Source organism: Hypanus sabinus, chromosome 1, assembly GCF_030144855.1.
Source record: "Hypanus sabinus isolate sHypSab1 chromosome 1, sHypSab1.hap1, whole genome shotgun sequence".
Taxonomy (NCBI): Eukaryota; Metazoa; Chordata; class Chondrichthyes; order Myliobatiformes; family Dasyatidae; genus Hypanus; species Hypanus sabinus.
The window spans coordinates 68584713-68728891 of record NC_082706.1 but is presented as its reverse complement, the minus strand read 5'-3'; positions in this window follow the sequence as shown (position 1 = coordinate 68728891).

Here is a 144179-nt window from a genome sequence, read left to right as displayed (position 1 = left end):
ACTGGAACCTCCGAGCTTGGACTTGAAACTGGAACCTCGGAGTCAGGACTTCATACTGGAACCTCGGAGTCAGGACTTGATACTGGAATCTCCGAGATGACTTGATACTGGAAGCTTGGAGTCAGGACTTCATACTGGAACCTCGGAGTCTGGAATTGATACTGGAAGCTCTGAGTCAGGACTTAAGACTGGAACCTCCGAGCTTGGACTTGAAACTGGAACCTCGGAGTCTGGAATTGATACTGGAACCTCGGAGTCAGGACTTAAGACTGGAACCTCCGAGTCAGGACTTGATACTGCAACCTCAGAGTCAGAACTTGTTATACTGGAACCTCGGAGTCAGGACTTGATTCTGGAACCTCGGAGTCAGGAATTGATACAGGAACCTCCGAGATTGTACATGATACTGGAACCTCGGAGTCAGGATGATATACTGGAACCTCGGAGTCAGGACTTGATTCTGGAACCTCGGAGTCAAGTCTTGATACTGGAACCTCTGAGCTTGGACTTGATACTGGAACCTCGGAGTCAGAACATGATACTGGAACCTCCGAGCTTGGACTTGATACTGGAACCTCGGAGTCAGGACTTGATACTGGAATCTCCGAGATGGACTTGATACTGGAACCTCAGAGTCAGGAATTGATACTGGAACACCTTAGCCTGGAGTTGATACTGGAACCTTGGAGTCAGGACTTGATACTGGATCCTCAGAGTCAGGACTTGATACTGGAATCTCCGAGATGGACTTGATACTGGATACTCGGAGTCAGGACTTGATACTGGAATATCCGAGCTTGGATTTGATACTGGAAACTCGGAGTCAGGACTTGAGACTGGAACCTCGGAGTGAGGACTTGATACTGGATCCTCGAAGTCAGGACTTGATACTGGAATCTCCGAGATGGACTTGATACTGGATCCTCGGAGTGAGGACTTGATACGGGAACCTCCGAGTCAGAACTTGATACTGTAACCTCGGAGTGAGTATTTGATACTGGAACCTCAGAGTCAGGAATTGATACTGGAACCTCGGAGTGAGGACTTGATACTGGAACCTCAGAGTCAGGACTTGATACTGGAACCTCGGAGTGAGGATTTGATACTAGAAACTCAGAGTCAGGACTTGATACTGGAACCTCAGAGTCAGGACTTGATACTGGAACCTCGGAGTGAGTATTTGATACTGGAACCTCCGAGCTTGGACTTGATACTGGAACCTCGGAGTCAGGAATTGATACTGGAACCTCCGAGCTTGGACTTGATACTGGAACCTCGGAGTCAGGAATTGATACTGGAATATCCGAGCTTGGATTTGATACTGGAAACTCGGAGTCAGGACTTGAGACTGGATCCTCGGAGTCAGGACTTGATACTGGAATCTCCGAGATGGACTTGATACTGGATCCTCGGAGTGAGGACTTGATACGGGAACCTCCGAGTCAGAACTTGATACTGTAACCTCGGAGTGAGTATTTGATACTGGAACCTCAGAGTCAGGACTTGATACTGGAACCTCGGAGTGAGGACTTGATACTGGAACCTCGGAGTGAGGACTTGATACTGGAACCTCAGAGTCAGGACTTGATACTGGAACCTCGGAGTGAGGATTTGATACTGGAAACTCAGAGTCAGGACTTGATACTGGAACCTCAGAGTCAGGACTTGATACTGGAACCTCGGAGTGAGTATTTGATACTGGAACCTCCGAGCTTGGACTTGATACTGGAACCTCGGAGTCAGGAATTGATACTGGAACCTCCGAGCTTGGACTTGATACTGGAACCTCGGAGTCAGGACTTGATATACTGGAACCTCCGAGCTTGGACTTGATACTGGAACCTCGGAGTCAGGAGTTGATACTGGAACCTCCGAGCGTGGACTTGATACTGGAACCTCGGAGTCAGGAGTTGATACTGGAACCTCCGAGCGTGGGCTTGAGACTGGAACCTCCGAGCTTGGTCTTGATACTGGAACCTCGGAGTCATGACTTGATACTGGAACCTCCTATTCCGGACTTGATACTGGAAACTCCGAGCTTGGATCTGATACTGGAACCTAGGAGTCAGGACTTGATACTGGAACCTCGGAGTCAGGACTGGATACTCGAATCTCCGAGCTTGGACTTGATACTGGAACCTCAGAGTCAGGACTTGATAATGGAACCTCCTAGCTTGGATTGATACTGGACCCTCCAAGCCAGGAGTTGATACTGGGAGCTCCGAGTCAGGACTTCATACTGGAACCTCGGACTCAGGACTTGATACTGGAATCTCCGAGATGGACTTGATACTGGAACCTCAGAGTCAGGAATTGATACTGGAACACCTTAGCCTGGAGTTGATACTGGAACCTTGGAGTCAGGACTTGATACTGGATACTCGGAGTCAGGATTTGATACTGGAACCTCCGAGCTTGGACTCGATACTGGAAACTCGGAGTCAGGACTTGAGACTGGAACCTCGGTGTGAGGACTTGATACTGGATCCTCAGAGTCAGGACTTGATACTGGAATCTCCGAGATGGACTTGATACTGGATACTCGGAGTCAGGACGTGATACTGGAATATCCGAGCTTGGACTTGATACTGAAAACTCGGAGTCAGGACTTGAGACTGGAACCTCGGAGTGAGGATTTGATACTGGATCCTCTGAGTCAGGACTTGATACTGGAATCTCCGAGATGCACTTGATACTGGATCCTCGGAGTCAGGGCTTGATACGGGAACCTCCGAGTCAGAACTTGATACTGTAACCTCGGAGTGAGTATTTGATACTGGAACCTCAGAGTCAGGACTTGATACTGGAACCTCGGAGTGAGGACTTGATGCTGGAACCTCGGAGTGAGGACTTGATACTGGAACCTCAGAGTCAGGACTTGATACTGGAACCTCGGAGTGAGGATTTGATACTGGAAACTCAGAGTCAGGACTTGATACTGGAACCTCGGAGTGAGGACTTGATGCTGGAACCTCGGAGTGAGGACTTGATACTGGAAACTCAGAGTCAGGACTTGATACTGGAAGCTCAGAGTCAGGACTTGATACTGGAACCTCGGAGTGAGGACTTGATACTGGAACCTCAGAGTCAGGACTTGATACTGGAACCTCGGAGTGAGTATTTGATACTGAAACCTCCGAGCTTGGACTTGATACTGGAACCTCGGAGTCAGGACTTGATACTGGAAGCTCAGAGTCAGGACTTGATACTGGAACCTCGGAGTGAGGACTTGATACTGGAACCTAAGAGTCAGGACTTGATACTGGAACCTCGGAGTGAGTATTTGATACTGGAACCTCCGAGCTTGGACTTGATACTGGAACCTTGGAGTCAGGACTTGATCCTGGAACCTCCGAGCTTGGACTTGAAACTGGAACCTCGGAGTCAGGACATGATACTGGAACCTCCGAGCTTGGACTTGATACTGGAACCTCGGAGTCAGGAGTTGATACTGGAATCTCCTAGCTTGGACTTGATACTGGAATCTCCGAGTCAGGACTTGATACTGGATCCTCCAAGCCAGGAGTTGATACTGGAAGATCCGAGTCAGGACTTCATACTGGAAACTCGGAATCATGACTTGATACTGGAACCTCGGAGTCATGACTTGATACTGGAACCTCCTATTCCGGACTTGATACTGGAACCTCCGAGCTTGGATCTGATACTGGAACCTAGGAGTCAGGACTTGATACTGGAACCTCGGAGTCAGGACTTGATACTCGAATCTCCGAGCTTGGACTTGATACTGGAACCTCAGAGTCAGGACTTGATAATGGAACCTCCTATCTTGGACTTGATACTGGAACCTCCAAGCCAGGAGTTGATACTGGAAGCTCCGAGTCAGGACTTCATACTGGAACCTCGGACTCAGGACTTGATACTGGAATCTCCGAGATGGAGTTGATACTGGAACCTCAGAGTCAGGAATTGATACTGGAACACCTTAGCCTGGAGTTGATACTGGAACCTTGGAGTCAGGACTTGATACTGGATACTCGGAGTCAGGATTTGATACTGGAACCTCCGAGCTTGGACTCAATACTGGAAACTCGGAGTCAGGACTTGAGACTGGAACCTCGGTGTGAGGACTTGATACTGGATCCTCAGAGTCAGTACTTGATACTGGAATCTCCGAGATGGACTTGATACTGGATACTCGGAGTCAGGACTTGATACTGGAATATCCGAGCTTGGACTTGATACTGAAAACTCGGAGTCAGGACTTGAGACTGGAACCTCGGAGTGAGGACTTGATACTGGATCCTCTGAGTCAGGACTTGATACTGGAATCTCCGAGTTGGACTTGATACTGGATCCTCGGAGTGAGGACTTGATACTGGAATCTCCGAGATGGACTTGATACTGGATCCTCGGAGTGAGGACTTGATACTGGAATCTCCGAGATGGACTTGATACTGGATCCTCGGAGTCAGGACTTGATACGGGAACCTCCGAGTCAGAACTTGATACTGTAACCTCGGAGTGAGTATTTGATACTGGAACCTCAGAGTCAGGACTTGATACTGGAACGTCGGAGTGAGGACTTGATGCTGGAACCTCGGAGTGAGGACTTGATACTGGAACCTCAGAGTCAGGACATGATACTGGAACCTCGGAGTGAGGATTTGATACTGGAAACTCAGAGTCAGGACTTGATACTGGAAGCTCAGAGTCAGGACTTGATACTGGAACCTCGGAGTGAGGACTTGATACTGGAACCTCAGAGTCAGGACTTGATACTGGAACCTCGGAGTGAGTATTTGATACTGGAACCTCCGAGCTTGGACTTGATACTGGAACCTCGGAGTCAGGACTTGATACTGGAAGCTCAGAGTCAGGACTTGATACTGGAACCTCGGAGTGAGGACTTGATACTGGAACCTCAGAGTCAGGACTTGATACTGGAACGTCGGAGTGAGGACTTGATGCTGGAACCTCGGAGTGAGGACTTGATACTGGAACCTCGGAGTCAGAACTTGATACGGGAACTTCCGAGCTTGGACTTGATACTGGAAACTCCGAGTCAGGATTTGATACTGCAACCTCCGAGTCAGGACTTGATATACTGGAACCTCGGAGTCAGGACTTGATTCTGGAACCTCGGAGTCAGGAATTGATACTGGAACCTCCGAGCTTGGACTTGATACTGGAACCTCGGAGTCAGGACTTGATACTGGAACCTCCGAGCTTGGACTTGTTACAGGAACCTCGGAGTCAGGACTTGATATACTGGAACCTCGGAGTCAAGTCCTGATACTGGAACCTCTGAGCTTGGACTTGATACTGGAACCTCGGAGTCTGGACTTGATACTCGTACCTCGGAGTCTGGACTTGATACTGGAACCTCCGAGATTGGACTTGTTACTGGAACCTCGGAGTCAGGAATTGATACTGGAACCTCCGAGCTTGGATTTGATGCTGGAACCTCGGTTTCATGACCTGATACTGGAATCTCCGATTCTGTACTTGATACAGGAATCTCGGCGTCAGGACTTGATACTGGAACCTCGGAGTCAGGACTTGATACTGGAACCTCGGAGTCAGGACTTGATACTGGAATCTCCGAGCTTGGACTTGATACTGGAACCTCGGAGTCAGGAGTTGATATTGGAACCTCAGAGTTAGGACTTGATACTGGAACCTCCAAGCCAGGAGTTGATACTGGAAGCTCTGAGTCAGGACTTCATACTGGAACCTCGGAGTCAGGACTTGATACTGGAATCTCCGAGATGACTTGATACTGGAAGCTTGGAGTCAGGACTTGAGACTGGAACCTCGGAGTGAGGACTTGATACTGGAATCTTGGAGTCAGGACATGATACGGGAACTTCCGAACGTGGACTTGATACTGGAACCTCAGAGTCAGGACTTGATACTGGAAACTCCTTGCTTGGACTTGATACTGGAACCTCGGAGTCAGGACTTGATACTGGAACCTCCGAGCTTGGACTTGATCATGGAACCTCGGAGTCAGGACTTGATACTGGAACCTCGGAGTGAGTATTTGATACTGGAACCTCCGAGCTTGGACTTGATACTGGACCCTTGGAGTCAGGACTTGATACTGGAACCTCGGAGTCAGGACTTGATACTGGAACCTCCGAGCTTGGACTTGATACTGGAATCTCCAAGTCAGGACTTGATACTGGAACGTCCAAGCCAGGACTTCATACTGGAACTTCGGAGTCAGGACTTGATACTGGAAACTCGGAGTCAGGACTTGATACTGGAACCTCGGAGTGAGTATTTGATACTGGAACCTCCGAGCTTGGACTTGATACTGGAACCTCGGAGTCAGGACTTGATACTGGAAGCTCAGAGTCAGGACTTGATACTGGAACCTCGGAGTGAGGACTTGATACTGGAACCTCAGAGTCAGGACTTGATACTGGAACGTCGGAGAGAGGACTTGATGCTGGAACCTCGGAGTGAGGACTTGATACTGGAACCTCAGAGTCAGGACTTGATACTGGAACCTCGGAGTGAGTATTTGATACTGGAACCTCAGAGTCAGGACTTGATACTGGAACCTCGGAGTGAGTATTTGATACTGGAACCTCCGAGCTTGGACTTGATACTGTAACCTTGGAGTCAGGAGTTGATACTGGAACCTCCTAGCTTGGACTTGATACTGGAATCTCCGAGTCAGGACTTGATACTGGATCCTCCAAGCCAGGAGTTGATACTGGAAGATCCGAGTCAGGACTTCATACTGGAAACTCGGAATCAGGACTTGAGACTGGAACCTCGGAGTGTGGTCTTGATACTGGAACCTCGGAGTCAGGATTTGATACTGGGACCTCCGAGCTTGGACTTGATACTGGAACCTCGGAGTCAGGAGTTGATACTGGAACCTCCGAGCTTGGACTTGATACTGGAACCTCGGAGTCAGGACATAAGACTGGAACCTCCGAGCATGGACTTGATACTGGAATCTCCAAGTCAGGACTTGATACTGGAATGTCCAAGCCAGGACTTCATACTGGAACTTCGGAGTCAGGACTTGATACTGGAAACTCGGAGTCAGGACTTGAGACTGGAACCTCGGAGTCAGGATTTGATACTGGAACCTCCGAGCTTGGACTTGATACTGGAACCTGGGAGTCAGGACTTGATACTGGAACCTCCGAGTCAGGACTTGATACTGGAACCTCCGAGCCAGAACTTGATACTGGTTCCTCGGAATGAGGACTTGATACTGGATCCTCGGAGTCAGGACTTGATACTGGAAACTCCGAGATGGACTTGATACTGGAACCCCGGAGCCATGACTTGATACTGGTACTTCGGAGACAGAATTTGATACTGGAACCTCCGAGCTTGGACTTGATACTGGACCCTTGGAGTCAGGACTTGATACTGGAACCCCTTAGCCTGGAGTTGATACTGGAACCTTGGAGTCAGGACTTGATACTGGATACTCGGAGTCAGGATTTGATACTGGAACCTCCGAGCTTGGACTCGATACTGGAAACTCGGAGTCAAGACTTGAGACTGGAACCTCGGTGTGAGGACTTGATACTGGATCCAGAGAGTCAGGACTTGATACTGGAATATCCGAGCTTGGACTTGATACTGGAAACTCGGAGTCAGGACTTGAGACTGGAACCTCGGAGTGAGGACTTGATACTGGATCCTCGGAGTCAGGACTTGATACTGGAATCTCCGAGATGGACTTGATACTGGATCCTCGGAGTCAGGATTGATACGGGAACCTCCGAGTCAGAACTTGATACTGTAACCTCTGAGTGAGGACTTGATACTGGAACCTCAGAGTCAGGACTTGATACTGAAACCTCGGAGTGAGGATTTGATACTGGAAACTCAGAGTCAGGACTTGATACTGGAACCTCGGAGTCAGGACTTGATACTGGAACCTCTGAGTGAGGACTTGATACTGGAACCTCAGAGTCAGTACTTGATACTGAAACCTCGGAGTGAGGATTTGATACTGGAAACTCAGAGTCAGGACTTGATACTGGAACCTCAGAGTCAGGACTTGATACTGGAACCTCGGAGTGAGGACTTGATACTGGAACCTCAGAGTCAGGACTTGATACTGGAAACTCGGAGTGAGTATTTGATACTGGAACCTCCGAGCTTGGACTTGATACTGGAACCTAGGAGTCAGGACTTGATACTGGAAGCTCCGAGCTTGGACTTGATACTGGAACCTCGGAGTCAGGACTTGATACTGGAACCTCCGAGCGTGGACTTGATACTGGAACCTCGGAGTCAGGAGTTGATACTGGAACCTCCGAGCTTGGACTTGAGACTGGAACCTCCGAGCTTGGTCTTGATACTGGAACCTCGGAGTCATGACTTGGTACTGGAACCTCCTATTCCGGACTTGATACTGGAACCTCCGAGCTTGGATCTGATACTGGAACCTAGGAGTCAGGACTTGATACTGGAACCTCGGAGTCAGGATTTGATACTCGAATCTCCAAGCTTGGACTTGATACTGGAACCTCAGAGTCAGGACTTGATAATGGATCCTCCTAGCTTGGACTTGATACTGGAATCTCCGAGTCAGGACTTGATACTGGAACCTCCAAGCCAGGAGTTGATACTGGAAGCTCCGAGTCAGGACTTCATACTGGAAACTTGGAAGCAGGACTTGAGACTGGAACCTCGGAGTGTGGTCTTGATACTGGAATCTCCGAGATGGACTTGATACTAGAACCTCAGAGTCAGGAATTTATACTGGAACACCTTAGCCTGGAGTTGATACTGGAACCTTGGAGTCAGGACTTGATACTGGATACTCGGAGTCAGGATCTGATACTGGAACCTCCGAGCTTGGACTCGATACTGGAAACTCGGAGTCAGGACTTGATACTGGATCCTCAGAGTCAGGACTTGATACTGGAATCTCCGAGATGGACTTGATACTGGAATATCCGAGCTTGGACTTGATACTGGAAACTTGGAGTCAGGACTTGAGACTGGAACCTCGGAGTGAGGACTTGATACTGGATCCTCGGAGTCAGGACTTGATACTGGAATCTCCGAGATGGACTTGATACTGGATCCTCGGAGTGAGGACTTGATACTGGAATCTCCGAGATGGACTTGATACTGGATCCTCGGAGTGAGGACTTGATACGGGAACCTCCGAGTCAGAACTTGATACTGTAACCTCGGAGTGAGTATTTGATACTGGAACCTTAGAGTCAGGACTTGATACTGGAACCACGGAGTGAGGACTTGATACGGGAACCTCCGAGTCAGAACTTGATACTGTAACCTCGGAGTGAGTATTTGATACTGGAACCTTAGAGTCAGGACTTGATACTGGAACCACGGAGTGAGGACTTGATACTGGAACCTCGGAGTGAGGTCTTGATACTGGAACCTCAGAATCAGGACTTGATACTGGAACCTCGGAATGAGGATTTGATACTGGAAACTCAGAGTCAGGACTTGATACTGGAACCTCAGAGTCAGGACTTGATACTGGAACCTCGGAGTGAGGACTTGATACTGGAACCTCAGAGTCAGGACTTGATACTGGAACCTCGGAGTGAGTATTTGATACTGGAACCTACGAGCTTGGACTTGATACTGGAACCTCGGAGTCAGGACTTGATACTGGAACCTCCGAGATTGGACTTGATACTGGAACCTCGGAGTCAGGAATTGATACTGGAACCTACGAGCTTGGACTTGATACTGGAAGCTCGGAGTCAGGAGTTGATACTGGAACCTCCTAGCTTGGACTTGATACTGGAATCTCCGAGTCAGGACTTGATACTGGAACCTCCAAGCCAGGAGTTGATACTGGAAGCTCCGTGTCAGGACTTCATACTGGAAACTCGGAATCAGGACTTGAGACTGGAACCTCGGAGTGTGGTCTTGATACTGGAACCTCAGAGTCAGGACTTGATACTGGAAACTCCTCACTTGGACTTGATACTGGAACCTCGGAGTCAGGACTTGATACTGGAACCTCCGAGCTTGGACTTGATACTGGAACTTCGGAGTCAGGACTTGATACTGGAATCTCCGAGATGGACTTGATACTGGAACCTCAGAGTCAGGAATTGATACTGGAACACCTTAGCCTGGAGTTGATACTGGAACCTTGGAGTCAGGACTTGATACTGGATACTCGGAGTCAGGATTTGATAGTGGAACCTCCGAGCTTGGACTCGATACTGGAAACTCGGAGTCAAGACTTGAGACTGGAATCTCGGTGTGAGGACTTGATACTGGATCCTCAGAGTCAGGACTTGATACTGGAATATCCGAGCTTGGACTTGATACTGGAAACTCGGAGTCAGGACTTGAGACTGGAACCTCGGAGTGAGGACTTGATACTGGATCCTCGGAGTCAGGACTTGATACTGGAATCTCCGAGATGGACTTGATACTGCATCCTCGGAGTCAGGACTTGATACGGGAACCTCGGAGTGAGTATTTGATACTGGAACCTCAGAGTCTGGACTTGATACTGGAACCTCGGAGTGAGGACTTGATACTGGAACCTCGGAGTGAGGACTTGATACTGGAACCTCAGAGTCAGGACTTGATACTGGAACCTCGGAGTGAGGATTTGATACTGGAAACTCAGAGTCAGGACTTGATACTGGAACCTCAGAGTCAGGACTTGATACTGGAACCTCGGAGTGAGGACTTGATACTGGAACCTCAGAGTCAGGATTTGATACTGGAACCTCGGAGTGAGTATTTGATACTGGAACTTCCGAGGTTGGACTTGATACTGGAACCTCGGAGTCAGGACTTGATACTGGAACCTCCGAGCTTGGACTTGATACTGGAACCTCGGAGTCAGGACTTGATACTGGAACCTCCGAGCTTGGACTTGATACTGGAACCTCGGAGTCAGGAGTTGATACTGGAACCTCCGAGCTTGGACTTGAGACTGGAACCTCCGAGCTTGGTCTTGATACTGGAACCTCGGAGTCATTACTTGATACTGGAACCTCCTATTCCGGACTTGATACTGGAACTTCCGAGCTTGGATCTGATACTGGAACCTAGGAGTTAGGACTTGATACAGGAACCTCGGAGTCAGGACTTGATACTCGAATCTCCGAGCTTGGACTTGATACTGGAACCTCAGAGTCAGGACTTGATAATGGATCCTCCTAGCTTGGACTTGATACTGGAATCTCCGAGTCAGGACTTGATACTGGAACCTCCAAGCCAGGAGTTGATACTGGAAGCTCCGAGTCAGGACTTCATACTGGAAACTCGGAATCAGGACTTGAGACTGGAACCTCGGAGTGTGGTCTTGATACTGGAACCTCGGAGTCAGGATTTGATACTGGGACCTCCGAGCTTGGACTTCATACTGGAACCTCGGAGTCAGGAGTTGATACTGGAACCTCCGAGCTTGGACTTGATACTGGAACCTCGGAGTCAGGACTTAAGACTGGAACCTCCGAGCTTGGACTTGATACTGGAATCTCCAAGTCAGGACTTGATACTGGAACGTCCAGGACAGGACTTCATACTGGAAACTCGGAGTCAGGACTTGATACTGGAACCTCCGAGATTGGACTTGATACTGGAACCTCGGAGTCAGGAATTGATACTGGAACCTCCGAGCTTGGACTTGATACTGGAAGCTCGGAGTCAGGAGTTGATACTGGAACCTCCTAGCTTGGACTTGATACTGGAATCTCCGAGTCAGGACTTGATACTGGAACCTCCAAGCCAGGAGTTGATACTGGAAGCTCCGTGTCAGGACTTCATACTGGAAACTCGGAATCAGGACTTGAGACTGGAACCTCGGAGTGTGGTCTTGATACTGGAACCTCAGAGTCAGGACTTGATACTGGAACCTCGGAGTCAGGACTTGATACTGGAACCTCCGAGCTTGGACTTGATACTGGAACTTCGGAGTCAGGACTTGATACTGGAATCTCCGAGATGGACTTGATACTGGAACCTCAGAGTCAGGAATTGATACTGGAACACCTTAGCCTGGAGTTGATACTGGAACCTTGGAGTCAGGACTTGATACTGGATACTCGGAGTCAGGATTTGATAGTGGAACCTCCGAGCTTGGACTCGATACTGGAAATTCGGAGTCAAGACTTGAGACTGGAATCTCGGTGTGAGGACTTGATACTGGATCCTCAGAGTCAGGACTTGATACTGGAATATCCGAGCTTGGACTTGATACTGGAAACTCGGAGTCAGGACTTGAGACTGGAACCTCGGAGTGAGGACTTGATACTGGATCCTCGGAGTCAGGACTTGATACTGGAATCTCCGAGATGGACTTGATACTGCATCCTCGGAGTCAGGACTTGATACGGGAACCTCCGAGTCAGAACTTGATACTGTAACCTCGGAGTGAGTATTTGATACTGGAACCTCAGAGTCTGGACTTGATACTGGAACCTCGGAGTGAGGACTTGATACTGGAACCTCGGAGTGAGGACTTGATACTGGAACCTCAGAGTCAGGACTTGATACTGGAACCTCGGAGTGAGGATTTGATACTGGAAACTCAGAGTCAGGACTTGATACTGGAACCTCAGAGTCAGGACTTGATACTGGAACCTCGGAGTGAAGACTTGATACTGGAACCTCAGAGTCAGGATTTGATACTGGAACCTCGGAGTGAGTATTTGATACTGGAACTTCCGAGGTTGGACTTGATACTGGAACCTCGGAGTCAGGACTTGATACTGGAACCTCCGAGCTTGGACTTGATACTGGAACCTCGGAGTCAGGACTTGATACTGGAACCTCCGAGCTTGGACTTGATACTGGAACCTCGGAGTCAGGAGTTGATACTGGAACCTCCGAGCTTGGACTTGAGACTGGAACCTCCGAGCTTGGTCTTGATACTGGAACCTCGGAGTCATTACTTGATACTGGAACCTCCTATTCCGGACTTGATACTGGAACTTCCGAGCTTGGATCTGATACTGGAACCTAGGAGTTAGGACTTGATACAGGAACCTCGGAGTCAGGACTTGATACTCGAATCTCCGAGCTTGGACTTGATACTGGAACCTCAGAGTCAGGACTTGATAATGGATCCTCCTAGCTTGGACTTGATACTGGAATCTCCGAGTCAGGACTTGATACTGGAACCTCCAAGCCAGGAGTTGATACTGGAAGCTCCGAGTCAGGACTTCATACTGGAAACTCGGAATCAGGACTTGAGACTGGAACCTCGGAGTGTGGTCTTGATACTGGAACCTCGGAGTCAGGATTTGATACTGGGACCTCCGAGCTTGGACTTCATACTGGAACCTCGGAGTCAGGAGTTGATACTGGAACCTCCGAGCTTGGACTTGATACTGGAACCTCGGAGTCAGGACTTAAGACTGGAACCTCCGAGCTTGGACTTGATACTGGAATCTCCAAGTCAGGACTTGATACTGGAACGTCCAGGACAGGACTTCATACTGGAAACTCGGAGTCAGGACTTGATACTGGAACCTCCGAGATTGGACTTGATACTGGAACCTCGGAGTCAGGAATTGATACTGGAACCTCCGAGCTTGGACTTGATACTGGAAGCTCGGAGTCAGGAGTTGATACTGGAACCTCCTAGCTTGGACTTGATACTGGAATCTCCGAGTCAGGACTTGATACTGGAACCTCCAAGCCAGGAGTTGATACTGGAAGCTCCGTGTCAGGACTTCATACTGGAAACTCGGAATCAGGACTTGAGACTGGAACCTCGGAGTGTGGTCTTGATACTGGAACCTCAGAGTCAGGACTTGATACTGGAACCTCGGAGTCAGGACTTGATACTGGAACCTCCGAGCTTGGACTTGATACTGGAACTTCGGAGTCAGGACTTGATACTGGAATCTCCGAGATGGACTTGATACTGGAACCTCAGAGTCAGGAATTGATACTGGAACACCTTAGCCTGGAGTTGATACTGGAACCTTGGAGTCAGGACTTGATACTGGATACTCGGAGTCAGGATTTGATAGTGGAACCTCCGAGCTTGGACTCGATACTGGAAATTCGGAGTCAAGACTTGAGACTGGAATCTCGGTGTGAGGACTTGATACTGGATCCTCAGAGTCAGGACTTGATACTGGAATATCCGAGCTTGGACTTGATACTGGAAACTCGGAGTCAGGACTTGAGACTGGAACCTCGGAGTGAGGACTTGATACTGGATCCTCGGAGTCAGGACTTGATACTGGAATCTCCGAGATGGACTTGATACTGCATCCTCGGAGTCAGGACTTGATACGGGAACCTCCGAGTCAGAACTTGATACTGTAACCTCGGAGTGAGTATTTGATACTGGAACCTCAGAGTCTGGACTTGATACTGGAACCTCGGAGTGAGGACTTGATACTGGAACCTCGGAGTGAGGACTTGATACTGGAACCTCAGAGTCAGGACTTGATACTGGAACCTCGGAGTGAGGATTTGATACTGGAAACTCAGAGTCAGGACTTGATACTGGAACCTCAGAGTCAGGACTTGATACTGGAACCTCGGAGTGAGGACTTGATACTGGAACCTCAGAGTCAGGATTTGATACTGGAACCTCGGAGTGAGTATTTGATACTGGAACTTCCGAGGTTGGACTTGATACTGGAACCTCGGAGTCAGGACTTGATACTGGAACCTCCGAACTTGGACTTGATACTGGAACATCGGAGTCAGGACTTGATACTGGAACCTCCGAGCTTGGACTTGATACTGGAACCTCGGAGTCAGGAGTTGATACTGGAACCTCCGAGCTTGGACTTGAGACTGGAACCTCCGAGCTTGGTCTTGATACTGGAACCTCGGAGTCATTACTTGATACTGGAACCTCCTATTCCGGACTTGATACTGGAACTTCCGAGCTTGGATCTGATACTGGAACCTAGGAGTTAGGACTTGATACAGGAACCTCGGAGTCAGGACTTGATACTCGAATCTCCGAGCTTGGACTTGATACTGGAACCTCAGAGTCAGGACTTGATAATGGATCCTCCTAGCTTGGACTTGATACTGGAATCTCCGAGTCAGGACTTGATACTGGAACCTCCAAGCCAGGAGTTGATACTGGAAGCTCCGAGTCAGGACTTCATACTGGAAACTCGGAATCAGGACTTGAGACTGGAACCTCGGAGTGTGGTCTTGATACTGGAACCTCGGAGTCAGGATTTGATACTGGGACCTCCGAGCTTGGACTTCATACTGGAACCTCGGAGTCAGGAGTTGATACTGGAACCTCTGAGCTTGGACTAGATACTGGAACCTCGGAGTCAGGACTTAAGACTGGAACCTCCGAGCTTGGACTTGATACTGGAATCTCCAAGTCAGGACTTGATACTGGAACGTCCAGGACAGGACTTCATACTGGAAACTCGGAGTCAGGATTTGATACTGGAACCTCCGAGCTTAGTCTGGATACTGGAACCTGGGAGTCAGGACATGATACTGGAACCTCCGAGTCAGCACTTGAGACTGGAACCTCGAAGTGAGGACTTGATACTGGATCCTCGGAGTCAGGACTTGATACTGGAAACTCCGAGATGGACTTGATACTGGAATCCCGGAGCCATGACTTGATACTGGAACCTCGGAGTCAGAATTTGATACTGGAACCTCCGAGCTTGGACTTGATATTGGAACCTCGGAGTCAGGACTTGATACTGGAACCTCCGAGCTTGGACTTGATACTGGAACCTCGGAGTCAGGACTTGATACTGGAACCTCCGAGCTTGGACTTGATACTGGAGCCTCGGAGTCAGGATTTGATACTGGAACGTCCTAGCTTGGACTTGATACTGGAATCTCCGAGTCAGGACTTGATACTGGAACCTCCAAGCCAGGGGTTGATACTGGAAGCTCCGAGTCAGGACTTCATACTGGAAACTCGGAATCAGGACATGAGACTGGAACCTCGGAGTGTGGTCTTGATACTGGAACCTCGGAGTCAGGATTTCATACTGGGACCTCCGAGCTTGGACTTGATACTGGAACCTCGGAGTCAGGAGTTGATACTGGAACCTCCGAGCTTGGACTTGATACTGGAACCTCGGAGTCAGGACTTAAGACTGGAACCTCCGAGCTTGGACTTGATACTGGAATCTCCAAGTCAGGACTTGATACTGGAACGTCCAAGCCAGGACTTCATACTGGAACTTCGGAGTCAGGACTTGATACTGGAAACTCGGAGTCAGGACTTGAGACTGGAACCTCGGAGTCAGGATTTGATACTGGAACCTCCGAGCTTGGACGTGATACTGGATCCTGGGAGTCAGGACTTGATACTGGAACCTCCGAGTCAGGTCTTGATACTGGAACCTCCGAGCCAGGACTTGATACTGGAAACTCCGAGCCAGGTCTTGATACTGGAAGCTCCGAGTCAGGACTTGAGACTGGAACCTCGGAGTGAGGACTTGATACTGGAAACACCGAGATGGACTTGATACTGGAACCCCGGAGCCATGACTTGATACTGGAACCTCGGAGTCAGAATTTGATACTGGAACCTCCGAGCTTGTACTTGATACTGGAACCTCGGAGTCAGGACTTGATACTGGAACCTCCGAGCTTGGACTTGATTCTGGAACCTCGGAGTCAGGACTTGATACTGGAATCTCCGAGATGGACTTGATACTGGAACCTCAGAGTCAGGAATTGATACTGGAACACCTTAGCCTGGACTTGATACTGGACCCTTGGAGTCAGGACTTGATACTGGAACCTCGGAGTCAGGACTTGATACTGGAACCTCCGAGCTTGGATTTGATACTGGAACCTCGGTTTCATGACTTGATACTGGAACCTCCGATTCCGTACTTGATACTGGAACCTCGGCGTCAGGACTTGATACTGGAACCTCAGAGTCAGGACTTGATACTGGAACCTCGGAGTCAGGACTTGAGACTGGAACCTCGGAGTGAGGACTTGATACTGGAATCTCCAAGCCAGGATTTGAAACTGGAAACTTGGAGTCAGGACATGATACGGGAACTTCCGAACGTGGACTTGATACTGGAACCTCAGAGTCAGGACTTGATACTGGAAACTCCTTGCTTGGACTTGATACTGGAACCTCAGAGTCAGGACTTGATACTGGAACCTCCGAGCTTGGACTTGATACTGGAACCTCGGAGTCAGGACTTGATACTGGAATCTCCGAGATGGACTTGATACTGGAACCTCAGAGTCAGGAATTGATACTGGAACACCTTAGCCTGGAGTTGATACTGGAACCTTGGAGTCAGGAATTGATACTGGATACTCGGAGTCAGGATTTGATACTGGAACCTCCGAGCTTGGACTCGATACTGGAAACTCGGAGTTAGGACTTGAGACTGGAACCTCGGTGTGAGGACTTGATACTGGATCCTCAGAGTCAGGACTTGATACTGGAATCTCCGAGATGGACTTGATACTGATTACTCGGAGTCAGGACTTGATACTGGAATATCCGAGCTTGGACTTGATACTGGAAACTCGGAGTCAGGACTTGAGACTGGAACCTCGGAGTGAGGACTTGATACTGGATCCTCGGAGTCAGGACTTGATACTGGAATCTCCGAGTCAGGTCTTGATACTGGAACCTCCGAGCCAGGACTTGATACTGGAAACTCCGAGCCAGGTCTTGATACTGGAAGCTCCGAGTCAGGACTTGAGACTGGAACCTCGGAGTGAGGACTTGATACTGGAAACTCCGAGATGGACTTGATACTGGAACCCCGGAGCCATGACTTGATACTGGAACCTCGGAGTCAGAATTTGATACTGGAACCTCCGAGCTTGTACTTGATACTGGAACCTCGGAGTCAGGACTTGATACTGGAACCTCCGAGCTTGGACTTGATTCTGGAACCTCGGAGTCAGGACTTGATACTGGAATCTCCGAGATGGACTTGATACTGGAACCTCAGAGTCAGGAATTGATACTGGAACACCTTAGCCTGGACTTGATACTGGACCCTTGGAGTCAGGACTTGATACTGGAACCTCGGAGTCAGGACTTGATACTGGAACCTCCGAGCTTGGATTTGATACTGGAACCTCGGTTTCATGACTTGATACTGGAACCTCCGATTCCGTACTTGATACTGGAACCTCGGCGTCAGGACTTGATACTGGAACCTCAGAGTCAGGACTTGATACTGGAACCTCGGAGTCAGGACTTGAGACTGGAACCTCGGAGTGAGGACTTGATACTGGAATCTCCAAGCCAGGATTTGAAACTGGAAACTTGGAGTCAGGACATGATACGGGAACTTCCGAACGTGGACTTGATACTGGAACCTCAGAGTCAGGACTTGATACTGGAAACTCCTTGCTTGGACTTGATACTGGAACCTCAGAGTCAGGACTTGATACTGGAACCTCCGAGCTTGGACTTGATACTGGAACCTCGGAGTCAGGACTTGATACTGGAATCTCCGAGATGGACTTGATACTGGAACCTCAGAGTCAGGAATTGATACTGGAACACCTTAGCCTGGAGTTGATACTGGAACCTTGGAGTCAGGAATTGATACTGGATACTCGGAGTCAGGATTTGATACTGGAACCTCCGAGCTTGGACTCGATACTGGAAACTCGGAGTTAGGACTTGAGACTGGAACCTCGGTGTGAGGACTTGATACTGGATCCTCAGAGTCAGGACTTGATACTGGAATCTCCGAGATGGACTTGATACTGATTACTCGGAGTCAGGACTTGATACTGGAATATCCGAGCTTGGAATTGATACTGGAAACTCGGAGTCAGGACTTGAGACTGGAACCTCGGAGTGAGGACTTGATACTGGATCCTCGGAGTCAGGACTTGATACTGGAATCTCCGAGTCAGGTCTTGATACTGGAACCTCCGAGCCAGGACTTGATACTGGAAACTCCGAGCCAGGTCTTGATACTGGAAGCTCCGAGTCAGGACTTGAGACTGGAACCTCGGAGTGAGGACTTGATACTGGAAACTCCGAGATGGACTTGATACTGGAACCCCGGAGCCATGACTTGATACTGGAACCTCGGAGTCAGAATTTGATACTGGAACCTCCGAGCTTGTACTTGATACTGGAACCTCGGAGTCAGGACTTGATACTGGAACCTCCGAGCTTGGACTTGATTCTGGAACCTCGGAGTCAGGACTTGATACTGGAATCTCCGAGATGGACTTGATACTGGAACCTCAGAGTCAGGAATTGATACTGGAACACCTTAGCCTGGACTTGATACTGGACCCTTGGAGTCAGGACTTGATACTGGAACCTCGGAGTCAGGACTTGATACTGGAACCTCCGAGCTTGGATTTGATACTGGAACCTCGGTTTCATGACTTGATACTGGAACCTCCGATTCCGTACTTGATACTGGAACCTCGGCGTCAGGACTTGATACTGGAACCTCAGAGTCAGGACTTGATACTGGAACCTCGGAGTCAGGACTTGAGACTGGAACCTCGGAGTGAGGACTTGATACTGGAATCTCCAAGCCAGGATTTGAAACTGGAAACTTGGAGTCAGGACATGATACGGGAACTTCCGAACGTGGACTTGATACTGGAACCTCAGAGTCAGGACTTGATACTGGAAACTCCTTGCTTGGACTTGATACTGGAACCTCAGAGTCAGGACTTGATACTGGAACCTCCGAGCTTGGACTTGATACTGGAACCTCGGAGTCAGGACTTGATACTGGAATCTCCGAGATGGACTTGATACTGGAACCTCAGAGTCAGGAATTGATACTGGAACACCTTAGCCTGGAGTTGATACTGGAACCTTGGAGTCAGGAATTGATACTGGATACTCGGAGTCAGGATTTGATACTGGAACCTCCGAGCTTGGACTTGATACTGGAATCTCGGAGTCAGGACTTGATACTGGAACCTCCGAGCTTGGACTTGATTCTGGAACCTCGGAGTCAGCTCTTGATACTGGAATCTCCGAGATGGACTTGATACTGGAACCTCAGTGTCAGGAATTGATACTGGAACACCTTAGCCTGGACTTGATACTGGACCCTAGGAGTCAGGACTTGATACTGGAACCTCGGAGTCAGGACTTGATACTGGAACCTCCGAGCTAGGATTTGATACTGGAACCTCGGTTTCATGACTTGGTACTGGAACCTCCGAATCCGTACTTAATACTGGAACCTCGGCGTCAGGACTTGATACTGGAACCTCAGAGTCAGGACTTGATACTGGAACCTCGGAGTCAGGACTTGATACTGGAATCTCCGACATGGACTTGATACTGGATCCTCGGAGTCAGGACTTGATACTGGAATCTCCGAGATGGACTTGATACTGATTACTCGGAGTCAGGACTTGATACTGGAATATCCGAGCTTGGACTTGATACTGGAAACTCGGAGTCAGGACTTGAGACTGGAACCTCGGAGTGAGGACTTGATACTGGATCCTCGGAGTCAGGACTTGATACTGGAATCTCCGACATGGACTTGATACTGGATCCTCGGAGTCAGGACTTGATACTGGAATCTCCGAGATGGACTTGATACTGGATCCTCGGAGTCAGGAATTGATACGGGAACCTCCGAGTCAGAACTTGATACTGTAACCTCGGAGTGAGTATTTGATACAGGAACCTCAGAGTCAGGACTTGATACTGGAACCTCGGAGTGAGGACTTGATACTGGAACCTCGGAGTGAGGACTTGATACTGGAACCTCAGAGTCAGGACTTGATACTGGAACCTCGGAGTGAGGATTTGATACTGGAAACTCAGAGTCAGGACTTGATACTGGAACCTCAGAGTCAGGACTTGATACTGGAACCTCGGAGTGAGGACTTGATACTGGAACCTCAGAGTCATGACTTGATACTGGAACCTGGGAGTGAGTATTTGATACTGGAACCTCCTAGCTTGGACTTGATACTGGAACCTTTGAGTCAGGACTTGATACAGGAAACTCCGAGCTTGGACTTGATACTGGAACCTCGGAGTCAGGACTTGATACTGGAACCTCCGAGCTTGGACTTGATACTGGAACCTCGGAGTCAGGAGTTGATACTGGAACCTCCGAGCTTGGACTTGAGACTGGAACCTGCGAGCTTGGTCTTGATACTGGAACCTCGGAGTCATGACTTGATACTGGAACCTCCGATTCCGGACTTGATACTGGAACCTCCGAGCTTGTATCTGATACTGGAACCTAGGAGTCAGGGCTTGATACTGGAACCTCGGAGTCAGGACTTGATACTCGAATCTCCGAGCTTGGACTTGATACTGGATCCTCAGAGTCAGGACTTGATAATGGAACCTCCTATGTTGGACTTGATACTGGAATCTCTGAGTCAGGACTTGATACTGGAACCTCCAAGCCAGGAGTTGATACTGGAAGCTCCGAGTCAGGACTTCATACTGGAAACTCGGAATCAGGACTTGAGACTGGAACCTCGGAGAGTGGTCTTGATACTGGAAACTTGGAGTCAGGATGTGATACTGGGACCTCCGAGCTTGGAATTGATACTGGAACCTCGGAGTCAGGACTTAAAACTGGAACCTCCGAGCTTGGACTTGATACTGGAATCTCCAAGTCAGGACTTGATACTGGAACCTCCAAGCCAGGACTTCATACTGGAACTTCGGAGTCAGGACTTGATACTGGAACCTCGGAGTCAGGACTTGAGACTGGAACCTCGGAGTCAGGATTTGATACTGGAACCTCCGAGCTTGGACTTGATACTGGAAACTGGGAGTCAGGACTTGATACTGGAACCTCCGAGTCAGGACTTGATACTGGAACCTCCGAGCCAGGTCTTGATACTGGAAGCTCCGAGTTAGAACTTGAGACTGGAACCTCGGAGTGAGGACTTGATACTGGATCCGCGGAGTCAGGACTTGATACTGGAAACTCCGAGATGGACTTGATACTGGAACCCCGGAGCCATGACTTGATACTGGAACCTCGGAGTCAGAATTTGATACTGGAACCTCCGAGCTTGGACTTGATACTGGAATCTCGGAGTCAGGACTTGATACTGGAACCTCCGAGCTTGGACTTGATTCTGGAACCTCGGAGTCAGCTCTTGATACTGGAATCTCCGAGATGGACTTGATACTGGAACCTCAGTGTCAGGAATTGATACTGGAACACCTTAGCCTGGACTTGATACTGGACCCTAGGAGTCAGGACTTGATACTGGAACCTCGGAGTCAGGACTTGATACTGGAACCTCCGAGCTAGGATTTGATACTGGAACCTCGGTTTCATGACTTGGTACTGGAACCTCCGAATCCGTACTTAATACTGGAACCTCGGCGTCAGGACTTGATACTGGAACCTCAGAGTCAGGACTTGATACTGGAACCTCGGAGTCAGGACTTGAGACTGGAACCTCGGAGTGAGGACTTGATACTGGAATCTCCAAGCCAGGACTTGAAACTGGAAACTTGGAGTCAGGACATGATACGGGAACTTCCGAACATGGACTTGATACTGGAACCTCAGAGTCATGACTTGATACTGGAAACTCCTTGCTTGGACTTGATACTGGAACCCCGGAGTCAGGACTTGATACTGGAACATCGGAGTCAGGAGTTGATACTGGAACCTCCGGGTTTGGAATAGATACTGGAACCTCGGAGTCAGGACGTGATATACTGGAACCTCAGAGTCAGTACTTGATACTGGAACCTCCGAGCTTGGACTTGAGACTGGAACCTCGGAGTCATGACTTGATACTGGAATCTCCGAGATGGACTTGATACTGGAACCTTGGAGTCAGGACTTGATACTGGATACTCGGAGTCAGGATTTGATACTGGAACCTCCGAGCTTGGACTCGATACTGCAAACTCGGAGACAGGACTTGAGACTGGAACCTCGGTGTGAGGACTTGATACTGGATCCTCAGAGTCAGGACTTGATACTGGAATCTCCGAGATGGACTTGATACTGGATACTCGGAGTCAGGATTTGATACTGGAATATCCGAGCTTGGACTTGATACTGGAAACTCGGAGTCAGGACTTGAGACTGGAACCGCGGAGTGTGGACTTGATACTGGATCCTCGGAGTCAGGACTCGATACTCGAATCTCCGAGATGGACTTGATACTGGATCCTCGGAGTGAGGACTTGATACAGGAATCTCCGAGATGGACTTGATACTGGATCCTCGGAGTCAGGACTTGATACGGGAACCTCCGAGTCAGAACTTGATACTGTAACCTCGGAGTGAGTATTTGATACTGGAACCTCAGAGTCAGGACTTGATACTGGAATCTCGGAGTGAGGACTTGATACTGGAACCTCGGAGTGAGGACTTGATACTGGAACCTCAGAGTCAGGAGTTGATACTGGAACCTCGGAGTGAGGATTTGATACTGGAAACTCAGAGTCAGGACTTGATACTGGAACCTCAGAGTCAGGACTTGATACTGGAACCTCGGAGTGAGGATTTGATACTGGAACCTCAGAGTCAGGACTTGATACTGGAAACTCGGAGTGAGTATTTGATACTGGTACCTCCGAGCTTGGACTTAATACTGGAACCTCGGAGTCAGGACTTGATATTGGAACCTCCGAGCTTGGACTTGATACTGGAACCTCGGAGTCAGGACTTGATACTGGAACCTCCGAGCTTGGACTTGTTACTGGAACCTCGGAGTCAGGAGTTGATACTGGAACCTCCGAGCTTGGACTTGAGACTGGAACCTCCGAGCTTGGTCTTGATACTGGAACCTCGGAGTCATGACTTGATACTGGAACCTCCTATTCCGGACTTGATACTGGAACCTCCGAGCTTGGATCTGATACTGGAACCTAGGAGTCAGGACTTGATACTGGAAACTCGGAGTCAGGACTTGATACTCGAATCTCCGAGCTTGGACTTGATACTGGAACCTCAGAGTCAGGACTTGATAATGGAACCTCCTAGCTTGGACTTGATACTGGAATCTCCGAGTCAGGACTTGATACTGGAACCTGCAAGCCAGGAGTTGATACTGGAAGCTCCGAGTCATGACTTCATACTGGAAACTCGGAATCAGGACTTGAGACTGAAACCTCGGAGTGTGGTCTTGATACTGGAACCTCGGAGTCAGGATTTGATACTGGGACCTCCGAGCTTGGACTTGATACTGGAACCTCGGAGTCAGGATTTGATAATGGGAACTCCGAGCTTGGACTTGATACTGGAACCTCGGAGTCAGGAGTTGATACTGGAACCTCCGTGTTTGGACTTGATACTGGAACGTCGGAGTCAGGACTTAAGACTGGAACCTCCGAGCTTGGACTTTATACTGGAATCTCCAAGTCAGGACTTGATACTGGAACGTCGGAGTCAAAATTTGATACTGGAACCTCCGAGCTTGGACTTGATACTGGAACCTTGGAGTCAGGACTTGATACTGGAACCTCCGAGTCAGGACTTGATACTGGAACCTCCGAGCCAGGACTTGATACTGGAAACTCCGAGCCAGGTCTTGATACTGGAAGCTCCGAGTCAGGACTTGAGACTGGAACCTCGGAGTGAGGACTTGATACTGGAATCTCCGAGATGGACTTGATACTGGAACCTCAGAGTCAGGAATTGATACTGGAACACCTTAGCCTGGACTTGATACTGGACCCTTGGAGTCAGGATTTGATACTGGAAACTCGGAGTCAGGACTTGATACTGGAACCTCCGAGCTTGGATTTGATACTGGTACCTCGGTTTCATGACTTGATACTGGAACCTCCGATTCCGTACTTGATACTGGAACCTCGGCGTCAGGACTTGATACTGGAACCTCAGAGTGAGGACTTGATACTGGAACCTCGGAGTCAGGACTTGAGACTGGAACCTCCGAGCTTGGACTTGATACTGGAATCTCCAAGTCAGGACTTGATACTGGAACCTGGGAGTCAGGAATTGGTACTGGAACCTCCGAGTCAGGACTTGATACTGGAACCTCCGAGCCAGGACTTGATACTGGAAACTCCGAGCCATGTCTTGATACTGGAAGCTCCGAGTTAGGACTTGAGACTGGAACCTCGGTGTGAGGACTTGATACTGGATCCTCGGAGTCAAGACTTGATACTGGAAACTCCGAGATGGACTTGATACTGGAACCCCGGAGCCATGAATTGATACTGGAACCTCGGAGTCAGGACTTGATACTGGAACCTCCGAGCTTGGATTTGATACTGGAACCTCGGTTTCATGACTTGATACTGGAACCTCCGAATCCGTACTTGATACTGGATCCTCGGCGTCAGGACTTGATACTGGAACCTCAGAGTCAGGACTTGATACTGGAACCTCGGAGTCAGGACTTGAGACTGGAACCTCGGAGTGAGGACTTGATACTGGAATCTGCAAGCCAGGACTTGAAACTGGAGGCTTGGAGTCAGGACATGATACGGGAACTTCCGAACGTGGACTTGATACTGGAACCTCAGAGTCAGGACTTGATACTGGAAACTCCTTGCTTGGACTTGATACTGGAACCCCGGAGTCAGGACTTGATACTGGAACATCGGAGTCAGGAGTTGATACTGGAACCTCCGAGTTTGGAATAGATACTGGAACCTCGGAGTCAGGACGTGCTACTGGAATCTCCGAGCTTGGACTTGATACTGGAACCGCGGAGACAGGACTTGATATACTGGAACCTCAGAGTCAGTACTTGATACTGGAACCTCGGAGTCAGGAGTTGATTCTGGAACCTCCGAGCTTGGACTTGAGACTGGAACCTCCGAGCTTGGTCTTGATACTGGAACCTCGTAGTCATAAATTTATACTGGAATCTCCCAGATGGACTTGATACTGGAACCTCAGAGTCAGGAATTGATACTGGAACACCTTAGCCTGGAGTTGATACTGGAACCTCGGAGTCAGGATTTGATACTGGAACCTCCGAGCTTGGACTCGATACTGGAAACTCGGAGTCAGGACTTGAGACTGGAACCTCGGTGTGAGGACTTGATACTGGATCCTCAGAGTCAGGACTTGATACTGGAATCTCCGAGATGGACTTGATACTGGATACTCGGAGTCAGGACTTGATACTGGAATATCCGAGCTTGGACTTGATACTGGAAACTCGTAGTCAGGACTTGAGACTGGAACCTCGGAGTGTGGACTTGATACTGGATCCTCGGAGTCAGGACTTGATACTGGAATCTCCGAGATGGACTTTATACTGGATCCTCGGAGTGAGGACTTGATACTGGAATCTCCGAGATGGACTTGATACTGGATCCTCGGAGTCAGGACATGATACGGGAACCTCCGAGTCAGAACTTGATACTGTAACCTCGGAGTGAGTATTTGATACTGGAACCTCAGAGTCAGGACTTGATACTGGAACCTCGGAGTGAGGACTTGATACTGGAACCTCGGAGTGAGGACTTGATACTGGAACCTCAGAGTCAGGACTTGATACTGGAAACTCGGAGTGAGGATTTGATACTGGAAACTCAGAGTCAGGACTTGATACTGGAACCTCAGAGTCAGGACTTGATACTGGAACCTCGGAGTGAGTATTTGATACTGGTACCTCCGAGCTTGGACTTAATACTGGAACCTCGGAGTCAGGACTTGATACTGGAACCGCCGAGCTTGGACTTGATACTGGAACCTCGGAGTCAGGACTTGATACTGGAACCTCCGAGCTTGGACTTGTTACTGGAACCTCGGAGTCAGGAGTTGATACTGGAACGTCCGAGCGTGGCCTTGAGACTGGAACCTCCGAGCTTGGTCTTGATACTGGAACCTCGGAGTCATGACTTGATACTGGAACCTCCTATTCCGGACTTGATACTGGAACCTCCGAGCTTGGATCTGATACTGGAACCTAGGAGTCAGGACTTGATACTGGAACCTCAGAGTCAGGACTTGATACTGGAACCTCGGAGTCAGGACTTGATACTGGAAACTCCTTGCTTGGACTTGATATAGGAACCCCGGAGTCAGGACTTGATACTGGAACATCGGAGTCAGGAGTTGATACTGGAACCTCCGAGTTTGGAATAGATACTGGAACCTCGGAGTCAGGACGTGCTACTGGAATCTCCGAGCTTGGACTTGATACTGGAACCGCGGAGACAGGACTTGATATACTGGAACCTCAGAGTCAGTACTTGATACTGGAACCTCGGAGTCAGGAGTTGATTCTGGAACCTCCGAGCTTGGACTTGAGACTGGAACCTCCGAGCTTGGTCTTGATACTGGAACCTCGTAGTCATAAATTTATACTGGAATCTCCGAGATGGACTTGATACTGGAACCTCAGAGTCAGGAATTGATACTGGAACACCTTAGCCTGGAGTTGATACTGGAACCTCGGAGTCAGGATTTGATACTGGAACCTCCGAGCTTGGACTCGATACTGGAAACTCGGAGTCAGGACTTGAGACTGGAACCTCGGTGTGAGGACTTGATACTGGATCCTCAGAGTCAGGACTTGATACTGGAATCTCCGAGATGGACTTGATACTGGATACTCGGAGTCAGGACTTGATACTGGAATATCCGAGCTTGGACTTGATACTGGAAACTCGTAGTCAGGACTTGAGACTGGAACCTCGGAGTGTGGACTTGATACTGGATCCTCGGAGTCAGGACTTGATACTGGAATCTCCGAGATGGACTTTATACTGGATCCTCGGAGTGAGGACTTGATACTGGAATCTCCGAGATGGACTTGATACTGGATCCTCGGAGTCAGGACATGATACGGGAACCTCCGAGTCAGAACTTGATACTGTAACCTCGGAGTGAGTATTTGATACTGGAACCTCAGAGTCAGGACTTGATACTGGAACCTCGGAGTGAGGACTTGATACTGGAACCTCGGAGTGAGGACTTGATACTGGAACCTCAGAGTCAGGACTTGATACTGGAAACTCGGAGTGAGGATTTGATACTGGAAACTCAGAGTCAGGACTTGATACTGGAACCTCAGAGTCAGGACTTGATACTGGAACCTCGGAGTGAGTATTTGATACTGGTACCTCCGAGCTTGGACTTAATACTGGAACCTCGGAGTCAGGACTTGATACTGGAACCTCCGAGCTTGGACTTGATACTGGAACCTCGGAGTCAGGACTTGATACTGGAACCTCCGAGCTTGGACTTGTTACTGGAACCTCGGAGTCAGGAGTTGATACTGGAACGTCCGAGCGTGGCCTTGAGACTGGAACCTCCGAGCTTGGTCTTGATACTGGAACCTCGGAGTCATGACTTGATACTGGAACCTCCTATTCCGGACTTGATACTGGAACCTCCGAGCTTGGATCTGATACTGGAACCTAGGAGTCAGGACTTGATACTGGAACCTCAGAGTCAGGACTTGATACTGGAACCTCGGAGTCAGGACTTGAGACTGGAACCTCCGAGCTTGGACTTGATACTGGAATCTCCAAGTCAGGACTTGATACTGGAACCTGGGAGTCAGGACTTGATACTGGAACCTCCGAGTCAGGACTTGATACTGGAACCTCTGAGCCAGGACTTGATACTGGAAACTCCGAGCCTTGTCTTGATACTGGAAGCTCCGAGTTAGGACTTGAGACTGGAACCTCGGTGTGAGGACTTGATACTGGATCCTCGGAGTCAAGACTTGATACTGGAAACTCCGAGATGGACTTGATACTGGAACCCCGGAGCCATGAATTGATACTGGAACCTCGGAGTCAGGACTTGATACTGGAACCTCCGAGCTTGGATTTGATACTGGAACCTCGGTTTCATGACTTGATACTGGAACCTCCGAATCCGTACTTGATACAGGAACCTCAGCGTCAGGACTTGATACTGGAACCTCAGAGTCAGGACTTGATACTGGAACCTCCGAGTCAGGACTTGAGACTGGTACCTCGGAGTGAGGACTTGATACTGGAATCTGCAAGCCAGGACTTGAAACTGGAAACTTGGAGTGAGGACATGATACGGGAACTTCCGAACGTGGACTTGATACTGGAACCTCAGAGTCAGGACTTGATACTGGAAACTCCTTGCTTGGACTTGATACTGGAACCCCGGAGTCAGGACTTGATACTGGAACATCGGAGTCAGGAGTTGATACTGGAACCACCGAGTTTGGAATAGATACTGGAACCTCGGAGTCAGGACGTGATACTGGAATCTCCGAGCTTGGACTTGATACTGGAACCGCGGAGACAGGACTTGATATACTGGAACCTCAGAGTCAGTACTTGATACTGGAACCTCCGAGCTTGGACTTGAGACTGGAACCTCCGAGCTTGGTCTTGATACTGGAACCTCGGAGTCATAACTTGATACTGGAATCTCCGAGATGGACTTGATACTGGAACCTCAGAGTCAGGAATTGATACTGGAACACCTTAGCCTGGAGTTGATACTGGAACCTCGGAGTCAGGATTTGATACTGGAACCTCCGAGCTTGGACTCGATACTGGAAACTCGGAGTCAGGACTTGAGACTGGAACCTCGGTGTGAGGACTTGATACTGGATCCTCAGAGTCAGGACTTGATACAGGAATCTCCGAGTTGGACTTGATACTGGATACTCGGAGTCAGGACTTGATACTGGAATATCCGAGTTTGGACTTGATACTGGAAACTCGTAGTCAGGACTTGAGACTGGAACCTCGGAGTGTGGACTTGATACTGGATCCTCGGAGTCAGGACTTGATACTGGAATCTCCGAGATGGACTTGATACTGGATCCTCGGAGTGAGGACTTGATACTGGAATCTCCGAGATGGACTTGATACTGGATCCTCGGAGTCAGGACTTGATACGGGAACCTCCGAGTCAGAACTTGATACTGTAACCTCGGAGTGAGTATTTGATACTGGAACCTCAGAGTCAGGACTTGATACTGGAACCTCGGAGTGAGGACTTGATACTGGAACCTCGGAGTGAGGACTTGAAACTGGAACCTCAGAGTCAGGACTTGATACTGGAAACTCGGAGTGAGGATTTGATACTGGAAACTCAGAGTCAGGACTTGATACTGGAACCTCAGAGTCAGGACTTGATACTGGAACCTCGGAGTGAGGATTTGATACTGGAACCTCAGAGTCAGGACTTGATACTGGAACCTCGGAGTGAGTATTTGATACTGGTACCTCCGAGCTTGGACTTAATACTGGAACCTCGGAGTCAGGACTTGATACTGGAACCTCCGAGCTTGGACTTGATACTGGAACCTCGGAGTCAGGACTTGATACTGGAACCTCCGAGCTTGGACTTGTTACTGGAACCTCGGAGTCAGGAGTTGATACTGGAACCTCCGAGCTTGGCCTTGAGACTGGAACCTCCGAGCTTGGTCTTGATACTGGAACCTCGGAGTCATGACTTGATACTGGAACCTCCTATTCCGGACTTGATACTGGAACCTCCGAGCTTGGATCTGATACTGGAACCTAGGAGTCAGGACTTGATACTGGAAACTCGGCGTCAGGACTTGATACTCGAATCTCCGAGCTTGGACTTGCTACTGGAATCTCCGAGTCAGGACTTGATACTGGAACCTCCAAGCCAGGAGTTGATACTGGAAGCTCCGAGTCAGGACTTCATACTGGAAACTCGGAATCAGGACTTGAGACTGAAACCTCGGAGTGTTGTCTTGATACTGGAACCTCGGAGTCAGGATTTGATACTGGGACCTCCGAGCTTGGACTTGATACTGGAACCTCGGAGTCAGGCATTAAGACTGGAACCTCCGAGCTTGGACTTGATACTGGAATCTCCAAGTCAGGACTTGATACTGGAACGTCCAAGCCAGGACTTCATACTGGAACTTTGGAGTCAGGACTTGATACTGGAACCTCGGAGTCAGGACTTGAGACTAGAACCTCGGAGTCAAAATTTGATACTGGAACCTCCGAGCTTGGACTTGATACTGGAACCTTGGAGTCAGGACTTGATACTGGAACCTCCGAGTCAGGACTTGATACTGGAACCTCCGAGCCAGGACTTGATACTGGAAACTCCGAGCCAGGTCTTGATACTGGAAGCTCCGAGTCAGGACTTGAGACTGGAACCTCGGAGTGAGGACTTGATACTGGAATCTCCGAGATGGACTTGATACTGGAACCTCAGAGTCAGGAATTGATACTGGAACACCTTAGCCTGGACTTGATACTGGACCCTTGGAGTCAGGACTAGATACTGGAACCTCGGAGTCAGGACTTGATACTGGAACCTCCAAGCTTGGATTTGATACTGGAACCTCGGTTTCATGACTTGATACTGGAACCTCCGATTCCGTACTTGATACTGGAACCTCGGCGTCAGGACTTGATACTGGAACCTCAGAGTCAGGACTTGATACTGGAACCTCGGAGTCAGGACTTGAGACTGGAACCTCCGAGCTTGGACTTGATACTGGAATCTCCAAGTCAGGACTTGATACTGGAACCTCCAAGCCAGGACGTCATACTGGAACTTCGGAGTCAGGACTTGATACTGGAACCTCGGAGTCAGGATTTGATACTGGAACCTCCGAGCTTGGACTCGATACTGGAAACTCGGAGTCAGGACTTGAGACTGGAACCTCGGTGTGAGGACTTGATACTGGATCCTCAGAGTCAGGACTTGATACTGGAATCTCCGAGATGGACTTGATACTGGATACTCGGAGTCAGGACTTGATACTGGAATATCCGAGCTTGGACTTGATACTGGAAACTCGTAGTCAGGACTTGAGACTGGAACCTCGGAGTGTGGACTTGATACTGGATCCTCGGAGTCAGGACTTGATACTGGAATCTCCGAGATGGACTTTATACTGGATCCTCGGAGTGAGGACTTGATACTGGAATCTCCGAGATGGACTTGATACTGGATCCTCGGAGTCAGGACATGATACGGGAACCTCCGAGTCAGAACTTGATACTGTAACCTCGGAGTGAGTATTTGATACTGGAACCTCAGAGTCAGGACTTGATACTGGAACCTCGGAGTGAGGACTTGATACTGGAACCTCGGAGTGAGGACTTGATACTGGAACCTCAGAGTCAGGACTTGATACTGGAAACTCGGAGTGAGGATTTGATACTGGAAACTCAGAGTCAGGACTTGATACTGGAACCTCAGAGTCAGGACTTGATACTGGAACCTCGGAGTGAGTATTTGATACTGGTACCTCCGAGCTTGGACTTAATACTGGAACCTCGGAGTCAGGACTTGATACTGGAACCTCCGAGCTTGGACTTGATACTGGAACCTCGGAGTCAGGACTTGATACTGGAACCTCCGAGCTTGGACTTGTTACTGGAACCTCGGAGTCAGGAGTTGATACTGGAACGTCCGAGCGTGGCCTTGAGACTGGAACCTCCGAGCTTGGTCTTGATACTGGAACCTCGGAGTCATGACTTGATACTGGAACCTCCTATTCCGGACTTGATACTGGAACCTCCGAGCTTGGATCTGATACTGGAACCTAGGAGTCAGGACTTGATACTGGAACCTCAGAGTCAGGACTTGATACTGGAACCTCGGAGTCAGGACTTGAGACTGGAACCTCCGAGCTTGGACTTGATACTGGAATCTCCAAGTCAGGACTTGATACTGGAACCTGGGAGTCAGGACTTGATACTGGAACCTCCGAGTCAGGACTTGATACTGGAACCTCTGAGCCAGGACTTGATACTGGAAACTCCGAGCCTTGTCTTGATACTGGAAGCTCCGAGTTAGGACTTGAGACTGGAACCTCGGTGTGAGGACTTGATACTGGATCCTCGGAGTCAAGACTTGATACTGGAAACTCCGAGATGGACTTGATACTGGAACCCCGTAGCCATGAATTGATACTGGAACCTCGGAGTCAGGACTTGATACTGGAACCTCCGAGCTTGGATTTGATACTGGAACCTCGGTTTCATGACTTGATACTGGAACCTCCGAATCCGTACTTGATACAGGAACCTCAGCGTCAGGACTTGATACTGGAACCTCAGAGTCAGGACTTGATACTGGAACCTCGGAGTCAGGACTTGAGACTGGTACCTCGGAGTGAGGACTTGATACTGGAATCTGCAAGCCAGGACTTGAAACTGGAAACTTGGAGTGAGGACATGATACGGGAACTTCCGAACGTGGACTTGATACTGGAACCTCAGAGTCAGGACTTGATACTGGAAACTCCTTGCTTGGACTTGATACTGGAACCCCGGAGTCAGGACTTGATACTGGAACATCGGAGTCAGGAGTTGATACTGGAACCACCGAGTTTGGAATAGATACTGGAACCTCGGAGTCAGGACGTGATACTGGAATCTCCGAGCTTGGACTTGATACTGGAACCGCGGAGACAGGACTTGATATACTGGAACCTGAGAGTCAGTACTTGATACTGGAACCTCCGAGCTTGGACTTGAGACTGGAACCTCCGAGCTTGGTCTTGATACTGGAACCTCGGAGTCATAACTTGATACTGGAATCTCCGAGATGGACTTGATACTGGAACCTCAGAGTCAGGAATTGATACTGGAACACCTTAGCCTGGAGTTGATACTGGAACCTCGGAGTCAGGATTTGATACTGGAACCTCCGAGCTTGGACTCGATACTGGAAACTCGGAGTCAGGACTTGAGACTGGAACCTCGGTGTGAGGACTTGATACTGGATCCTCAGAGTCAGGACTTGATACAGGAATCTCCGAGTTGGACTTGATACTGGATACTCGGAGTCAGGACTTGATACTGGAATATCCGAGTTTGGACTTGATACTGGAAACTCGTAGTCAGGACTTGAGACTGGAACCTCGGAGTGTGGACTTGATACTGGATCCTCGGAGTCAGGACTTGATACTGGAATCTCCGAGATGGACTTGATACTGGATCCTCGGAGTGAGGACTTGATACTGGAATCTCCGAGATGGACTTGATACTGGATCCTCGGAGTCAGGACTTGATACGGGAACCTCCGAGTCAGAACTTGATACTGTAACCTCGGAGTGAGTATTTGATACTGGAACCTCAGAGTCAGGACTTGATACTGGAACCTCGGAGTGAGGACTTGATACTGGAACCTCGGAGTGAGGACTTGAAACTGGAACCTCAGAGTCAGGACTTGATACTGGAAACTCGGAGTGAGGATTTGATACTGGAAACTCAGAGTCAGGACTTGATACTGGAACCTCAGAGTCAGGACTTGATACTGGAACCTCGGAGTGAGGATTTGATACTGGAACCTCAGAGTCAGGACTTGATACTGGAACCTCGGAGTGAGTATTTGATACTGGTACCTCTGAGCTTGGACTTAATACTGGAACCTCGGAGTCAGGACTTGATACTGGAACCTCCGAGCTTGGACTTGATACTGGAACCTCGGAGTCAGGACTTGATACTGGAACCTCCGAGCTTGGACTTGTTACTGGAACCTCGGAGTCAGGAGTTGATACTGGAACCTCCGAGCTTGGCCTTGAGACTGGAACCTCCGAGCTTGGTCTTGATACTGGAACCTCGGAGTCATGACTTGATACTGGAACCTCCTATTCCGGACTTGATACTGGAACCTCCGAGCTTGGATCTGATACTGGAACCTAGGAGTCAGGACTTGATACTGGAAACTCGGAGTCAGGACTTGATACTCGAATCTCCGAGCTTGGACTTGCTACTGGAATCTCCGAGTCAGGACTTGATACTGGAACCTCCAAGCCAGGAGTTGATACTGGAAGCTCCGAGTCAGGACTTCATACTGGAAACTCGGAATCAGGACTTGAGACTGAAACCTCGGAGTGTTGTCTTGATACTGGAACCTCGGAGTCAGGATTTGATACTGGGACCTCCGAGCTTGGACTTGATACTGGAACCTCGGAGTCAGGAGTTGATACTGGAACCTCCGAGTTTGGACTTGATACTGGAACCTCGGAGTCAGGCATTAAGACTGGAACCTCCGAGCTTGGACTTGATACTGGAATCTCCAAGTCAGGACTTGATACTGGAACGTCCAATCCAGGACTTCATACTGGAACTTTGGAGTCAGGACTTGATACTGGAACCTCGGAGTCAGGACTTGAGACTAGAACCTCGGAGTCAAAATTTGATACTGGAACCTCCGAGCTTGGACTTGATACTGGAACCTTGGAGTCAGGACTTGATACTGGAAACTCCGAGTCAGGACTTGATACTGGAACCTCCGAGCCAGGACTTGATACTGGAAACTCCGAGCCAGGTCTTGATACTGGAAGCTCCGAGTCAGGACTTGAGACTGGAACCTCGGAGTGAGGACTTGATACTGGAATCTCCGAGATGGACTTGATACTGGAACCTCAGAGTCAGGAATTGATACTGGAACACCTTAGCCTGGACTTGATACTGGACCCTTGGAGTCAGGACTAGATACTGGAACCTCGGAGTCAGGACTTGATACTGGAACCTCCGAGCTTGGATTTGATACTGGAACCTCGGTTTCATGACTTGATACTGGAACCTCCGATTCCGTACTTGATACTGGAACCTCGGCGTCAGGACTTGATACTGGAACCTCAGAGTCAGGACTTGATACTGGAACCTCGGAGTCAGGACTTGAGACTGGAACCTCCGAGCTTGGACTTGATACTGGAATCTCCAAGTCAGGACTTGATACTGGAACCTCCAAGCCAGGACGTCATACTGGAACTTCGGAGTCAGGACTTGATACTGGAACCTGGGAGTCAGGACTTGATACTGGAACCTGCGAGTCAGGACTTGATACTGGAACCTCCGAGCCTGGACTTGATACTGGAAACTCCGAGCCAGGTCTTGATACTGGAAGCTCCGAGTTAGGACTTGAGACTGGAACCTCGGAGTGAGGACTTGATACTGGATCCTCGGAGTCAGAATTTGATACTGGAACCTCCGAGCTTGGACTTGATTCTGGAACCTCGGAGTCATGTCTTGATACTGGAATCTCCGAGATGGACTTGATACTGGAACCTCAGAGTCAGGAATTGATACTGGAACACCTTAGCCTGGACTTTATACTGGACCCTTGGAGTCAGGACTTGATACTGGAACCTCCGAGCTTGGATTTGATACTGGAACCTCGGTTTCATGACTTGATACTGGAACCTCCGATTCCGTACTTGATACTGGAACCTTGTCGTCAGGACTTGATACTGGAACCTCGGAGTCAGGACTTGAGACTGGAACCTCGGAGTGAGGACTTGATACTGGAATCTCCAAGCCAGGACTTGAAACTGGAAACTTGGAGTCAGGACATGATACGGGAACTTCCGAACGTGGACTTGATACTGGAAACTCGGAGTCAGGACTTGAGACTGGAACCTCGGAGTGTGGACTTGATACTGGATCCTCGGAGTCAGGACCTGATACTGGAATCTCCGAGATGGACTTGATACTGGATCCTCGGAGTGAGGACTTGATACTGGAATCTCCGAGATGGACTTGATACTGGATCCTCGGAGTCAGGACTTGATACGGGAACCTCCGAGTCAGAACTTGATACTGTAACCTCGGAGTGAGTATTTGATACTGGAACCTCAGAGTCAGGACTTGATACTGGAACCTCGGAGTGAGGACTTGATACTGGAACCTCGGAGTGAGGACTTGATACTGGAACCTCAGAGTCAGGACTTGATTCTGGAACCTTGGAGTGAGGATTTGATACTGGAAACTCAGAGTCAGGACTTGATACTGGAACCTCAGAGTCAGTACTTGATACTGGAACCTCGGAGTGAGGATTTGATACTGGAACCTCAGAGTCAGGACTTGATACTGGAACCTCGGAGTGAGTATTTGATACTGGTACCTCCGAGCTTGGACTTAATACTGGAACCTCCGAGTCAGGACTTGATACTGGAACCTCCGAGCTTGGACTTGATACTGGAACCTCGGAGTCAGGACTTGATACTGGAACCTCCGAGCTTGGACTTGTTACTGGAACCTCGGAGTCAGGAGTTAATACTGGAAACTCGGAGTCAGGACTTGATACTGGATACTCGGAGTCAGGATTTGATACTGGAACCTCCGAGCTTGGACACGATACTGGAACCTCCGAGCTTGGAATAGATACTGGAACCTCGGAGTCAGGACTTGATACTGGAATCTCCGAGCGTGGACTTGATTCTGGAACCGCGGAGACAGGACTTGATATACTGGAACCTCAGAGTCAGGACTTGATACTGGAACCACGGAGTCAGGATTTGATACTGGAACCTCCGAGCTTGGACTTGAGACTGGAACCTCCGAGCTTGGTCTTGATACTGGAACCTCGGAGTCATGACTTGATACTGGAACCTCCTATTCCGGACTTGATACTGGAACCTCCGAGCTTGGATCTGATACTGGAACCTAGGAGTCAGGACTTGATACTGGAACCTCGGAGTGAGGACTTGATACTGGAACCTCAGAGTCAGGAGTTGATACTGGAACCTCGGAGTGAGGATTTGATACTGGAAACTCAGAGTCAGGACTTGATACTGGAACCTCAGAGTCAGGACTTGATACTGGAACCTCGGAGTGAGGATTTGATACTGGAACCTCAGAGTCAGGACTTGATATTGGAACCTCCTATTCCGGACTTGATACTGGAACCTCCGAGCTTGGATCTGATACTGGAACCTAGGAGTCAGGACTTGATACTGGAACCTCGGAGTGAGGACTTGATACTGGAACCTCAGAGTCAGGAGTTGATACTGGAACCTCGGTGTGAGGATTTGATACTGGAAACTCAGAGTCAGGACTTGATACTGGAACCTCAGAGTCAGGACTTGATACTGGAACCTCGGAGTGAGGATTTGATACTGGAACCTCAGAGTCAGGACTTGATACTGGAACCTCAGAGTCAGGACTTGATAATGGAACCTCCTAGCTTGGACTTGATACTGGAATCTCCGAGTCAGGACTTGATACTGGAACCTGCAAGCCAGGAGTTGATACTGGAAGCTCCGAGTCAGGACTTCATACTGGAAACTCGGAATCAGGACTTGAGACTGAAACCTCGGAGTGTTGTCTTGATACTGGACCCTCGGAGTCAGGATTTGATACTGGGACCTCCGAGCTTGGACTTGATACTGGAACCTCGGAGTCAGGAGTTGATACTGGAACCTCCGTGTTTGGACTTGATACTGGAACCTCGGAGTCAGGACTTAAGACTGGAACCTCCGAGCTTGGAGTTGATACTGGAACCTCCGAGCCAGGACTTGATACTGGAAACTCCGAGCCAGGTCTTGATACGGGAAGCTCCGAGTCAGGACTTGAGACTGGAACCTCGGAGTGAGGACTTGATACTGGAATCTCCGAGATCTACTTGATACTGGAACTTCAGAGTCAGGAATTGATACTGGAACACCTTAGCCTGGACTTGATACTGGACCCTTGGAGTCAGGACTTGATACTGGAACCTCGGAGTCAGGACTTGATACTGGAACCTCCGAGCTTGGATTTGATACTGGAACCTCGGTTTCATGACTTGATACTGGAACCTCCGATTCCGTACTTGATACTGGAACCTCGGCGTCAGGACTTGAGACTGGAACCTCCGAGCTTGGACTTGATACTGGAATCTCCAAGTCAGGACTTGATACTGGAACCTCGGTTTCATGACTTGATACTGGAACCTCCGAATCCGTACTTGATACTGGAACCTCCGAGCCAGGACTTGATACTGGAAATCCGAGCCATGTCTTGATACTGGAAGCTCCGAGTTAGGACTTGAGACTGGAACCTCGGTGTGTGGACTTGATACTGGATCCTCGGAGTCAAGACTTGATACTGGAAACTCCGAGATGGACTTGATACTGGAACCCCGGAGCCATGAATTGATACTGGAACCTCGGAGTCAGGACTTGATACTGGAACCTCCGAGCTTGGATTTTATACTGGAACCTCGGTTTCATGACTTGATACTGGAACCTCCGAATCCGTACTTGATACTGGAACCTCGGCGTCAGGACTTGATACTGGAACCTCAGAGGCAGGACTTGATACTGGAACCTCGGAGTCAGGACTTGAGACTGGAACCTCGGAGTGAGGACTTGATACTGGAATCTGCAAGCCAGGACTTGAAACTGGAAACTTGGAGTCAGGACATGATACGGGAACTTCCGAACGTGGACTTGATACTGGAACCTCAGAGTCATAACTTGATACTGGAATCTCCGAGATGGACTTGATACTGGAACCTCAGAGTCAGGAATTGATACTGGAACACCTTAGCCTGGAGTTGATACTGGAACCTCGGAGTCAGGATTTGATACTGGACCCTCCGAGCTTGGACTTGATACTGGAAACTCGTAGTCAGGACTTGAGACTGGAACCTCGGAGTGTGGACTTGATACTGGATCCTCGGAGTCAGGACTTGATACTGGAATCTCCGAGATGGACTTGATACTGGATCCTCGGAGTGAGGACTTGATACTGGAATCTCCGAGATGGACTTGATACTGGATCCTCGGAGTCAGGACTTGATACGGGAACCTCCGAGTCAGAACTTGATACTGTAACCTCGGAGTGAGTATTTGATACTGGAACCTCAGAGTCAGGACTTGATACTGGAACCTCGGAGTGAGGACTTGATACTGGAACCTCGGAGTGAGGACTTGATACTGGAACCTCCGAGCTTGGATTTGATACTGGAAACTCGGAGTGAGGATTTGATACTGGAAACTCAGAGTCAGGACTTGATACTGGAACCTCAGAGTCAGGACTTGATACTGGAACCTCGGAGTGAGGATTTGATACTGGAAACTCAGAGTCAGGACTTGATACTGGAACCTCAGAGTCAGGACTTGATACTGGAACCTAGGAGTGAGTATTTGATACTGGTACCTCCGAGCTTGGACTTAATACTGGAACCTCGGAGTCAGGACTTGATACTGGAACCTCCGAGCTTGGACTTGATACTGGAACCTCGGAGTCAGGACTTGATACTGGAACCTCCGAGCTTGGACTTGTTACTGGAACCTCGGAGTCAGGAGTTGATACTGGAACCTCCGAGCTTGGCCTTGAGACTGGAACCTCCGAGCTTGGTCTTGATACTGGAACCTCGGAGTCATGACTTGATACTGGAACCTCCTATTCCGGACTTGATACTGGAACCTCCGAGCTTGGATCTGATACTGGAACCTAGGAGTCAGGACTTGATACTGGAACCTCAGAGTCAGGACTTGATACTGGAACCTCGGAGTCAGGACTTGAGACTGGAACCTCCGAGCTTGGACTTGATACTGGAATCTCCAAGTCAGGACTTGATACTGGAACCTGGGAGTCAGGACTTGATACTGGAACCTCCGAGTCAGGACTTGATACTGGAACCTCCGAGCCAGGACTTGATACTGGAAACTCCGAGCCATGTCTTGATACTGGAAGCTCCGAGTTAGGACTTGAAACTGGAAACTCGGTGTGAGGACTTGATACTGGATCCTCGGAGTCAAGACTTGATACTGGAAACTCCGAGATGGACTTGATACTGGAACCCCGGAGCCATGAATTGATACTGGAACCTCGGAGTCAGGACTTGATACTGGAACCTCCGAGCTTGGATTTGATACTGGAACCTCGGTTTCATGACTTGATACTGGAACCTCCGAATCCGTACATGATACTGGAACCTCGGCGTCAGGACTTGATACTGGAACCTCAGAGTCAGGACTTGATACTGGAACCTCGGAGTCAGGACTTGAGACTGGTACCTCGGAGTGAGGACTTGATACTGGAATCTGCAAGCCAGGACTTGAAACTGGAAACTTGGAGTCAGGACATGATACGGGAACTTCCGAACGTGGACTTGATACTGGAACCTCAGAGTCAGGACTTGATACTGGAAACTCCTTGCTTGGACTTGATACTGGAACCCCGGAGTCAGGACTTGATACTGGAACATCGGAGTCAGGAGTTGATACTGGATCCTCCGAGTTTGGAATAGATACTGGAACCTCGGAGTCAGGACGTGATACTGGAATCTCCGAGCTTGGACTTGATACTGGAACCGCGGAGACAGGACTTGATATACTGGAACCTGAGAGTCAGTACTTGATACTGGAACCTCCGAGCTTGGACTTGAGACTGGAACCTCCGAGCTTGGTCTTGATACTGGAACCTCGGAGTCATAACTTGATACTGGAATCTCCGAGATGGACTTGATACTGGAACCTCAGAGTCAGGAATTGATACTGGAACACCTTAGCCTGGAGTTGATACTGGAACCTCGGAGTCAGGATTTGATAATGGAACCTCCGAGCTTGGACTCGATACTGGAAACTCGGAGTCAGGACTTGAGACTGGAACCTCGGTGTGAGGACTTGATACTGGATCCTCAGAGTCAGGACTTGATACTGGAATCTCCGAGATGGACTTGATACTGGATACTCGGAGTCAGGACTTGATACTGGAATATCCGAGCTTGGACTTGATACTGGAAACTCGTAGTCAGGACTTGAGACTGGAACCTCGGAGTGTGGACTTGATACTGGATCCTCGGAGTCAGGACTTGATACTGGAATCTCCGAGATGGACTTGATACTGGATCCTCGGAGTGAGGACTTGATACTGGAATCTCCGAGATGGACTTGATACTGGATCCTCGGAGTCAGGACTTGATACGGGAACCTCCGAGTCAGAACTTGATTCTGTAACCTCGGAGTGAGTATTTGATACTGGAACCTCAGAGTCAGGACTTGATACTGGAACCTCGGAGTGAGGACTTGATACTGGAACCTCGGAGTGAGGACTTGATACTGGAACCTCAGAGTCAGGACTTGATACTGGAAACTCGGAGTGAGGATTTGATACTGGAAACTCAGAGTCAGGACTTGATACTGGAAACTCAGAGTCAGGACTTGATACTGGAACCTCGGAGTGAGGATTTGATACTGGAACCTCAGAGTCAGGACTTGATACTGGAACCTCGGAGTGAGTATTTGATACAGGTACCTCCGAGCTTGGACTTAATACTGGAACCTTGGAGTCAGGACTTGATACTGGAACCTCCGAGCTTGGACTTGATACTGGAACCTCGGAGTCAGGACTTGATACTGGAACCTCTGAGCTTGGACTTGTTACTGGAACCTCGGAGTCAGGAGTTGATACTGGAACCTCCGAGCTTGGTCTTGATACTGGAACCTCGGAGTCAGGACTTGATACTAGAACCTCCTATTCCGGACTTGATACTGGAACCTCCGAGCTTGGATCTGCTACTGGAACCTAGGTGTCAGGACTTGATACTGGAAACTCGGAGTCAGGACTTGATACTCGAATCTCCGAGCTTGGACTTGATACTGGAACCTCAGAGTCAGGACTTGATAATGGAACCTCCTAGCTTGGACTTGATACTGGAATCTCCGAGTCAGGACTTGATACTGGAACCTCCAAGCCAGGAGTTGATACTGGAAGCTCCGAGTCAGGACTTCATACTGGAAACTCGGAATCAGGACTTGAGACTGAAATCTCGGAGTGTTGTCTTGATACTGGAACCTCGGAGTCAGGATTTGATACTGGGTCCTCCGAGCTTGGACTTGATACTGGAACCTCGGAGTCAGGAGTTGATACTGGAACCTCCGAGTTTGGACTTGATACTGGAACCTCGGAGTCAGGAATTAAGACTGGAACCTCCGAGCTTGGACTTGATACTGGAATCTCCAAGTCAGGACTTGATACTGGAACGTCCAAGCCAGGACTTTATACTGGAACTTCGGAGTCAGGACTTGATACTGGAACCTCGGAGTCAGGACTTGAGACTGGAACCTCGGAGTCAAAATTTGATACTGGAACCTCCGAGCTTGGACTTGATACTGGAACCTTGGAGTCAGGACTTGATACTGGAACCTCCGAGTCAGGACTTGATACTGGAACCTCCGAGCCAGGACTTGATACTGGAAACTCCGAGCCAGGTCTTGATACTGGAAGCTCCGAGTCAGGACTTGAGACTGGAATCTCGGAGTGAGGACTTGATACTGGAATCTCCGAGATGGACTTGATACTGGAACCTCAGAGTCAGGAATTTATACTGGAACACCTTAGCCTGGACTTGATACTGGACCCTTGGAGTCAGGACTTGATACTGGAACCTCGGAGTCAGGACTTGATACTGGAACCTCCGAGCTTGGATTTGATACTGGAACCTCGGTTTCATGACTTGATACTGGAACCTCCGATTCCGTACTTGATACTGGAACCTCGGCGTCAGGACTTGATACTGGAACCTCAGAGTCAGGACTTGATACTGGAACCTCGGAGTCAGGACTTGATACTGGAACCTCCGAGCCAGGACTTGATACTGGAAACTCCGAGCCATGTCTTGATACTGGAAGCTCCGAGTTAGGACTTGAAACTGGAAACTCGGTGTGAGGACTTGATACTGGATCCTCGGAGTCAAGACTTGATACTGGAAACTCCGAGATGGACTTGATACTGGAACCCCGGAGCCATGAATTGATACTGGAACCTCGGAGTCAGGACTTGATACTGGAACCTCCGAGCTTGGATTTGATACTGGAACCTCGGTTTCATGACTTGATACTGGAACCTCCGAATGCGTACTTGATACTGGAACCTCGGCGTCAGGACTTGATACTGGAACCTCAGAGTCAGGACTTGATACTGGAAGCTCGGAGTCAGGACTTGAGACTGGTACCTCGGAGTGAGGACTTGATACTGGAATCTGCAAGCCAGGACTTGAAACTGGAAACTTGGAGTCAGGACATGATACGGGAACTTCCGAACGTGGACTTGATACTGGAACCTCAGAGTCAGGACTTGATACTGGAAACTCCTTGCTTGGACTTGATACTGGAACCCCGGAGTCAGGACTTGATACTGGAACATCGGAGTCAGGAGTTGATACTGGAACCTCCGAGTTTGGAATAGATACTGGAACCTTGGAGTCAGGACGTGATACTGGAATCTCCGAGCTTGGACTTGATACTGGAACCGCGGAGACAGGACTTGATATACTGGAACCTGAGAGTCAGTACTTGATACTGGAACCTCCGAGCTTGGACTTGAGACTGGAACCTCCGAGCTTGGTCTTGATACTGGAACCTCGGAGTCATAACTTGATACTGGAATCTCCGAGATGGACTTGATACTGGAACCTCAGAGTCAGGAATTGATACTGGAACACCTTAGCCTGGAGTTGATACTGGAACCTCGGAGTCAGGATTTGATACTGGAACCTCCGAGCTTGGACTCGATACTGGAAACTCGGAGTCAGGACTTGAGACTGGCACCTCGGTGTGAGGACTTGATACTGGATCCTCAGAGTCAGGACTTGATACTGGAATCTCCGAGATGGACTTGATACTGGATACTCGGAGTCAGGACTTGATACTGGAATATCCGAGCTTGGACTTGATACTGGAAACTCGTAGTCAGGACTTGAGACTGGAACCTCGGAGTGTGGACTTGATACTGGATCCTCGGAGTCAGGACTTGATACTGGAATCTCCGAGATGGACTTGATACTGGATCCTCGGAGTGAGGACTTGATACTGGAATCTCCGAGATGGACTTGATACTGGATCCTCGGAGTCAGGACTTGATACGGGAACCTCCGAGTCAGAACTTGATACTGTAACCTCGGAGTGAGTATTTGATACTGGAACCTCAGAGTCAGGACTTGATACTGGAACCTCGGAGTGAGGACTTGATACTGGAACCTCGGAGTGAGGACTTGATACTGGAACCTCAGAGTCAGGACTTGATACTGGAAACTCGGAGTGAGGATTTGATACTGGAAACTCAGAGTCAGGACTTGATACTGGAAACTCAGAGTCAGGACTTGATACTGGAACCTCGGAGTGAGGATTTGATACTGGAACCTCAGAGTCAGGACTTGATACTGGAACCTCGGAGTGAGTATTTGATACTGGTACCTCCGAGCTTGGACTTAATACTGGAACCTCGGAGTCAGGACTTGATACTGGAACCTCCGAGCTTGGACTTGATACTGGAACCTCGGAGTCAGGACTTGATACTGGAACCTCCGAGCTTGGACTTGTTACTGGAACCTCGGAGTCAGGAGTTGATACTGGAACCTCCGAGCTTGGCCTTGAGTCTGGAACCTCCGAGCTTGGTCTTGGTACTGGAACCTCGGAGTCATGACTTGATACTGGAACCTCCTATTCCGGACTTGATACTGGAACCTCCGAGCTTGGATCTGCTACTGGAACCTAGGTGTCAGGACTTGATACTGGAAACTCGGAGTGAGTATTTGATACTGGAACCTCAGAGTCAGGACTTGATACTGGAACCTCGGAGTGAGGACTTGATACTGGAACCTCGGAGTGAGGACTTGATACTGGAACCTCAGAGTCAGGACTTGATACTGGAACCTCCAAGCCAGGAGTTGATACTGGAAGCTCCGAGTCAGGACTTCATACAGGAAACTCGGAATCAGGACTTGAGACTGAAACCTCGGAGTGTTGTCTTGATACTGGAACCTCGGAGTCAGGATTTGATACTGGGACCTCCGAGCTTGGACTTGATACTGGAACCTCGGAGTCAGGAGTTGATACTGGAACCTCCGAGTTTGGACTTGATACTGGAACCTCGGAGTCAGGAATTAAGACTGGAACCTCCGAGCTTGGACTTGATACTGGAATCTCCAAGTCAGGACTTGATACTGGAACGTCCAAGCCAGGACTTCATACTGGAACTTCGGAGTCAGGACTTGATACTGGAACCTCGGAGTCAGGACTTGAGACTGGAACCTCGGAGTCAAAATTTGATACTGGAACCTCCGAGCTTGGACTTGATACTGGATTCTCGGAGTGAGGACTTGATACTGGAATCTCCGAGATGGACTTGATACTGGATCCTCGGAGTGAGGACTTGATACTGGAATCTCCGAGATGGACTTGATACTGGAACCTCAGAGTCAGGAATTGATACTGGAACACCTTAGCCTGGACTTGATACTGGACCCTTGGAGTCAGGACTTGATACTGGAACCTCGTAGTCAGGACTTGATACTGGAACCTCCGAGCTTGGATTTGATACTGGAACCTCGGTTTCATGACTTGATACTGGAACCTCCGATTCCGTACTTGATACTGGAACCTCGGCGTCAGGACTTGATACTGGAACCTCAGAGTCAGGACTTGATACTGGAACCTCGGAGTCAGGACTTGAGACTGGAACCTCCGAGCTTGGACTTGATACTGGAATCTCCAAGTCAGGACTTGATACTGGAACCTCCAAGACAGGACTTCATACTGGAACTTCGGAGTCAGGACTTGATACTGGAACCTGGGAGTCAGGACTTGATACTGGAACCTCCGAGTCAGGACTTGATACTGGAACCTCCGAGCCTGGACTTGATACTGGAAACTCCGAGCCAGGTCTTGATACTGGAAGCTCCGAGTTAGGACTTGAGACTGGAACCTCGGAGTGAGGACTTGATACTGGATCCTCGGAGTCAGGACTTGATACTGGAAACTCCGAGATGGACTTGATACTGGAACCCCGGAGCCATGACTTGATACTGGAACCTCGGAGTCAGAATTTGATACTGGAACCTCCGAGCTTGGACTTGATACTGGAATCTCGGAGTCAGGACTTGATACTGGAACCTCCGAGTTTGGACTTGATTCTGGAACCTCGGAGTCATGTCTTGATGCTGGAATCTCCGAGATGGACTTGATACTGGAACCTCAGAGTCAGGAATTGATACTGGAACACCTTAGCCTGGACTTTATACTGGACCCTTGGAGTCAGGACTTGATACTGGAACCTCGGAGTCAGGACTTGATACTGGAACCTCCGAGCTTGGATTTGATACTGGAACCTCGGTTTCATGACTTGATACTGGAAACTCCGATTCCGTACTTGATACTGGAACCTCGGCGTCAGGACTTGATACTGGAACCTCGGATTCAGGACTTGAGACTGGAACCTCGGAGTGAGGACTTGATACTGGAATCTCCAAGCCAGGACTTGAAACTGGAAACTTGGAGTCAGGACATGATACGGGAACTTCCGAACGTGGACTTGATACTGGAAACTCGGAGTCAGGACTTGAGACTGGAACCTCGGAGTGTGGACTTGATACTGGATCCTCGGAGTCAGGACTTGATACTGGAACCTCGGAGTCAGGACTTGATACTGGAACCTCCGAGCTTGGATTTGATACTGGAACCTCGGTTTCATGACTTGATACTGGAACCTCCGATTCCGTACTTGATACTGGAACCTCGGCGTCAGGACTTGATACTGGAATCTCCGAGATGGACTTGATACTGGAACCTCAGAGTCAGGAATTGATACTGGAACACCTTAGCCTGGACTTGATACTGGACCCTTGGAGTCAGGACTTGATACTGGAACCTCGGAGTCAGGACTTGATACTGGAAGCTCCGAGCTTGGATTTGATACTGGAACCTCGGTTTCATGACTTGATACTGGAACCTCCGATTCCGTACTTGATACTGGAACCTCAGCGTCAGGACTTGATACTGGAACCTCAGAGTCAGGACTTGATACTGGAACCTCGGAGTCAGGACTTGAGACTGGAACCTCCGAGCTTGGACTTGATACTGGATTCTCCAAGTCAGGACTTGATACTGGAACCTCCAAGCCAGGACTTCATACTGGAACTTCGGAGTCAGGACTTGATACTGGAACCTGGGAGTCAGGACTTGATACTGGAACCCCCGAGTCAGGACTTGATACTGGAACCTCCGAGCCTGGACTTGATACTGGAAACTCCGAGCCAGGTCTTGATACTGGAAGCTCCGAGTTAGGACTTGAGACTGGAACCTCGGAGTGAGGACTTGATACTGGATCCTCGGAGTCAGGACTTGATACTGGAAACTCCAAGATGGACTTGATACTGGAACCCCGGAGCCATGACTTGATACTGGAACCTCGGAGTCAGAATTTGATACAGGAACCTCCGAGCTTGGACTTGATACTGGAATCTCGGAGTCAGGACTTGATACTGGAACCTCCGAGCTTGGACTTGATTCTGGAACCTCGGAGTCAGGTCTTGATACTGGAATCTCCGAGATGGACTTGATACTGGAACCTCAGAGTCAGGAATTGATACTGGAACACCTTAGCCTGGACTTTATACTGGACCCTTGGAGTGAGGACTTGATACTGGAACCTCGGAATCAGGACTTGATACTGGAACCTCCGAGCTTGGATTTGATACTGGAAACTCGGAGTGAGGATTTGATACTGGAAACTCAGAGTCAGGACTTGATACTGGAACCTCAGAGTCAGGACTTGATACTGGAACCTCGGAGTGAGGATTTGATACTGGAACCTCAGAGTCAGGACTTGATACTGGAACCTCGGAGTGAGTATTTGATACTGGTACCTCTGAGCTTGGACTTAATACTGGAACCTCGGAGTCAGGACTTGATACTGGAACCTCCGAGCTTGGACTTGATACTGGAACCTCGGAGTCAGGACTTGATACTGGAACCTCGAGCTTGGACTTGTTACTGGAACCTCGGAGTCAGGAGTTGATACTGGAACCTCCGAGCTTGGCCTTGAGACTGGAACCTCCGAGCTTGGTCTTGATACTGGAACCTCGGAGTCATGACTTGATACTGGAACCTCCTATTCCGGACTTGATACTGGAACCTCCGAGCTTGGATCTGATACTGGAACTTAGGAGTCAGGACTTGATACTGGAACCTCAGAGTCAGGACTTGATACTGGAACCTCGGAGTCAGGACTTGAGACTGGAACCTCCGAGCTTGGACTTGATACTGGAATCTCCAAGTCAGGACTTGATACTGGAACCTGGGAGTCAGGACTTGATACTGGAACCTCCGAGTCAGGACTTGATACTGGAACCTCCGAGCCAGGACTTGATACTGGAACCTCCGAGCCAGGACTTGATACTGGAAACTCCGAGCCATGTCTTGATACTGGAAGCTCCGAGTTAGGACCTGAGACTGGAACCTCGGTGTGAGGACTTGATACTGGATCCTCGGAGTCAAGAATTGATACTGGAAACTCCGAGATGGACTTGATACTGGAACCCCGGAGCCATGAATTGATACTGGAACCTCGGAGTCAGGACTTGATACTGGAACCTCCGAGCTTGGATTTGATACTGGAACCTCGGTTTCATGACTTGATACTGGAACCTCCGAATCCGTACTTTGATACTGGAACCTCGGCGTCAGGAATTGATACTGGAACCTCAGAGTCAGGACTTGATACTGGAACCTCGGAGTCAGGACTTGAGACTGGTACCTCGGAGTGAGGACTTAATACTGGAATCTGCAAGCCAGGACTTGAAACTGGAAACTTGGAGTCAGGACATGATACGGGAACTTCCGAACGTGGACTTGATACTGGAACCTCAGAGTCAGGACTTGATACTGGAAACTCCTTCCTTGGACTTGATACTGGAACCCCTGAGTCAGGACTTGATACTGGAACATCGGAGTCAGGAGTTGATACTGGAACCTCCGAGTTTGGAATAGATACTGGAACCTCGGAGTCAGGACGTGATACTGGAATCTCCGAGCTTGGACTTGATACTGGAACCGCGGAGACAGGACTTGATATACTGGAACCTCAGAGTCAGTACTTGATACTGGAACCTCCGAGCTTGGACTTGAGACTGGAACCTCCGAGCTTGGTCTTGATACTGGAACCTCGGAGTCATAACTTGATACTGGAATCTCCGAGATGGACTTGATACTGGAACCTCAGAGTCAGGAATTGATACTGGAACACCTTAGCCTGGAGTTGATACTGGAACCTCGGAGTCAGGATTTGATACTGGAACCTCCGAGCTTGGACTCGATACTGCAAACTCGGAGTCAGGACTTGAGACTGGAACCTCGGTGTGAGGACTTGATACTGGATCCTCAGAGTCAGGACTTGATACTGGAATCTCCGAGATGGACTTGATACTGGATACTCGGAGTCAGGACTTGATACTGGAATATCCGAGCTTGGACTTGATACTGGAAACTCGTAGTCAGGACTTGAGACTTGAACCTCGGAGTGTGGACTTGATACTGGATCCTCGGAGTCAGGACTTGATACTGGAATCTCCGAGATGGACTTGATACTGGATCCTCGGAGTGAGGACTTGATACTGGAATCTCCGAGATGGACTTGATACTGGATCCTCGGAGTCAGGACTTGATACGGGAACCTCCGAGTCAGAACTTGATACTGTAACCTCGGAGTGAGGACTTGATACTGGAACCTCGGAGTGAGGACTTGATACTGGAACCTCAGAGTCAGGACTTGATACTGGAAACTCGGAGTGAGGATTTGATACTGGAAACTCAGAGTCAGGACTTGATACTGGAACCTCAGAGTCAGGACTTGATACTGGAACCTCGGAGTGAGGATTTGATACTGGAACCTCAGAGTCAGGACTTGATACTGGAACCTCGGAGTGAGTATTTGATAGTGGTACCTCCGAGCTTGGACTTAATACTGGAACCTCGGAGTCAGGACTTGATACTGGAACCTCCGAGCTTGGACTTGATACTGGAACCTCGGAGTCAGGACTTGATACTGGAACCTCCGAGCTTGGACTTGTTACTGGAACCTCGGAGTGAGGAGTTGATCCTGGAACCTCCGAGCTTGGCCTTGAGACTGGAACCTCCGAGCTTGGTCTTGATACTGGAACCTCGGAGTCATGACTTGATACTGGAACCTCCTATTCCGGACTTGATACTGGAACCTCCGAGCTTGGATCTGATACTGGAACCTAGGAGTCAGGACTTGATACTGGAAACTCGGAGTCAGGACTTCATACTCGAATCTCCGAGCTTGGACTTGATACTGGAACCTCAGAGTCAGGACTTGATAATGGAACCTCCTAGCTTGGACTTGATACTGGAATCTCCGAGTCAGGACTTGATACTGGAACCTCCAAGCAAGGAGTTGATACTGGAAGCTCCGAGTCAGGACTTCATACTGGAAACTCGGAATCAGGACTTGAGACTGAAATCTCGGAGTGTTGTCTTGATACTGGACCCTCGGAGTCAGGATTTGATACTGGGACCTCCGAGCTTGGACTTGATACTGGAACCTCGGAGTCAGGAGTTGATACTGGAACCTCCGTGTTTGGACTTGATACTGGAACCTCGGAGTCAGGAATTAAGACTGGAACCTCCGAGCTTGGACTTGATACTGGAATCTCCAAGTCAGGACTTGATACTGGAACGTCCAAGCCAGGACTTCATACTGGAACTTCGGAGTCAGGACTTGATACTGGAACCTCGGAGTCAGGACTTGAGACTAGAACCTCGGAGTCAAAATTTGATACTGGAACCTCCGAGCTTGGACTTGATACTGGAACCTTGGAGTCAGGACTTGATACTGGAACCTCCGAGTCAGGACTTGATACTGGAACCTCCGAGCCAGGACTTGATACTGGAAACTCCGAGCCAGGTCTTGATACTGGAAGCTCCGAGTCAGGACTTGAGACTGGAACCTCGGAGTGAGGACTTGATACTGGAATCTCCGAGATGGACTTGATACTGGAACCTCAGAGTCAGGAATTGATACTGGAACACCTTAGCCTGGACTTGATACTGGACCCTTGGAGTCAGGACTTGATACTGGAACCTCGGAGTCAGGACTTGATACTGGAACCTCCGAGCTTGGATTTGATACTGGAACCTCGGTTTCATGACTTGATACTGGAACCTCCGATTCCGTACTTGATACTGGAACCTCGGCGTCAGGACTTGATACTGGAACCTCAGAGTCAGGACTTGATACTGGAACCTCGGAGTCAGGACTTGAGACTGGAACCTCCGAGCTTGGACTTGATACTGGAATCTCCAAGTCAGGACTTGATACTGGAATCTCCAAGCCAGGACTTCATACTGGAACTTCGGAGTCAGGACTTGATACTGGAACCTGGGAGTCAGGACTTGATACTGGAACCTCCGAGTCAGGACTTGATACTGGAACCTCCGAGCCTGGACTTGATACTGGAAACTCCGAGCAAGGTCTTGATACTGGAAGCTCCGAGTTAGGACTTGAGACTGGAACCTCGGAGTGAGGACTTGATACTGGATCCTCGCAGTCAGGACTTGATACTGGAAACTCCGAGATGGACTTGATACTGGAACCCCGGAGCCATGACTTGATACTGGAACCTCGGAGTGAGTATTTGATAGTGGTACCTCCGAGCTTGGACTTAATACTGGAACCTCGGAGTCAGGACTTGATACTGGAACCTCCGAGCTTGGACTTGATACTGGAACCTCGGAGTCAGGAGTTGATACTGGAACCTCCGAGCTTGGCCTTGAGACTGGAACCTCCGAGCTTGGTCTTGATACTGGAACCTCGGAGTCATGACTTGATACTGGAACCTCCTATTCCGGACTTGATACTGGAACCTCCGAGCTTGGATCTGATACTGGAACCTAGGAGTCAGGACTTGATACTGGAAACTCGGAGTCAGGACTTCATACTCGAATCTCCGAGCTTGGACTTGATACTGGAACCTCAGAGTCAGGACTTGATAATGGAACCTCCTAGCTTGGACTTGATACTGGAATCTCCGAGTCAGGACTTGATACTGGAACCTCCAAGCCAGGAGTTGATACTGGAAGCTCCGAGTCAGGACTTCATACTGGAAACTCGGAATCAGGACTTGAGACTGAAACCTCGGAGTGTTGTCTTGATACTGGACCCTCGGAGTCAGGATTTGATACTGGGACCTCCGAGCTTGGACTTGTTACTGGAACCTCGGAGTCAGGAGTTGATACTGGAACCTCCGTGTTTGGACTTGATACTGGAATCTCCAAGTCAGGACTTGATACTGGAAGGTCCAAGCCAGGACTTCATACTGGAACTTCGGAGTCAGGACTTGATACTGGAACCTCGGAGTCAGGACTTGAGACTAGAACCTCGGAGTCAAAATTTGATACTGGAACCTCCGAGCTTGGACTTGATACTGGAACCTTGGAGTCAGGACTTGATACTGGAACCTCCGAGTCAGGACTTGATACTGGAACCTCCGAGCCAGGACTTGAAACTGGAAACTCGGAGCCAGGTCTTGATACTGGAAGCTCCGAGTCAGGACTTGAGACTGGAACCTCGGAGTGAGGACTTGATACTGGAATCTCCGAGATGGACTTGATACTGGAACCTCAGAGTCAGGAATTGATACTGGAACACCTTAGCCTGGACTTGATACTGGACCCTTGGAGTCAGGACTTGATACTGGAACCTCGGAGTCAGGACTTGATACTGGAACCTCCGAGCTTGGATTTGATACTGGAACCTCGGTTTCATGACTTGATACTGGAACCTCCGATTCCGTACTTGATACTGGAACCTCGGCGTCATGACTTGATACTGGAACCTCAGAGTCAGGACTTGATACTGGAACCTCGGAGTCAGGACTTGAGACTGGAACCTCCGAGCTTGGACTTGATACTGGAATCTCCAAGTCAGGACTTGATACTGGAATCTCCAAGCCAGGACTTCATACTGGAACTTCGGAGTCAGGACTTGATACTGGAACCTGGGAGTCAGGACTTGATACTGGAACCTCCGAGTCAGGACTTGATACTGGAACCTCCGAGCCTGGACTTGATACTGGAAACTCCGAGCAAGGTCTTGATACTGGAAGCTCCGAGTTAGGACTTGAGACTGGAACCTCGGAGTGAGGACTTGATACTGGATCCTCGGAGTCAGGACTTGATACTGGAAACTCCGAGATGGACTTGATACTGGAACCCCGGAGCCATGACTTGATACTGGAACCTCGGAGTCAGAATTTGATACTGGAACCTCCGAGCTTGGACTTGATACTGGAATCTCGGAGTCAGGTCTTGATACTGGAACCTCCGAGCTTGGACTTGATTCTGGAACCTCGGAGTCAGGTCTTGATACTGGAATCTCCGAGATGGACTTGATACTGGAACCTCAGAGTCAGGAATTGATACTGGAACACCTTAGCCTGGACTTTATACTGGACCCTTGGAGTCAGGACTTGATACTGGAACCTCGGAGTCAGGACTTGATACTGGAACCTCCGAGCTTGGATTTGATACTGGAACCTCGGTTTCATGACTTGATACTGGAACCTCCGATTCCGTACTTGATACTGGAACCTCGGCGTCAGGACTTGATACTGGAACCTCGGAGTCAGGACTTGAGACTGGAACCTCGGAGTGAGGACTTGATACTGGAATCTCCAAGCCAGGACTTGAAACTGGAAACTTGGAGTCAGGACATGATACGGGAACTTCCGAACGTGGACTTGATACTGGAAACTCGGAGTCAGGACTTGAGACTGGAACCTCGGAGTGTGGACTTGATACTGGATACTCGGAGTCAGGACCTGATACTGGAATCTCCGAGATGGACTTGATACTGGATACTCGGAGTGAGGACTTGATACTGGAATCTCCGAGATGGACTTGATACTGGATCCTCGGAGTCAGGACTTGATACGGGAACCTCCAAGTCAGAACTTGATACTGTAACCTCGGAGTGAGTATTTGATACTGGAACCTCAGAGTCAGGACTTGATACTGGAACCTCGGAGTGAGGACTTGATACTGGAACCTCGGAGTGAGGACTTGATACTGGAACCTCAGAGTCAGGACTTGATTCTGGAACCTTGGAGTGAGGATTTGATACTGGAAACTCAGAGTCAGGACTTGATACTGGAAACTCAGAGTCAGTACTTGATACTGGAACCTCGGAGTGAGGATTTGATACTGGAACCTCAGAGTCAGGACTTGATACTGGAACCTCGGAGTGAGTATTTGATAGTGGTACCTCCGAGCTTGGACTTAATACTGGAACCTCGGAGTCAGGACTTGATACTGGAACCTCCGAGCTTGGACTTGATACTGGAACCTCGGAGTCAGGACTTGATACTGGAAACTCCGAGCTTGGACTTGTTACTGGAACCTCGGAGTCAGGAGTTAATACTGGAAACTCGGAGTCAGGACTTGATACTGGATACTCGGAGTCAGGATTTGATACTGGAACCTCCGAGCTTGGACACGATACTGGAACCTCCAAGCTTGGAATAGATACTGGAACCTCGGAGTCAGGACTTGATACTGGAATCTCCGAGCGTGGACTTGATTCTGGAACCGCGGAGACAGGACTTGATATACTGGAACCTCAGAGTCAGGACTTGATACTGGAACCTCGGAGTCAGGATTTGATACTGGAACCTCCGAGCTTGTACTTGAGACTGGAACCTCCGAGCTTGGTCTTGATACTGGAACCTCGGAGTCATGACTTGATACTGGAACCTCCTATTCCGGACTTGATACTGGAACCTCCGAGCTTGGATCTGATACTGGAACCTAGGAGTCAGGACTTGATACTGGAACCTCGGAGTGACGACTTGATACTGGAACCTCAGAGTCAGGAGTTGATACTGGAACCTTGGAGTGAGGATTTGATACTGGAAACTCAGAGTCAGGACTTGATACTGGAACCTCAGAGTCAGGACTTGATACTGGAACCTCGGAGTGAGGATTTGATACTGGAACCTCAGAGTCACGACTTGATACTGGAACCTCAGAGTCAGGACTTGATAATGGAACCTCCTAGATTGGACTTGATACTGGAATCTCCGAGTCAGGACTTGATACTGGAACCTGCAAGCCAGGAGTTGATACTGGAAGCTCCGAGTCAGGACTTCATACTGGAAACTCGGAATCAGGACTTGAGACTGAAACCTCGGAGTGTGGTCTTGATACTGGAACCTCGGAGTCAGGAGTTGATACTGGAACCTCCGTGTTTGGACTTGATACTGGAACCTCGGAGTCAGGACTTAAGACTGGAACCTCCGAACTTGGACTTGATACTGGAATCTCCAAGTCAGGACTTGATACTGGAACGTCGGAGTCAAAATTTGATACTGGAACCTCCGAGCTCGGACTTGATACTGGAACCTTGGAGTCAGGACTTGATACTGGAACCTCCGAGTCAGGACTTGATACTGGAACCTCCGAGCCAGGACTTGATACTGGAAACTCCGAGCCAGGTCTTGATACGGGAAGCTCCGAGTCAGGACTTGAGACTGGAACCTCGGAGTGAGGACTTGATACTGGAATCTCCGAGATGGACTTGATACTGGAACCTCAGAGTCAGGAATTGATACTGGAACACCTTAGCCTGGACTTGATACTGGACCCTTGGAGTCAGGACTTGATACTGGAACCTCGGAGTCAGGACTTGATACTGGAACCTCCGAGCTTGGATTTGACACTGGAACCTCGGTTTCATGACTTGATACTGGAACCTCCGATTCCGTACTTGATACTGGAACCTCGGCGTCAGGACTTGATACTGGAACCTCAGAGTCAGGACTTGATACTGGAACCTCGGAGTCAGGACTTGAGACTGGAACCTCCGAGCTTGGACTTGATACTGGAATCTCCAAGTCAGGACTTGATACTGGAACCTGGGAGTCAGGACTTGATACTGGAACCTCCGAGTCAGGACTTGATACTGGAACCTCCGAGCCAGGACTTGATACTGGAAACTCCGAGCTATGTCTTGATACTGGAAGCTCCGAGTTAGGACTTGAGACTGGAACCTCGGTGTGAGGACTTGATACTGGATCCTCGGAGTCAAGACTTGATACTGGAAACTCCGAGATGGACTTGATACTGGAACCCCGGAGCCATGAATTGATACTGGAACCTCGGAGTCAGGACTTGATACTGGAACCTCCGAGCTTGGATTTGATACTGGAACCTCGGTTTCATGACTTGATACTGGAACCTCCGAATCCGTACTTGATACTGGAACCTCGGCGTCAGGACTTGATACTGGAACCTCAGAGTCAGGACTTGATACTGGAACCTCGGAGTCAGGACTTGAGACTGGAACCTCGGAGTGAGGACTTGATACTGGAATCTGCAAGCCAGGACTTGAAACTGGAAACTTGGAGTCAGGACATGATACGGGAACTTCCGAACGTGGACTTGATACTGGAACCTCAGAGTCAGGACTTGATACTGGAAACACCTTGCTTGGACTTGATACTGGAACCCCGGAGTCAGGACTTGATACTGGAACATCGGAGTCAGGAGTTGATACTGGAACCTCCGAGTTTGGAATAGATACTGGAACCTCGGAGTCAGGACATGATACTGGAATCTCCGAGCTTGGACTTGATACTGGAACCGCGGAGACAGGACTTGATATACTGGAACCTCAGAGTCAGTACTTGATACTGGAACCTCGGAGTCAGGAGTTGATACTGGAACCTCCGAGCTTGGACTTGAGACTGGAACCTCCGAGCTTGGTCTTGATACTGGAACCTCGGAGTCATAACTTGATACTGGAATCTCCGAGATGGACTTGATACTGGAACCTCAGAGTCAGGAATTGATACTGGAACACCTTAGCCTGGAGTTGATACTGGAACCTCGGAGTCAGGATTTGATACTGGAACCTCCGAGCTTGGACTCGATACTGGAAACTCGGAGTCAGGACTTGAGACTGGAACCTCGGTGTGAGGACTTGATACTGGATCCTCAGAGTCAGGACTTGATACTGGAATCTCCGAGATGGACTTGATACTGGATACTCGGAGTCAGGACTTGATACTGGAATATCCGAGCTTGGACTTGATACTGGAAACTCGTAGTCAGGACTTGAGACTGGAACCTCGGAGTGTGGACTTGATACTGGATCCTCGGAGTCAGGACTTGATACTGGAATCTCCGAGATGGACTTGATACTGGATCCTCGGAGTGAGGACTTGATACTGGAATCTCCGAGATGGACTTGATACTGGATCCTCGGAGTCAGGACTTGATACGGGAACCTCCGAGTCAGAACTTGATACTGTAACCTCGGAGTGAGTATTTGATACTGGAACCTCAGAGTCAGGACTTGATACTGGAACCTCGGAGTGAGGACTTGATACTGGAACCTCGGAGTGAGGACTTGATACTGGAACCTCAGAGTCAGGACTTGATACTGGAAACTCGGAGTGAGGATTTGATACTGGAAACTCAGAGTCAGGACTTGATACTGGAACCTCAGAGTCAGGACTTGATACTGGAACCTCGGAGTGAGGATTTGATACTGGAACCTCAGAGTCAGGACTTGATACTGGAACCTCGGAGTGAGTATTTGATACTGGTACCTCCGAGCTTGGACTTAATACTGGAACCTCGGAGTCAGGACTTGATACTGGAACCTCCGAGCTTGGACTTGATACTGGAACCTCGGAGTCAGGACTTGATACTGGAACCTCCGAGCTTGGACTTGTTACTGGAACCTCGGAGTCAGGAGTTGATACTGGAACCTCCGAGCTTGGCCTTGAGACTGGAACCTCCGAGCTTGGTCTTGATACTGGAACCTCGGAGTCATGACTTGATACTGGAACCTCCTATTCCGGACTTGATACTGGAACCTCCGAGCTTGGATCTGATACTGGAACCTAGGAGTCAGGACTTGAGACTGGAACCTCCGAGCTTGGACTTGATACTGGAATCTCCAAGTCAGGACTTGATACTGGAACCTGGGAGTCAGGACTTGATACTGGAACCTCCGAGTCAGGACTTGATACTGGAACCTCCGAGCCAGGACTTGATACTGGAAACTCCGAGCCATGTCTTGATACTGGAAGCTCCGAGTTAGGACTTGAAACTGGAACCTCGGTGTGAGGACTTGATACTGGATCCTCGGAGTCAAGACTTGATACTGGAAACTCCGAGATGGACTTGATACTGGAACCCCGGAGCCATGAATTGATACTGGAACCTCGGAGTCAGGACTTGATACTGGAACCTCCGAGCTTGGATTTGATACTGGAACCTCGGTTTCATGACTTGATACTGGAACCTCCGAATCCGTACTTGATACTGGAACCTCGGCGTCAGGACTTGATACTGGAACCTCAGAGTCAGGACTTGATACTGGAACCTCGGAGTCAGGACTTGAGACTGGTACCTCGGAGTGAGGACTTGATACTGGAATCTGCAAGCCAGTACTTGAAACTGGAAACTTGGAGTCAGGACATGATACGGGAACTTCCGAACGTGGACTTGATACTGGAACCTCAGAGTCAGGACTTGATACTGGAAACTCCTTGCTTGGACTTGATACTGGAACCCCGGAGTCAGGACTTGATACTGGAACATCGGAGTCAGGAGTTGATACTGGAAACTCCGAGTTTGGAATAGATACTGGAACCTCGGAGTCAGGATGTGATACTGGAATCTCCGAGCTTGGACTTGATACTGGAACCGCGGAGACAGGACTTGATATACTGGAACCTGAGTACTTGATACTGGAACCTCCGAGCTTGGACTTGAGACTGGAACCTCCGAGCTTGGTCTTGATACTGGATCCTCGGAGTCATAACTTGATACTGGAATCTCCGAGATGGACTTGATACTGGAACCTCAGATTCAGGAATTGATACTGGAACACCTTAGCCTGGAGTTGATACTGGAACCTCGGAGTCAGGATTTGATACTGGAACCTCCGAGCTTGGACTCGATACTGGAAACTCGGAGTCAGGACTTGAGACTGGAACCTCAGTGTGAGGACTTGATACTGGATCCTCAGAGTCAGGACTTGATACTGGAATCTCCGAGATGGACTTGATACTGGATACTCGGAGTCAGGACTTGATACTGGAATATCCGAGCTTGGACTTGATACTGGAAACTCGTAGTCAGGACTTGAGACTGGAACCTCGGAGTGTGGACTTGATACTGGATCCTCGGAGTCAGGACTTGATACTGGAATCTCCGAGATGGACTTGATACTGGATCCTCGGAGTGAGGACTTGATACTGGAATCTCCGAGATGGACTTGATACTGGATCCTCGGAGTCAGGACTTGATACGGGAACCTCCGAGTCAGAACTTGATACTGTAACCTCGGAGTGAGTATTTGATACTGGAACCTCAGAGTCAGGATTTGATACTGGAACATCGGAGTGAGGACTTGATACTGGAACCTCGGAGTGAGGACTTGATACTGGAACCTCAGAGTCAGGACTTGATACTGGAAACTCGGAGTGAGGATTTGATACTGGAAACTCAGAGTCAGGACTTGATACTGGAACCTCAGAGTCAGGACTTGATACTGGAACCTCGGAGTGAGAATTTGATACTGGAACCTCAGAGTCAGGACTTGATACTGGAACCTCGGAGTGAGTATTTGATACTGGTACCTCCGAGCTTGGACTTAATACTGGAACCTCGGAGTCAGGACTTGATACTGGAACCTCCGAGCTTGGACTTGATACTGGAACCTCGGAGTCATGACTTGATACTGGAACCTCCTATTCCGGACTTGATACTGGAACCTCCGAGCTTGGATCTGATACTGGAACCTAGGTGTCAGGACTTGATACTGGAAACTCGGAGTCAGGACTTGATACTCGAATCTCCGAGCTTGGACTTGATACTGGAACCTCAGAGTCAGGACTTGATAATGGAACCTCCTAGCTTGGACTTGATACTGGAATCTCCGAGTCAGGACTTGATACTGGAACCTCAAAGCCAGGAGTTGATACTGGAAGCTCCGAGTCAGGACTTCATACTGGAAACTCGGAATCAGGACTTGAGACTGAAACCTCGGAGTGTTGTCTTGATACTGGAACCTCGGAGTCAGGATTTGATACTGGGACCTCCGAGCTTGGACTTGATACTGGAACCTCGGAGTCAGGAGTTGATACTGGAACCTCCGAGTTTGGACTTGATACTGGAACCTCGGAGTCAGGAATTAAGACTGGAACCTCCGAGCTTGGACTTGATACTGGAATCTCCAAGTCAGGACTTGATACTGGAACGTCCAAGCCAGGACTTCATACTGGAACTTCGGAGTCAGGACTTGATACTGGAACCTCGGAGTCAGGACTTGAGACTGGAACCTCGGAGTCAAAATTTGATACTGGAACCTCCGAGCTTGGACTTGATACTGGAACCTTGGAGTCAGGACTTGATACTGGAACCTCCGAGTCAGGACTTGATACTGGAACCTCCGAGTCAGGACTTGATACTGGAACCTCCGAGCCAGGACTTGATACTGGAAGCTCCGAGTCAACACTTGAGACTGGAACCTCGGAGTGAGGACTTGATACTGGAATCTCCGAGATGGACTTGATACTGGAACCTCAGAGTCAGGAATTGATACTGGAACACCTTAGCCTGGACTTGATACTGGACCCTTGGAGTCAGGACTTGATACTGGAACCTCGGAGTCAGGACTTGATACTGGAACCTCCGAGCTAGGATTTGATACTGGAACCTCGGTTTCATGACTTGATACTGGAACCTCCGATTCCGTACTTGATACTGGAACCTCGGCGTCAGGACTTGATACTGGAACCTCAGAGTCAGGACTTGATACTGGAACCTCGGAGTCAGGACTTGAGACTGGAACCTCCGAGCTTGGACTTGATACTGGAATCTCCAAGTCAGGACTTGATACTGGAACCTCCAAGCCAGGACTTCATACTGGAACTTCGGAGTCAGGACTTGATACTGGAACCTGGGAGTCAGGACTTGATACTGGAACCTCCGAGTCAGGACTTGATACTGGAACCTCCGAGTCAGGACTTGATACTGGAACCTCCGAGCCTGGACTTGATACTGGAAACTCCGAGCCAGGTCTTGATACTGGAAGCTCCGAGTTAGGACTTGAGACTGGAACCTCGGAGTGAGGACTTGATACTGGATCCTCGGAGTCAGGACTTGATACTGGAAACTCCGAGATGGACTTGATACTGGAACCCCGGAGCCATGACTTGATACTGGAACCTCGGAGTCAGAATTTGATACTGGAACCTCCGAGCTTGGACTTGATACTGGAATCTCGGAGTCAGGACTTGATACTGGAACCTCCGAGCTTGGACTTGATTCTGGAACCTCGGAGTCAGGTCTTGATACTGGAATCTCCGAGATGGACTTGATACTGGAACCTCAGAGTCAGGAATTCATACTGGAACACCTTAGCCTGGACTGTATACTGGACCCTTGGAGTCAGGACTTGATACTGGAACCTCGGAGTCAGGACTTGATACTGGAACCTCCGAGCTTGGATTTGATACTGGAACCTCGGCGTCAGGAGTTGATACTGGAACCTCGGAGTCAGGACTTGAGACTGGAACCTCGGAGTGAGGACTTGATACTGGAATCTCCAAGCCAGGACTTGAAACTGGAAACTTGGAGTCAGGACATGATACGGGAACTTCCGAACGTGGACTTGATACTGGAAACTCGGAGTCAGGACTTGAGACTGGAACCTCGGAGTGTGGACTTGATACTGGATCCTCGGAGTCAGGACCTGATACTGGAATCTCCGAGATGGACTTGATACTGGATCCTCGGAGTGAGGACTTGATACTGGAATCTCCGAGATGGACTTGATACTGGATCCTCGGAGTCAGGACTTGATACGGGAACCTCCGAGTCAGAACTTGATACTGTAACCTCGGAGTGAGTATTTGATACTGGAACCTCAGAGTCAGGACTTGATACTGGAACCTCGGAGTGAGGACTTGATACTGGAACCTCGGAGTGAGGACTTGATACTGGAACCTCAGAGTCAGGACTTGATTCTGGAACCTTGGTGTGAGGATTTGATACTGGAAACTCAGAGTCAGGACTTGATACTGGAACCTCAGAGTCAGTACTTGATACTGGAACCTCGGAGTGAGTATTTGATACTGGTACCTCCGAGCTTGGACTTAATACTGGAACCTCGGAGTCAGGACTTGATACTGGAACCTCCGAGCTTGGACTTGATACTGGAACCTCGGAGTCAGGACTTGATACTGGAACCTCCGAGCTTGGACTTGTTACTGGAACCTCGGAGTCAGGAGTTAATACTGGAAACTCGGAGTCAGGACTTGATACTGGATACTCGGAGTCAGGATTTGATACTGGAACCTCCGAGCTTGGACTCGATACTGGAACCTCCGAGCTTGGAATAGATACTGGAACCTCGGAGTCAGGACTTGATACTGGAATCTCCGAGCGTGGACTTGATTCTGGAACCGCGGAGACAGGACTTGATATACTGGAACCTCAGAGTCAGGACTTGATACTGGAACCTCAGAGTGAGGACTTGATACTGGAACCTCGGAGTGAGGATTTGATACTGGAACCTCAGAGTCAGGACTTGATACTGGAACCTCGGAGTGAGTATTTGATACTGGTACCTCCGAGCTTGGACTTAATACTGGAACCTCGGAGTCAGGACTTGATACTGGAACCTCCGAGCTTGGACTTGATACTGGAACCTCGGAGTCAGGACTTGATACTGGAACCTCCGAGCTTGGACTTGTTACTGGAACCTCGGCGTCAGGAGTTGATACTGGAACCTCCGAGCTTGGCCTTGAGACTGGAACCTCCGAGCTTGGTCTTGATACTGGAACCTCGGAGTCATGACTTGATACTGGAACCTCCGAGCCAGGACTTGATACTGGAAACTCCGAGCCATGTCTTGATACTGGAAGCTCCGAGTTAGGACTTGAAACTGGAACCTCGGTGTGAGGACTTGATACTGGATCCTCGGAGTCAAGACTTGATACTGGAAACTCCGAGATGGACTTGATACTGGAACCCCGGAGCCATGAATTGATACTGGAACCTCGGAGTCAGGACTTGATACTGGAACCTCCGAGCTTGGATTTGATACTGGAACCTCGGTTTCATGACTTGATACTGGAACCTCCGAATCCGTACTTGATACTGGAACCTCGGCGTCAGGACTTGATACTGGAACCTCAGAGTCAGGACTTGATACTGGAACCTCGGAGTCAGGACTTGAGACTGGTACCTCGGAGTGAGGACTTGATACTGGAATCTGCAAGCCAGGACTTGAAACTGGAAACTTGGAGTCAGGACATGATACGGGAACTTCCGACTGTGGACTTGATACTGGAACCTCAGAGTCAGGACTTGATACTGGAAACTCCTTGCTTGGACTTGATACTGGAACCCCGGAGTCAGGACTTGATACTGGAATCTCCGAGATGGACTTGATACTGGATCCTCGGAGTGAGGACTTGATACTGGAATCTCCGAGATGGACTTGATACTGGATCCTCGGAGTCAGGACTTGATACGGGAACCTCCGAGTCAGAACTTGATACTGTAACCTCGGAGTGAGTATTTGATACTGGAACCTCAGAGTCAGGACTTGATACTGGAACCTCGGAGTGAGGACTTGATACTGGAACCTCGGAGTGAGGACTTGATACTGGAACCTCAGAGTCAGGACTTGATACTGGAAACTCGGAGTGAGGATTTGATACTGGAAACTCAGAGTCAGGACTTGATACTGGAACCTCAGAGTCAGGACTTGATACTGGAACCTCGGAGTGAGGATTTGATACTGGAACCTCAGAGTCAGGACTTGATACTGGAACCTCGGAGTGAGTATTTGATACTGGTACCTCCGAGCTTGGACTTAATACTGGAACCTCGGAGTCAGGACTTGATACTGGAACCTCCGAGCTTGGACTTGATACTGGAACCTCGGAGTCAGGACTTGATACTGGAACCTCCGAGCTTGGACTTGTTACTGGAACCTCGGAGACAGGAGTTGATACTGGAACCTCCGAGCTTGGCCTTGAGACTGGAACCTCCGAGCTTGGTCTTGATACTGGAACCTCGGAGTCATGACTTGATACTGGAACCTCCTATTCCGGACTTGATACTGGAACCTCCGAGCTTGGATCTGATACTGGAACCTAGGAGTCAGGACTTGATACTGGAAACTCGGAGTCAGGACTTGATACTCGAATCTCTGAGCTTGGACTTGATACTGGAACCTCAGAGTCAGGACTTGATAATGGAACCTCCTAGCTTGGACTTGATACTGGAATCTCCGAGTCAGGTCTTGATACTGGAACCTCCAAGCCAGGAGTTGATACTGGAAGCTCCGAGTCAGGACTTCATACTGGAAACTCGGAATCAGGACTTGAGACTGAAACCTCGGAGTGTTGTCTTGATACTGGAACCTCGGAGTCAGGATTTGATACTGGGACCTCCGAGCTTGGACTTGATACTGGAACCTCGGAGTCAGGAGTTGATACTGGAACCTCCGAGTTTGGACTTGATACTGGAACCTCGGAGTCAGGAATTAAGACTGGAAACTCCGAGCTTGGACTTGATACTGGAATCTCCAAGTCAGGACTTGATACTGGAACGTCCAAGCCAGGACTTCATACTGGAACTTCGGAGTCAGGACTTGATACTGGAACCTCGGAGTCAGGACTTGAGACTGGAACCTCGGAGTCAAAATTTGATACTGGAACCTCCGAGCTTGGACTTGATACTGGAACCTTGGAGTCAGGACTTGATACTGGGACCTCCGAGCTTGGACTTGATACTGGAACCTCGGAGTCAGGAGTTGATACTGGAACCTCCGAGTTTGGACTTGATACTGGAACCTCGGAGTCAGGAATTAAGACTGGAACCTCCGAGCTTGGACTTGATACTGGAATCTCCAAGTCAGGACTTGATACTGGAACGTCCAAGCCAGGACTTCATACTGGAACTTCGGAGTCAGGACTTGATACTGGAACCTCGGAGTCAGGACTTGAGACTGGAACCTCGGAGTCAAAATTTGATACTGGAACCTCCGAGCTTGGACTTGATACTGGAATCTCCAAGTCAGGACTTGATACTGGAACGTCCAAGCCAGGACTTCATACTGGAACCTTGGAGTCAGGACTTGATACTGGAACCTCCGAGTCAGGACTTGATACTGGAACCTCCGAGCCAGGACTTGATACTGGAAACTCCGAGCCAGGTCTTGATACTGGAAGCTCCGAGTCAACACTTGAGACTGGAACCTCGGAGTGAGGACTTGATACTGGAATCTCCGAGATGGACTTGATACTGGAACCTCAGAGTCAGGAATTGATACTGGAACACCTTAGCCTGGACTTGATACTGGACCCTTGGAGTCAGGACTTGATACTGGAACCTCGGAGTCAGGACTTGATACTGGAACCTCCGAGCTAGGATTTGATACTGGAACATCGGTTTCATGACTTGTTACTGGAACCTCCGATTCCGTACTTGATACTGGAACCTCGGCGTCAGGACTTGATACTGGAACCTCAGAGTCAGGACTTGATACTGGAACCTCGGAGTCAGGACTTGAGACTGGAACCTCCGAGCTTGGACTTGATACTGGAATCTCCAAGTCAGGACTTGATACTGGAACCTCCAAGCCAGGACTTCATACTGGAACTTCGGAGTCAGGACTTGATACTGGAACCTGGGAGTCAGGACTTGATACTGGAACCTCCGAGTCAGGACTTGATACTGGAACTTCCGAGCCTGGACTTGATACTGGAAACTCCGAGCCAGGTCTTGATACTGGAAGCTCCGAGTTAGGACTTGAGACTGGAACCTCGGAGTGAGGACTTGATACTGGATCCTCGGAGTCAGGACTTGATACTGGAAACTCCGAGATGGACTTGATACTGGAACCCCGGAGCCATGACTTGATACTGGAACCTCGGAGTCAGAATTTGATACTGGAACCTCCGAGCTTGGACTTGATACTGGAATCTCGGAGTCAGGACTTGATACTGGAACCTCCGAGCTTGGACTTGATTCTGGAACCTCGGAGTCAGGTCTTGATACTGGAATCTCCGAGATGGACTTGATACTGGAACCTCAGAGTCAGGAATTCATACTGGAACACCTTAGCCTGGACTGTATACTGGACCCTTGGAGTCAGGACTTGATACTGGAACCTCGGAGTCAGGACTTGATACTGGAACCTCCGAGCTTGGATTTGATACTGGAACCTCGGCGTCAGGAGTTGATACTGGAACCTCGGAGTCAGGACTTGAGACTGGAACCTCGGAGTGAGGACTTGATACTGGAATCTCCAAGCCAGGACTTGAAACTGGAAACTTGGAGTCAGGACATGATACGGGAACTTCCGAACGTGGACTTGATACTGGAAACTCGGAGTCAGGACTTGAGACTGGAACCTCGGAGTGTGGACTTGATACTGGATCCTCGGAGTCAGGACCTGATACTGGAATCTCCGAGATGGACTTGATACTGGATCCTCGGAGTGAGGACTTGATACTGGAATCTCCGAGATGGACTTGATACTGGATCCTCGGAGTCAGGACTTGATACGGGAACCTCCGAGTCAGAACTTGATACTGTAACCTCGGAGTGAGTATTTGATACTGGAACCTCAGAGTCAGGACTTGATACTGGAACCTCGGAGTGAGGACTTGATACTGGAACCTCGGAGTGAGGACTTGATACTGGAACCTCAGAGTCAGGACTTGATTCTGGAACCTTGGTGTGAGGATTTGATACTGGAAACTCAGAGTCAGGACTTGATACTGGAACCTCAGAGTCAGTACTTGATACTGGAACCTCGGAGTGACGATTTGATACTGGAACCTCAGAGTCAGGACTTGATACTGGAACCTCGGAGTGAGTATTTGATACTGGTACCTCCGAGCTTGGACTTAATACTGGAACCTCGGAGTCAGGACTTGATACTGGAACCTCCGAGCTTGGACTTGATACTGGAACCTCGGAGTCAGGACTTGATACTGGAACCTCCGAGCTTGGACTTGTTACTGGAACCTCGGAGTCAGGAGTTAATACTGGAAACTCGGAGTCAGGACTTGATACTGGATACTCGGAGTCAGGATTTGATACTGGAACCTCCGAGCTTGGACTCGATACTGGAACCTCCGAGCTTGGAATAGATACTGGAACCTCGGAGTCAGGACTTGATACTGGAATCTCCGAGCGTGGACTTGATTCTGGAACCGCGGAGACAGGACTTGATATACTGGAACCTCAGAGTCAGGACTTGATACTGGAACCTCAGAGTGAGGACTTGATACTGGAACCTCGGAGTGAGGATTTGATACTGGAACCTCAGAGTCAGGAATTGATACTGGAACCTCGGAGTGAGTATTTGATACTGGTACCTCCGAGCTTGGACTTAATACTGGAACCTCGGAGTCAGGACTTGATACTGGAACCTCCGAGCTTGGACTTGATACTGGAACCTCGGAGTCAGGACTTGATACTGGAACCTCCGAGCTTGGACTTGTTACTGGAACCTCGGAGTCAGGAGTTGATACTGGAACCTCCGAGCTTGGCCTTGAGACTGGAACCTCCGAGCTTGGTCTTGATACTGGAACCTCGGAGTCATGACTTGATACTGGAACCTCCTATTCCGGACTTGATACTGGAACCTCCGAGCTTGGATCTGATACTGGAACCTAGGAGTCAGGACTTGAGACTGGAACCTCCGAGCTTGGACTTGTTACTGGAACCTCGGAGTCAGGAGTTAATACTGGAAACTCGGAGTCAGGACTTGATACTGGATACTCGGAGTCAGGATTTGATACTGGAACCTCCGAGCTTGGACTCGATACTGGAACCTCCGAGCTTGGAATAGATACTGGAACCTCGGAGTCAGGACTTGATACTGGAATCTCCGAGCGTGGACTTGATTCTGGAACCGCGGAGACAGGACTTGATATACTGGAACCTCAGAGTCAGGACATGATACTGGAACCTCAGAGTGAGGACTTGATACTGGAACCTCGGAGTGAGGATTTGATACTGGAACCTCAGAGTCAGGACTTGATACTGGAACCTCGGAGTGAGTATTTGATACTGGTACCTCCGAGCTTGGACTTAATACTGGAACCTCGGAGTCAGGACTTGATACTGGAACCTCCGAGCTTGGACTTGATACTGGAACCTCGGAGTCAGGACTTGATACTGGAACCTCCGAGCTTGGACTTGTTACTGGAACCTCGGAGTCAGGAGTTGATACTGGAACCTCCGAGCTTGGCCTTGAGACTGGAACCTCCGAGCTTGGTCTTGATACTGGAACCTCGGAGTCATGACTTGATACTGGAACCTCCTATTCCGGACTTGATACTGGAACCTCCGAGCTTGGATCTGATACTGGAACCTAGGAGTCAGGACTTGAGACTGGAACCTCCGAGCTTGGACTTGATACTGGAATCTCCAAGTCAGGACTTGATACTGGAACCTGGGAGTCAGGACTTGATACTGGAACCTCCGAGTCAGGACTTGATACTGGAACCTCCGAGCCAGGACTTGATACTGGAAACTCCGAGCCATGTCTTGATACTGGAAGCTCCGAGTTAGGACTTGAAACTGGAACCTCGGTGTGAGGACTTGATACTGGATCCTCGGAGTCAAGACTTGATACTGGAAACTCCGAGATGGACTTGATATTGGAACCCCGGAGCCATGAATTGATACTGGAACCTCGGAGTCAGGACTTGATACTGGAACCTCCGAGCTTGGATTTGATACTGGAACCTCGGTTTCATGACTTGATACTGGAACCTCCGAATCCGTACTTGATACTGGAACCTCGGCGTCAGGACTTGATACTGGAACCTCAGAGTCAGGACTTGATACTGGAACCTCGGAGTCAGGACTTGAGACTGGTACCTCGGAGTGAGGACTTGATACTGGAATCTGCAAGCCAGGACTTGAAACTGGAAACTTGGAGTCAGGACATGATACGGGAACTTCCGAACGTGGACTTGATACTGGAACCTCAGAGTCAGGACTTGATACTGGAAACTCCTTGCTTGGACTTGATACTGGAACCCCGGAGTCAGGACTTGATACTGGAACATCGGAGTCAGGAGTTGATACTGGAACCTCCGAGTTTGGAATAGATACTGGAACCTCGGAGTCAGGATGTGATACTGGAATCTCCGAGCTTGGACTTGATACTGGAACCGCGGAGACAGGACTTGATATACTGGAACCTGAGAGTCAGTACTTGATACTGGAACCTCCGAGCTTGGACTTGAGACTGGAACCTCCGAGCTTGGTCTTGATACTGGAACCTCGGAGTCATAACTTGATACTGGAATCTCCGAGATGGACTTGATACTGGAACCTCAGATTCAGGAATTGATACTGGAACACCTTAGCCTGGAGTTGATACTGGAACCTCGGAGTCAGGATTTGATACTGGAAACTCCGAGCTTGGACTCGATACTGGAAACTCGGAGTCATGACTTGAGACTGGAACCTCGGTGTGAGGACTTGATACTGGATCCTCAGAGTCAGGACTTGATACTGGAATCTCCGAGATGGACTTGATACTGGATACTCGGAGTCAGGACTTGATACTGGAATATCCGAGCTTCGACTTGATACTGGAAACTCGTAGTCAGGACTTGAGACTGGAACCTCGGAGTGTGGACTTGATACTGGATCCTCGGAGTCAGGACTTGATACTGGAATCTCCGAGATGGACTTGATACTGGATCCTCGGAGTGAGGACTTGATACTGGAATCTCCGAGATGGACTTGATACTGGATCCTCGGAGTCAGGACTTGATACGGGAACCTCCGAGTCAGAACTTGATACTGTAACCTCGGAGTGAGTATTTGATACTGGAACCTCAGAGTCAGGACTTGATACTGGAACCTCGGAGTGAGGACTTGATACTGGAACCTCGGAGTGAGGACTTGATACTGGAACCTCAGAGTCAGGACTTGATACTGGAAACTCGGAGTGAGGATTTGATACTGGAAACTCAGAGTCAGGACTTGATACTGGAACCTCAGAGTCAGGACTTGATACTGGAACCTCGGAGTGAGGATTTGATACTGGAACCTCAGAGTCAGGACTTGATACTGGAACCTCGGAGTGAGTATTTGATACTGGTACCTCCGAGCTTGGACTTAATACTGGAACCTCGGAGTCAGGACTTGATACTGGAACCTCCGAGCTTGGACTTGATACTGGAACCTCGGAGTCAGGACTTGATACTGGAACCTCCGAGCTTGGACTTGTTACTGGAACCTCGGAGTCAGGAGTTGATACTGGAACCTCCGAGCTTGGCCTTGAGACTGGAACCTCCGAGCTTGGTCTTGATACTGGAACCTCGGAGTCATGACTTGATACTGGAACCTCCTATTCCGGACTTGATACTGGAACCTCCGAGCTTGGATCTGATACTGGAACCTAGGTGTCAGGACTTGATACTGGAAACTCGGAGTCAGGACTTGACACTCGAATCTCCGAGCTTGGACTTGATACTGGAACCTCAGAGTCAGGACTTGATAATGGAACCTCCTAGCTTGGACTTGATACTGGAATCTCCGAGTCAGGACTTGATACTGGAACCTCCAAGCCAGGAGTTGATACTGGAACCTCCGAGTCAGGACTTCATACTGGAAACTCGGAATCAGGACTTGAGACTGAAACCTCGGAGTGTTGTCTTGATACTGGAACCTCGGAGTCAGGATTTGATACTGGGACCTCCGAGCTTGGACTTGATACTGGAACCTCGGAGTCAGGAGTTGATACTGGAACCTCCGAGTTTGGACTTGATACTGGAACCTCGGAGTCAGGAATTAAGACTGGAACCTCCGAGCTTGGACTTGATACTGGAATCTCCAAGTCAGGACTTGATACTGGAACGTCCAAGCCAGGACTTCATACTGGAACTTCGGAGTCAGGACTTGATACTGGAACCTCGGAGTCAGGACTTGAGACTGGAACCTCGGAGTCAAAATTTGATACTGGAACCTCCGAGCTTGGACTTGATACTGGAACCTTGGAGTCAGGACTTGATACTGGAACCTCCGAGTCAGGACTTGATACTGGAACCTCCGAGTTTGGACTTGATACTGGAACCTCGGAGTCAGGAATTAAGACTGGAACCTCCGAGCTTGGACTTGATACTGGAATCTCCAAGTCAGGACTTGATACTGGAACGTCCAAGCCAGGACTTCATACTGGAACCTCCGAGTCAGGACTTGATACTGGAAACTCCGAGCCAGGTCTTGATACTGGAAGCTCCGAGATGGACTTGATACTGGAACCTCAGAGTCAGGAATTGATACTGGAACACCTTAGCCTGGACTTGATACTGGAACCTCGTAGTCAGGACTTGATACTGGAACCTCCGAGCTTGGATTTGATACTGGAACCTCGGTTTCATGACTTGATACTGGAACCTCCGATTCCGTACTTGATACTGGAACCTCGGCGTCAGGACTTGATACTGGAACCTCAGAGTCAGGACTTGATACTGGAACCTCGGAGTCAGGACTTGAGACTGGAACCTCCGAGCTTGGACTTGATACTGGAATCTCCAAGTCAGGACTTGATACTGGAACCTCCAAGCCAGGACTTCATACTGGAACTTCGGAGTCAGGACTTGATACTGGAACCTGGGAGTCAGGACTTGATACTGGAACCTCCGAGTCAGGACTTGATACTGGAACCTCCGAGCCTGGACTTGATACTGGAAACTCCGAGCCAGGTCTTGATACTGGAAGCTCCGAGTTAGGACTTGAGACTGGAACCTCGGAGTGAGGACTTGATACTGGATCCTCGGAGTCAGGACTTGATACTGGAAACTCCGAGATGGACTTGATACTGGAACCCCGGAGCCATGACTTGATACTGGAACCTCGGAGTCAGAATTTGATACTGGAACCTCCGAGCTTGGACTTGATACTGGAATCTCGGAGTCAGGACTTGATACTGGAACCTCCGAGCTTGGACTTGATTCTGGAACCTCGGAGTCAGGTCTTGATACTGGAATCTCTGAGATGGACTTGATACTGGAACCTCAGAGTCAGGAATTGATACTGGAACACCTTAGCCTGGACTTTATACTGGACCCTTGGAGTCAGGACTTGATACTGGAACCTCGGAGTCAGGACTTGATACTGGAACCTCCGAGCTTGGATTTGATACTGGAACCTCGGTTTCATGACTTGATACTGGAACCTCCGATTCCGTACTTGATACTGGAACCTCGGAGTCAGGACTTGAGACTGGAACCTCGGAGTGAGGACTTGATACTGGAACCTCGGAGTCAGGACTTGAGACTGGAACCTCGGAGTGAGGACTTGATACTGGAATCTCCAAGCCAGGACTTGAAACTGGAAACTTGGAGTCAGGACATGATACGGGAACTTCCGAACGTGGACTTGATACTGGAAACTCGGAGTCAGGACTTGAGACTGGAACCTCGGAGTGTGGACTTGATACTGGATCCTCGGAGTCAGGACCTGATACTGGAATCTCCGAGATGGACTTGATACTGGATCCTCGGAGTGAGGACTTGATACTGGAATCTCCGAGATGGACTTGATACTGGATCCTCGGAGTCAGGACTTGATACGGGAACCTCCGAGTCAGAACTTGATACTGTAACCTCGGAGTGAGTATTTGATACTGGAACCTCAGAGTCAGGACTTGATACTGGAACCTCGGAGTGAGGACTTGATACTGGAACCTTGGAGTCAGGACTTGATACTGGAACCTCCGAGTCAGGACTTGATACTGGAACCTCCGAGCCAGGACTTGATACTGGAAACTCCGAGCCAGGTCTTGATACTGGAAGCTCCGAGTCAACACTTGAGACTGGAACCTCGGAGTGAGGACTTGATACTGGAATCTCCGAGATGGACTTGATACTGGAACCTCAGAGTCAGGAATTGATACTGGAACACCTTAGCCTGGACTTGATACTGGACCCTTGGAGTCAGGACTTGATACTGGAACCTCGGAGTGAGGATTTGATACTGGAAACTCAGAGTCAGGACTTGATACTGGAACCTCAGAGTCAGTACTTGATACTGGAACCTCGGAGTGACGATTTGATACTGGAACCTCAGAGTCAGGACTTGATACTGGAACCTCGGAGTGAGTATTTGATACTGGTACCTCCGAGCTTGGACTTAATACTGGAACCTCGGAGTCAGGACTTGATACTGGAACCTCCGAGCTTGGACTTGATACTGGAACCTCGGAGTCAGGACTTGATACTGGAACCTCCGAGCTTGGACTTGTTACTGGAACCTCGGAGTCAGGAGTTAATACTGGAAACTCGGAGTCAGGACTTGATACTGGATACTCGGAGTCAGGATTTGATACTGGAACCTCCGAGCTTGGACTCGATACTGGAACCTCCGAGCTTGGAATAGATACTGGAACCTCGGAGTCAGGACTTGATACTGGAATCTCCGAGCGTGGACTTGATTCTGGAACCGCGGAGACAGGACTTGATATACTGGAACCTCAGAGTCAGGACTTGATACTGGAACCTCGGAGTCCGGATTTGATACTGGAACCGCCGAGCTTGGACTTGAGACTGGAACCTCCGAGCTTGGTCTTGATACTGGAACCTCGGAGTCATGACTTGATACTGGAACCTCCTATTCCGGACTTGATACTGGAACCTCCGAGCTTGGATCTGATACTGGAACCTAGGAGTCAGGAATTGATAGTGGAACCTCGGAGTGAGGACTTGATACTGGAACCTCAGAGTCAGGAGTTGATACTGGAACCTCGGAGTGAGGATTTGATACTGGAAACTCAGAGTCAGGACTTGATACTGGAACCTCAGAGTCAGGAGTTGATACTGGAACCTCGGAGTGAGGATTTGATACTGGAACCTCAGAGTCAGGACTTGATACTGGAACCTCGGAGTGAGTATTTGATACTGGTACCTCCGAGCTTGGACTTAATACTGGAACCTCGGAGTCAGGACTTGATACTGGAACCTCCGAGCTTGGACTTGATACTGGAACCTCGGAGTCAGGACTTGATACTGGAACCTCCGAGCTTGGACTTGTTACTGGAACCTCGGAGTCAGGAGTTGATACTGGAACCTCCGAGCTTGGACTTGAGACTGGAACCTCCGAGCTTGGTCTTGATACTGGAACCTCGGAGTCATGACTTGATACTGGAACCTCCTATTCCGGACTTGATACTGGAACCTCCGAGCTTGGATCTGATACTGGAACCTAGGAGTCAGGACTTGATACTGGAAACTCGGAGTCAGGACTTGATACTCGAATCTCCGAGCTTGGACTTGATACTGGAACCTCAGAGTCAGGACTTGATAATGGAACCTCCTAGCTTGGACTTGATACTGGAATCTCCGAGTCAGGACTTGAGACTGGAACCTCGGAGTGAGGACTTGATACTGGAATCTCCGAGATGGGCTTGATACTGGAACATCGGAGTCAGGAATTGATACTGGAACACCTTAGCCTGGACTTGATACTGGACCCTTGGAGTCAGGACTTGATACTGGAACCTCGGAGTCAGGACTTGATACTGGAACCTCCGAGCTTGGATTTGATACTGGAACCTCGGTTTCATGACTTGATACTGGAACCTCCGATTCCGTACTTGATACTGGAACCTCGGCGTCAGGACTTGATACTGGAACCTCAGAGTCAGGACTTGATACTGGAACCTCGGAGTCAGGACTAGAGACTGGAACCTCCGAGCTTGGACTTGATACTGGAATCTCCAAGTCAGGACTTGATACTGGAACCTGGGAGTCAGGACTTGATACTGGAACCTCCGAGTCAGGACTTGATACTGGAACCTCCGAGCCAGGACTTGATACTGGAAACTCCGAGCCATGTCTTGATACTGGAAGCTCCGAGTTAGGACTTGAGACTGGAACCTCGGTGTGAGGACTTGATACTGGATCCTCGGAGTCAAGACTTGATACTGGAAACTCCGAGATGGACTTGATACTGGAACCCCGGAGCCATGAATTGATACTGGAACCTCGGAGTCAGGACTTGATACTGGAACCTCCGAGCTTGGATTTGATACTGGAACCTCGGTTTCATGACTTGATACTGGAACCTCCGAATCCGTACTTGATACTGGAACCTCGGCGTCAGGACTTGATACTGGAACCTCAGAGTCAGGACTTGATACTGGAACCTCGGAGTCAGGACTTGAGACTGGAACCTCGGAGTGAGGACTTGATACTGGAATCTGCAAGCCAGGACTTGAAACTGGAAACTTGGAGTCAGGACATGATACGGGAACTTCTGAACGTGGACTTGATACTGGAACCTCAGAGTCAGGACTTGATACTGGAAACTCCTTGCTTGGACTTGATACTGGAACCCCGGAGTCAGGACTTGATACTGGAACATCGGAGTCAGGAGTTGATACTGGAACCTCCGAGTTTGGAATAGATACTGGAACCTCGGAGTCAGGACGTGATACTGGAATCTCCGAGCTTGGACTTGATACTGGAACCGCGGAGAAAGGACTTGATATACTGGAACCTCAGAGTCAGTACTTGATACTGGAACCTCGGAGTCAGGAGTTGATACTGGAACCTCCGAGCTTGGACTTGAGACAGGAACCTCCGAGCTTGGACTTGATACTGGAACCTCGGAGTCATAACTTGATACTGGAATCTCCGAGATGGATTTGATACTGGATACTCGGAGTCAGGACTTGATACTGGAATATCCGAGCTTGGACTTGATACTGGAAAATCGTAGTCAGGACTTGAGACTGGAACCTCGGAGTGTGGACTTGATACTGGATCCTCGGAGTCAGGACTTGATACTGGAATCTCCGAGATGGACTTGATACTGGATCCTCGGAGTGAGGACTTGATACTGGAATCTCCGAGATGGACTTGATACTGGATCCTCGGAGTCAGGACTTGATACGTGAACCTCCGAGTCAGAACTTGATACTGTAACCTCGGAGTGAGTATTTGATACTGGAACCTCCGATTCCGTACTTGATACTGGAACCTCGGCGTCAGGACTTGATACTGGAAACTCAGAGTCAGGACTTGATACTGGAATCTCCGAGATGGACTTGATACTGGATACTCGGAGTCAGGACTTGATACTGGAATATCCGAGCTTGGACTTGATACTGGAATCTCCGAGATGGACTTGATACTGGATCCTCGGAGTCAGGACTTGATACTGGAACCTCGGAGTGAGTATTTGATACTGGTACCTCCGAGCTTGGACTTAATACTGGAACCTCGGAGTCAGGACTTGATACTGGAACCTCCGAGCTTGGACTTGATACTGGAACCTCGGAGTCAGGACTTGATACTGGAACCTCCGAGCTTGGACTTGTTACTGGAACCTCGGAATCAGGAGTTGATACTGGAACCTCGGTTTCATGACTTGATACTGGAACCTCCGATTCCGTACTTGATACTGGAACCTCGGCGTCAGGACTTGATACTGGAACCTCAGAGTCAGGACTTGATACTGGAACCTCGGAGTCAGGACTTGAGACTGGAACCTCCGAGCTTGGACTTGATACTGGAATCTCCAAGTCAGGACTTGATACTGGTACCTCCAAGCCAGGACTTCATACTGGTACTTCGGAGTCATGACTTGATACTGGAACCTCGGAGTCAGGACTTGAGACTGGAACCTCGGAGTCAGGATTTGATACTGGAACCTCCGAGCTTGGACTTGATACTGGAACCTGGGAGTCAGGACTTGATACTGGAACCTCCGAGTCAGTACTTGATACTGGAACCTCCGAGCCATGACTTGATACTGGAAACTCCGAGCCAGGTCTTGATACTGGAAGCTCCGAGTTAGGACTTGAGACTGGAACCTGGGAGTGAGGACTTGATACTGGATCCTCGGAGTCAGGACATGATACTGGAAACTCCGAGATGGACTTGATACTGGAACCCCGGAGCCATGACTTGATACTGGAACCTCGGAGTCAGAATTTGATACTGGAACCTCCGAGCTTGGACTTGATACTGGAATCTCGGAGTCAGGACTTGATACTGGACCCTCCGAGCTTGGACTTGATTCTGGAACCTCGGAGTCAGGTCTTGATACTGGAATCTCCGAGATGGACTTGATACTGGAACCTCAGAGTCAGGAATTGATACTGGAACAGCTTAGCCTGGACAATACTGGACCCTTGGAGTCAGGACTTGATACTGGACCCTCGGAGTCAGGACTTGATACTGGAACCTCTGAGCTTGGATTTCATACTGGAACCTCGGTTTCATGACTTGATACTGGAACCTCCGATTCCGCACGTGAAACTGGAACCTCGGCGTCAGGACTTGATACTGGAACCTCAGAGTCAGGACTTGATACTGGAACCTCGGAGTCAGGACTTGAGACTGGAATCTCGGAGTGAGGACTTGATACTGGAATCTCCAAGCCAGGAATTGAAACTGGAAACTTGGAGTCAGGACATGATACGGGAACTTCCGAACGTGGACTTGATACTGGAACCTCAGAGTCAGGACTTGATAATGGAAACTCCTTGCTTGGTCTTGATACTGGAAACCCGGAGTCAGGAGTTGATACTGGAACATCGGAGTCAGGAGTTGATACTGGAACCTCCGAGCTTGGACTTGATACTGGAACCGCGGAGACAGGACTTGATATACTGGAACCTCAGAGTCAGTACTTGATACTGGAACCTCGGAGTCAGGACTTGATACTGGATACTCGGAGTCAGGATTTGATACTGGAACCTCCGAGCTTGGACTCGATACTGGAAACTCGGAGTGAGGACTTGATACTGGAATCTCCGAGATGGACTTGATACTGGATACTCGGAGTCAGGACTTGATACTGGAACATCCGAGCTTGGACTTGATACTGGAAACTCGGAGTCAGGACTTGAGACTGGAACCTCGGAGTGTGGACTTGATACTGGATCCTCGGAGTCAGGACTTGATACTGGAATCTCCGAGATGGACTTGATACTGGATCCTCGGAGTGAGGACTTGATACTGGAATCTCCGAGATGGACTTGATACTGGATCCTCGGAGTCAGGACTTTATACGGGAACCTCCGAGTCAGAACTTGATACTGTAACCTCGGAGTGAGTATTTTATACTGGAACCTCAGAGTCAGGACTTGATACTGGAACCTCGGAGTGAGGACTTGATACTGGAACCTCGGAGTGAGGACTTGATACTGGAACCTCAGAGTCAGGACTTGATACTGGAACCTCGGAATGAGGATTTGATACTGGAAACTCAGAGTCAGGACTTGATACTGGAACCTTGGAGTCAGGACTTGATACTGGAACCTCCGAGTCAGGACTTGATACTGGAACCTCCGAGCCAGGACTTGATACTGGAAACTCCGAGCCAGATCTTGATACTGGAAGCTCCGAGTCAGGACTTGAGGCTGGAACCTCGGAGTGAGGACTTGATACTGGAATCTCCGAGCTTGGACTTGTTACTGGAACCTCGGAATCAGGAGTTGATACTGGAACCTCGGTTTCATGACTTGATACTGGAACCTCCGATTCCGTACTTGATACTGGAACCTCGGCGTCAGGACTTGATACTGGAACCTCAGAGTCAGGACTTGATACTGGAACCTCGGAGTCAGGACTTGAGACTGGAACCTCCGAGCTTGGACTTGATACTGGAATCTCCAAGTCAGGACTTGATACTGGAACCTCCAAGCCAGGACTTCATACTGGAACTTCGGAGTCAGGACTTGATACTGGAACCTCGGAGTCAGGACTTGAGACTGGAACCTCGGAGTCGGGATTTGATACTGGAACCTCCGAGCTTGGACTTGATACTGGAACCTGGGAGTCAGGACTTGATACTGGAACCTCCGAGTCAGTACTTGATACTGGAACCTCCGAGCCAGGACTTGATACTGGAAGCTCCTAGTTAGGACTTGAGACTGGAACCTCGGAGTGAGGACTTGATACTGGATCCTCGGAGTCAACACTTGATACTGGAAACTCCGAGATGGACTTGATACTGGAACCCCGGAGCCATGACTTGATACTGGAACCTCGGAGTCAGAATTTGATACTGGAACCTCCGAGCTTGGACTTGATACTGGAATCTCGGAGTCAGGACTTGATACTGGAACCTCCGAGCTTGGACTTGATTCTGGAACCTCGGAGTGAGGACTTGATACTGGAACCTCAGAGTCAGAACTTGATACTGGAACCTCGGAGTGAGGATTTGATACTGGAATCTCGGAGTCAGGACTTGATACTGGAACCTCCGAGCTTGGACTTGATTCTGGAACCTCGGAGTCAGGTCTTGATACTGGAATCTCCGAGATGGATTTATACTGGTTCCTCGGAGTCAGGAGTTTATACTGGATACTCGGAGTCAGGATTTGATACTGGAACCTCCGAGCTTGGACTTGATACTGGAACCACGGAGTCAGGACTTGATACTGGAATCTCCGAGCATGGACTTGATACTGGAACCACGGAGTCAGGACTTGATATACTGGAACCTCAGAGTCAGGACTTCATACTGGAACCTCCGAGCTTCGACTTGATACTGGAAACTCGGAGTCAGGACTTGATACTGGAACCTCCAAGCTTGGACTTGATTCTGGAACCTCGGAGTCAGGTCTTGATACTGGAATCTCCGAGATGGACTTGATACTGGATACTCGGAGTCAGGACTTGATACTGGAAACTCGGAGTCAGGACTTGAGACTGGAACCTCGGAGTGTGGACTTGATACTGGATCCTCGGAGTCAGGAATTGATACTGGAATCTCCGAGATGGACTTGATACTGGATCCTCGGAGTGAGGACTTGATACTGGAATCTCCGAGATGGACTTGATACTGGATCCTCGGAGTCAGGACTTGATACGGGAACCTCCGAGTCAGAACTTGATACTGTAACCTCGGAGTGAGTATTTGATACTGGAACCTCAGAGTCAGGACTTGATACTGGAACCTCGGAGTGAGGACTTGATACTGGAACCTCGGAGTGAGGACTTGATACTGGAACCTCAGAGTCAGAACTTGCTACTGGAACCTCGGAGTGAGGATTTGATACTGGAAACTCAGAGTCAGGACTTGATACTGGAACCTCAGAGTCAGGACTTGATACTGGAACCTCGGAGTGAGTATTTGATACTGGTACCTCCGAGCTTGGACTTAATACTGGAACCTCGGAGTCAGGACTTGATACTGGAACCTCTGAGCTTGGACTTGATACTGGAACCTCGGAGTCAGGACTTGATACTGGAACCTCCGAGCTTGGACTTGTTACTGGAACCTCGGAATCAGGAGTTGATACTGGAACCTCGGTTTCATGACTTGATACTGGAACCTCCGATTCCGTACTTGATACTGGAACCTCGGCGTCAGGACTTGATACTGGAACCTCAGAGTCAGGACTTGATACTGGAACCTCGGAGTCAGGACTTGAGACTGGAACCTCCGAGCTTGGACTTGATACTGGAATCTCCAAGTCAGGACTTGATACTGGAACCTCCAAGCCAGGACTTCATACTGGAACTTCGGAGTCAGGACTTGATACTGGAACCTCGGAGTCAGGACTTGAGACTGGAACTTCGGAGTCAGGATTTGATACTGGAACCTCCGAGCTTGGACTTGATACTGGAACCTGGGAGTCAGGACTTGATACTGGAACCTCCGAGTCAGTACTTAATACTGGAACCTCCGAGCCAGGACTTGATACTGGAAGCTCCTAGTTAGGACTTGAGACTGGAACCTCGGAGTGAGGACTTGATACTGGATCCTCGGAGTCAACACTTGATACTGGAAACTCCGAGATGGACTTGATACTGGAACCCCGGAGCCATGACTTGATACTGGAACCTCGGAGTCAGAATTTGATACTGGAACCTCCGAGCTTGGACTTGATACTGGAATCTCGGAGTCAGGACTTGATACTGGAACCTCCGAGCTTGGACTTGATTCTGGAACCTCGGAGTGAGGACTTGATACTGGAACCTCAGAGTCAGAACTTGATACAGGAACCTCGGAGTGAGGATTTGATACTGGAATCTCGGAGTCAGGACTTGATACTGGAACCTCCGAGCTTGGACTTGATTCTGGAACCTCGGAGTCAGGTCTTGATACTGGAATCTCCGAGATGGATTTATACTGGTTCCTCGGAGTCAGGACTTTATACTGGATACTCGGAGTCAGGATTTGATACTGGAACCTCCGAGCTTGGACTTGATACTGGAACCACGGAGTGAGGACTTGATACTGGAATCTCCGAGCATGGACTTGATACTGGAACCACGGAGTCAGGACTTGATATACAGGAACCTCAGAGTCAGGACTTCATACTGGAACCTCCGAGCTTCGACTTGATACTGGAAACTCGGAGTCAGGACTTGATACTGGAACCTCCAAGCTTGGACTTGATTCTGGAACCTCGGAGTCAGGTCTTGATACTGGAATCTCCGAGATGGACTTGATACTGGAACCTCGGAGTCAGGACTTGATACTGGATACTGTGAGTCAGGATTTGATACTGGAACCTCCGAGCTTGGTCTTGATACTGGAACCTCGGAGTCAGGACTTAAAACTGGAACCTCCGAGCGTGGACTTGATACTGGAATCTCCAAGTCAGGACTTGATACTGGAACGTCCAAGCAAGGACTTCACACTGGAACTTCGGAGTGAGGACTTGATACTGGATCCTCGGAGTCAGGACTTGATACTGGAACCTCCGAGCTTGGACTTGATACTGGAACCTCGGAGTCAGGACTTGATACGGGAACTTCCGAACGTGGACTTGATACTGGAACCTCAGAGTCAGGACTTGATACTGGAAACTCCTTGCTTGGTCTTGATACTGGAAACCCGGGGTCAGGACTTGATACTGGAACATCGGAGTCAGGAGTTGATACTGGAACCTCCGAGTTTGGAATAGATACTGGAACCTCGGAGTCAGGACGTGATACTGGAATCTCCGAGCTTGGACTTGATACTGGAACCGCGGAGACAGGACTTGATATACTGGAACCTCAGAGTCAGTACTTGATACTGGAACCTCGGAGTCAGGACTTGATACTGGATACTCGGAGTCAGGATTTGATCCTGGAACCTCCGAGCTTGGACTCGATACTGGAAACTCGGAGTCAGGACTTGAGACTGGAACCTCGGAGTGAGGACTTGATACTGGAATCTCCGAGATGGACTTGATACTGGATACTCGGAGTCAGGACTTGATACTGGAACATCCGAGCTTGGACTTGATACTGGAAACTCGGAGTCAGGACTTGAGACTGGAACCTCGGAGTGTGGACTTGATACTGGATCCTCGGAGTCAGGACATGATACTGGAATCTCCGAGATGGACTTGATACTGGATCCTCGGAGTGAGGACTTGATACTGGAATCTCCGACATGGACTTGATACTGGATCCTCGGAGTCAGGACTTGATACGGGAACCTCCGAGTCAGAACTTGATACAGTAACCTCGGAGTGAGTATTTGATACTGGAACCTCAGAGTCAGGACTTGATACTGGAACCTCGGAGTGAGGACTTGATACTGGAACCTCGGAGTGAGGACTTGATACTGGAACCTCAGAGTCAGGACTTGATACTGGAACCTCGGAGTGAGGATTTGATACTGGAAACTCAGAGTCAGGACTTGATACTGGAACCTCAGAGTCAGGACTTGATACTGGAACCTCGGAGTGAGGATTTGATACTGGAACCTCGGAGTGAGTATTTGATACTGGTACCTTCGAGCTTGGACTTAATACTGGAACCTCGGAGTCAGGACTTGATACTGGAACCTCCGAGCTTGGACTTGATACTGGAACCTCGGAGTCAGGACTTGATACTGGAACCTCCGAGCTTGGACTTGTTACTGGAACCTCGGAGTCAGGAGTTGATACTGGAAACTCGGAGTCAGGACTTGATACTGGATACTTGGAGTCAGGATTTGATACTGGAACCTCCGAGCTTGGACTCGATACTGGAACCTCCGAGCTTGGAATAGATACTGGAACCTCGGAGTCAGGACTTGATACTGGAATCTCCGAGCGTGGACTTGATTCTGGAACCGCGGAGACAGGACTTGATATACTGGAACCTCAGAGTCAGGACTTGATACTGGAACCTCGGAGTCAGGATTTGATACTAGAACCTCCGAGCTTGGACTTGATACTGGAACCTCGGAGTCAGGAGTTGATACTGGAACCTCCGAGCTTGGACTTGAGACTGGAACCTCGGAGTCATGACTTGATACTGGAACCTCCTATTCCGGACTTGATACTGGAACCTCTGAGCTTGGATCTGATACTGGAACCTAGGAGTCAGGGCTTGATACTGGAACCTCGGAGTCACGACTTGATACTCGAATCTCCGAGCTTGGACTTGATACTGGAACCTCAGAGTCAGGACTTGATAATGGAACTTCCTAGCTTGGACTTGATACTGGAATCTCCGAGTCAGGACTTGATACTGGAACCTCCAAGCCAGGAGTTGATACTGGAAGCTCCGAGTCAGGACATCATACTGGAAACTCGGAATCAGGACTTGAGACTGGAACCTCGGAGTGTGGTCTTGATACTGGAACCTCGGAGTCAGGATTTGATACTGGGACCTCCGAGCTTGGACTTGATACTGGAACCTTGGAGTCAGGACTTGATACTGGAACCTCCGAGCTTGGACTTGATACTGGAACCTCAGAGTCAGGACTTAAGACTGGAACCTCCGAGCTTGGACTTGATACTGGAATCTCCAAGTCAGGACTTGATACTGGAACGTCCAAGCCAGGACTTCATACTGGAACTTCGGAGTCAGGACTTGATAGGGGAACCTCGGAGTCAGGACTTGAGACTGGAACCTCGGAGTCAGGACATGATACTGGAATCTCCGAGATGGACTTGATACTGGATCCTCGGAGTCAGGACTTGATACGGGAACCTCCGAGTCAGAACTTGATACAGTAACCTCGGAGTGAGTATTTGATACTGGAACCTCAGAGTCAGGACTTGATACTGGAACCTCGGAGTGAGGACTTGATACTGGAACCTCGGAGTGAGGACTTGATACTGGAACCTCAGAGTCAGGACTTGATACTGGAACCTCGGAGTGAGGATTTGATACTGGAAACTCAGAGTCAGGACTTGATACTGGAACCTCAGAGTCAGGACTTGATACTGGAACCTCGGAGTGAGGATTTGATACTGGAACCTCGGAGTGAGTATTTGATACTGGTACCTTCGAGCTTGGACTTAATACTGGAACCTCGGAGTCAGGACTTGATACTGGAACCTCCGAGCTTGGACTTGATACTGGAACCTCGGAGTCAGGACTTGATACTGGAACCTCCGAGCTTGGACTTGTTACTGGAACCTCGGAGTCAGGAGTTGATACTGGAAACTCGGAGTCAGGACTTGATACTGGATACTTGGAGTCAGGATTTGATACTGGAACCTCCGAGCTTGGACTCGATACTGGAACCTCCGAGCTTGGAATAGATACTGGAACCTCGGAGTCAGGACTTGATACTGGAATCTCCGAGCGTGGACTTGATTCTGGAACCGCGGAGACAGGACTTGATATACTGGAACCTCAGAGTCAGGACTTGATACTGGAACCTCGGAGTCAGGATTTGATACTAGAACCTCCGAGCTTGGACTTGATACTGGAACCTCGGAGTCAGGAGTTGATACTGGAACCTCCGAGCTTGGACTTGAGACTGGAACCTCGGAGTCATGACTTGATACTGGAACCTCCTATTCCGGACTTGATACTGGAACCTCTGAGCTTGGATCTGATACTGGAACCTAGGAGTCAGGGCTTGATACTGGAACCTCGGAGTCACGACTTGATACTCGAATCTCCGAGCTTGGACTTGATACTGGAACCTCAGAGTCAGGACTTGATAATGGAACTTCCTAGCTTGGACTTGATACTGGAATCTCCGAGTCAGGACTTGATACTGGAACCTCCAAGCCAGGAGTTGATACTGGAAGCTCCGAGTCAGGACATCATACTGGAAACTCGGAATCAGGACTTGAGACTGGAACCTCGGAGTGTGGTCTTGATACTGGAACCTCGGAGTCAGGATTTGATACTGGGACCTCCGAGCTTGGACTTGATACTGGAACCTTGGAGTCAGGACTTGATACTGGAACCTCCGAGCTTGGACTTGATACTGGAACCTCAGAGTCAGGACTTAAGACTGGAACCTCCGAGCTTGGACTTGATACTGGAATCTCCAAGTCAGGACTTGATACTGGAACGTCCAAGCCAGGACTTCATACTGGAACTTCGGAGTCAGGACTTGATAGGGGAACCTCGGAGTCAGGACTTGAGACTGGAACCTCGGAGTCAGGATTTGATACTGGAACCTCCGAGCTTGGACGTGATACTGGAACCTTAGAGTCAGGACTTGATACTGGAACCTCCGAGTCAGGAATTGATACTGGAACCTCCGAGCCAGGACTTGTTACTGGAAACTCCGAGCCAGGTCTTGATACTGGAATCTCCGAGATGGACTTGATACTGGAACCTCCGAGCCAGGAATTGATACTGGAAACTCCGAGCCAGGTCTTGATACTGGAAGCTCCGAGTCAGGACTTGAGACTGGAACCTCGGAGTGAGGACTTGATACTGGAATCTCCGAGATGGACTTGATACTGGATACTCGGAGTCAGGACTTGATACTGGAACATCCGAGCTTGGACTTGATACTGGAAACTCGGAGTCAGGACTTGAGACTGGAACCTCGGAGTGTGGACTTGATACTGGATCCTCGGAGTCAGGACTTGATACTGGAATCTCCGAGATGGACTTGATACTGGATCCTCGGAGTGAGGACTTGATACTGGAATCTCCGAGATGGACTTGATACTGGATCCTCGGAGTCAGGACTTGATACGGGAACCTCCGAGTCAGAACTTGATACTGTAACCTCGGAGTGAGTATTTGATACTGGAACCTCAGAGTCAGGACATGATACTGGAACCTCGGAGTGAGGACTTGATACTGGAACCTCGGAGTGAGGACTTGATACTGGAACCTCAGAGTCAGGACTTGATACTGGAACCTCGGAGTGAGGATTTGATACTGGAAGCTCAGAGTCAGGACTTGATAATGGAACCTCGGAGTCAGGACTTGAGACTGGAACCTCGGAGTGAGGACTTGATACTGGAATCTCTGAGATGGACTTGATACTGGATCATCCGAGCTTGGACTTGATACTGGAAACTCGGAGTCAGGACTTGAGACTGGAACCTCGGAGTGTGGACTTGATACTGGATCCTCGGAGTCAGGACTTGATACTGGATCATCCGAGCTTGGACTTGATACTGGAAACTCGGAGTCAGGACTTGAGACTGGAACCTCGGAGTGTGGACTTGATACTGGATCCTCGGAGTCAGGACTTGATACTGGAATCTCCGAGATGGACTTGATACTGGATCCTCGGAGTGAGGACTTGATACTGGAATCTCCGAGATGGACTTGATACTGGATCCTCGGAGTCAGGACTTGATACGGGAACCTCCGAGTCAGAACTTGATACTGTAACCTCGGAGTGAGTATTTGATACTGGAACCTCAGAGTCAGGACTTGATACTGGAACCTCGGAGTGAGGACTTGATACTGGAACCTCGGAGTGAGGACTTGATACTGGAACCCAGAGTCAGGACTTGATACTGGAACCTCGGAGTGAGTATTTGATACTGGAACCTCAGAGTCAGGACTTGATACTGGAACCTCGGAGTGAGGACTTGATACTGGAACCTCGGAGTGAGGACTTGATACTGGAACCTCAGAGTCAGGACTTGATACTGGAACCTCGGAGTGAGGATTTGATACTGGAACCTCGGAGTGAGTATTTGATACTGGTACCTTCGAGCTTGGACTTAATACTGGAACCTCGGGGTCAGGACTTGATACTGGAACCTCCGAGCTTGGACTTGATACTGGAACCTCGGAGTCAGGACTTGATACTGGAAACTCCGAGCTTGGACTTGTTACTGGAACCTCGGAGTCAGGAGTTGATACTGGAAACTCGGAGTCAGGACTTGATACTGGATACTTGGAGTCAGGATTTGATACTGGAACCTCCGAGCTTGGACTCGATACTGGAACCTCCGAGCTTGGAATAGATACTGGAACCTCGGAGTCAGGACTTGATACTGGAATCTCCGAGCGTGGACTTGATTCTGGAACCGCGGAGACAGGACTTGATATACTGGAACCTCAGAGTCAGGACTTGATACTGGAACCTCGGAGTCAGGATTTGATACTAGAACCTCCGAGCTTGGACTTGATACTGGAACCTCGGAGTCAGGAGTTGATACTGGAACCTCCGAGCTTGGACTTGAGACTGGAACCTCGGAGTCATGACTTGATACTGGAACCTCCTATTCCGGACTTGATACTGGAACCTCTGAGCTTGGATCTGATACTGGAACCTAGGAGTCAGGGCTTGATACTGGAACCTCGGAGTCACGACTTGATACTCGAATCTCCGAGCTTGGACTTGATACTGGAACCTCAGAGTCAGGACTTGATAATGGAACTTCCTAGCTTGGAATTGATACTGGAATCTCCGAGTCAGGACTTGATACTGGAACCTCCAAGCCAGGAGCTGATACTGGAAACTCCTTGCTTGGACTTGATACTGGAACCCCGGAGTCAGGACTTGATACTGGATACTCGGAGTCAGGATTTGATACTGGAACCTCAGAGCTTGGACTCGATACTGGAACCTCAGAGCTTGGAATAGATACTGGACCCTCGGAGTCAGGACTTGACACTGGAATCTCCGAGCTTGGACTTGATACTGGAACCTCAGAGTCAGGACTTAAGACTGGAACCTCCGAGCTTGGACTTGATACTGGAATCTCCAAGTCAGGACTTGATACTGGAACCTCGGAGTCAGGATTTGATACTAGAACCTCCGAGCTTGGACTTGATACTGGAACCTCGGAGTCAGGAGTTGATACTGGAACCTCCGAGCTTGGACTTGAGACTGGAACCTCGGAGTCATGACTTGATACTGGAACCTCCTATTCCGGACTTGATACTGGAACCTCTGAGCTTGGATCTGATACTGGAACCTAGGAGTCAGGGCTTGATACTGGAACCTCGGAGTCACGACTTGATACTCGAATCTCCGAGCTTGGACTTGATACTGGAACCTCAGAGTCAGGACTTGATAATGGAACTTCCTAGCTTGGAATTGATACTGGAATCTCCGAGTCAGGACTTGATACTGGAACCTCCAAGCCAGGAGTTGATACTGGAAACTCCTTGCTTGGACTTGATACTGGAACCCCGGAGTCAGGACTTGATACTGGATACTCGGAGTCAGGATTTGATACTGGAACCTCAGAGCTTGGACTCGATACTGGAACCTCAGAGCTTGGAATAGATACTGGACCCTCGGAGTCAGGACTTGACACTGGAATCTCCGAGCTTGGACTCGATACTGGAAACTCGGAGTCAGGACTTGAGACTGGAACCTCGGAGTGAGGACTTGATACTGGAATCTCCGAGATGGACTTGATACTGGATACTCGGAGTCAGGACTTGATACTGGAACCTCCGAGCTTGGACTTGATACTGGAACCTCGGAGTCAGGAGTTGATACTGGAACCTCCGAGCTTGGACTTGAGACTGGAACCTCGGAGTCATGACTTGATACTGGAACCTCCTATTCCGGACTTGATACTGGAACCTCTGAGCTTGGATCTGATACTGGAACCTAGGAGTCAGGGCTTGATACTGGAACCTCGGAGTCACGACTTGATACTCGAATCTCCGAGCTTGGACTTGATACTGGAACCTCAGAGTCAGGACTTGATAATGGAACTTCCTAGCTTGGAATTGATACTGGAATCTCCGAGTCAGGACTTGATACTGGAACCTCCAAGCCAGGAGTTGATACTGGAAACTCCTTGCTTGGACTTGATACTGGAACCCCGGAGTCAGGACTTGATACTGGATACTCGGAGTCAGGATTTGATACTGGAACCTCAGAGCTTGGACTCGATACTGGAACCTCAGAGCTTGGAATAGATACTGGACCCTCGGAGTCAGGATTTGATACTGGAACCTCCGAGCTTGGACTTGATACTGGAACCTCGGAGTCAGGAGTTGATACTGGAACCTCCGAGCTTGGACTTGAGACTGGAACCTCGGAGTCATGACTTGATACTGGAACCTCCTATTCCGGACTTGATACTGGAACCTCTGAGCTTGGATCTGATACTGGAACCTAGGAGTCAGGGCTTGATACTGGAACCTCGGAGTCACGACTTGATACTCGAATCTCCGAGCTTGGACTTGATACTGGAACCTCAGAGTCAGGACTTGATAATGGAACCTCCGAGCTTAGACTTGAGACTGGAACCTCGGAGTCATGACTTGATACTGGAACCTCCTATTCCGGACTTGATACTGGAACCTCTCAGCTTGGATCTGATACTGGAACCTAGGAGTCAGGGCTTGATACTGGAACCTCGGAGTCACGACTTGATACTCGAATCTCCGAGCTTGGACTTGATACTGGAACCTCAGAGTCAGGACTTGATAATGGAACTTCCTAGCTTGGAATTGATACTGGAATCTCCGAGTCAGGACTTGATACTGGAACCTCCAAGCCAGGAGTTGATACTGGAAACTCCTTGCTTGGACTTGATACTGGAACCCCGGAGTCAGGACTTGATACTGGATACTCGGAGTCAGGATTTGATACTGGAACCTCAGAGCTTGGACTCGATACTGGAACCTCAGAGCTTGGAATAGATACTGGACCCTCGGAGTCAGGACTTGACACTGGAATCTCCGAGCTTGGACTCGATACTGGAAACTCGGAGTCAGGACTTGAGACTGGAACCTCGGAGTGAGGACTTGATACTGGAATCTCCGAGATGGACTTGATACTGGATACTCGGAGTCAGGACTTGATACTGGAACATCCGAGCTTGGACTTGATACTGGAAACTCGGAGTCAGGACTTGAGACTGGAACCTCGGAGTGTGGACTTGATACTGGATCCTCGGAGTCAGGACATGATACTGGAATCTCCGAGATGGACTTGATACTGGATCCTCGGAGTGAGGACTTGATACTGGAATCTCCGACATGGACTTGATACTGGATCCTCGGAGTCAGTTCTTGATACGGGAACCTCCGAGTCAGAACTTGATACTGTAACCTCGGAGTGAGTATTTGATACTGGAACCTCAGAGTCAGGACTTGATACTGGAACCTCGGAGTGAGGACTTTATACTGGAACCTCGGAGTGAGGATTTGATACTGGAAACTCAGAGTCAGGACTTGATACTGGAACCTCAGAGTCAGGACTTGATACTGGAACCTCGGAGTGAGGATTTGATACTGGAACCTCGGAGTGAGTATTTGATACTGGTACCTTCGAGCTTGGACTTAATACTGGAACCTCGGAGTCAGGACTTGATACTGGAACCTCCGAGCTTGGACTTGATACTGGAACCTCGGAGTCAGGACTTGATACTGGAACCTCCGAGCTTGGACTTGTTACTGGAACCTCGGAGTCAGGAGTTGATACTGGAAACTCGGAGTCAGCACTTGATACTGGATACTTGGAGTCAGGATTTGATACTGGAACCTCCGAGCTTGGACTCGATACTGGAACCTCCGAGCTTGGAATAGATACTGGAACCTCGGAGTCAGGACTTGATACTGGAATCTCCGAGCGTGGACTTGATTCTGGAACCGCGGAGGCAGGACTTGATATACTGGAACCTCAGAGTCAGGACTTGATACTGGAACCTCGGAGTCAGGATTTGATACTAGAACCTCCGAGCTTTGACTTGATACTGGAACCTCGGAGTCATGACTTGATACTGGAACCTCCTATTCCGGACTTGATACTGGAACCTCTGAGCTTGGATCTGATACTGGAACCTAGGAGTCAGGGCTTGATACTGGAACCTCGGAGTCACGACTTGATACTCGAATCTCCGAGCTTGGACTTGATACTGGAACCTCAGAGTCAGGACTTGATAATGGAACTTCCTAGCTTGGACTTGATACTGGAATCTCCGAGTCAGGACTTGATACTGGAACCTCCAAGCCAGGAGTTGATACTGGAAGCTCCGAGTCAGGACATCATACTGGAAACTCGGAATCAGGACTTGAGACTGGAACCTCGGAGTGTGGTCTTGATACTGGAACCTCGGAGTCAGGATTTGATACTGGGACCTCCGAGCTTGGACTTGATACTGGAACCTTGGAGTCAGGACTTGATACTGGAACCTCCGAGCTTGGACTTGATACTGGAACCTCAGAGTCAGGACTTAAGACTGGAACCTCCGAGCTTGGACTTGATACTGGAATCTCCAAGTCAGGACTTGATACTGGAACCTCGGAGTCAGGACTTGAGACTGGAACCTCGGAGTCAGGATTTGATACTGGAACCTCCGAGCTTGGACTTGATACTGGAACCTCAGAGTCAGGACTTGATACTGGAACCTCCGAGTCAGGACTTGATACTGGAACCTCCGAGCCAGGACTTGATACTGGAAACTCCGAGCCAGGTCTTGATACTGGAAGCTCCGAGTCAGGACTTGAGACTGGAACCTCGGAGTGAGGACTTGATACTGGAATCTCCGAGATGGACTTGATACTGGAACCTCCGAGCCAGGACTTGATACTGGAAACTCCGAGCCAGGTCTTGATACTGGAAGCTCCGAGTCAGGACTTGAGACTGGAACCTCGGAGTGAGGACTTGATACTGGAATCTCCGAGATGGACTTGATACTGGATACTCGGAGTCAGGACTTGATACTGGAACATCCGAGCTTGGACTTGATACTGGAAACTCGGAGTCAGGACTTGAGACTGGAACCTCGGAGTGTGGACTTGATACTGGATCCTCGGAGTCAGGACTTGATACTGGAATCTCCGAGATGGACTTGATACTGGATCCTCGGAGTGAGGACTTGATACTGGAATCTCCGAGATGGACTTGATACTGGATCCTCGGAGTCAGGACTTGATACGGGAACCTCCGAGTCAGAACTTGATACTGTAACCTCGGAGTGAGTATTTGATACTGGAACCTCAGAGTCAGGACTTGATACTGGAACCTCGGAGTGAGGACTTGATACTGGAACCTCGGAGTGAGGACTTGATACTGGAACCTCAGAGTCAGGACTTGATACTGGAACCTCGGAGTGAGGATTTGATACTGGAAACTCAGAGTCAGGACTTGATACTGGAACAGAGTCAGGACTTGATACTGGAACCTCGGAGTGAGGATTTGATACTGGAACCTCCGAGCTTGGACTCGATACTGGAACCTCCGAGCTTGGAATAGATACTGGAACCTCGGAGTCAGGACTTGATACTGGAATCTCCGAGCGTGGACTTGATTCTGGAACCGCGGAGACAGGACTTGATATACTGGAACCTCAGAGTCAGGACTTGATACTGGAACCTCGGAGTCAGGATTTGATACTAGAACCTCCGAGCTTGGACTTAATACTGGAACCTCGGAGTCAGGAGTTGATACTGGAACCTCCGAGCTTGGACTTGAGACTGGAACCTCGGAGTCATGACTTGATACTGGAACCTCCTATTCCGGACTTGATACTGGAACCTCTGAGCTTGGATCTGATACTGGAACCTAGGAGTCAGGGCTTGATACTGGAACCTCGGAGTCACGACTTGATACTCGAATCTCCGAGCTTGGACTTGATACTGGAACCTCAGAGTCAGGACTTAATAATGGAACTTCCTAGCTTGGACTTGATACTGGAATCTCCGAGTCAGGATTTGATACTGGAACCTCCAAGCCAGGAGTTGATACTGGAAACTCCTTGCTTGGACTTGATACTGGTACCCCGGAGTCAGGACTTGATACTGGATACTCGGAGTCAGGATTTGATACTGGAACCTCCGAGCTTGGACTCGATACTGGAACCTCAGAGCTTGGAATAGATACTGGACCCTCGGAGTCAGGACTTGACACTGGAATCTCCGAGCTTGGACTTGACTCTGGAACCGTGGAGACAGGACTTGATATACTGGAACCTCAGAGTCAGGACTTGATACTGGAACATCGGAGTCAGGAGTTGATACTGGAACCTCCGAGTTTGGAATAGATACTGGAACCTCGGAGTCAGGACGTGATACTGGAATCTCCGAGCTTGGACTTGATACTGGAACCGCGGAGACAGGACTTGATATACTGGAATCTCTGAGTCAGTACTTGATACTGGAACCTCGGAGTCAGGACTTGATACTGGATACTCGGAGTCAGGATTTGATACTGGAACCTCCGAGCTTGGACTCGATACTGGAAACTCGGAGTCAGGACTTGAGACTGGAACCTCGGAGTGAGGACTTGATACTGGAACCTCCTATTCCGGACTTGATACTGGAACCTCTGAGCTTGGATCTAATACTGGAACCTAGGAGTCAGGGCTTGATACTGGAACCTCGGAGTCAGGAGTTGATACTGGAACCTCCGAGCTTGGACTTGAGACTGGAACCTCGGATTCATGACTTGATACTGGAACCTCCTATTCCGGACTTGATACTGGAACCTCTGAGCTTGGATCTGATACTAGAACCTAGGAGTCAGGGCTTGATACTGGAACCTCGGAGTCACGACTTGATACCCGAATCTCCGAGCTTGGACTTGATACTGGAACCTCAGAGTCAGGACTTGATAATGGAACTTCCTAGCTTGGACTTGATACTGGAATCTCCGAGTCAGGACTTGATACTGGAACCTCCAAGCCAGGAGTTGATACTGGAAGCTCCGAGTCAGGACATCATACTGGAAACTCGGAATCAGGACTTGAGACTGGAACCTCGGAGTGTGGTCTTGATACTGGAACCTCGGAGTCAGGATTTGATACTGGGACCTCCGAGCTTGGACTTGATACTGGAACCTTGGAGTCAGGACTTGATACTGGAACCTCCGAGCTTGGACTTGATACTGGAACCTCAGAGTCAGGACTTAAGACTGGAACCTCCGAGCTTGGACTTGATACTGGAATCTCCAAGTCAGGACTTGATACTGGAATGTCCAAGCCAGGACTTCATACTGGAACTTCGGAGTCAGGACTTGATACTGGAACCTCGGAGTCAGGACTTGAGACTGGAACCTCGGAGTCAGGATTTGATACTGGAACCTCCGAGCTTGGACTTGATACTGGAACCTTAGAGTCAGGACTTGATACTGGAACCTCCGAGTCAGGACTTGATACTGGAACCTCCGAGCCAGGACTTGATACTGGAAACTCCGAGCCAGGTCTTGATACTGGAAGCTCCGAGTCAGGACTTGAGACTGGAACCTCGGAGTGAGGACTTGATACTGGAATCTCCGAGATGGACTTGATACTGGAACCTCCGAGCCAGGACTTGATACTGGAAACTCCGAGCCAGGTCTTGATACTGGAAGCTCCGAGTCAGGACTTGAGACTGGAACCTCGGAGTGAGGACTTGATACTGGAATCTCCGAGATGGACTTGATACTGGATACTCGGAGTCAGGACTTGATACTGGAACATCCGAGCTTGGACTTGATACTGGAAACTCGGAGTCAGGACTTGAGACTGGAACCTCGGAGTGTGGACTTGATACTGGATCCTCGGAGTCAGGACTTGATACTGGAATCTCCGAGATGGACTTGATACTGGATCCTCGGAGTGAGGACTTGATACTGGAATCTCCGAGATGGACTTGATACTGGATCCTCGGAGTCAGTACTTGATACGGGAACCTCCGAGTCAGAACTTGATACTGTAACCTCGGAGTGAGTATTTGATACTGGAACCTCAGAGTCAGGACTTGATACTGGAACCTCGGAGTGAGGACTTGATACTGGAACCTCGGAGTGAGGACTTGATACTGGAACCTCAGAGTCAGGACTTGATACTGGAACCTCGGAGTGAGGATTTGATACTGGAAACTCAGAGTCAGGACTTGATACTGGAACCTCAGAGTCAGGACTTGATACTGGAACCTCGGAGTGAGGATTTGATACTGGAACCTCGGAGTGAGTATTTGATACTGGTACCTTCGAGCTTGGACTTAATACTGGAACCTCGGGGTCAGGACTTGATACTGGAACCTCCGAGCTTGGACTTGATACTGGAACCTCGGAGTCAGGACTTGATACTGGAAACTCCGAGCTTGGACTTGTTACTGGAACCTCGGAGTCAGGAGTTGATACTGGAAACTCGGAGTCAGGACTTGATACTGGATACTTGGAGTCAGGATTTGATACTGGAACCTCCGAGCTTGGACTCGATACTGGAACCTCCGAGCTTGGAATAGATACTGGAACCTCGGAGTCAGGACTTGATACTGGAATCTCCGAGCGTGGACTTGATTCTGGAACCGCGGAGACAGGACTTGATATACTGGAACCTCAGAGTCAGGACTTGATACTGGAACCTCGGAGTCAGGATTTGATACTAGAACCTCCGAGCTTGGACTTGATACTGGAACCTCGGAGTCAGGAGTTGATACTGGAACCTCCGAGCTTGGACTTGAGACTGGAACCTCGGAGTCATGACTTGATACTGGAACCTCCTATTCCGGACTTGATACTGGAACCTCTGAGCTTGGATCTGATACTGGAACCTAGGAGTCAGGGCTTGATACTGGAACCTCGGAGTCAGGACTTGATACCCGAATCTCCGAGCTTGGACTTGATACTGGAACCTCAGAGTCAGGACTTGATAATGGAACTTCCTAGCTTGGACTTGATACTGGAATCTCCGAGTCAGGACTTGATACTGGAACCTCCAAGCCAGGAGTTGATACTGGAAGCTCCGAGTCAGGACATCATACTGGAAACTCGGAATCAGGACTTGAGACTGGAACCTCGGAGTATGGTCTTGATACTGGAACCTCGGAGTCAGGATTTGATACTGGGACCTCCGAGCTTGGACTTGATACTGGAACCTTGGAGTCAGGACTTGATACTGGAACCTCCGAGCTTGGACTTGATACTGGAACCTCAGAGTCAGGACTTAAGACTGGAACCTCCGAGCTTGGACTTGATACTGGAATCTCCAAGTCAGGACTTGATACTGGAACGTCCAAGCCAGGACTTCATACTGGAACTTCGGAGTCAGGACTTGATACTGGAACCTCGGAGTCAGGACTTGAGACTAGAACCTCGGAGTCAGGATTTGATACTGGAACCTCCGAGCTTGGACTTGATACTGGAACCTTAGAGTCAGGACTTGATACTGGAACCTCCGAGTCAGGACTTGATACTGTGACCTCCGAGCCAGGACTTGATACTGGAAACTCCGAGCCAGGTCTTGATACTGGAAGCTCCGAGTCAGGACTTGAGACTGGAACCTCTGAGTGAGGACTTGATACTGGAATCTCCGAGATGGTCTTGATACTGGAACCTCAGAGTCAGGAATTGATACTGGAACACCTTAGCCTGGACTTGATACTGGACCCTTGGAGTCAGGACTTGATACTGCAACCTCGGAGTCAGGACTTGATACTGGAACCTCCGAGCTTGGATTTGATACTGGAACCTCGGTTTCATGACTTGATACTGGAACCTCCGATTCCGTACTTGATACTGGAACCTCGGCGTCAGGACTTTATACTGGAACCTCAGAGTCAGGACTTGATACTGGAACCTCGGAGTCAGGACTTGAGACTGGAACCTCGGAATGAGGACTTGATACTGGAATCTCCAAGCCAGGACTTGAAACTGGAAACTTGGAGTCAGGACATGATACGGGAACTTCCGAACGTGGACTTGATACTGGAACCTCAGAGTCAGGACTTGATACTGGAAACTCCTTGCTTGGACTTGATACTGCAACCTCTGAGCTTGGACTTGATACTGGAACCTCGGAGTCAGGACTTGATACTCGAATCTCCGAGATGGACTTGATACTGGAACCTCAGAGTCAGGAATTGATACTGGAACACCTTAGCCTGGAGTTGATACTGGAACCTTGGAGTCAGGACTTGATACTGGATACTCGGAGTCAGGATTTGATACTGGAACCTCCGAGCTTGGACTCGATACTGGAAACTCGGAGTCAGGACTTGAGACTGGAACCTCGGTGTGAGGACTTGATACTGGATCCTCAGAGTCAGGACTTGATACTGGAATCTCCGAGATGGACTTGATACTGGATACTCGGAGTCAGGAATTGATACTGGAATATCCGAGCTTGGACTGGATACTGGAAACTCGGAGTCAGGACTTGAGACTGGAACCTCGGAGTGAGGACTTGATACTGGATCCTCGGAGTCAGGACTTGATACTGGAATCTCCGACATGGACTTGATACTGGATCCTCGGAGTCAGGACTTGATACTGGAACCTCCGAGTCAGAATTTGATACTGTAACCTCGGAGTGAGTATTTGATACTGGAACCTCAGAGTCAGGACTTGATACTGGAACCTCGGAGTGAGGACTTGATACTGGAACCTCGGAGTCAGGACTTGATACTGGAACCTCGGAGTGAGGATTTGATACTGGAAACTCAGAGTCAGGAATTGATACTGGAACCTCAGAGTCAGGACTTGATACTGGAACCTCGGAGTGAGGACTTGATACTGGAACCTCAGAGTCAGGACTTGATACTGGAACCACGGAGTGAGTATTTGATACTGGAACCTCCTAGCTTGGACTTGATACTGGAACCTCGGAGTCAGGACTTGATACTGGAACCTCCGAGCTTGGACTTGATACTGGAACCTCGGAGTCAGGTCTTGATACTGGAACCTCCGAGCTTGGACTTGATACTGGAACCTCGGAGTCATGACTTGATACTGGAACCTCCTATTCCGGACTTGATACTGGAACCTCTGAGCTTGGATCTAATACTGGAACCTAGGAGTCAGGGCTTGATACTGGAATCTCGGAGTCAGGAGTTGATACTGGAACCTCCGAGCTTGGACTTGAGACTGGAACCTCGGAGTCATGACTTGATACTGGAACCTCCTATTCCGGACTTGATACTGGAACCTCTGAGCTTGGATCTGATACTGGAACCTAGGAGTCAGGGCTTGATACTGGAACCTCGGAGTCACGACTTGATACCCGAATCTCCGAGCTTGGACTTGATACTGGAACCTCAGAGTCAGGACTTGATAATGGAACTTCCTAGCTTGGACTTGATACTGGAATCTCCGAGTCAGGACTTGATACTGGAACCTCCAAGCCAGGAGTTGATACTGGAAGCTCCGAGTCAGGACATCATACTGGAAACTCGGAATCAGGACTTGAGACTGGAACCTCGGAGTGTGGTCTTGATACTGGAACCTCGGAGTCAGGATTTGATACTGGGACCTCCGAGCTTGGACTTGATACTGGAACCTTGGAGTCAGGACTTGAGACTAGAACCTCGGAGTCAGGATTTGATACTGGAACCTCCGAGCTTGGACTTGATACTGGAACCTTAGAGTCAGGACTTGATACTGGAACCTCCGAGTCAGGACTTGATACTGGAACCTCCGAGCCAGGACTTGATACTGGAAACTCCGAGCCAGGTCTTGATACTGGAAGCTCCGAGTCAGGACTTGAGACTGGAACCTCTGAGTGAGGACTTGATACTGGAACCTCCTATTCCGGACTTGATACTGGAACCTCTGAGCTTGGATCTAATACTGGAACCTAGGAGTCAGGGCTTGATACTGGAACCTCGGAGTCAGGAGTTGATACTGGAACCTCCGAGCTTGGACTTGAGACTGGAACCTCGGAGTTATGACTTGAGACTGGAACCTCTGAGTGAGGACTTGATACTGGAATCTCCGAGATGGTCTTGATACTGGAACCTCAGAGTCAGGAATTGATACTGGAACACCTTAGCCTGGACTTGATACTGGACCCTTGGAGTCAGGACTTGATACTGCAACCTCGGAGTCAGGACTTGATACTGGAACCTCCGAGCTTGGATTTGATACTGGAACCTCGGTTTCATGACTTGATACTGGAACCTCCGATTCCGTACTTGATACTGGAACCTCGGCGTCAGGACTTTATACTGGAACCTCAGAGTCAGGACTTGATACTGGAACCTCGGAGTCAGGACTTGAGACTGGAACCTTGGAATGAGGACTTGATACTGGAATCTCCAAGCCAGGACTTGAAACTGGAAACTTGGAGTCAGGACATGATACGGGAACTTCCGAACGTGGACTTGATACTGGAACCTCAGAGTCAGGACTTGATACTGGAAACTCCTTGCTTGGACTTGATACTGCAACCTCTGAGCTTGGACTTGATACTGGAACCTCGGAGTCAGGACTTGATACTGGAATCTCCGAGATGGACTTGATACTGGAACCTCAGAGTCAGGAATTGATACTGGAACACCTTAGCCTGGAGTTGATACTGGAACCTTGGAGTCAGGACTTGATACTGGATACTCGGAGTCAGGATTTGATACTGGAACCTCCGAGCTTGGACTCGATACTGGAAACTCGGAGTCAGGACTTGAGACTGGAACCTCGGTGTGAGGACTTGATACTGGATCCTCAGAGTCAGGACTTGATACTGGAATCTCCGAGATGGACTTGATACTGGATACTCGGAGTCAGGAATTGATACTGGAATATCCGAGCTTGGACTTGATACTGGAAACTCGGAGTCAGGACTTGAGACTGGAACCTCGGAGTGAGGACTTGATACTGGATCCTCGGAGTCAGGACTTGATACTGGAATCTCCGAGCTTGGACTTGATACTGGAACCTCAGAGTCAGGACTTAATAATGGAACTTCCTAGCTTGGACTTGATACTGGAATCTCCGAGTCAGGACTTGATACTGGAACCTCCAAGCCAGGAGTTGATACTGGAAACTCCTTGCTTGGACTTGATACTGGAACCCCGGAGTCAGGACTTGATACTGGATACTCGGAGTCAGGATTTGATACTGGAACCTCCGAGCTTGGACTCGATACTGGAACCTCAGAGCTTGGAATAGATACTGGACCCTCGGAGTCAGGACTTGACACTGGAATCTCCGAGCTTGGACTTGACTCTGGAACCGTGGAGACAGGACTTGATATACTGGAACCTCAGAGTCAGGACTTGATACTGGAACATCGGAGTCAGGAGTTGATACTGGAACCTCCGAGTTTGGAATAGATACTGGAACCTCGGAGTCAGGACGTGATACTGGAATCTCCGAGCTTGGACTTGATACTGGAACCGCGGAGACAGGACTTGATATACTGGAATCTCTGAGTCAGTACTTGATACTGGAACCTCGGAGTCAGGACTTGATACTGGATACTCGGAGTCAGGATTTGATACTGGAACCTCCGAGCTTGGACTCGATACTGGAAACTCGGAGTCAGGACTTGAGACTGGAACCTCGGAGTGAGGACTTGATACTGGAACCTCCTATTCCGGACTTGATACTGGAACCTCTGAGCTTGGATCTAATACTGGAACCTAGGAGTCAGGGCTTGATACTGGAACCTCGGAGTCAGGAGTTGATACTGGAACCTCCGAGCTTGGACTTGAGACTGGAACCTCGGATTCATGACTTGATACTGGAACCTCCTATTCCGGACTTGATACTGGAACCTCTGAGCTTGGATCTGATACTGGAACCTAGGAGTCAGGGCTTGATACTGGAACCTCGGAGTCACGACTTGATACCCGAATCTCCGAGCTTGGACTTGATACTGGAACCTCAGAGTCAGGACTTGATAATGGAACTTCCTAGCTTGGACTTGATACTGGAATCTCCGAGTCAGGACTTGATACTGGAACCTCCAAGCCAGGAGTTGATACTGGAAGCTCCGAGTCAGGACATCATACTGGAAACTCGGAATCAGGACTTGAGACTGGAACCTCGGAGTGTGGTCTTGATACTGGAACCTCGGAGTCAGGATTTGATACTGGGACCTCCGAGCTTGGACTTGATACTGGAACCTTGGAGTCAGGACTTGATACTGGAACCTCCGAGCTTGGACTTGATACTGGAACCTCAGAGTCAGGACTTAAGACTGGAACCTCCGAGCTTGGACTTGATACTGGAATCTCCAAGTCAGGACTTGATACTGGAATGTCCAAGCCAGGACTTCATACTGGAACTTCGGAGTCAGGACTTGATACTGGAACCTCGGAGTCAGGACTTGAGACTGGAACCTCGGAGTCAGGATTTGATACTGGAACCTCCGAGCTTGGACTTGATACTGGAACCTTAGAGTCAGGACTTGATACTGGAACCTCCGAGTCAGGACTTGATACTGGAACCTCCGAGCCAGGACTTGATACTGGAAACTCCGAGCCAGGTCTTGATACTGGAAGCTCCGAGTCAGGACTTGAGACTGGAACCTCGGAGTGAGGACTTGATACTGGAATCTCCGAGATGGACTTGATACTGGAACCTCCGAGCCAGGACTTGATACTGGAAACTCCGAGCCAGGTCTTGATACTGGAAGCTCCGAGTCAGGACTTGAGACTGGAACCTCGGAGTGAGGACTTGATACTGGAATCTCCGAGATGGACTTGATACTGGATACTCGGAGTCAGGACTTGATACTGGAACATCCGAGCTTGGACTTGATACTGGAAACTCGGAGTCAGGACTTGAGACTGGAACCTCGGAGTGTGGACTTGATACTGGATCCTCGGAGTCAGGACTTGATACTGGAATCTCCGAGATGGACTTGATACTGGATCCTCGGAGTGAGGACTTGATACTGGAATCTCCGAGATGGACTTGATACTGGATCCTCGGAGTCAGTACTTGATACGGGAACCTCCGAGTCAGAACTTGATACTGTAACCTCGGAGTGAGTATTTGATACTGGAACCTCAGAGTCAGGACTTGATACTGGAACCTCGGAGTGAGGACTTGATACTGGAACCTCGGAGTGAGGACTTGATACTGGAACCTCAGAGTCAGGACTTGATACTGGAACCTCGGAGTGAGGATTTGATACTGGAAACTCAGAATCAGGACTTGATACTGGAACCTCAGAGTCAGGACTTGATACTGGAACCTCGGAGTGAGGATTTGATACTGGAACCTCGGAGTGAGTATTTGATACTGGTACCTTCGAGCTTGGACTTAATACTGGAACCTCGGGGTCAGGACTTGATACTGGAACCTCCGAGCTTGGACTTGATACTGGAACCTCGGAGTCAGGACTTGATACTGGAAACTCCGAGCTTGGACTTGTTACTGGAACCTCGGAGTCAGGAGTTGATACTGGAAACTCGGAGTCAGGACTTGATACTGGATACTTGGAGTCAGGATTTGATACTGGAACCTCCGAGCTTGGACTCGATACTGGAACCTCCGAGCTTGGAATAGATACTGGAACCTCGGAGTCAGGACTTGATACTGGAATCTCCGAGCGTGGACTTGATTCTGGAACCGCGGAGACAGGACTTGATATACTGGAACCTCAGAGTCAGGACTTGATACTGGAACCTCGGAGTCAGGATTTGATACTAGAACCTCCGAGCTTGGACTTGATACTGGAACCTCGGAGTCAGGAGTTGATACTGGAACCTCCGAGCTTGGACTTGAGACTGGAACCTCGGAGTCATGACTTGATACTGGAACCTCCTATTCCGGACTTGATACTGGAACCTCTGAGCTTGGATCTGATACTGGAACCTAGGAGTCAGGGCTTGATACTGGAACCTCGGAGTCAGGACTTGATACCCGAATCTCCGAGCTTGGACTTGATACTGGAACCTCAGAGTCAGGACTTGATAATGGAACTTCCTAGCTTGGACTTGATACTGGAATCTCCGAGTCAGGACTTGATACTGGAACCTCCAAGCCAGGAGTTGATACTGGAAGCTCCGAGTCAGGACATCATACTGGAAACTCGGAATCAGGACTTGAGACTGGAACCTCGGAGTATGGTCTTGATACTGGAACCTCGGAGTCAGGATTTGATACTGGGACATCCGAGCTTGGACTTGATACTGGAACCTTGGAGTCAGGACTTGATACTGGAACCTCCGAGCTTGGACTTGATACTGGAACCTCAGAGTCAGGACTTAAGACTGGAACCTCCGAGCTTGGACTTGATACTGGAATCTCCAAGTCAGGACTTGATACTGGAACGTCCAAGCCAGGACTTCATACTGGAACTTCGGAGTCAGGACTTGATACTGGAACCTCGGAGTCAGGACTTGAGACTAGAACCTCGGAGTCAGGATTTGATACTGGAACCTCCGAGCTTGGACTTGATACTGGAACCTTAGAGTCAGGACTTGATACTGGAACCTCCGAGTCAGGACTTGATACTGTGACCTCCGAGCCAGGACTTGATACTGGAAACTCCGAGCCAGGTCTTGATACTGGAAGCTCCGAGTCAGGACTTGAGACTGGAACCTCTGAGTGAGGACTTGATACTGGAATCTCCGAGATGGTCTTGATACTGGAACCTCAGAGTCAGGAATTGATACTGGAACACCTTAGCCTGGACTTGATACTGGACCCTTGGAGTCAGGACTTGATACTGCAACCTCGGAGTCAGGACTTGATACTGGAACCTCCGAGCTTGGATTTGATACTGGAACCTCGGTTTCATGACTTGATACTGGAACCTCCGTTTCCGTACTTGATACTGGAACCTCGGCGTCAGGACTTTATACTGGAACCTCAGAGTCAGGACTTGATACTGGAACCTCGGAGTCAGGACTTGAGACTGGAACCTCGGAATGAGGACTTGATACTGGAATCTCCAAGCCAGGACTTGAAACTGGAAACTTGGAGTCAGGACATGATACGGGAACTTCCGAACGTGGACTTGATACTGGAACCTCAGAGTCAGGACTTGATACTGGAAACTCCTTGCTTGGACTTGATACTGCAACCTCTGAGCTTGGACTTGATACTGGAACCTCGGAGTCAGGACTTGATACTCGAATCTCCGAGATGGACTTGATACTGGAACCTCAGAGTCAGGAATTGATACTGGAACACCTTAGCCTGGAGTTGATACTGGAACCTTGGAGTCAGGACTTGATACTGGATACTCGGAGTCAGGATTTGATACTGGAACCTCCGAGCTTGGACTCGATACTGGAAACTCGGAGTCAGGACTTGAGACTGGAACCTCGGTGTGAGGACTTGATACTGGATCCTCAGAGTCAGGACTTGATACTGGAATCTCCGAGATGGACTTGATACTGGATACTCGGAGTCAGGAATTGATACTGGAATATCCGAGCTTGGACTGGATACTGGAAACTCGGAGTCAGGACTTGAGACTGGAACCTCGGAGTGAGGACTTGATACTGGATCCTCGGAGTCAGGACTTGATACTGGAATCTCCGACATGGACTTGATACTGGATCCTCGGAGTCAGGACTTGATACTGGAACCTCCGAGTCAGAATTTGATACTGTAACCTCGGAGTGAGTATTTGATACTGGAACCTCAGAGTCAGGACTTGATACTGGAACCTCGGAGTGAGGACTTGATACTGGAACCTCGGAGTCAGGACTTGATACTGGAACCTCGGAGTGAGGATTTGATACTGGAAACTCAGAGTCAGGAATTGATACTGGAACCTCAGAGTCAGGACTTGATACTGGAACCTCGGAGTGAGGACTTGATACTGGAACCTCAGAGTCAGGACTTGATACTGGAACCACGGAGTGAGTATTTGATACTGGAACCTCCTAGCTTGGACTTGATACTGGAACCTCGGAGTCAGGACTTGATACTGGAACCTCCGAGCTTGGACTTGATACTGGAACCTCGGAGTCAGGTCTTGATACTGGAACCTCCGAGCTTGGACTTGATACTGGAACCTCGGAGTCATGACTTGATACTGGAACCTCCTATTCCGGACTTGATACTGGAACCTCTGAGCTTGGATCTAATACTGGAACCTAGGAGTCAGGGCTTGATACTGGAACCTCGGAGTCAGGAGTTGATACTGGAACCTCCGAGCTTGGACTTGAGACTGGAACCTCGGAGTCATGACTTGATACTGGAACCTCCTATTCCGGACTTGATACTGGAACCTCTGAGCTTGGATCTGATACTGGAACCTAGGAGTCAGGGCTTGATACTGGAACCTCGGAGTCACGACTTGATACCCGAATCTCCGAGCTTGGACTTGATACTGGAACCTCAGAGTCAGGACTTGATAATGGAACTTCCTAGCTTGGACTTGATACTGGAATCTCCGAGTCAGGACTTGATACTGGAACCTCCAAGCCAGGAGTTTATACTGGAAGCTCCGAGTCAGGACATCATACTGGAAACTCGGAATCAGGACTTGAGACTGGAACCTCGGAGTGTGGTCTTGATACTGGAACCTCGGAGTCAGGATTTGATACTGGGACCTCCGAGCTTGGACTTGATACTGGAACCTTGGAGTCAGGACTTGAGACTAGAACCTCGGAGTCAGGATTTGATACTGGAACCTCCGAGCTTGGACTTGATACTGGAACCTTAGAGTCAGGACTTGATACTGGAACCTCCGAGTCAGGACTTGATACTGGAACCTCCGAGCCAGGACTTGATACTGGAAACTCCGAGCCAGGTCTTGATACTGGAAGCTCCGAGTCAGGACTTGAGACTGGAACCTCTGAGTGAGGACTTGATACTGGAACCTCCTATTCCGGACTTGATACTGGAACCTCTGAGCTTGGATCTAATACTGGAACCTAGGAGTCAGGGCTTGATACTGGAACCTCGGAGTCAGGAGTTGATACTGGAACCTCCGAGCTTGGACTTGAGACTGGAACCTCGGAGTCATGACTTGAGACTGGAACCTCTGAGTGAGGACTTGATACTGGAATCTCCGAGATGGTCTTGATACTGGAACCTCAGAGTCAGGAATTGATACTGGAACACCTTAGCCTGGACTTGATACTGGACCCTTGGAGTCAGGACTTGATACTGCAACCTCGGAGTCAGGACTTGATACTGGAACCTCCGAGCTTGGATTTGATACTGGAACCTCGGTTTCATGACTTGATACTGGAACCTCCGATTCCGTACTTGATACTGGAACCTCGGCGTCAGGACTTTATACTGGAACCTCAGAGTCAGGACTTGATACTGGAACCTCGGAGTCAGGACTTGAGACTGGAACCTCGGAATGAGGACTTGATACTGGAATCTCCAAGCCAGGACTTGAAACTGGAAACTTGGAGTCAGGACATGATACGGGAACTTCCGAACGTGGACTTGATACTGGAACCTCAGAGTCAGGACTTGATACTGGAAACTCCTTGCTTGGACTTGATACTGCAACCTCTGAGCTTGGACTTGATACTGGAACCTCGGAGTCAGGACTTGATACTGGAATCTCCGAGATGGACTTGATACTGGAACCTCAGAGTCAGGAATTGATACTGGAACACCTTAGCCTGGAGTTGATACTGGAACCTTGGAGTCAGGACTTGATACTGGATACTCGGAGTCAGGATTTGATACTGGAACCTCCGAGCTTGGACTCGATACTGGAAACTCGGAGTCAGGACTTGAGACTGGAACCTCGGTGTGAGGACTTGATACTGGATCCTCAGAGTCAGGACTTGATACTGGAATCTCCGAGATGGACTTGATACTGGATACTCGGAGTCAGGAATTGATACTGGAATATCCGAGCTTGGACTTGATACTGGAAACTCGGAGTCAGGACTTGAGACTGGAACCTCGGAGTGAGGACTTGATACTGGATCCTCGGAGTCAGGACTTGATACTGGAATCTCCGACATGGACTTGATACTGGATCCTCGGAGTCAGGACTTGATACTGGAACCTCCGAGTCAGAATTTGATACTGTAACCTCGGAGTGAGTATTTGATACTGGAACCTCAGAGTCAGGACTTGATACTGGAACCTCGGAGTGAGGACTTGATACTGGAACCTCGGAGTCAGGACTTGATACTGGAACCTCGGAGTGAGGATTTGATACTGGAAACTCAGAGTCAGGACTTGATACTGGAACCTCAGAGTCAGGACTTGATACTGGAACCTCGGAGTGAGGACTTGATACTGGAACCTCAGAGTCAGGACTTGATACTGGAACCACGGAGTGTGTATTTGATACTGGAACCTCCTAGCTTGGACTTGATACTGGAACCTCGGAGTCAGGACTTGATACTGGAACCTCCGAGCTTGGACTTGATACTGGAACCTCGGAGTCAGGACTTGATACTGGAACCTCCGAGCTTGGACTTGATACTGGAACCTCGGAGTCAGGAGTTGATACTGGAACCTCCGAGCTTGGACTTGAGACTGGAACCTCGGAGTCATGAATTGATACTGGAACCTCCTATTCCGGACTTGATACTGGAACCTCTGAGCTTGGATCTGATACTGGAACCTCTGAGTCACGACTTGATACTCGAATCTCCGAGCTTGGACTTGATACTGGAACCTCAGAGTCAGGACTTGATACTGGAACTTCCAGGCTTGGACTTGATACTGGAATCTCCGAGTCAGGACTTGATACTGGAACCTCCAAGCCAGGAGTTGATACTGGAAGCTCCGAGTCAGGACATCATACTGGAAACTCGGAATCAGGACTTGAGACTGGAACCTCGGAGTGTGGTCTTGATACTGGAACCTCGGAGTCAGGATTTGATACTGGGACCTCCGAGCTTGGACTTGATACTGGAACCTTGGAGTCAGGACTTGATACTGGAACCTCCGAGCTTGGACTTGATACTGGAACCTCAGAGTCAGGACTTAAGACTGGAACCTCCGAGCTTGGACTTGATACTGGAATCTCCAAGTCAGGACTTGATACTGGAACGTCCAAGCCAGGACTTCATACTGGAACTTCGCAGTCAGGACTTGATACTGGAACCTCGGAGTCAGGACTTGAGACTGGAACCTCGGAGTCAGGATTTGATACTGGAACCTCCGAGCTTGGACTTGATACTGGAACCTTGGAGTCAGGACTTGATACTGGAACCTCCGAGCTTGGACTTGATACTGGAACCTCAGAGTCAGGACTTAAGACTGGAACCTCCGAGCTTGGACTTGATACTGGAACCTCCGATTCAGGACTTGATACTGGAAACTCCGAGCCAGGACTTGATACTGGAAACTCCGAGCCAGGTCTTGATACTGGAAGCTCCGAGTCAGGACTTGAGACTGGAACCTCGGAGTGAGGACTTGATACTGGAATCTCCGAGATGGACTTGATACTGGAACCTCAGAGTCAGGAATTGATACTGGAACACCTTAGCCTGGACTTGATACTGGACCCTTGGAGTCAGGACTTGATACTGGAACCTCGGAGTCAGGACATGATACTGGAACCTCCGAGCTTGGATTTGATACTGGAACCTCGGTTTCATGACTTGATACTGGAATCTCCGAGATGGACTTGATACTGGATACTCGGAGTCAGGACTTGAGACTGGACCCTCGGAGTGAGGACTTGATACTAGATCCTCGGAGTCAGGACTTGATACTGGAATCTCCGAGATGGACTTGATACTGGATCCTCGGAGTCAGGACTTGATACGGGAACCTCCGAGTCAGAACTTGATACTGTAACCTCGGAGTGAGTATTTGATACTGGAACCTCGGAGTCAGGACTTGATACTCGAATCTCCGAGCTTGGACTTGATACTGGAACCTCAGAGTCAGGACTTGATAATTGAACCTCCTAGCTTGGACTTGAAACTGGAATCTCCGAGTCAGGACTTGATACTGGAACCTCCAAGCCAGGAGTTGATACTGGAAGCTCCATGTCAGGACTTCATACTGGAACCTCGGAGTCAGGACTTAAAACTGGAACCTCCGAGCTTGGACTTGATACTGGAATCTCCAAGTCAGGACTTGATACTGGAACGTCCAAGCCAGGACTTCATACTGGAACTTCGGAGTCAGGACTTGATACTGGATTCTCGGAGTCAGGACTTAAAACTGGAACCTCCGAGTCAGGACTTGATACTGGAACCTCCGTGCCAGGACTTGATAATGGAAGCTCCGAGTTAGGACTTGAGACTGGAACCTCGGAGTGAGGACTTGATACTGGATCCTCGGAGTCAGGACTTGATACTGGAACCTCCGAGCTTGGACTTGATTCTGGAACCTCGGAGTCAGGCCTTGATACTGGAATCTCCGAGATGGACTTGATACTGGAACCTCAGAGTCAGGAATTGATACTGGAACACCTTAGCCTGGACTTGAAACTGGACCCTTGGAGTCAGGACTTGATACTGGAACCTCGGAGTCAGGCCTTGATACTGGAATCTCCGAGATGGACTTGATACTGGAACCTCAGAGTCAGGAATTGATACTGGAACACCTTAGCCTGGACTTGAAACTGGACCCTTGGAGTCAGGACTTGATACTGGAACCTCGGAGTCAGGACTTGATACTGGAACCTCCGAGCTTGGATTTGATACTGGAACCTCGGTTTCATGACTTGATACTGGAACCTCCGATTCCGTACTTGATACTGGAACCTCGGCGTCAGGACTTTATACTGGAACCTCAGAGTCAGGACTTGATACTGGAATCTCCAAGCCAGGACTTGAAACTGGAAACTTGGAGTCTGGACATGATACGGGAACTTCCGAACGTGGACTTGATACTGGAACCTCAGAGTCAGGTCTTGATACTGGAAACCCGGAGTCAGGACTTGATACTGGAACATCGGAGTCAGGAGTTGATACTGGAACCTCCGAGTTTGGAATAGATACTGGAACCTCGGAGTCAGGACGTGATACTGGAATCTCCGAGCTTGGACTTGATACTGGAACCGCGGAGACAGGACTTGATATACTGGAACCTCAGAGTCAGTACTTGATACTGGAACCTCGGAGTCAGGACTTGATACTGGATAGTCGGAGTCAGGATTTGATACTGGAACCTCCGAGCTTGGACTCGATACTGGAAACTAGGAGTCAGGACTTGAGACTGGAACCTCGGAGTGAGGACTTGATACTGGAATCTCCGAGATGGACTTGATACTGGATACTCGGAGTCAGGACTTGATACTGGAACATCCGAGCTTGGACTTGATACTGGAAACTCGGAGTCAGGACTTGAGACTGGAACCTCGGAGTGTGGACTTGATACTGGATCCTCGGAGTCAGGACTTGATACTGGAATCTCCGAGATGGACTTGATACTGGATCCTCGGTGTGAGGACCTGATACTGGAATCTCCGAGATGGACTTGATACTGGATCCTCGGAGTCAGGACTTGATACGGGAACCTCCGAGTCAGAACTTGATACTGTAACCTCGGAGTGAGTATTTGATACCTGAACCTCAGAGTCAGGACTTGATACTGGAACCTCGGAGTGAGGACTTGATACTGGAACCTCGGAGTGAGGACTTGATACTGGAACCTCAGAGTCAGGACTTGATACTGGAACCTCGGAGTGAGGATTTGATACTGGAAACTCAGAGTCAGGACTTGATACTGGAACCTCAGAGTCAGGACTTGATACTGGAACCTCGGAGTGAGGATTTGATACTGGAACTTCGGAGTGTGTATTTGATACTGGTACCTCCGGGCTTGGACTTAATACTGGAACCTCGGAGTCAGGACTTGATACTGGAACCTCCGAGCTTGGACTTGATACTGGAACCTCGGCGTCAGGACTTGATACTGGAACCTCCGAGCTTGGACTTGTTACTGGAACCTCGGAGTCAGGAGTTGATACTGGAAACTCGGAGTCAGGACTTGATACTGGAACCTCCGAGCTTGGAATAGTTACTGGAACCTCGGAGTCAGGACTTGATACTGGAATCTCCGAGCGTGGACTTGATTCTGGAACCGCGGAGACAGGAATTGATATACTGGAACCTCAGAGTCAGGACTTGATACTGGAACCTCGGAGTCAGGATTTGATACTAGAACCTCCGAGCTTGGACTTGAGACTGGAACCTCCGAGCTTGGTCTTGATACTGGAACCTCGGAGTCATGACTTGATACTGGAACCTCCTATTCCGGACTTGATACTGGAACCTCCGAGCTTGGATCTGATACTGGTACCTAGGAGTCAGGACTTGATACTGGAAACTCGGAGTCAGGACTTGATACTCGAATCTCCGAGCTTGGATTTGATACTGGAACCTCAGAGTCAGGACCTGATAATGGAACCTCCTAGCTTGGACTTGATACTGGAATCTCCGAGTCAGGACTTGATACTGGAACCTCCAAGCCAGGAGTTGATACTGGAAGCTCCGAGTCAGGACTTCATACTGGAAACTCGGAATCAGGACTTGAGACTGGAACCTCGGAGTGTGGTCTTGATACTGGAACCTCTGAGTCAGGATTTGATACTGGGACCTCCGAGCTTGGACTTGATACTGGAACCTCGGAGTCAGGAGTTGGTACTGGAACCTCCGAGCTTGGACTTGATACTGGAACCTCGGAGTCAGGACTTAAAACTGGAACCTCCGAGCTTGGACTTGATACTGGAATCTCCAAGTCAGGACTTGATACTGGAACGTCCAAGCCAGGACTTCATACTGGAACTTCGGAGTCAGGACTTGATACTGGATTCTCGGAGTCAGGACTTAAAACTTTAACCTCCGAGTCAGGACTTGATACTGGAACCTCCGTGCCAGGACTTGATACTGGAAGCTCCGAGATAGGACTTGAGACTGGATCCTCGGAGTGAGGACTTGATACTGGATCCTCGGAGTCAGGACTTGATACTGGAACCTCCGAGCTTGGACTTGATTCTGGAACCTCGGAGTCAGGTCTTGATACTGGAATCTCCGAGATGGACTTGATACTGGAACCTCAGAGTCAGGAATTGATACTGGAACACCTTAGCCTGGACTTGATACTGGACCCTTGGAGTCAGGACTTGATACTGGAACCTCGGAGTCAGGACTTGATACTGGAACCTCCGAGCTTGGATTTGATACTGGAACCTCGGTTTCATGACTTGATACTGGAACCTCCGATTCCGTACTTGATACTGGAACCTCGGCGTCAGGACTTTATACTGGAACCTCAGATTCAGGACTTGATACTGGAACCTCGGAGTCAGGACTTGAGACTGGAAGCTCGGAGTGAGGACTTGATTCTGGAATCTCCAAGCCAGGACTTGAAACTGGAAACTTGGAGTCAGGACATGATACGGGAACTTCCGAACGTGGACTTGATACTGGAACCTCAGAGTCAGGTCTTGATACTGGAAACCCGGAGTCAGGACTTGATACTGGAACATCGGAGTCAGGAGTTGATACTGGAACCTCCGAGTTTGGAATAGATACTGGAAACTCGGAATCAGGACTTGAGACTGGAACCTCGGAGTGTGGTCTTGATACTGGAACCTCTGAGTCAGGATTTGATACTGGGACCTCCGAGCTTGGACTTGATACTGGAACCTCGGAGTCAGGAGTTGGTACTGGAACCTCCGAGCTTGGACTTGATACTGGAACCTCGGAGTCAGGACTTAAAACTGGAACCTCCGAGCTTGGACTTGATACTGGAATCTCCAAGTCAGGACTTGATACTGGAACGTCCAAGCCAGGACTTCATACTGGAACTTCGGAGTCAGGACTTGATACTGGATTCTCGGAGTCAGGACTTAAAACTTTAACCTCCGAGTCAGGACTTGATACTGGAACCTCCGTGCCAGGACTTGATACTGGAAGCTCCGAGATAGGACTTGAGACTGGATCCTCGGAGTGAGGACTTGATACTGGATCCTCGGAGTCAGGACTTGATACTGGAACCTCCGAGCTTGGACTTGATTCTGGAACCTCGGAGTCAGGTCTTGATACTGGAATCTCCGAGATGGACTTGATACTGGAACCTCAGAGTCAGGAATTGATACTGGAACACCTTAGCCTGGACTTGATACTGGACCCTTGGAGTCAGGACTTGATACTGGAACCTCGGAGTCAGGACTTGATACTGGAACCTCCGAGCTTGGATTTGATACTGGAACCTCGGTTTCATGACTTGATACTGGAACCTCCGATTCCGTACTTGATACTGGAACCTCGGCGTCAGGACTTTATACTGGAACCTCAGATTCAGGACTTGATACTGGAACCTCGGAGTCAGGACTTGAGACTGGAAGCTCGGAGTGAGGACTTGATTCTGGAATCTCCAAGCCAGGACTTGAAACTGGAAACTTGGAGTCAGGACATGATACGGGAACTTCCGAACGTGGACTTGATACTGGAACCTCAGAGTCAGGTCTTGATACTGGAAACCCGGAGTCAGGACTTGATACTGGAACATCGGAGTCAGGAGTTGATACTGGAACCTCCGAGTTTGGAATAGATACTGGAACCTCGGAGTCAGGACGTGATACTGGAATCTCCGAGCTTGGACTTGATACTGGAACCGCGGAGACAGGACTTGATATACTGGAACCTCAGAGTCAGTACTTGATACTGGAACCTCGGAGTCAGGACTTGATACTGGATACTCGGAGTCAGGATTTGATACTGGAAACTCCGAGCTTGGACTCGATACTGGAAACTCGGAGTCAGGACCTGAGACTGGAACCTCGGAGTGAGGACTTGATACTGGAATCTCCGAGATGGACTTGATACTGGAATCTCCGAGATGGATTTGATACTGGATCCTCGGAGTGAGGACTTGATACTGGAATCTCCGAGATGGACTTGATACTGGATCCTCGGAGTCAGGACTTGATACGGGAACCTCCGAGTCAGAACTTGATACTGTAACCTCGGAGTGAGTATTTGATACCTGAACCTCAGAGTCAGGACTTGATACTGGAACCTCGGAGTGAGGACTTGATTCTGGAAACTCGGAGTGAGGACTTGATACTGGAACCTCAGAGTCAGGACTTGATACTGGAACCTTAGAGTGAGGATTTGATACTGGAAACTCAGAGTCAGGACTTGATACTGGAACCTCAGAGTCAGGGCTTGATACTGGAACCTCGGAGTGAGGATTTGATACTGGAACCTCGGAGTGAGTATTTGATACTGGTACCTCCGAGCTTGGACTTAATACTGGAACCTCGTAGTCAGGACTTGATACTGGAACCTCCGAGCTTGGACTTGATACTGGAACCTCGGAGTCAGGACTTGATACTGGAACCTCCGAGCTTGGACTTGTTACTGGAACCTCGGAGTCAGGAGTTGATAATGGAAACTCGGAGTCAGGACTTGATACTGGATACTCGGAGTCATGATTTGATTCTGGAACCTCCGAGCTTGGAATAGATACTGGAACCTCGGAGTCAGGACTTGATACTGGAATCTCCGAGCGTGGTCTTGATTCTGGAACCGCGGAGACAGGACTTGATATACTGGAACCTCAGAGTCAGGACTTGATACTGGAACCTCGGAGTCAGGATTTGATACTAGAACCTCCGAGCTTGGACTTGAGACTGGAACTTCCGAGCTTGGTCTTGATACTGGAACCTCGGAGTCATGACTTGATACTGGAACCTCCTATTCCGGACTTGATACTGGAACCTCCGAGCTTGGATCTGATACTGGTACCTAGGAGTCAGGACTTGATACTGGAAACTCGGAGTCAGGACTTGATACTCGAATCTCCGAGCTTGGACTTGATACTGGAACCTCAGAGTCAGGACTTGATAATGGAACCTCCTAGCTTGGACTTGATACTGGAACCACCAAGCCAGGAGTTGATACTGGAAGCTCCGAGTCAGGACTTCATACTGGAAACTCGGAATCAGGACTTGAGACTGAAACCTCGGAGTGTGGTCTTGATACTGGAACCTCGGAGTCAGGATTTGATAATGGGACCTCCGAGCTTGGACTTGATACTGGAACCTCGGAGTCAGGAGTTGATACTGGAAACTCCGAGTTTGGACTTGATACTGGAACCTCGGAGTCAGGACTTAAGACTGGAACCTCCGAGCTTGGACTTGATACTGGAATCTCCAAGTCAGGACTTGATACTGGAACGTCCAAGCCAGGACTTCATACTGGAACTTCGGAGTCAGGACTTGATACTGGAACCTCGGAGTGAGGACTTGATACTGGAATCTCCAAGACAGGACTTGAAACTGGAAACTTGGAGTCAGGACATGATACGGGAACTTCCGAACGTGGACTTGATACTGGAACCTCAGAGTCAGGTCTTGATACTGGAAACCGGAGTCAGGACTTGATACTGGAACATCGGAGTCAGGAGTTGATACTGGAACCTCCGAGTTTGGAATAGATACTGGAACCTCGGAGTCAGGACTTGATACTGGAATCTCCGAGCGTGGACTTGATTCTGGAACCGCGGAGACAGGACTTGATATACTGGAACCTCAGAGTCAGGACTTGATACTGGAACCTCGGAGTCAGGATTTGATACTAGAACCTCCGAGCTTGGACTTGAGACTGGAACTTCCGAGCTTGGTCTTGATACTGGAACCTCGGAGTCATGACTTGATACTGGAACCTCCTATTCCGGACTTGATACTGGAACCTCCGAGCTTGGATCTGATACTGGTACCTAGGAGTCAGGACTTGATACTGGAAACTCGGAGTCAGGACTTGATACTCGAATCTCCGAGCTTGGACTTGATACTGGAACCTCAGAGTCAGGACTTGATAATGGAACCTCCTAGCTTGGACTTGATACTGGAACCACCAAGCCAGGAGTTGATACTGGAAGCTCCGAGTCAGGACTTCATACTGGAAACTCGGAATCAGGACTTGAGACTGAAACCTCGGAGTGTGGTCTTGATACTGGAACCTCGGAGTCAGGATTTGATAATGGGACCTCCGAGCTTGGACTTGATACTGGAACCTCGGAGTCAGGAGTTGATACTGGAAACTCCGAGTTTGGACTTGATACTGGAACCTCGGAGTCAGGACTTAAGACTGGAACCTCCGAGCTTGGACTTGATACTGGAATCTCCAAGTCAGGACTTGATACTGGAACGTCCAAGCCAGGACTTCATACTGGAACTTCGGAGTCAGGACTTGATACTGGAACCTCGGAGTGAGGACTTGATACTGGAATCTCCAAGACAGGACTTGAAACTGGAAACTTGGAGTCAGGACATGATACGGGAACTTCCGAACGTGGACTTGATACTGGAACCTCAGAGTCAGGTCTTGATACTGGAAACCGGAGTCAGGACTTGATACTGGAACATCGGAGTCAGGAGTTGATACTGGAACCTCCGAGTTTGGAATAGATACTGGAACCTCAGAGTCAGGACTTGATAATGGAACCTCCTAGCTTGGACTTGATACTGGAATCTCCGAGTCAGGACTTGATTCTGGAACCTGCAAGCCAGGAGTTGATACTGGAAGCTCCGAGTCAGGACTTCATACTGGAAACTCAGAATCAGGACTTGAGACTGGAACCTCGGAGTGTGGTCTTGAAACTGGAACCTCGGAGTCAGGATTTGATACTGGGACCTCCGAGCTTGGACTTGATACTGGAACCTCGGAGTCAGGAGTTGATACTGGAACCTCCGAGCTTGGACTTGATACTGGAAACTCGGAGTCAGGACTTAAAACTGGAACCTCCGAGCTTGGACTTGATACTGGAATCTCCAAGTCAGGACTTGATACTGGAACGTCCAAGCCAGGACTTCATACTGGAACTTCGGAGTCAGGACTTGATACTGGATTCTGGGAGTCAGGACTTAAAACTGGAACCTCCGAGTCAGGACTTGATACTGGAACCTCCGTGCCAGGACTTGATACTGGAAGCTCCGAGTTAGGACTTGAGACTGGAACCTCGGAGTGAGGACTTGATACTGGATCCTCGGAGTCAGGACTTGATACTGGAACCTCCGAGCTTGGACTTGATTCTGGAACCTCGGAGTCAGGTCTTGATACTGGAATCTCCGAGATGGGCTTGATACTGGATCCTCGGAGTGAGGACTTGATACTCTAACCTCGGAGTGAGTATTTGATACCTGAACCTCAGAGTCAGGACTTCATACTGGAACTTCGGAGTGAGGACTTGATACTGGAACCTCGGAGTGAGAACTTGATACTGGAACCTCAGAGTCAGGACTTGATACTGGAACCTCGGAGTGAGGATTTGATACTGGAAACTCAGAGTCAGGACTTGATACTGGAACCTCAGAGTCAGGACTTGATACTGGAACCTCGGAGTGAGGATTTGATACTGGAACCTCGGAGGGAGTATTTGATACTGGTACCTCCGAGCTTGGACTTAATACTGGAACCTCGGAGTCAGGACTTGATACTGGAACCTCCGAGCTTGGACTTGAATCTGGAACCTCGGAGTCAGGAATTGATACTGGAACCTCGGAGTCAGGATTTGATACTAGAACCTCCGAGCTTGGACTTGAGACTGGAACCTCCGAGCTTTGTCTTGATACTGGAACCTCGGAGTCATGACTTGATACTGGAACCTCCTATTCCGGACTTGATACTGGAACCTCTGAGCTTGTATCTGATACTGGTACCTAGGAGTCAGGACTTGATACTGGAAACTCGGAGTCAGGACTTGATACTCGAATCTCCGAGCTTGGACTTGATACAGGAACCTCAGAGTCAGGACTTGATAATGGAACCTCCTAGCTTGGACTTGATACTGGTATCTCCGAGTCAGGACTTGATACTGGAACCACCAAGCCAGGAGTTGATACTGGAAGCTCCGAGTCAGGACTTCATACTGGAAACTCGGAATCAGGACTTGAGACTGAAACCTCGGAGTGTGGTCTTGATACTGGAACCTCGGAGTCAGGATTTGATAATGGGACCTCCGAGCTTGGACTTGATACTGGAACCTCGGAGTCAGGAGTTGATACTGGAAACTCCGAGTTTGGACTTGATACTGGAACCTCGGAGTCAGGACTTAAGACTGGAACCTCCGAGCTTGGACTTGATACTGGAATCTCCAAGTCAGGACTTGATACTGGAACGTCCAAGCCAGGACTTCATACTGGAACTTCGGAGTCAGGACTTGATACTGGAACCTCGGAGTGAGGACTTGATACTGGAATCTCCAAGCCAGGACTTGAAACTGGAAACTTGGAGTCAGGACATGATACGGGAACTTCCGAACGTGGACTTGATACTGGAACCTCAGAGTCAGGTCTTGATACTGGAAACCCGGAGTCAGGACTTGATACTGGAACATCGGAGTCAGGAGTTGATACTGGAACCTCCGAGTTTGGAATAGATACTGGAACCTCGGAGTCAGGACGTGATACTGGAATCTCCGAGCTTGGACTTGATACTGGAACCGCGGAGACAGGACTTGATATACTGGAACCTCAGAGTCAGGACTTGATACTGGAACCTCGGAGTCAGGACTTGATACTGGATACTCGGAGTCAGGATTTGATACTGGAACCTCCGAGCTTGGACTTGATACTGGAAACTCGGAGTCAGGACTTGAGACTGGAACCTCGGAGTGTGGAATTGATACTGGATCCTCGGAGTCAGGACTTGATACTGGAATCTCCGAGATGGACTTGATACTGGATCCTCGGAGTGAGGACTTGATACTGGAATCTCCGAGATGGACTTGATACTGGATCCTCGGAGTCAGGACTTGATACGGGAACCTCCGAGTCAGAACTTGATACTGTAACCTCGGAGTGAGTATTTGATACCTGAACCTCAGAGTCAGGACTTGATACTGGAACCTCGGAGTGAGGACTTGATACTGGAACCTCGGAGTGAGGACTTGATACTGGAACCTCAGAGTCAGGACTTGATACTGGAACCTCGGAGTGAGGATTTGATACTGGAAACTCAAGGTCTGGACTTGATACTGGAACCTCAGAGTCAGGACTTGATACTGGAACCTCGGAGTGAGGATTTGATACTGGAACCTCGGAGTGAGTATTTGATACTGGTACCTCCGAGCTTGGACTTAATACTGGAACCTCGGAGTCAGGACTTGATACTGGAACCTCCGAGCTTGGACTAAATACTGGAACCTCGGAGTCAGGACTTGATACTGGAACCTCCGAGCTTGGACTTGTTACTGGAAACTCGGAGTCAGGAGTTGATACTGGAACCTCCGAGCTTGGACTCGATACTGGAACCTCCGAGCTTGGAATAGATACTGGAACCTCGGAGTCAGGACTTGATACTGGAATCTCCGAGCTTGGACTTGATACTGGAACCGCGGAGACAGGACTTGATATACTGGAACCTCAGAGTCAGGACTTGATACTGGAACCTCGGAGTCAGGATTTGATACTAGAACCTCCGAGCTTGGACTTGAGACTGGAACCTCCGAGCTTGGTCTTGATACTGGAACCTCGGAGTCAGGATTTGATACTGGGACCTCCGAGCTTGGACTTGATACTGGAACCTCGGAGTCAGGAGTTGATACTGGAACCTCCGAGCTTGGACTTGATACTGGAAACTCGGAGTCAGGACTTAAAACTGGAACCTCCGAGCTTGGACTTGATACTGGAATCTCCAAGTCAGGACTTGATACTGGAACGTCCAAGCCAGGACTTCATACTGGAACTTCGGAGTCAGGACTTGATACTGGATTCTGGGAGTCAGGACTTAAAACTGGAACCTCCGAGTCAGGACTTGATACTGGAACCTCCGTGCCAGGACTTGATACTGGAAGCTCCGAGTTAGGACTTGAGACTGGAACCTCGGAGTGAGGACTTGATACTGGATCCTCGGAGTCAGGACTTGATACTGGAACCTCCGAGCTTGGACTTGATTCTGGAACCTCGGAGTCAGGTCTTGATACTGGAATCTCCGAGATGGGCTTGATACTGGATCCTCGGAGTGAGGACTTGATACTCTAACCTCGGAGTGAGTATTTGATACCTGAACCTCAGAGTCAGGTCTTCATACTGGAACTTCGGAGTGAGGACTTGATACTGGAACCTCGGAGTGAGAACTTGATACTGGAACCTCAGAGTCAGGACTTGATACTGGAACCTCGGAGTGAGGATTTGATACTGGAAACTCAGAGTCAGGACTTGATACTGGAACCTCAGAGTCAGGACTTGATACTGGAACCTCGGAGTGAGGATTTGATACTGGAACCTCGGAGGGAGTATTTGATACTGGTACCTCCGAGCTTGGACTTAATACTGGAACCTCGGAGTCAGGACTTGATACTGGAACCTCCGAGCTTGGACTTGAATCTGGAACCTCGGAGTCAGGAATTGATACTGGAACCTCGGAGTCAGGATTTGATACTAGAACCTCCGAGCTTGGACTTGAGACTGGAACCTCCGAGCTTTGTCTTGATACTGGAACCTCGGAGTCATGACTTGATACTGGAACCTCCTATTCCGGACTTGATACTGGAACCTCCGAGCTTGTATCTGATACTGGTACCTAGGAGTCAGGACTTGATACTGGAAACTCGGAGTCAGGACTTGATACTCGAATCTCCGAGCTTGGACTTGATACTGGAACCTCAGAGTCAGGACTTGATAATGGAACCTCCTAGCTTGGACTTGATACTGGTATCTCCGAGTCAGGACTTGATACTGGAACCACCAAGCCAGGAGTTGATACTGGAAGCTCCGAGTCAGGACTTCATACTGGAAACTCGGAATCAGGACTTGAGACTGAAACCTCGGAGTGTGGTCTTGATACTGGAACCTCGGAGTCAGGATTTGATAATGGGACCTCCGAGCTTGGACTTGATACTGGAACCTCGGAGTCAGGAGTTGATACTGGAAACTCCGAGTTTGGACTTGATACTGGAACCTCGGAGTCAGGACTTAAGACTGGAACCTCCGAGCTTGGACTTGATACTGGAACGTCCAAGCCAGGACTTCATACTGGAACTTCGGAGTCAGGACTTGATACTGGAACCTCGGAGTGAGGACTTGATACTGGAATCTCCAAGCCAGGACTTGAAACTGGAAACTTGGAGTCAGGACATGATACGGGAACTTCCGAACGTGGACTTGATACTGGAACCTCAGAGTCAGGTCTTGATACTGGAAACCCGGAGTCAGGACTTGATACTGGAACATCGGAGTCAGGAGTTGATACTGGAACCTCCGAGTTTGGAATAGATACTGGAACCTCGGAGTCAGGACGTGATACTGGAATCTCCGAGCTTGGACTTGATACTGGAACCGCGGAGACAGGACTTGATATACTGGAACCTCAGAGTCAGGACTTGATACTGGAACCTCGGAGTCAGGACTTGATACTGGATACTCGGAGTCAGGATTTGATACTGGAACCTCCGAGCTTGGACTTGATACTGGAAACTCGGAGTCAGGACTTGAGACTGGAACCTCGGAGTGTGGAATTGATACTGGATCCTCGGAGTCAGGACTTGATACTGGAATCTCCGAGATGGACTTGATACTGGATCCTCGGAGTGAGGACTTGATACTGGAATCTCCGAGATGGACTTGATACTGGATCCTCGGAGTCAGGACTTGATACGGGAACCTCCGAGTCAGAACTTGATACTGTAACCTCGGAGTGAGTATTTGATACCTGAACCTCAGAGTCAGGACTTGATACTGGAACCTCGGAGTGAGGACTTGATACTGGAACCTCGGAGTGAGGACTTGATACTGGAACCTCAGAGTCAGGACTTGATACTGGAACCTCGGAGTGAGGATTTGATACTGGAAACTCAAGGTCTGGACTTGATACTGGAACCTCAGAGTCAGGACTTGATACTGGAACCTCGGAGTGAGGATTTGATACTGGAACCTCGGAGTGAGTATTTGATACTGGTACCTCCGAGCTTGGACTTAATACTGGAACCTCGGAGTCAGGACTTGATACTGGAACCTCCGAGCTTGGACTAAATACTGGAACCTCGGAGTCAGGACTTGATACTGGAACCTCCGAGCTTGGACTTGTTACTGGAAACTCGGAGTCAGGAGTTGATACTGGAACCTCCGAGCTTGGACTCGATACTGGAACCTCCGAGCTTGGAATAGATACTGGAACCTCGGAGTCAGGACTTGATACTGGAATCTCCGAGCTTGGACTTGATACTGGAACCGCGGAGACAGGACTTGATATACTGGAACCTCAGAGTCAGGACTTGATACTGGAACCTCGGAGTCAGGATTTGATACTAGAACCTCCGAGCTTGGACTTGAGACTGGAACCTCCGAGCTTGGTCTTGATACTGGAACCTCGGAGTCATGACTTGATACTGGAACCTCCTATTCCGGACTTGATACTGGAACCTCCGAGCTTGGATCTGATACTGGTACCTAGGAGTCAGGACTTGATACTGGAAACTCGGAGTCAGGACTTGATACTCGAATCTCCGAGCTTGGACTAGATACTGGAACCTCCGAGTCAGGACTTGATAATGGAACCTCCTAGCTTGGACGTGATACTGGAATCTCCGAGTCAGGACTTGATACTGGAACCTCCAAGCCAGGAGTTGATACTGGAAGCTCCGAGTCAAGACTTCATACTGGAAACTCGGAATCAGGACTTGAAACTGGAACCTCGGAGTGTGGTCTTGATACTGGAACCTCGGAGTCAGGATTTGATACTGGGACCTCCGAGCTTGGACTTGATACTGGAACCTCGGAGTCAGGAGTTGATACTGGAACCTCCGAGCTTGGACTTGATACTGGAACCTCGGAGTCAGGACTTAAAACTGGAACCTCCGAGCTTGGACTTGATACTGGAATCTCCAAGTCAGGACTTGATACTGGAACGTCCAAGCCAGGACTTCTTACTGGAACTTCGGAGTCAGGACTTGATACTGGATTCTCGGAGTCAGGACTTAAAACTGGAACCTCCGAGTCAGGACTTGATACTGGAACCTCCGTGCCAGGACTAGATACTGGAAGCTCCGAGTTAGGACTTGAGACTGGAACCTCGGAGTGAGGACTTGATACTGGATCCTCGGAGTCAGGACTTGATACTGGAACCTCCTAGCTTGGACTTGATTCTGGAACCTCGGAGTCAGGTCTTGATACTGGAATCTCCGAGATGGACTTGATACTGGAACGTCAGAGTCAGGAATTGATACTGGAACACCTTAGCCTGCACTTGATACTGGACCCTTGGACTCAGGACTTGATACTGGAACCTCGGAGTCAGGACTTGATACTGGAACCTCCGAGCTTGGATTTGATACTGGAACCTCGGTTTCATGACTTGATACTGGAACCTCCGATTCCGTACTTGATACTGGAACCTCGGCATCAGGACTTGAGACTGGAACCTCGGAGTGAGGACTTGATACTGGAATCTCCGAGATGGACTTGATACTGGATACTCGGAGTCAGGACTTGATACTGGAACATCCGAGCTTGGACTTGATACTGGAAACTCGGAGTCAGGACTTGAGACTGGAACCTCGGAGTGTGGACTTGATACTGGATCCTCGGAGTCAGGACTTGATACTGGAATCTCCGAGATGGACTTGATACTGGATCCTCGGAGTGAGGACTTGATACTGGAATCTCCGAGATGGACTTGATACTGGATCCTCGGAGTCAGGACTTGATACGGGAACCTCCGAGTCAGAACTTGATACTGTAACCTCGGAGTGAGTATTTGATACCTGAACCTCAGAGTCAGGACTTGATACTGGAACCTCGGAGTGAGGACTTGATACTGGAACCTCGGAGTGAGGACTTGATACTGGAAACTCAGAGTCAGGACTTGATACTGGAACCTCGGAGTGAGGATTTGATACTGGAAACTCAGAGTCAGGACTTGATACTGGAACCTCGGAGTCAGGACTTGATACTGGAACCTCGGAGTGAGGATTTGATACTGGAACCTCGGAGTGAGTATTTGATACTGGTACCTCCGAGCTTGGACTTAATACTGGAACCTCGGAGTCAGGACTTGATACTGGAACCTCCGAGCTTGGACTTGATACTGGAACCTCGGAGTCAGGACTTGATACTGGAACCTCGAGCTTGGACTTGTTACTGGAACCTCGGAGTCAGGAGTTGATACTGGAAACTCGGAGTCAGGACTTGATACTGGATACTCGGAGTCAGGATTTGATACTGGAACCTCCGAGCTTGGACTCGATACTGGAACCTCCGAGCTTGGAATAGATACTGGAACCTCGGAGTCAGGACTTGATACTGGAATCTCCGAGCGTGGACTTGATTCTGGAACCGCGGAGACAGGACTTGATATACTGGAACCTCAGAGTCAGGACTTGATACTGGAACCTCGGAGTCAGGATTTGCTACTAGAACCTCCGAGCTTGGACTTGAGACTGGAACCTCCGAGCTTGGTCTTGATACTGGAACCTCGGAGTCATGACTTGATACTGGAACCTCCTATTCCGGACTTGATACTGGAACCTCCGAGCTTGGATCTGATACTGGTACCTAGGAGTCAGGTCTTGATACTGGAAACTCGGAGTCAGGACTTGATACTCGAATCTCCGAGCTTGGACTTGATACTGGAACCTCGGAGTCAGGACTTAATAATGGAACCTCCTAGCTTGGACTTGATACTGGAATCCCCGAGTCAGGACTTGATACTGGAACCACCAAGCCAGGAGTTGATACTGGAAGCTCCGAGTCAGGACTTCATACTGGAAACTCGGAATCAGGACTTGAGACTGAAACCTCGGAGTGTGGTCTTGATACTGGAACTTCGGAGTCAGGATTTGATAATGGGACCTCCGAGCTTGGACTTGATACTGGAACCTCGGAGTCAGGACGTGATACTGGAATCTCCGAGCTTGGACTTGATACTGGAACCGCGGAGACAGGACTTGATATACTGGAACCTCAGAGTCAGTACTTGATACTGGAACCTCGGAGTCAGGACTTGATACTGGATACTCGGAGTCAGGATTTGATACTGGAACCTCTGAGCTTGGACTCGATACTGGAAACTCGGAGTCAGGACTTGAGACTGGAACCTCGGAGTGAGGACTTGATACTGGAATCTCCGAGATGGACTTGATACTGGATACTCGGAGTCAGGACTTGATACTGGAACATCCGAGCTTGGACTTGATACTGGAAACTCGGAGTCAGGACTTGAGACTGGAACCTCGGAGTGTGGACTTGATACTGGATCCTCGGAGTCAGGACTTGATACTGGAATCTCCGAGATGGACTTGATACTGGATCCTCGGAGTGAGGACTTGATACTGGAATCTCCGAGATGGACTTGATACTGGATCCTCGGAGTCAGGACTTGATACGGGAACCTCCGAGTCAGAACTTGATACTGTAACCTCGGAGTGAGTATTTGATACCTGAACCTCAGAGTCAGGACTTGATACTGGAACCTCGGAGTGAGGACTTGATACTGGAACCTCGGAGTGAGGACTTGATACTGGAACCTCAGAGTCACTACTTGATACTGGAACCTCGGAGTGAGGATTTGATGCTGGAAACTCAGAGTCAGGACTTGATACTGGAGCCTCAGAGTCAGGACTTGATACTGGAACCTCGGAGTGAGGATTTGATACTGGAACCTCGGAGTGAGTATTTGATACTGGTACCTCCAAGCTTGGACTTAATACTGGAACCTCGGAGTCAGGACTTGATACTGGAACCTCCGAGCTTGGACTTGATACTGGAACCTCAGAGTCAGGACTTGATACTGGAACCTCCGAGCTTGGACTTGTTACTGGAACCTCGGAGTCATGAGTTGATACTGGAAACTCGGAGTCAGGACTTGATACTGGATACTCGGAGTCAGGATTTGATACTGGAACCTCCGAGCTTGGACTCGATACTGGAACCTCCGAGCTTGGAATAGATACTGGAACCTCGGAGTCAGGACTTGATACTGGAATCTCCGAGCGTGGACTTGATTCTGGAACCGCGGAGACAGGACTTGATATACTGGAACCTCAGAGTCAGGACTTGATACTGGAACCTCGGAGTCAGGATTTGATACTAGAACCTCCGAGCTTGGACTTGAGACTGGAACCTCCGAGCTTGGTCTTGATACTGGAACCTCCTATTCCGGACTTGATACTGGAACCTCCGAGCTTGGATCTGATACTGGTACCTAGGAGTCAGGACTTGATACTGGAAACTCGGAGTCAGGACTTGATACTCGAATCTCCGAGCTTGGACTTGATACTGGAACCTCAGAGTCAGGACTTGATAATGGAACCTCCTAGCTTGGACTTGATACTGGAATCTCCGAGTCAGGACTTGATACTGGAACCACCAAGCCAGGAGTTGATACTGGAAGCTCCGAGTCAGGACTTCATACTGGAAACTCGGAATCAGGACTTGAGACTGAAACCTCGGAGTGTGGTCTTGATACTGGAACCTCGGAGTCAGGATTTGATAATGGGACCTCCGAGCTTGGACTTGATACTGGAACCTCGGAGTCAGGAGTTGATACTGGAAACTCCGAGTTTGGACTTGATACTGGAACCTCAGAGTCACTACTTGATACTGGAACCTCGGAGTGAGGATTTGATGCTGGAAACTCAGAGTCAGGACTTGATACTGGAGCCTCAGAGTCAGGACTTGATACTGGAACCTCGGAGTGAGGATTTGATACTGGAACCTCGGAGTGAGTATTTGATACTGGTACCTCCAAGCTTGGACTTAATACTGGAACCTCGGAGTCAGGACTTGATACTGGAACCTCCGAGCTTGGACTTGATACTGGAACCTCAGAGTCAGGACTTGATACTGGAACCTCCGAGCTTGGACTTGTTACTGGAACCTCGGAGTCATGAGTTGATACTGGAAACTCGGAGTCAGGACTTGATACTGGATACTCGGAGTCAGGATTTGATACTGGAACCTCCGAGCTTGGACTCGATACTGGAACCTCCGAGCTTGGAATAGATACTGGAACCTCGGAGTCAGGACTTGATACTGGAATCTCCGAGCGTGGACTTGATTCTGGAACCGCGGAGACAGGACTTGATATACTGGAACCTCAGAGTCAGGACTTGATACTGGAACCTCGGAGTCAGGATTTGATACTAGAACCTCCGAGCTTGGACTTGAGACTGGAACCTCCGAGCTTGGTCTTGATACTGGAACCTCCTATTCCGGACTTGATACTGGAACCTCCGAGCTTGGATCTGATACTGGTACCTAGGAGTCAGGACTTGATACTGGAAACTCGGAGTCAGGACTTGATACTCGAATCTCCGAGCTTGGACTTGATACTGGAACCTCAGAGTCAGGACTTGATAATGGAACCTCCTAGCTTGGACTTGATACTGGAATCTCCGAGTCAGGACTTGATACTGGAACCACCAAGCCAGGAGTTGATACTGGAAGCTCCGAGTCAGGACTTCATACTGGAAACTCGGAATCAGGACTTGAGACTGAAACCTCGGAGTGTGGTCTTGATACTGGAACCTCGGAGTCAGGATTTGATAATGGGACCTCCGAGCTTGGACTTGATACTGGAACCTCGGAGTCAGGAGTTGATACTGGAAACTCCGAGTTTGGACTTGATACTGGAACCTCGGAGTCAGGACTTAAGACTGGAACCTCCGAGCTTGGACTTGATACTGGAATCTCCAAGTCAGGACTTGATACTGGAACGTCCAAGCCAGGACTTCATACTGGAACTTCGGAGTCAGGACTTGATACTGGAACCTCGGAGTCAGGACTTGAGACTGGAACCTCGGAGTCAGGATTTGATACTGGAACCTCCGAGCTTGGACTTGATACTGGAACCTTGGAGTCAGGACTTGATACTGGAACCTCCGAGTCAGGACTTGATACTGGAACCTCCGAGCCAGGACTTGATACTGGAAACTCCGAGCCAGGTCTTGATACTGGAAGCTCCGAGTCAGGACTTGAGACTGGAACCTCTGAGTGAGGACTTGATACTGGAATCTCCGAGATGGTCTTGATACTGGAACCTCAGAGTCAGGAATTGATACTGGAACACCTTAGCCTGGACTTGATACTGGACCCTTGGAGTCAGGACTTGATACTGCAACCTCGGAGTCAGGACTTGATACTGGAACCTCCGAGCTTGGATTTGATACTGGAACCTCGGTTTCATGACTTGATACTGGAACCTCCGATTCCGTACTTGATACTGGAACCTCGGCGTCAGGACTTTATACTGGAACCTCAGAGTCAGGACTTGATACTGGAACCTCGGAGTCAGGACTTGAGACTGCAACCTCGGAATGAGGACTTGATACTGGAATCTCCAAGCCAGGACTTGAAACTGGAAACTTGGAGTCAGGACATGATACGGGAACTTCCGAACGTGGACTTGATACTGGAACCTCAGAGTCAGGACTTGATACTGGAAACTCCTTGCTTGGACTTGATACTGGAACATCCGAGCTTGGACTTGATACTGGAACCTCGGAGTCAGGACTTGATACTGGAATCTTCGAGATGGACTTGATACTGGAACCTCAGAATCAGGAATTGATACTGGAACACCTTAGCCTGGAGTTGATACTGGAACCTTGGAGTCAGGACTTGATACTGGATACTCGGAGTCAGGATTTGATACTGGAACCTCCAAGCTTGGACTCGATACTGGAAACTCGGAGTCAGGACTTGAGACTGGAACCTCGGTGTGAGGACTTGATACTGGATCCTCAGAGTCAGGACTTGATACTGGAATCTCCGAGATGGACTTGATACTGGATACTCGGAGTCAGGTCTTGATACTGAAATATCCGAGCTTGGACTTGATACTGGAAAATCGGAGTCAGGACTTGAGACTGGAACCTCCGAGCTTGGACTTGATACTGGAATCTCCAAGTCAGGACTTGATACTGGAACGTCCAAGCCAGGACTTCATACTGGAACTTCGGAGTCAGGACTTGATACTGGAACCTCGGAGTCAGGACTTGAGACTGGAACCTCGGAGTCAGGATTTGATACTGGAACCTCCGAGCTTGGACTTGATACTGGAACCTTGGAGTCAGGACTTGATACTGGAACCTCCGAGTCAGGACTTGATACTGGAACCTCCGAGCCAGGACTTGATACTGGAAACTCCGAGCCAGGTCTTGATACTGGAAGCTCCGAGTCAGGACTTGAGACTGGAACCTCTGAGTGAGGACTTGATACTGGAATCTCCGAGATGGTCTTGATACTGGAACCTCAGAGTCAGGAATTGATACTGGAACACCTTAGCCTGGACTTGATACTGGACCCTTGGAGTCAGGACTTGATACTGCAACCTCGGAGTCAGGACTTGATACTGGAACCTCCGAGCTTGGATTTGATACTGGAACCTCGGTTTCATGACTTGATACTGGAACCTCCGATTCCGTACTTGATACTGGAACCTCGGCGTCAGGACTTTATACTGGAACCTCAGAGTCAGGACTTGATACTGGAACCTCGGAGTCAGGACTTGAGACTGCAACCTCGGAATGAGGACTTGATACTGGAATCTCCAAGCCAGGACTTGAAACTGGAAACTTGGAGTCAGGACATGATACGGGAACTTCCGAACGTGGACTTGATACTGGAACCTCAGAGTCAGGACTTGATACTGGAAACTCCTTGCTTGGACTTGATACTGGAACATCCGAGCTTGGACTTGATACTGGAACCTCGGAGTCAGGACTTGATACTGGAATCTCCGAGATGGACTTGATACTGGAACCTCAGAATCAGGAATTGATACTGGAACACCTTAGCCTGGAGTTGATACTGGAACCTTGGAGTCAGGACTTGATACTGGATACTCGGAGTCAGGATTTGATACTGGAACCTCCAAGCTTGGACTCGATACTGGAAACTCGGAGTCAGGACTTGAGACTGGAACCTCGGTGTGAGGACTTGATACTGGATCCTCAGAGTCAGGACTTGATACTGGAATCTCCGAGATGGACTTGATACTGGATACTCGGAGTCAGGTCTTGATACTGAAATATCCGAGCTTGGACTTGATACTGGAAACTCGGAGTCAGGACTTGAGACTGGAACCTCGGAGTGAGGACTTGATACTGGATCCTCGGAGTCAGGACTTGATACTGGAATCTCCGAGATGGACTTGATACTGGATCCTCGGAGTCAGGACTTGATACTGGAACCTCCGAGTCAGAACTTGATACTGTAACCTCGGAGTGAGTATTTGATACTGGAACCTCGGAGTGAGGATTTGATACTGGAAACTCAGAGTCAGGACTTGATACTGGAACCTCAGAGTCAGGACTTGATACTGGATCCTCGGAGTGAGGACTTGATACTGGAACCTCAGAGTCAGGACTTGATACTGGAACCACGGAGTGAGTATTTGATACTGGAACCTCCTAGCTTGGACTTGATACTGGAACCTCGGAGTCAGGACTTGATACTGGAACCTCCGAGCTTGGACTTGATACTGGAACCGCGGAGTCAGGACTTGATACTGGAACCTCCGAGCTTGGACTTGATACTGGAACCTCAGAGTCAGGACTTGAGACTGGAACCTCGGAATGAGGACTTGATACTGGAATCTCCAAGCCAGGACTTGAAACTGGAAACTTGGAGTCAGGACATGATACGGGAACTTCCGAACGTGGACTTGATACTGGAACCTCAGAGTCAGGACTTGATACTGGAAACTCCTTGCTTGGACTTGATACTGGAACCTCCGAGCTTGGACTTGATACTGGAACCTCGGAGTCAGGACTTGATACTGGAATCTCCGAGATGGACTTGATACTGGAACCTCAGAGTCAGGACTTGATACTGGATACTCGGAGTCAGGATTTGATACTGGAACCTCCGAGATGGACTTGATACTGGATACTCGGAGTCTGGACTTGATACTGGAAACTCGGAGTCAGGACTTGAGACTGGAACCTCGGAGTGAGGACTTGATACTGGATCCTCGGAGTCTGGACTTGATACTGGAATCTCCGAGATGGACTTGATACTGGATCCTCGGAGTCAGGACTTGATACTGGAAACTCCGAGATGGACTTGATACTGGAACCCCGGAGCCATGACTTGATACTGGAACCTCGGAGTCAGAATTTGATACTGGAACCTCCGAGCTTGGACTTGATACTGGAACCTTAGAGTCAGGACTTGATACTGGAAACTCCTTGCTTGGACTTGATACTGGAACCCCGGAGTCAGGAGTTGATACTGGAACCTCCGAGTTTGGACTTGATACTGGAACCTCGGAGTCAGGACTTGATACTGGATACTCGGAGTCAGGATTTGATACTGGAACCTCCTAGCTTGGGCTTGATACTGGAATCTCCGAGTCAGGACTTGATACAGGAACCTCCAAGCCAGGAGTTGATACTGGAAGCTCCGAGTCAGGACTTCATACTGGAAACTCGGAATCAGGACTTGAGACTGGAACCTCGGAGTGTGGTCTTGATACTGGAACCTCGGAATCAGGATTTGATACTGGGACCTCCGAGCTTGGACTTAATACTGGAACCTCGGAGTCATGTGTTGATACTGGAACCTCCGAGCTTGGACTTTATACTGGAACCTCGGAGTCAGGACTTAAGACTGGAACCTCCGAGCTTGGACTTGATACTGGAATCTCCAAGTCGGGACTTGATACTGGAACGTCCAAGCCAGGACTTCATACTGGAACTTCGGAGTCAGGACTTGATACTGGAACCTCGGAGTGTGGTCTTGATACTGGAACCTCGGAGTCAGGATTTGATACTTGGACCTCCGAGCTTGGACTTAATACTGGAACCTCGGAGTCATGTGTTGATACTGGAACCTCCGAGCTTGGACTTGATACTGGAACCTCGGAGTCAGGACTTAAGACTGGAACCTCCGTGCTTGGACTTGATACTGGAATCTCCAAGTCAGAACTTGATACTGGAACGTCCAAGCCAGGACTTCATACTGGAACTTCGGAGTCAGGACTTGATACTGGAAACTCGGAGTCAGGACTTGAGACTGGAACCTCGGAGTCAGGATTTGATGCTGGAACCTCTGAGCTTGGACTTGATACTGGAACCTGGGAGTCAGTACTTGATACTGGAACCTCCGAGTCAGGACTTGATACTGGAACCTCCGAGCCAGGACTTGATACTGGAAACTCCGAGCCAGGTCTTGATACTGGAAGCTCCGAGTCAGGACTTGAGACTGGAACATCGGAGTGAGGACTTGATACTGGATCCTCGGAGTCAGGACTTGATACTGGAATCTCCGAGATGGACTTGATACTGGATCCTCGGAGTCAGGACTTGATACTGTAACCTCCGAGTCAGAACTTGATACTGTAACCTCGGAGTGAGTATTTGATACTGGAACCTCAGAGTCAGGACTTGATACTGGAACCTCGGAGTGAGGACTTGATACTGGAACCTCAGAGTCAGGACTTGATACTGGAACCTCGGTGTGAGGATTTGATACTGGAAACTCAGAGTCAGGACTTGATACTGGAACCTCAGAGTCAGGACTTGATACTGGATCCTCGGAGTGAGGACTTGATACTGGAACCTCAGAGTCAGGACTTGATACTGGAACCACGGAGTGAGTATTTGATACTGGAACCTCCTAGCTTGGACTTGATACTGGAACCTCGGAGTCAGGACTTGATACTGGAACCTCCGAGCTTGGACTTGATACTGGAACCGCGGAGTCAGGACTTGATACTGGAACCTCCGAGCTTGGACTTGATACTGGAACCTCAGAGTCAGGAGTTGATACTGGAACCTCCGAGCTTGGACTTGATACTGGAACCTCCGAGCTTGGACTTGATACTGGAACCTCGGAGTCAGGACTTGATACTGGAATCTCCGAGATGGACTTGATACTGGAACCTCAGAGTCAGGAATTGATACTGGAACACCTTAGCCTGGAGTTGATAATGGAACCTTGGAGTCAGGACTTGATACTGGATACTCGGAGTCAGGATTTGATACTGGAACCTCCGAGATGGACTTGATACTGGATACTCGGAGTCAGGACTTGATACTGGAATATCCGAGCTTGGACTTGATACTGGAAACTCGGAGTCAGGACTTGAGACTGGAACCTCGGAGTGAGGACTTGATACTGGATCCTCGGAGTCAGGACTTGATACTGGAATCTCCGAGATGGACTTGATACTGGATCCTCGGAGTCAGGACTTGATACTGGAACCTCCGAGTCAGAACTTGATACTGTAACCTCGGAGTGAGTATTTGATACTGGAACCTCAGAGTCAGGACTTGATAGTGGAACCTCGGAGTGAGGATTTGATACTGGAAACTCAGAGTCAGGACTTGATACTGGAACCTCAGAGTCAGGACTTGATACTGGATCCTCGGAGTGAGGACTTGATATTGGAACCTCAGAGTCAGTACTTGATACTGGAACCACGGAGTGAGTATTTGATACTGGAACCTCCTAGCTTGGACTTGATACTGGAACCTCGGAGTCAGGACTTGATACTGGAACCTCCGAGCTTGGACTTGATACTGGAACCGCGGAGTCAGGACTTGATACTGGAACCTCCGAGCTTGGACTTGATACTGGAACCTCAGAGTCAGGAGTTGATACTGGAACCTCCGAGCTTGGACTTGAGACTGGAACCTCCGAGCTTGGTCTTGATACTGGAACCTCGGAGTCAGGACTTGAGACTGGAACCTCGGAATGAGGACTTGATACTGGAATCTCCAAGCCAGGACTTGAAACTGGAAACTTGGAGTCAGGACATGATACGGGAACTTCCGAACGTGGACTTGATACTGGAACCTCAGAGTCAGGACTTGATACCGGAAACTCCTTGCTTGGACTTGATACTGGAACCTCCGAGCTTGTACTTGATACTGGAACCTCGGAGTCAGGACTTGATACTGGAATCTCCGAGATGGACTTGATACTGGAACCTCAGAGTCAGGAATTGATACTGGAACACCTTAGCCTGGAGTTGATACTGGAACCTTGGAGTCAGGACTTGATACTGTATACTCGGAGTCAGGATTTGATACTGGAACCTCCGAGATGGACTTGATACTGGATACTCGGAGTCAGGACTTGATACTGGAATATCCGAGCTTGGACTTGATACTGGAAACTCGGAGTCAGGACTTGAGACTGGAAGCTCGGAGTGAGTACTTGATACTGGATCCTCGGAGTCAGGACTTGATACTGGAATCTCCGAGATGGACTTGATACTGGATCCTCGGAGTCAGGACTTGATACTGGAACCTCCGAGTCAGAACTTGATACTGTAACCTCGGAGTGAGTATTTGATACTGGAACCTCAGAGTCAGGACTTGATAGTGGAACCTCGGAGTGAGGACTTGATACTGGAACCTCGGAGTCAGGACTTGATACTGGAACCTCGGAGTGAGGATTTGATGCGGGAACCTCCGAGTCAGAACTTGATACTGTAACCTCGGAGTGAGTATTTGATACAGGAACCTCAGAGATTGGACTCGATACTGGAACCTCAGAACTTGGAATAGATACTGGAACCTCGGAGTCAGGACTTGATACTGGAATCTCCGAGCGTGGACTTGATTCTGGAACCGCGGAGACAGGACTTGATATACTGGAACCTCAGAGTCAGGACTTGATACTGGAACCTCGGAGTCAGGATTTGATACTAGAACCTCCGAGCTTGGACTTGAGACTGGAACCTCCGAGCTTGGTCTTGATACTGGAACCTCCTATTCCGGACTTGATACTGGAACCTCCGAGCTTGGATCTGATACTGGTACCTAGGAGTCAGGACTTGATACTGGAAACTCGGAGTCAGGACTTGATACTCGAATCTCCGAGCTTGGACTTGATACTGGAACCTCAGAGTCAGGACTTGATAATGGAACCTCCTAGCTTGGACTTGATACTGGAATCTCCGAGTCAGGACTTGATACTGGAACCACCAAGCCAGGAGTTGATACTGGAAGCTCCGAGTCAGGACTTCATACTGGAAACTCGGAATCAGGACTTGAGACTGAAACCTCGGAGTGTGGTCTTGATACTGGAACCTCGGAGTCAGGATTTGATAATGGGACCTCCGAGCTTGGACTTGATACTGGAACCTCGGAGTTAGGAGTTGATACTGGAAACTCCGAGTTTGGACTTGATACTGGAACCTCGGAGTCAGGACTTAAGACTGGAACCTCCGAGCTTGGACTTGATACTGGAATCTCCAAGTCAGGACTTGATACTGGAACGTCCAAGCCAGGACTTCATACTGGAACTTCGGAGTCAGGACTTGATACTGGAACCTCGGAGTCAGGACTTGAGACTGGAACCTCGGAGTCAGGATTTGATACTGGAACCTCCGAGCTTGGACTTGATACTGGAACCTTGGAGTCAGGACTTGATACTGGAACCTCCGAGTCAGGACTTGATACTGGAACCTCCGAGCCAGGACTTGATACTGGAAACTCCGAGCCAGGTCTTGATACTGGAAGCTCCGAGTCAGGACTTGAGACTGGAACCTCTGAGTGAGGACTTGATACTGGAATCTCCGAGATGGTCTTGATACTGGAACCTCAGAGTCAGGAATTGATACTGGAACACCTTAGCCTGGACTTGATACTGGACCCTTGGAGTCAGGACTTGATACTGCAACCTCGGAGTCAGGACTTGATACTGGAACCTCCGAGCTTGGATTTGATACTGGAACCTCGGTTTCATGACTTGATACTGGAACCTCCGATTCCGTACTTGATACTGGAACCTCGGCGTCAGGACTTTATACTGGAACCTCAGAGTCAGGACTTGATACTGGAACCTCGGAGTCAGGACTTGAGACTGCAACCTCGGAATGAGGACTTGATACTGGAATCTCCAAGCCAGGACTTGAAACTGGAAACTTGGAGTCAGGACATGATACGGGAACTTCCGAACGTGGACTTGATACTGGAACCTCAGAGTCAGGACTTGATACTGGAAACTCCTTGCTTGGACTTGATACTGGAACATCCGAGCTTGGACTTGATACTGGAACCTCGGAGTCAGGACTTGATACTGGAATCTCCGAGATGGACTTGATACTGGAACCTCAGAATCAGGAATTGATACTGGAACACCTTAGCCTGGAGTTGATACTGGAACCTTGGAGTCAGGACTTGATACTGGATACTCGGAGTCAGGATTTGATACTGGAACCTCCAAGCTTGGACTCGATACTGGAAACTCGGAGTCAGGACTTGAGACTGGAACCTCGGTGTGAGGACTTGATACTGGATCCTCAGAGTCAGGACTTGATACTGGAATCTCCGAGATGGACTTGATACTGGATACTCGGAGTCAGGTCTTGATACTGAAATATCCGAGCTTGGACTTGATACTGGAAACTCGGAGTCAGGACTTGAGACTGGAACCTCGGAGTGAGGACTTGATACTGGATCCTCGGAGTCAGGACTTGATACTGGAATCTCCGAGATGGACTTGATACTGGATCCTCGGAGTCAGGACTTGATACTGGAACCTCCGAGTCAGAACTTGATACTGTAACCTCGGAGTGAGTATTTGATACTGGAACCTCGGAGTGAGGATTTGATACTGGAAACTCAGAGTCAGGAATTGATACTGGAACCTCAGAGTCAGGACTTGATACTGGATCCTCGGAGTGAGGACTTGATACTGGAACCTCAGAGTCAGGACTTGATACTGGAACCAAGGAGTGAGTATTTGATACTGGAACCTCCTAGCTTGGACTTGATACTGGAACCTCGGAGTCAGGACTTGATACTGGAACCTCCGAGCTTGGACTTGATACTGGAACCGCGGAGTCAGGACTTGATACTGGAACCTCCGAGCTTGGACTTGATACTGGAACCTCAGAGTCAGGACTTGAGACTGGAACCTCGGAATGAGGACTTGATACTGGAATCTCCAAGCCAGGACTTGAAACTGGAAACTTGGAGTCAGGACATGATACGGGAACTTCCAAACGTCGACTTGATACTGGAACCTCAGAGTCAGGACTTGATACTGGAAACTCCTTGCTTGGACTTGATACTGGAACCTCCGAGCTTGGACTTGATACTGGAACCTCGGAGTCAGGACTTGATACTGGAATCTCCGAGATGGACTTGATACTGGAACCTCAGAGTCAGGACTTGATACTGGATACTCGGAGTCAGGATTTGATACTGGAACCTCCGAGATGGACTTGATACTGGATACTCGGAGTCTGGACTTGATACTGGAAACTCGGAGTCAAGACTTGAGACTGGAACCTCGGAGTGAGGACTTGATACTGGATCCTCGGAGTCTGGACTTGATACTGGAATCTCCGAGATGGACTTGATACTGGATCCTCGGAGTCAGGACTTGATACTGGAAACTCCGAGATGGACTTGATACTGGAACCCCGGAGCCATGACTTGATACTGGAACCTCGGAGTCAGAATTTGATACTGGAACCTCCGAGCTTGGACTTGATACTGGAACCTTAGAGTCAGGACTTGATACTGGAAACTCCTTGCTTGGACTTGATACTGGAACCCCGGAGTCAGGAGTTGATACTGGAACCTCCGAGTTTGGACTTGATACTGGAACCTCGGAGTCAGGACTTGATACTGGATACTCGGAGTCAGGATTTGATACTGGAACCTCCTAGCTTGGGCTTGATACTGGAATCTCCGAGTCAGGACTTGATACAGGAACCTCCAAGCCAGGAGTTGATACTGGAAGCTCCGAGTCAGGACTTCATACTGGAAACTCGGAATCAGGACTTGAGACTGGAACCTCGGAGTGTGGTCTTGATACTGGAACCTCGGAGTCAGGATTTGATACTGGGACCTCCGAGCTTGGACTTAATACTGGAACCTCGGAGTCATGTGTTGATACTGGAACCTCCGAGCTTGGACTTTATACTGGAACCTCGGAGTCAGGACTTAAGACTGGAACCTCCGAGCTTGGACTTGATACTGGAATCTCCAAGTCGGGACTTGATACTGGAACGTCCAAGCCAGGACTTCATACTGGAACTTCGGAGTCAGGACTTGATACTGGAACCTCGGAGTGTGGTCTTGATACTGGAACCTCGGAGTCAGGATTTGATACTTGGACCTCCGAGCTTGGACTTAATACTGGAACCTCGGAGTCATGTGTTGATACTGGAACCTCCGAGCTTGGACTTGATACTGGAACCTCGGAGTCAGGACTTAAGACTGGAACCTCCGAGCTTGGACTTGATACTGGAATCTCCAAGTCAGAACTTGATACTGGAACGTCCAAGCCAGGACTTCATACTGGAACTTCGGAGTCAGGACTTGATACTGGAAACTCGGAGTCAGGACTTGAGACTGGAACCTCGGAGTCAGGATTTGATGCTGGAACCTCTGAGCTTGGACTTGATACTGGAACCTTGGAGTCAGTACTTGATACTGGAACCTCCGAGTCAGGACTTGATACTGGAACCTCCGAGCCAGGACTTGATACTGGAAACTCCGAGCCAGGTCTTGATACTGGAAGCTCCGAGTCAGGACTTGAGACTGGAACATCGGAGTGAGGACTTGATACTGGATCCTCGGAGTCAGGACTTGATACTGGAATCTCCGAGATGGACTTGATACTGGATCCTCGGAGTCAGGACTTGATACTGTAACCTCCGAGTCAGAACTTGATACTGTAACCTCGGAGTGAGTATTTGATACTGGAACCTCAGAGTCAGGACTTGATACTGGAACCTCGGAGTGAGGACTTGATACTGGAACCTCAGAGTCAGGACTTGATACTGGAACCTCGGTGTGAGGATTTGATACTGGAAACTCAGAGTCAGGACTTGATACTGGAACCTCCGAGCTTGGACTTGTTACTGGAACCTCGGAGTCATGAGTTGATACTGGAAACTCGGAGTCAGGACTTGATACTGGATCCTCGGAGTGAGGACTTGATACTGGAACCTCAGAGTCAGGACTTGATACTGGAACCACGGAGTGAGTATTTGATACTGGAACCTCCTAGCTTGGACTTGATACTGGAACCTCGGAGTCAGGACTTGATACTGGAACCTCCGAGCTTGGACTTGATACTGGAACCGCGGAGTCAGGACTTGATACTGGAACCTCCGAGCTTGGACTTGATACTGGAACCTCAGAGTCAGGAGTTGATACTGGAACCTCCGAGCTTGGACTTGATACTGGAACCTCCGAGCTTGGACTTGATACTGGAACCTCGGAGTCAGGACTTGATACTGGAATCTCCGAGATGGACTTGATACTGGAACCTCAGAGTCAGGAATTGATACTGGAACACCTTAGCCTGGAGTTGATAATGGAACCTTGGAGTCAGGACTTGATACTGGATACTCGGAGTCAGGATTTGATACTGGAACCTCCGAGATGGACTTGATACTGGATACTCGGAGTCAGGACTTGATACTGGAATATCCGAGCTTGGACTTGATACTGGAAACTCGGAGTCAGGACTTGAGACTGGAACCTCGGAGTGAGGACTTGATACTGGATCCTCGGAGTCAGGACTTGATACTGGAATCTCCGAGATGGACTTCATACTGGATCCTCGGAGTCAGGACTTGATACTGGAACCTCCGAGTCAGAACTTGATACTGTAACCTCGGAGTGAGTATTTGATACTGGAACCTCAGAGTCAGGACTTGATAGTGGAACCTCGGAGTGAGGATTTGATACTGGAAACTCAGAGTCAGGACTTGATACTGGAACCTCAGAGTCAGGACTTGATACTGGATCCTCGGAGTGAGGACTTGATATTGGAACCTCAGAGTCAGTACTTGATACTGGAACCACGGAGTGAGTATTTGATACTGGAACCTCCTAGCTTGGACTTGATACTGGAACCTCGGAGTCAGGACTTGATACTGGAACCTCCGAGCTTGGACTTGATACTGGAACCGCGGAGTCAGGACTTGATACTGGAACCTCCGAGCTTGGACTTGATACTGGAACCTCAGAGTCAGGAATTGATACTGGAACACCTTAGCCTGGAGTTGATAATGGAACCTTGGAGTCAGGACTTGATACTGGATACTCGGAGTCAGGATTTGATACTGGAACCTCCGAGATGGACTTGATACTGGATACTCGGAGTCAGGACTTGATACTGGAATATCCGAGCTTGGACTTGATACTGGAAACTCGGAGTCAGGACTTGAGACTGGAACCTCGGAGTGAGGACTTGATACTGGATCCTCGGAGTCAGGACTTGATACTGGAATCTCCGAGATGGACTTCATACTGGATCCTCGGAGTCAGGACTTGATACTGGAACCTCCGAGTCAGAACTTGATACTGTAACCTCGGAGTGAGTATTTGATACTGGAACCTCAGAGTCAGGACTTGATAGTGGAACCTCGGAGTGAGGATTTGATACTGGAAACTCAGAGTCAGGACTTGATACTGGAACCTCAGAGTCAGGACTTGATACTGGATCCTCGGAGTGAGGACTTGATATTGGAACCTCAGAGTCAGTACTTGATACTGGAACCACGGAGTGAGTATTTGATACTGGAACCTCCTAGCTTGGACTTGATACTGGAACCTCGGAGTCAGGACTTGATACTGGAACCTCCGAGCTTGGACTTGATACTGGAACCGCGGAGTCAGGACTTGATACTGGAACCTCCGAGCTTGGACTTGATACTGGAACCTCAGAGTCAGGAGTTGATACTGGAACCTCCGAGCTTGGACTTGAGACTGGAACCTCCGAGCTTGGTCTTGATACTGGAACCTCGGAGTCAGGACTTGAGACTGGAACCTCGGAATGAGGACTTGATACTGGAATCTCCAAGCCAGGACTTGAAACTGGAAACTTGGAGTCAGGACATGATACGGGAACTTCCGAACGTGGACTTGATACTGGAACCTCAGAGTCAGGACTTGATACCGGAAACTCCTTGCTTGGACTTGATACTGGAACCTCCGAGCTTGGACTTGATACTGGAACCTCGGAGTCAGGACTTGATACTGGAATCTCCGAGATGGACTTGATACTGGAACCTCAGAGTCAGGAATTGATACTGGAACACCTTAGCCTGGAGTTGATACTGGAACCTTGGAGTCAGGACTTGATACTGGATACTCGGAGTCAGGATTTGATACTGGAACCTCCGAGATGGACTTGATACTGGATACTCGGAGTCAGGACTTGATACTGGAATATCCGAGCTTGGTTTGATACTGGAAACTCGGAGTCAGGACTTGAGACTGGAACCTCGGAGTGTGTACTTGATACTGGATCCTCGGAGTCAGGACTTGATACTGGAATCTCCGAGATGGACTTGATACTGGATCCTCGGAGTCAGGACTTGATACTGGAACCTCCGAGTCAGAACTTGATACTGTAACCTCGGAGTGAGTATTTGATACTGGAACCTCAGAGTCAGGACTTGATAGTGGAACCTCGGAGTGAGGACTTGATACTGGAACCTCGGAGTCAGGACTTGATACTGGAACCTCGGAGTGAGGATTTGATGCGGGAACCTCCGAGTCAGAACTTGATACTGTAACCTCGGAGTGAGTATTTGATACTGGAACCACAGAGTCAGGACTTGATACTGGAACCTCGGAGTGAGGACTTGATACTGGAACCTCAGAGTCAGGACTTGATTCTGGAACCTCGGAGTGAGGATTTGATACTGGAAACTCAGAGTCAGGACTTGATACTGGAACCTCAGAGTCAGGACTTGATACTGGAACCTCGGAGTGAGGACTTGATACTGGAACCTCAGAGTCAGGACTTGATACTGGAACCACGGAGTGAGTATTTGATACTGGAACCTCCTAGCTTGGACTTGATACTGGAACCTCGGAGTCAGGACTTGATACTGGAACCTCCGAGCTTGGACTTGATACTGGAACCTCGGAGTCAGGACTTGATACTGGAACCTCCGAGCTTGGACTTGATACTGGAACCTCGGAGTCAGGAGTTGATACTGGAACCTCCGAGCTTGGACTTGAGACTGGAACCTCCGAGCTTGGTCTTGATACTGGAACCTCGGAGTCATGACTTGATACTGGAACCTCCTATTCCGGACTTGATACTGGAACCTCTGAGCTTGGATCTGATACTGGAACCTAGGAGTCAGGGCTTGATACTGGAACCTCGGAGTCACGACTTGATACTCGAATCTCCGAGCTTGGACTTGATACTGGAACCTCAGAGTCAGGTCTTGATAATGGAACCTCCTAGCTTGGACTTGATACTGGAATCTCCGAGTCAGCACTTGATACTGGAACCTCCAAGCCAGGAGTTGATACTGGAAGCTCCGAGTCAGGACATCATACTGGAAACTCGGAATCAGGACTTGAGACTGGAACCTCGGAGTGTGGTCTTGATACTGGAACCTCGGAGTCAGGATTTGATACTGGGACCTCCGAGCTTGGACTTGATACTGGAACCTTGGAGTCAGGACTTGATACTGGAACCTCCGAGCTTGGACTTGATACTGGAATCTCGGAGTCAGGACTTAAGACTGGAACCTCCAAGCTTGGACTTGATACTGGAATCTCCAAGTCAGGACTTGATACTGTAACGTCCAAGCCAGGACTTCATACTGGAACCTCGGAGTCAGGACTTGAGACTGGAACCTCGTAGTCAGGATTTGATACTGGAACCTCCGAGCTTGGACTTGATACTGGAACCTTGGAGTCAGGACTTGATACAGGAACCTCCGAGCCAGGACTTGATACTGGAAACTCCGAGCCAGGTCTTGATACTGGAAGCTCCGAGTCAGGACTTGAGACTGGAACATCGGAGTGAGGACTTGATACTGGATCCTCGGAGTCAGGACTTGATACTGGAATCTCCGAGATGGACTTGATACTGGATCCTCGGAGTCAGGACTTGATACTGTAACCTCCGAGTCAGAACTTGATACTGTAACCTCGGAGTGAGTATTTGATACTGGAACCTCAGAGTCAGGACTTGATACTGGAACCTCGGAGTGAGGACTTGATACTGGAACCTCAGAGTCAGGACTTGATACTGGAACCTCGGTGTGAGGATTTGATACTGGAAACTCAGAGTCAGGACTTGATACTGGAACCTCAGAGTCAGGACTTGATACTGGATCCTCGGAGTGAGGACTTGATACTGGAACCTCAGAGTCAGGACTTGATACTGGAACCACGGAGTGAGTATTTGATACTGGAACCTCCTAGCTTGGACTTGATACTGGAACCTCGGAGTCAGGACTTGATACTGGAACCTCCGAGCTTGGACTTGATACTGGAACCGCGGAGTCAGGACTTGATACTGGAACCTCCGAGCTTGGACTTGATACTGGAACCTCAGAGTCAGGAGTTGATACTGGAACCTCCGAGCTTGGACTTGATACTGGAACCTCCGAGCTTGGACTTGATACTGGAACCTCGGAGTCAGGACTTGATACTGGAATCTCCGAGATGGACTTGATACTGGAACCTCAGAGTCAGGAATTGATACTGGAACACCTTAGCCTGGAGTTGATAATGGAACCTTGGAGTCAGGACTTGATACTGGATACTCGGAGTCAGGATTTGATACTGGAACCTCCGAGATGGACTTGATACTGGATACTCGGAGTCAGGACTTGATACTGGAATATCCGAGCTTGGACTTGATACTGGAAACTCGGAGTCAGGACTTGAGACTGGAACCTCGGAGTGAGGACTTGATACTGGATCCTCGGAGTCAGGACTTGATACTGGAATCTCCGAGATGGACTTGATACTGGATCCTCGGAGTCAGGACTTGATACTGGAACCTCCGAGTCAGAACTTGATACTGTAACCTCGGAGTGAGTATTTGATACTGGAACCTCAGAGTCAGGACTTGATAGTGGAACCTCGGAGTGAGGATTTGATACTGGAAACTCAGAGTCAGGACTTGATACTGGAACCTCAGAGTCAGGACTTGATACTGGATCCTCGGAGTGAGGACTTGATATTGGAACCTCAGAGTCAGTACTTGATACTGGAACCACGGAGTGAGTATTTGATACTGGAACCTCCTAGCTTGGACTTGATACTGGAACCTCGGAGTCAGGACTTGATACTGGAACCTCCGAGCTTGGACTTGATACTGGAACCGCGGAGTCAGGACTTGATACTGGAACCTCCGAGCTTGGACTTGATACTGGAACCTCAGAGTCAGGAGTTGATACTGGAACCTCCGAGCTTGGACTTGAGACTGGAACCTCCGAGCTTGGTCTTGATACTGGAACCTCGGAGTCAGGACTTGAGACTGGAACCTCGGAATGAGGACTTGATACTGGAATCTCCAAGCCAGGACTTGAAACTGG